Genomic DNA, 131248 nt, shown 5'->3' with positions numbered 1-131248 from the left:
TTATTAAAGGAAGCTCCCTTTCATAGAGACCAGGTTACCCCCCACCTACCTAAAATTAAGATTTCCAATAAAATTTTACTCCAAGTATCAATGTGTACAATGTGCTTTTGGGTCAACTGTGCAGTCATTGTAACAATTTTAATAACTCAAAACAACATGAACATTTGTTACCTTATGGTGATGTCAAATTAGAATTGAACATTTCAGCTCATACACAAATATGCTGCATAGAACAAAATAAGCAAACCTTCAAGCATAAAAATTTTTTATTCTATTAAGATAACATTTTGGGGGGGAGACAACGATAAGCAACATCATGGTGGTATCCATTCATGCTATATTATATTCCACCACATACATCAAAGAGCGACACAATTTTTTGATTGCAGTCTTTGACAGCTTAAAAAGAAAATCAGCATTTGACACATCAGCAATTTTTTTTTTAATGATGAAAGTTCCAACTCTGGCTTTAGAAGAGTTTTTGAATATTTTAGGTCTCACCACAAGCAAAATTGTTTTTCAACATCACAACTGTTCTAAGAGCAAAATGACCAAGAAACTATACCAGAGTATCAAGAGCCTAAGGCGGACACATCCCCCAGGTCCTGGAAGCAGTCCTGAGAACCACTAAGTGTCACTTGGGTGGTGTCCAGCGCTAGGGGACCTGCATTCCAGCTTCCCCACCGGCCAGCTGGGTGGGCCTGACCACTCACAGCTCTGGGCCCCAGCTTACGCTGTGAAACTGGTTAAATAGCAGCACCACCTCACAGGGGTGCTGTGAGGATTGAGGGGATTAATGATGGGGAAGCTATGAGAGTTAACCGTTACAATCCATTAGGATGAAATCCACATAGGATTCTGAGACTGACTAGAGGTTCAACCAAATGCCTCAAACCCACAACCCTTCCCCGCTTTGAGTCCTCTAGTTAGGAAACACAACGGAGACTTGTAAGTCCTGCATCTGACTGGAGTGGTCATTTAAATATAAAACGTGAGGCCTCCCTGGTGGTGCAGGGGTTAGGACGCAACCTATGAAGCTGTCCACCAGCCATTGCAGCACAAGTTCGATCCCTGGCAACTACCCACATGGCGCAGCAGACCTCGCCTGTCTCCCCGCTCCCCTCAGCAGTAGATTTCAGTCAATCCACCTCTTTTGTTCCCCGCTCTGTCTCTGGTGAATTCTCTCACCCCCTGCACCTTTGGCCTGTACCCCAGTTCTTGTATGCATAAATAAATCTTTAAAAAATATACATATAAAACATATTTAAACATTTAAAATATGAAACATATTTCATGGTTTAAAATGAGTTGGCGTTTCAGTGAGAGTCAAAAAACGGTTTTTAAACTACCTAACTGGGCCTCCCCGGTGGCGCAGCGGTTGAGCGCTGGGTTGCGAGACTGCCCGCGGCCTCTGGCGTGCCGGTTCGATCCCCGGCTGCTCCCCGGCCACCGGAGGAGGGTCCCACATGGCGCGCAGACCTCTCCTGCCGCCCGCTGCTCCCCTCAGCAGTGTACTTCGGTCCTTCTGCCTGCTCTGCTCCCCGCTCTGGCGGATTATCTCACCCTCCCGCGCTTCTGACTGTACCCAGTGCTTGTATAAATAAATAAAAATAAATCTTTAAAAAAATAAAAAAAAAAAATAAACTACCTAACTGCATATTTCAGGCAGCTGCCAAAAGGCATTCAGGGGTGTCTTCTTAGATAACTACAGCAGTCAATACATTTTTTTGTGTGCAAAAATCAATATATTGTGACTAATTTTATCATTTTTTTACAAAAGTTATATTCACCTGTATTGAATACCACTTAGAGCAGTTTTTTCCAAATTATGATCCTCGGACCAATCACATCAGCAAATACCTGGTGTCAACACATTTACTAAGCCAGAATCTATGAGGATGCAACCTTCTAGGGAACTTTAAAACTCTCCAAGAGGGCCTACCGTGGTAGCCCAGCAGTTGGGCGCTGGGCTGCGAGGCTACCCGCAGCCTCCACAGCGCCAGTTAGATCCCCGGCCGCCAGCGAGGGTCCCACATGGCGCACAGACCTCTCCTGCTGTGCCCGTTGCTCCCCTCAGCAGTGTATTTCCTGGGTCTGTCTATTCTGTTCCCCGCTCTAGTTAATTCTCTCACCCTTCGGCACCTCTGACTGTACCCAGTGCTTGTATAAATAAATAAATAAATCTTTAAAAAAAAGAAGAAATAAAACTCTCCAAGAGATTCTTATGCTAACTCTTGAGACCAACTAACTTAGAGCCAATTTATTGGTCTATATTGTCTACAGATACAGATTTTTTAAATATTGCACTAGCACTGTCTCTTGTTCTGTTCAATGTATATACTAATTAAGTACTAATCTTCACTGGTGACAACTTCTCTCCAATCCAATCTCATACTCTTCCTCCCAGTCTTTACAAATCATGTACACTGGACAAGGTGATGAGGATGAGAGGCAGAGAAAAGTTTTCCTAAAACTACTAATCCACCTCCAACTGGATCTGAATTGCCCTTTCTAATGAAGACTGATGGTCACTATTCCAAATTGCCTTTTCCTTGAGGAAATTTTCCTCACAAGAGGGTTAAACAAAACAGGATTTTTTCTAATGGCAATTCACACTCCTGCACAATTTTAAATAAAAGTTTTTAAATGCTTGCTTAAAAATGTTTGAGCCTCCTCCCTAGACTTATAATAAAACAGGCTGGAAAAAAATTGTGAAAGAATGGTAAAACCTGACAGTCAATTGTTTCGTGCAATCCAACAACTGTTTGCTTGGAAGGTAGTGTGCCACGCCTCACCCCAAGACCCTGTGGCAAGGAGACAGTTTTCTTTATGTGGCCCTTTTCGGATCCTGGGTTTCCTGGCACCGAGGGGTTTTCAGGTAGCTCCACTTTGAACCAGGAAAAGACTGAGCAAAACAGCAAGCTAGTTCTCCAAGCTTCCCCACATTTTAGAAATCAGAGACATTTAAACAGTCACCTCCTTCAACTCAGGACTCTGCTGCTACTAAGCTGATCTTTAATGGGGGTAAGTTACTAAAAGCAGGAAGCTCACCTACCAATGATCAATCATCTTCATAAAAAATAAAAACATTGATATATACAGTTGATATATAATTAGAGAAAGTTTTCTTCAAATTTCATTAACGTTCCAAGTCAAACACAATGCTATGAGCAGAAGCATTCCTTTGTTTTTTTAAAGAAATATTTCAAAATTAAAATGTCTAAAAATCATTTGTGACTACTGACACATGACAATTGGGATAAATCTTTCATTCAACTTGGCTGAGTGAAACAACCAGTCTCAAAGGCTACTTATTGTAGGTTTCCATTTCCGCAACAAGGAAAACAGACAGAAGTAATGAGATCGGAGGCTGGGGAGGCAGGGGAAGGAGCCCTGGTACATAATCAAATAGCATGAAGTTTTCTGAAGGGTTGGAACCACCCTGCATCCTGGCTGTGGAGGTGTGCACACAGCTGTATACCTGTGTTACAGTTCACGGAACTGTCCACCCAAAGAAGAGTGTCAACTTTACTGTGTTACATCAGTGGTTTATTCAAGAACATTCATGACCTTATTTTACTGAGGTATTGTGTTAAGACCCCTTACACAGACTTTTCTTCTTTTATACTCACACAACTCTGCGATAGTTCCCCTATTTGAGTACAACGAACAAAACCCCGACTCAGTGGTTAAGACGGCCCAAAGCCCAACAGTGTAAGGAATGGAGCACGATTCCCACTCAGAGCTGAGCGCAAAGCCGAGCCTTAGCCACCGTGCGAGAGTACACGCTCCCCTCTGCGCATAAATACCTATCCCCTATCATAACCTCTCCCAATGGTGTTAGGAAACTACTAAGCTTCCTCATTCTATTCTTAACATACTGCAGACACAGAAATGTGCAGAGGAGCAAAATTTGATTCTACAGCAGCACGAACCAACAGAATTTTCTGCAACACAAATGTTCTGTAGTCTCTTGTATTGTCCAATATGGGAGGCATGAGCTCCATGTGGCTAACGACAGCACGTGACTGGCATGACAATTTACACAGCCACGTGGGGCTAGACGCTACTGAGCTGGACGCTGAAGTTCCAGAGCAACAATACAAGAGCATCATGCATGGCACAGAAAGAAGCAACTTATCAAACTATGATGGCAACTTACCAACAAAAAAAGTGGAGCGACATAATGAAGACATAAAATTGGGAAATACACAACCCCAAACTTGTCACAAAATTAAGTCTCCTTTCAAACATCTCACCCTTCAAGATTCAGATAAATACCAACTTCATTTATATAACACTTTGCACAGATAGTGCAGAACAAACTGTATATTAAGGACTGTGTTCTCCCCTATTGAAATGGGTGCACCTTAAGAACAGTTATTAGCACATCCACAACCAACACCTACCATTTTCTACCACAAAAAAAAAAATTTTTTTTCATTCAGTTCTAGCGGGGGAAATGATCATCTTAGGTCCTTCAACCACAAACACAATTCAATCCTGCATGCGTGTGAGCACCAGCAGTATATAGAAAAGGAAGCCCCTCCCCTCAAAGAAATGAGGGATACGAAATATAGACAGGGCCTCCCAGGTGGTGCAAAGTGTTAAGATGCAACCTATGAAGCTGGCCACAGCCTCTGCAGCACAAGTTCGATCCCCCGGCCGGCCAGGGAGCTACCCACATGGCACAGCAGACCTCTCCTGACTCGCCCGCTGCTCCCCTCAGCAGTGCATTTCAGTCAATCCGCCTGTTCTGTTCCCCACTCTGTCTCTGGTGAATCCACTCATCCCCCACACCTCTGGCCTGTACCCAGCTCTTCTATGCATAAATAAATAAATCTTTTAAAATAAATAAATATATATATACACACAGACAAAAAAACAGAAAAATCTAGAGTATCACATTAAGTATGTACATTCAGTGTGTACATCAGAACAGGAACTGTCAGGAGTCTTGGGAAGCAATTTAAGGGAAAAAGCCGCCATTATCCAATTTTGAAAAAAAAACAAAGTGTAGGATATTTTACTGTATCCCCACCTAATAATTGGAAAAGCCTAATGGGTTAAAAAACAAAAAATCGAGCTCTTAAAAATCTTGACCCAGAACCAAGCTACTTCCTGATTTATCCCAGCTGCACTGGCCACCAATGTCTCACTGTACCGCTAAACTAAAGCTAACCTTAAATCCATCTAGATGCGGTTCCCATGAAAATGTCACAGAAGTGGCATAGTTTTCTTTAGATTTAAACCCTGATTATCTTTCAGCTATGATATAAAAACTCATGGTCAGTACGTTAAGGCAGGACGTGGAGCAAACTGTACGTAAGCAGTTTAAATCCACAAGTACATTTTCTGTTTCCTCTAAAAGCCAAGCGGGGGAGGGATGGCGCTGGTATGAGGAGTCTGCGAAGTTGTGGAGACGTCAAGCATTATTTGCAGGCCAACTATGTTGAGAGTATAAGTACTGTCATGTAGAAACTTGCAAACTGGAAAACCAGAAAATAGTTCTAACATGATAACATCTTTAGAAAAAAATTTTAAAAATTTACCAATTTTTTTCATCTATATCAGCACAGATAATTCATGACGAAAGGTGAGAGGAAATCTGTTCACAGTTTTCTAGACTAAATGCCATTCGGCTGGTTAATTACTTAACTTTCCGAGTCTGCCTTCTCAAGCTTAAGACCGGGGGGGGGGGGGATGAAGAGCAGTGCACTTGGACAAAGAGTGACAACAGGTAATTACTTACATTACTTTAGCAAGGCTTCTGGGTCAACACAAATTCAGCCAAAAAAGAAGAAAAATACAGATTTGTGGCTATTACAATGTCCATAAATTCATTAATATCCCTCCCTTCAAGACAGAACTTAATTTTTCTCCCCTGACAAGAGAAGCTGGCTCAGCGTCGTGACTTGCTTCTAACAAACAGCTTGTGGCAGTGATTGTGGTTTCCTCCTTGCTCTTGCTTGGATCCCCCCGTGGAAGCCAAGCACCAGCACCTGGTGAAGAAATCCCGACGGTCCAATGGAGAAAGACTGAGATCAGCCGGCTGAGGAGGGGAAGGCAGAGACGGCTGGAAGCACAACCGAGCTCAACATCTGGACTCCAACCTCAAGAAAACCCTTGACACAGAACCACCTCGCTCACACACGGCATGGCCTCAGTGGTGTTTTGAAAGACACTAAAGTTTGGCGTGAGAGAATATGTGTGTTTTCTAAACTGCAGACCCTGATCCACTTGTGACTGACGGAAACAATGCAAGGCACCACAACCAGCTTTAAAAAGCAGAGTCCATCACTCGTAAAAAACAAGTACAATTTCCTGAAAACTGTTTCAATTTTACTTGTGTGCTTACCCGGTAGCAATTTAAATGCCTTTCTCAGAATCACAGCTGAAAAAGTTTGAAACCCACAGACCTACACTAATGGACTTAAAACAAAAGGTTCCCCAAAGTGTAGGGAATCCGTGAGGGACTCTGGGCTCGTTAACAACCAACTATAAAGTAAGCATTTTCTATAAACTTTACAACCAAATCAACAAAACATGAGACACTCTCTAAAGACATCTTTTGATTTCTGTACTAACCCTGATATAAAAGCCCAGCATGTGAAGGCAGGTTGTCCTAAGGGAAGATGTTACAACAGGCAGCTTTCCTAAAATTACATAGTGAAAAAGCTACTTCAGGAATCTACCCACATTTATTATTTCCTCTTACTATTACTTTTCTCGTCGATGTCAAAGGACACGCCACCATCGGCCTAAGCACACACTCACGCAAAAGCTCTCCCACACAGAAGTGTTATTAAATTGCTTTCTGCCCCGTCCACGGCTCACCCGGAACAGGCCAGGGCGTCCTCGGGCTGTGCCTCAGCCTGACACACACAAAAAACGTTCAGCAACACAAGACTGCAATTCTGCACTACTTTTGACTTCTGAGGGTCCATTCAGATTATTTGCTTGCATTTCGATCTTCTTGGAAGTAAAATGTGTGAAAATAGCTTGAACTCCTATTTTTCAAAATACCAAAATATCGAACACGAAGCAGATGACTGAACTTATTTCTGTTATCACTTCAGAGCACCCGTGGCGCTTCCACAACCAGACTCATCTGCAGCTTCTCGACCTTCTCCCAAGACGCCAGTCTTTCCATCCAGGACGAGGTCCTCTCCCCGACTTTTGCATGTGTGCCCACCGAAATGTTTCCATGTCAGCACTATTCCAGTTAGTTTGTATCTTATTACCCGACGGTGCCTAAAAACACAGTTGCAGGCGCGTGTGCCTGTGGCGTGAGAGAATGAGCAGCAAAGCAACCTGGTTCTAAATTCAAGAGCCACCAACAGCTCTTGGAGACTAGGGTGCGCTCGAAAGCGCTTTCTCATCCATGAAGTTGTTTCATGAAGAACTTCTGGGTCTACTTCCAGGCAGCCACATAGAGGCAATACTAGAAAACTGCTCACTGGCTTAAAGCAATGATTCCGCCAACTGGCCTGGACTGAGGGCCAACGACTCGAGACCCAGGGGAAGCCTCAGCCCGACGGCGTCCCTAAAAGCGCTCGTTCGTTTTGCCCGCTTTTCCCTCCGGTTCGCCTCCGTGACAGCCCGTCCCACAGAAAACCTAAAAGCTCAAAGTCTAACAGAACGAAGAACTCGAGGATCTCTCGCGCTGACCGCCCAGCCAGAGCCACCGCGGTTCTCTGAGCAGCTGTGAGCGCCTGGAGCCACCTGAGGGCCGGCCCGGCCCGGCGTCCTGGGGCCGCGCGCGCGGTCGGGATGCGGGTCCGCGGCGGCAGCAGCCATGGCGCCCCGCGTCTACCTGATCCCAGAAGGGGAACTAGCAAGGCAGGTACGTGCTCAACCTGCTACTCGCTCTCGGGCCGCCCGAGCTACACGGCTGCCCACTTGGTCTTCGAGGAGGGCCCTCGTCAGCCGCGGCCCGGGGACAGCTGGAGGAGTAAAGCGAACTCATTTTGGGGGTGTCACTTTGCACGATGCCTGAGGAGCAAGCGCTCAAGTAACCTGAACGGGGCGCCAGGCTCCGCGTCGAGGCAGCCGCGCGGGGACCTCCCGGAGCCCCGGAGCCCGCCGGCCCCTGCCGAGGCCGTCCCCTCGCCCCGAGTTCCCAAGCCCGACATATGCAAAATGGGGGCCACAGAACAAAACACGAAGCGCACCCCGCAGGGCTGGGGGGCTACGCTCGGGGATAAAAACAAACCCCGGGCACCAGCCAAGGGGAAAAGGTGAACTTTAAGCCGGCGAGGGCGAGCCCGAGGGCGCCGGCCGGTCCCGGGAGCCTCCGGGCCGGGCTCGCGGGGGGCCCGGGCCGCCCCTGCAGCGCGCGGGCCTGGACGGGCGCCGGGGCCCGGGGCCGCCCGGTGCGGCCGGGCCGGGAAGTTTCCCCGCGGCACGTGGCGCGAAGTTGCCCGGGCGGCGCCGGCGGGGCGGGGCGGGGCGGCGGCGGCGGCGGCGCGCGGGCGGCGGCGGGGGCGGCGCGGGCGGGCGGCGCGGGGGGGCGCGGGCGCTCGCCGCCTCCTCGCCGCCTCTCCCCGGCGGGAGCCGCTCAGCCGCTGCACGAGTCGCGCCGCTCCCGGTCATGTGACCTTAACGTAACCGGACAGGAAAAGCCCCGCCGCCGCCGCCGCGCCGCGCCGAGACACCGACCGGCGAGCAGCAGCAGCACGGCCGGCGCGGCGGGGCGGCTCGGCCAGCGCCCGCCCGCCCTCCGCCTCCGCCTCCGCCCGCCGCAGGTAAGCGCGGCGCCCGCGCGGGGCCCACGTGCCGCCCCCGGCCCGGCCCGGCCCGGCCCGGCCCGGCCCGGCCCGGCCGCGCCGCCGAGGGGGCGGGGGCCGCGCCGCGAACCGTTCGGGCCGCGACGGAGGCAACAAAGGGGACGCGGCGCCGGGGCTCCGGCCGGGCCGGCGGCGGGCCGGGCGGCGGGGCCGCGGGGGGCGGCGGCCGGGGCGCCGCTGGCCGCCTGACAAAACCCGCCCGGAGCCGGGCGGCGGCGGCGGCGCGGCGGCTCCATCCGGGGCTTTGCGGGAGGGGGAGGGGACGGAAGCCGAGAGGGCGGGCGGCGGGCGGGGGAGGGAGGGAGGAAGGGGAGGGGGGCGACTCGCGTTCCGTTCCCGTCGCCGGTCCCTCCCTTCCCGCCGCCACCGCGGAGGGCGTCCCGGGCGGCGGCGGCCGGCGAGCGTCCCGCGCTGGAGCCCCGCGCGGCGGGCCCGTCAGGTGCGTATCCTCGGCGCCGCGCCGCCTCCTGCTGCTGCCGCCGCTGCTCCTCGGCGGCCAGGCCGCGGGCTGCGGAAGTGGGCGGGGGAGGGGCGCGGGGGAGGGGAGGGATCCGGTCCGACCGGAGCAGGCCCGGCCTCTCTGGCGCTTCTCCCAGCTGCAGCGGCTCCCACAGCTGCTGCCGCGACGGCTGCGGCTCCGCCTCCCGCTCGCGGGCGGGGGCGCGCACGCGCGCTTCCGGCCGCCGCGGGTCTCGCGCTGTCTCGGCTCTCGCGCGCGCTCTTCCCGCTCCCGCCCGGCGCCCCCGCCCCCGGCGCCGGGGCTGTGGCGCCCGCCCGGGCGGAGCACGCCGCGTAGGCGTCGGCCGGCCGCGGCCTCCGCGGGGCTGAGGGCGGGCGCGCGCGGGCTGAGGCGGCGGCGAGCCCGGGAGCGTCGCCCCCCTCCCCGCGGCCCCTGGGGGCGGGGTGGGGGCGGGGCCGGCCCTGGCGGCGGGGGCCCCCGGCGCCCCGCGGCCCGGCCCCGCCCCCTGCCGCGCCCCCGCCCCCTGGGGCGGGGCGGGGCGGCGCGGCCGTTGGGCGCTCCCCGCGGGCCGGGCCTGCGGCGGCTGCAGCTGCGGCTGAGGGCGCCGAGCCCGCGGCCCGCGCTTCCGCCCCCGCCGAGCTGCGCCTCCGCCGGGCGCGGCCGGCCCGGCCTGCGGTTTGAGGCGGCCTCGCAGCCGCCGGGCGTGGGGCCCGCGGCGGGGCCTCGCTCTCGGGGCGCGGCCCCCACACCCGGCGGGGGCGGCGGAGCCCCGGGCCCGTCACCGTGGAGCCCGCCGCAGGGGCGCTGGCGGCCCCCAGCCCCTTGGCCGAGGCTTTCGGCGCTCGGCCCGGCCGTGAGGAAAAGGGGTGGCGATGAGGAGAGGCCCGGGCGGGGCGGCGGGAGGACGGGGCCGCGGTGGCCGCGCCGCGACCGCGCGAGCTGCGGCTGCTGGGCTCGCCGGGCCCCGGGGAGCGGCCCCGGCCCCGGCCCCCGCCCCGGCGGCGTCGCCGCCCCGCGCCTCACAATGGGCGCATTTAGCGCGCGAGCTCGTTCTCAGGGGCTGTTGTTTCAGCAAAAGGCAGCTCGAGGGAGGTCGGGGGCGCCGACTCCGCGGGACGCCCGCCCGCCGGCGCCGGGGCTCCCCGGGCCCCCCGGCCTGGGTGGGGGGCGGGGCCCGACCCCAGCGGAGAGCCGCAGGCCGTGTCCGTTTTAGTCTGAGATCTAAGGCTTTGACGGGAAGTCAGACGAAGACATTTCACATCCCCCCTTCTGACATCACCGACCAAAATTCATAAAGTAAATCTTGCTTTGTATTCTAAGTAACCTTGACCTATTTCCAGGGTGGTGGCAAACTGGAAAGGTCGTGCTTAGGAAGACAGCTTACCGCTGACGGCGCTTGTCCTCAGCTGGGCCTTTCCCACTTAGTAAGTTTATGGTCCGGGCAGGTTTATTTCTGACCCAAGAAGCGACCTGTTGTTGCAGCCATCGAAGGAGGGAAGTGATGCACCTGTGGGGGGTATTGAATGCTCCGTGGCCAGGGAGCATTTTTAAAAGAGTGGCAATTAAGGCGCCCCTGAAACTTTGTGGTACAGGCCTCTGCTTGACTTGACAGTTGTCAAGCTTCTCCTCAAGTAGATGGTAACCTCTTCCAAAATACTCCAACGGCAGGGAATAAATACTAGGCATGCGCTCAGGTCAAGGAATAAAAGCAGCCGCAGTGTTTTTTTAATCGTAAAGATGACTGTGAACTTGGCACTGTCCTCCAAAGTCTTTACTCTCGTGATATAAAAGGTGCCCCATCCCACTAAGAAGATGCACCTTAGGATACTACACGTCCCCAAGATGACAGTTTCTGAAGCAGAGCTAGAGAGCAAAGGACACACCTCAGGCAGATTGGGGGTCAGCCTCTTTGCACCCACGGTCTCTCTTGTGACCTCTCTCAACCTATTTCTGGGTGCTTCATCCCTAGACCCACTCATCTTCCCTCAAATAACTTGAAACACTGGACACAAGAAGGCTCCTGGTAGCCCAATGAAGGAAGAGACTGCTGGGGACCTAATTATAAATTTCAAAACCTGTCACTTTTCCTACTTAGGATCTTTGTTTCTCCACACATGACCCTGAAAACCCAAAAGGGAATTGAATCCCAAATATTCTAAGAATTAGATCAGAAACATTTGAAACCTTTTTTTAAACACAAGGAGGTTATCTTTTTCATTAGCTAGTTAAACCTAAATAACTAATGCTTTGGCTCCATAGTCACTAAGATCCCATGCTTTACCATTGCTGGTATGCCAGAGCTGGAGTCAGTAGCCACAGAACACTTACCAGTAATTGGCAATCCAAGACATTTAGGATTTTTTGTTATGGTATAGAGGGCAACTTAGAGGTATTTATGCGCAAACACCCGTGATCCCCAGTCCAATTCTATGAGGCCAGAATCATGTGACTTGCAGTTTTAGAAAGTGCTGTGTGAAATTTAGTTCTGTACCAAGCAATGATAAACCTCAAAATAGTCTGGAAAGAGTTTTGGGGGGTGGGGGACATGTATTCTATGCCCCGCGTGGTCATCTAGATTTCCCAAGGAATTCTGAGCAGGGCTTGGCCGCCTGAGGTATACAGGTCTACAGGCCTGTGAGCCCCCAGCACCCTAGCAGGGTTCTCTTAGGTCAATTATTTTCCTGATAATGCTAAGACACTGTTGGCCTTTTTCTACTGTTGGGAGGGGGCGTTGGGGGTAGTAAAAACCAGACTTGGGTAAAACAGATGCACTCAAAGTGAAAGATAGGCCTCCCTGGTGGCGCAAGGGGTTAAGCGCCGCACTATGAAGCAATCCGCAGCCTCTGCAGCACGAGTTCAATCCCAGGGAGAAACCTACATGGCAAGGAGACCTCTCCTGTCTAACCCGCTGCTCCCCTCAGCAGTGCATTTCAGTCAGTCTGCCTGTTCTGTTCCCCACTCTGTCTCTGGTGGATCCTCTCACCCCCCCACCCCCCACCCCCGCATCTCTGGCCTGTACCCCAGCTCTTGTATGCATAAATAAATCTTAAAAAAAAAAAGTGAAAGATAGAGGGGCCTCCTTGGTGGCACAGGGCTTAATCTCAGCACTATCAAGCTATCGGCAGCATGAATTCTGCAACATGAATTCAATCCCCTACCAGGGAACTGAACCACATGGAGCAACAGACCTCTCCTGTCTCACCGGCTGGTCCCCTTAGCAGTGTTTTTCAGTAAAATCCACTTGTTCTTCCCAGACTGTCTCTGGTGAATCCTTTCACACACACACATAAACACACCACCCTCACCCCACCCCACCCCCGCTCCACATCTCTGGCCTACACCCTGGTTCTTGAATGCAAAAAAAAAATAAAAATAAAAAATAAAATCTTTAAAAATAAAAGTGAAAGAGGTGTAATAGAGTAGGTTGATGTATTTTTAGGTCACACTTTTAAGAAGATACCATTTGTCATGTTTTGGTGTAGTATCAAAAGACTATCCACTATTACCTGAAAAGGCTATTAAAATATTTCTTGTTCCTACTCAAACTCAGTGAGGCTGGATTTTCTTCAATACTCAACCAAAACAGGCATCACAACAGAGTAAATGCAGAATCCCTTTATCTTCTGTTGAAGAGATTTGTAAAAATATAAAAAGGTTCCACTTCATTTGTTTTGGAAAGTCTCATTTTTTAAATGTATTACTCACTTTTAAATGTATTACCATGCAATGGGTTTATTGTTTTGAATCAATAAATATTTTTTAAGTTTCTCCGTTCTTATTTGTAATATGGTAAATAGCAGTGGTTATAGTCCATAGAAACAGATGTTTGTTGGTGTCCTCAATTTAAAGATAATTTTAAAGAGTGAGGGGATCCTGATACCAAAACATTTGAGAACCCTTGCCCTAAAAATATTGAAATATTCAGTTAAGACTTGGAGTTAAAACACATTTGGAGCCCTCCTCTGGCTTATGCTGAGCCATACCTGTAGGTGATTATATTTCCTAAAGATTGATTTTACTAATCATACAACATATAAAAAAGGAAGGTGCTCTGTTATTGGAAGCAAATTGGATTAGGTTTTAAAATTCGCCGTGTGGTCATTTGTAGGTTTCCTTAAAGTTGATTCTAACATAGTGCCTTTAGAGTTATCAATTTAATATCAACTCTTTATTAGCCATAAATCTCTCCCCTGCTTCACCCTGACACCTGAACTGTCCCTGATCTGCTGCCTTCTAAACTCAACTTACATTCAAAATTAAAGACTAATTTTAATGTTAACTCAGGCAGGATATAATTGAGAAGACAAATCTCTTACAAATGCAGTGCTTTACAAAATCAAAAGTAAGTCAAGGTGGCTTCATCTGTCCCCCCTTTCTAATTACTGTAGAAGAGCGATGTCTGTAAAAATGTTAAAATACACCAGTCTGCCACCATACCTAAAGAAGATGCATTTCCTAGCTGTGCCATACAGTTTAAAAGTATTAAAATTCAGATAACCCTCTCATTCAAGTTTATTTTATGGGCCCTCAAATATTAATTATTAATAATACTAATTGAAAAAGTAGGTTTTTCATTCTGGTAAGTGGTCTAAACTACTTAAAAGCATCAATCTTACTTGTGGGTAGTGCTTTTTCTGTTGCTGATGTGTTCTGTGCATTACAGTATTCATTTATGCCTCACTTAAATAAAATCAAGGACTGCAGAGGACCCTTTTAGTGCCCTTGAAATGGGTGGTCTAAGTGGTATTTAGTATCTTAGAAGAGCTGTTATCTTTAAAAAGTGAGTCAGCAATTCCCAGACACTGTTTTGTTCTCCTGTCTTACACTGAAAGTGAAGGAGTAACTTGAGTTGTCAAAATAAAAAGTGACTGTGCTTGTCCCAATCAGCCGCACTCACCTGAAGGTGAGTGACTTCCCCAAGGAGCAGCCCCCCCTCTGTGCTATGTGATGGCAGGGAGAGCACTTGACCTCTAGGTGGTGTCCCTTAGCAGGGTGGGAAACGGGTAGACATGAGCCAGGGTATTAAATAATGTAAACCTTCATTTATATTTGGTTTTAGAAAGTGTCTTATACTTGTGTCAGCATGGCTTCAGTTCCTGAAGCTGCTTTGCGCCCCCCGGGGGGGACAACTTGTGCATATATAGGTACAAAGTGAAGGGATTTTATGAAAATCCACTATAAAAATTGCCTCCCAACCCCCATCACTCCTTTTCTTCAGTTCCTCTCTGCTCACTATTCTGATTTAGGAAAGGCAGATTTTTTTTTTTTTTTTCATTTAAGGTTTTTGGTTTAGTTCCATTTACGGTGTGAAGTGGTTGAGGATTTCATATGGGTCTTCAGTTTCAGGTCTGGTCATTGACCATCTGTTGACGAGGATTGATAAGAACTCTCAGGAATGATCTAGAGAGCAAGGCGGTGTAGTGGAAGGAGCATGAAATGTACAGTGCTACCCTCTGTACAGTGGTTTAAGGGCAAGGCTTTTGCATCACCTACAGCTGACTTTTCTGAGGTCTCCATCATAAATCACAATCAAGCCTCCCGAGTGCCAGACCAACATAAGCCACATACAAGCCACATCTCCAGCTGCGTCTTAAGAGCATCTCGTGTCTGCACTTAACCTCACGAGCTTCCGCACAAAGCTGGAGTTTTACTTACATTCCCTTCTGGTGGAGAGCCCCATGACCTATCAGTTATACAAGTTAGAAATCCAGCATTATCTTGGACACTCCTTCCTCCATCTAATTCCACCAGCCAGGTTTTTTTTTTGTTTGTTTTTTGTTTTTTTTTTTTATCTTTTATCCTTCACACCCTGTGCCTCTCCTGCCTGCTTCACCAACACTCCCAGCCAAGTCATCTCTCCTAGACCACCAGTCATCTCTCCCTCACCCACCTCTTTACCACCACCCGCCCCCACCGCCAGGTAAATTCTGCACTTGCAGCATCTCACACGCAAATCTGATCAGAGTGTGCTCTTTACATTGTAGACATCTGATCCTGTCTCTAAGCTTAAAATCCCCTTTGGGGACTTCCCATTGCTTTTAAGATACAGAGCAAGATTCTCGACAAGCCCTGAGTCTTCAGTCCCCGCCAGCCCGTCCCTAAAGACGCCTCACTAAAGACTGCCCTTCAGCCACATTTCCTGGCCACTCTTGCTCCTCCTATCTTAGGACCTTTGCCGATGCTAATTGCTCTACCTAAAGGAACCCAAGTTAATTCTTCTCCTTCCCAAATATTTGCTCAACTGGCATTTCTCCACCAAAGCCCTCCCAGACTCCCTAGCCCAGAGTAGATCCCAGTTTTATGGCCTCATAGTTCTTTCTGTGTTTCTTCGACATTGTTATCCAGAGTTAGTGATTATAAATCAGTGATCACACCCTCCAAAGCTGCCTATCCCGCAGAGCACTGCATCTGTCCCCTGTGCTGGGCGCCTTACAGAGCTTTGGCCGCTGCTGCTTAGGAACTGGCCCTACGTGTGGACACGCTTCTCTTAATCTAAATTTCCTCTGGAACGAGGATCACTGACCCCCGGCACATAGCAAGTGGTCATGTATTATTAATGCTATGGTTATTAATTATAATAGAAAACACTACATGACGGAATTGTGAAGGATTAAGATCGGTGTGAAAGGCGATTGTAAACTAGAAAGCTATTCAAAACTCAATAATTGACATGAAGAAACACAAAGGAGCATTTTCAAATCAGAAAAATCCTTCCGAAATGTAATGTACGTTAAATTGATGAGGATTTTTTAAGGTTAATCTAGGAGAAACAGAAATTGAGCTTTCATCCTAAATCGGCCAGTTAGTCAGGCACCAGGCGGTGACTAGAACACCACACCCTTCTCCTCTCCAGGCACAGTTATTAATTTAGTTAACAAATGTTGGACAGCAGGCACCGTGCCAGGCACATGGGGTAAAGGAATGACGAAGTCAGAGAGGAACTGCTTTCCCAGAGCATCAGGCAGACGTGTGTAAAGTGGCATGCTCACAGGTGAGCCAGATGCAAGAAAATCTCATCTTGGGCCAGGGACAGTTTATGGAGGACAAGTGGAATTGGAGGGGCAGGGAAAGTGGTGGATCCCTCAGAAAGTGGCATGTTCAGAGGTACAAGGTCAAGGTTCTCAGGCCCTCTGTTTGAACAGGTGCTCTGCATTGCGCCTGAGTGGTGAGTTTGTAAACTGTGTAGCGCCCGAGCTAGGCCGGGCCCTAGAAGACCTTCCCGGCCAAGAGAGCTGCTCCTCTTCATCTTACCCAGTGAGTGAAAGAACACATTCTCTCCATTATCGTGAATATACTCACAGAACAAGTTGGGCACTTGATCAGTCACATCACAGAGATCATCTTATATCAAGAAAACAACTAGGCACAACTTTGTCATAAAGTAAAATTTCGTTGTATTTTTTTTTCATTAAAATGTTTCTTTTCCATATAGTAAATATAAATGCCACTGTCCTTCCTTTAGAAGGATATTCTGACATGCTCTCCTTTCTGTCTATTTATATTTAACCCCCCACTCCCAGACCTACTAAGTATGTGAATATCTTGTCTTTTCTTGCAAAGAGGGAGCTGCACTTTTTGGGCCCCCAGTTTCAAACTTGGTTGATCAGTTTTCAGTCTGTGAAATTCGAGTCTGCAAACCATTAATTTAGATTAGCAGGAGAGCTGGTGCTGGAGGAGCCAGAGGGTTGTGCAGGAATGAGTTAGCTGCGCCGAGAAACTTGGGTTTCCTCCTAAAGGCACTGGGGAATCACAGGAAGGTGTTAAACAGCACAATAACGTCAGGTTTGCCCTTTGGAAAGATCAGGGCTGGCAATGGAGAGATCTGTGGGGAGTGGCACCAAGCTGCGGCACTGGGTAGAGCTTAAATGGGTGGGTCGTGGAGACCGACTGATGTGAGAAATGAGAAGAGCAGAGGCCCGAGAGGAGGTTGAGATTCTTGGCTTGTTCACAGAATTGGAGGAGGACACCGTGCTCTGAACTAGGTCTATGACCTTTACTGTCCTTTTGGGGACATGGGGATTTGGGGCAGGGAAGGATCTGCGTCGTCTGCCTAGATGGGATTTAGGGTTCCTAGGGGACATCCAGGTAAAGTGGATCAGATCACCAAAGAGCCTGCAGAATGACCAGAGGCCCAGGAGCATCAGCAAAAGAGGCGTCCTGGATGGAGATTAAAATAGAATAGTCAGAGGTGAGACAAAAACCAGAGCATAGCGGCCTGGCAGCCAGGGACAGAGTATTTATGGAGTGGGAGGAAGGAAGGGTAGTAGGGGCCGCAGAGAGGTCAAGAAAGCTACTAGTCTGCGGAGCTGGGCAGCAGAGGTCCTCGTGACCTTGGGGAGCCACTTCAGGGCAGGTTGGCCAGAGCCAGTGTGGTCAGTCCAGGAGCACTTGGTGGAGGCGGGAAGAGCAGGCATCCATTTGCACGAGGGTGGGGGGGGAGCCTGGTGCAGTGCCAGCCTGTGAAGATGCTGCATCCTCGGCCCACGCAGCCTTCCTGTGCAAGCACAGCCTCATGGAAATGATTACAAGGGGCTGTGAGGAGGAAGGGAGATTTGGAGAATCTGGGCAGCAGTGGGGTGGGAGCTTCAGGGACTCTAGGTAGAATCCACCCTCTCTCACCCCATTTTGTCAAGCTCATTCACATATGTAAGGGGGGGCAGGATGAGTGCTTATATTTTCCTCCCTAGGAAAGGTTTGTAGTCTCTAAAATGTGTTTTGTTCTGTTTTGTTTTGTTTTGATCTGTGTGGGGACTTCCTCCCCTGTGTGAATTCTGAACATAAAGCTCTTGCTCTTGGGACTTTTGGCTTGCCTTGGGTGTTTTCACTGCCCTGAGTCCGCCTGTCTGAGAGCACCTGCTTGAAAGAGGTGCTCGGTCTGTTTCCTAATCTAAGTGGTCCTGAATTACTATCCTAAAATAAATCGACCCCCTTAAAAGAAACATTTTATAATTTAATCTTGGCTTCTTCATTCCCTGGTCTGAAAAAAAATACTTATGTGGAAGGAGAGGGAGCCATCCATTTTGCTCTAAGAAGGGAGGTGATACAAATATTAATGTAAAACTCAAAATCCTCCTTAGGATACTGATCAATTAGATGACATTAAAACATAAAACAGTGTATATTTACATCAGAAGTCTCTCTAAAACAAACTCAAGGGACTAAGAAAAATATTAGCAATATATGACAAAGGGGTCCTCCTTATACCTGAAGGGCTTTACAAATCAATACAAAGCAGATAGCCTAGCTCTTGAGGAGATACAAGAGGAAATATAAATGACCCGTAGACATTAAAATATACTTCAGTTTATCACTAAATCCATAGAAAATTTAAAAATGACACTGGCAAAGATTCTTTAAAAAGTGATGATACTCAGCATTGGCCAGATTCTGGGAAGATGGTGGGGTGGGTGGCATTGTACCACCACCCAGACCGGGCAGGCTCATTGTTCATTTGGGCAGATGGGCAGGCATCTTGGAGCCCTCGATGGATTTGACAGGCCTTTAATGCTGAAGCCGGGGACCAGATGCAGGGAGGGAGGCAGGGAGGCTGGGCGGCAGGGAGGCTGGGAGGCTGGCCGCAGCCCGGTCTCCCAGCCCCCTCGATCTCTGCGCTGGCCCTCCAGCTTCTCTCTGGTTTTTCTCCTCTTGCTCCCAGTCTCTGCCCGAGGGCCCCGTTCTATAGCCGCGCAGGCCCCTCGCTCACACTCCTCCCCCTGGGAGTCCGAAATCACGGGTTCATGTGCCCGGTGCTCGAGCCCCCGCGCACTTTGCAGTAACATGTTATGTGTGCGCCACGAAATCTGGGAGGCAAGGAAGACTGGGGTGGTGGCCTCCAAGGCTAGCAGCAGGAGGCAGGAAAAGCCCGACTAACTCCATTTTGCCTGCAGCTAGCTGGACAGTGCTCACGTTGTGTGCGTCTGTAACGTGGGTCTCTGCCAACAAGCCTACCTACTTATAAGCAACAATAAAAATAGAGTTTCGTGTTAATTCTGACACGCAGCTGCAGGTAGTGCATTTTAACAAATCAAAGGGACTCCGGTTCCAACCCCACTTCTTGCTTCTACCTGTTCTATCACTCTGGGCGAGGCACCTGACTTTGACCTCTCATCATGATCACAGAGGAATAGATAGTAACATATCAGTGCGATCGAAGCTGCTTCTACAGCAGTGACACCCAAAGGTGCCCCGACAAGCAAGTGACCGTTTTCAGAATCGGCACGTGGAGAAGCAGCTCGTCGCGCTTTGCTCTTGGGGAAAGTATACTTTTTGTATGCAAAGAAAAGCACGAGGGTTCAACAGAAAAGGAAATCCTCAGGCATGTCTCAGAACACCCTTGAAGACAGGCTTCTAAAGTTCTGACCAGGGGAAGGACTGGTTCCAGTGATGTTTCCGTGTAATCCTAGTGACTTGGCCACCTGGCAGCACCTCTGACTTCCCTCAGGAACCCCAGGCCTCTTCTGTCTGTCTCCCCTTCCTATGGGGAGTGCTTTCGCCTTCTCTAACGTATACAATAACCATGGAGAACTAAGTTGCTGACTGTGCCATCAAGGTTCCTGTTTAACGAGACAACAGTCTAATTTTCATATCCAAATTACTGCGAACTTGGCATCCTGGATTTTTACTTTATGACCTACCTGATCAGTCTCTTTAAAGTATTATTCCATTTCGTTCATTAACTTTAGATCCCACTCGGTAATATCCGAACCTGCCAGATCATCCCTAGAACAGGAAGGAGAGTGGGGAACTCGGCGCCAGCTAAGAAAGAGGGCCACGGATCTGGGCTTGCCTTTTTAAAGCTTAACCATGATAAGCTTTCTCCACAGTAGCTTCCCTGATCCTGAAGTTGAGCAGCAGACATTCAATCTTTTAAATTTTGACTGATCAAGTATGTTTGATAGGCTTTAAAAAAATACTTTATTTTGAGGTTACTGTAGATTCACGCACAGTTGCAAAAAAATAATGCAGGGAAACCCCACACATTCTTCCCCCCGTTTGCTGTAAAAGCAGCAGCTCACAACCCCATAGTACTCTGTCACCATCAGGATCCCTCCTGCGTCCTACAGCCAACCCCCCACCCTCTGCTCTCCCACTTATCTGTTTGCCATTCCTGTCGTTTTCAAGAATGTTCTGTAAATGGGCTCATATGTACAGCATGTAACAGTTGGGGGATTGACTTTTCATTCAGCTTAATTCACCCTCATTGTTGCTTATGTCAGTGGCTCATGACTGAGTAGTTTTCTGTGTTAACTATTCAGTAAGGCAGGACATCTGGGCTTTTCCTACTTTTTGACTGTTAGAATTAAAATCGCTGAATATTCATGTAAGGTCTTGTGTGAACAGAGGTTATCAACTCTGGGGTAAATGTCCATGAGTACGATTGCTAGGTAGGTAATCATAGTAGTTGCATATTTAGTTTTTTAAGAAACTGTTGTTTCTGGGCCTCCCTGGCGGCCTAGAGCTTAAGTCTCAGCCCTAAGTCGATCCCCAGCCAGGGAGCTGACCCACATATGGTGCAGCAGACCTCTCCTGTCTCACCTACTGCTCCCCTGTACTTCAGTAAATCCACCTGTTCTCCTCCCCACTCTGTATCTGGTGCATCCTCTCTCCCCCCAAATACACACACACCTCTGGCCTACACCCCAGTTCTTCTGCACAAAAATTAAAAAAACAAAAATAAAAAGCTGCTGTTTCTCTAAATTGGCTCTGCCTCTTTCCGTTCCCACCAGCCACTGGGATGAGCCAGTGGTGCTGGCCATGGGTGTGGTGGTTTCTGTTTTCTCTGCCCTGATGGGAATGTCGTGGACTCATTATGGTTTCAATTTGCTCTTCTCTAATTTCTCACGATGTTGACCATCTTTTCATGCGTTTACTATCTGTGTATCCTCGTTGGTGAAATGTCTCTTCTATTTTTTTTTTTTTGCCCATTTTCTAATTGGATTATTAAGTTTTGAGAATTGTGTATTCTAGATACTTACTAGCTCTTTACCAAAGGACTAGTTTGCAAAAGTTTCAAATATTCTATTCTAGTCTTTAGCTTGACTTTTCATTTGCTAACAGAATCTTTTGCAGAAGCTTTTAATTTTGATCAAGTCCAATTTAACAAGTTCTCCTTTTATGGATTACACTTTTATGCCAAGTATAAAAACCCCTTTAGCCCTAGATTCCTAAGACTGCCTCCCATTTTTCTCAAAGTTTTTGTGTTTGACATTTTAGTTTGTGATCCATCTTATCAGTCGTATGCAAAATGAGACTTAGGTAAAGGCCCCTTTTTTTGGCTGGTGGAAGTTCAGTTGTTGAAAAGATTATTCTTCGTGCATGGAATTGCTTTGTGTCTCTGTCAGCACTCAGGCGTGCGTATCCAGGAGTGTCTACTTCTGGGCTTTCCGTTCTATCCTCTTGGTCTGTGTGTATCTCCTTCTCCAGCACTGCACGGTCTGGAGAACTGCAGTTGATAGAATGCCTCAAAATCAGACAGATTCTTCCCACTTGATGATTATTTTTAAAAATTGTGTTAGCTCTACCATTTCCTTTGTATATAGATTTTAGAATGTTCTTGTCTACATTTACAAGCAAAATCTCACTAGAATTTTTATAAGAATTATGCCACACCCATGTTTCAAGTGTGTGTGTGGGGGGGGGGGGGACTGACTTTTTTCTATGTTGAGCCATTCTAACCATAGTTACAGACGGTCCTTCCACTTATTTAGATCTTCTTTGATTTCCCCTGTCAACATTTTATAGTTTTCGTATTTTGTACAAGTCCTCTGCATGTATTACATTTTTTCAGTGATTATGTTCTTATTTCTAATGTCATTGTTCACAAATTAAAACCTAGTGTATGTAGAAGTATAGTTGATTGTTACATGTTTATGTTATAGTCCGTGGTGTTGCCAGGCTCACTTATTAATTTTAGGAGTTTTTGTAGATGCCTTGGGATTTTTCTAAGCCACAATCATGTTATCTGCAAATAGAGACGACTTTAATTCCTCCTTTCCTCTCTGTATGCCTTTTATTTCCTTTCGTGCTTTATTGCGTGGCTCGAACTTCCAGTACTATGTTGAATGGTGAGAGTGGACATCCTTGCCTTGAGCCCAATCTTGGGGAGAAAGCATCACTCAGAAAACACTGAATAAACGGTTAAATGTAAAGCTTGTCTGTGTGTAGTGGGCTTTTTTAATAAATGTTGTTTGATTATGGAAAGGAGTCATTTGATTTGATGAGCCAGCTCCTGGCAATAAATAGATTCTACTAAGTGTTTTGGTGGGGTGAAGTGTGAGGAATGAAGATCTTAGGGTCTGGAGTGGCAACATTCAGATTTAAATAGTTACTCTCCTAGCTTTTAGCTGCAAGGCTGGGGCAAATTACTTACACCTCTCAAAACCTGCTTCCTCCACCACCAAAAGAGGAAGATGAATCCCCCATCCTGCTTCCTCGCCCCTGAGATTGAAACATCCAGGGAAGAATGGGCATTATCAGTGGTCATGTCCCTAGAAGAAGCACCGCGCCCCCCGCCCCCACCAGGAGCTGGCAGCATGACCCCAATTCAGTAAGATCTTCATTCTGCCTTGCAGTGGCCCCACCCACCTTTATTTATATCCATGGAAGGTCTGCCTAGTTCTGATGGGTCATTAGAATTTGCATTTCAAATCTTAAACTAAAAGACTGTACTATATCCGAGAATACTTGGTCTCTTAAGGGCCGGCCACCGAGTTCATCTCCTGGCCCCTCCACTCACCATCTGCGTCAACTTGGGCAAATCATGGAGTCCCCAGTTCATCGTAGAGTTCGTCCTCTGTTAAATGGGCGTAAAGACGGTACTTCAGAGGGGCACTGTGAGGCCCTCGTGAGCTCATTCAGACCACGTTTTGACCAGTGCTTGACATGTTAGCTGTGATCGGTATGTTGGTGACTATAAAGGACACATAGTTATTTGTGAATCACTTTTCTTAAAAAAAAATTGTTTGCTTTGCAGATTTTTAAAAAAATGGATTTGGCCAACCATGGACTTATTCTCCTGCAACAGTTAAACGCTCAGCGAGAGTTTGGTTTCCTGTGTGACTGCACGGTTGCCATCGGCGATGTGTACTTCAAGGCACACAAATCAGTTCTTGCTTCATTCTCCAATTACTTTAAGATGTTGTTTGTCCATCAGACCAGGTAACTAACGTGGTTGATAATAATGGAATGACTGTAGACGCTGCACTTCCGTGGCCCTGCTCTTTGCCCTTGTCAAGACCTTGCGTCTCCCTGCCTCTCCCTACGCTCCTGGGCTCCTGTGTCCTCTCGTGACCTCACTGCCCCCGACCCATCTTGGGGACTCCTGCTTTCAGTAACGTTTGAGAATCGTGGACCTTTTGGCCTCAAATAGCCCCTCCTTCCAGACCACCTGGCGGGGTGTCACCTGCACAGCAGGATCGCCCTCTACCTCCTGGAGCCCTTCTCTCCCTCCAGCCCAGTCCCCAGAGTCTCTCCCAGACTTTCAGGAGTTAGCCTGTCCTCCTGCTTGGAGGAACGTTTGGAAGTTTAAAGGATATATATTCAAATTTCCTTCTTTACTTTCTTAAAAGTCTCAATCTCACTATTTTTCCTTGTATTTTTTCCTCCCTGTTTCTCCCATTGTGGAGAAAAGGCCCCTGGCGTCCCAGGAGAAGCCCAGATCCCACCTGTTAGTTTTCATTCTCTTCTTTCCTGTTACACTTTCACCACCTCCCCCAAATCTAAGAACAGCAGCACTTCTTTGACACAGCTGTCTGCTGGAGTTCCGGTACTGCTGCTCCGGTATTTCACTAAGAAAGTTCTTCAGAGGGTGACCTCTGGCCTGGTGTGTGCTCATCTCATCCCACATTCTTCCTCTCCGTGGTGGCACTGTGGTTTCCACCCCATCGCTCTACTGAAATCTTGCCAAGGTCGCCTCTTGATCCCAACCGCAGCTCTTCTGTCCCTGTCTCCGCAGCCCTTGTCACTGTTTTCTTCCTTCCAAAGTCACCTGTGGTTTGACCACTCTGGAAGCCCTTGTTTTTCTGCCCTCTAAACCGGTGCCTACTGAGAGTTTGGGTGAGTTTTGGTCTTGGGTTGGCCAAGCTTCTTCCTACCAGCACTCTGACGGCCGTTTTCAGCGTGGACCTTGGTCTTTCTCAGTCTCCAGAACTGTTTCCCAAAGCCCCAGGCTGCCTGCTGGACTTCCAGAATTGTGTGGCCACCTTTTCTCTCATTTGGCATGTCAAAACTGAATGAGATCTTCCCCAAAGGCCCTTCAGGCTGCCTTATGACATGGGGTTGGTTTGTTTTGAATCTTCAAGTAACCCATACTTAAAAACTCTCTTCAAAATCTCTCCGTCAGTCCCCAAAACATATTTTCTTGAAAATATCTTCAACTGGAATCCTCCTCATTCCCTTCCATTTCCTAATCACATTTTCCACATCACTGTCAGGTTGCTATTCCTAAACATCGCTGTGATCGTAGTGTCCCTTTGATCAAAAACCTACCAGACTGGCTTCTCCCTTTGATCTGGAGCCTGGGGACGCCCACCGCGTGCCGAAGCAGTGCTTTCCTCCCTTTCAAGGCTTGCAGGCTCAGAGCCTGACCCCCTACCAGCCTCCCCTTGACTGTACCCCCTTTGGGAGGTCCCTGCCCCAGCCAGAACCTTCAGTGTTCTGCCCATTCCCTCAGGCCTGGCTCCTGCCTCACCTCTTCCCCAGCCCATCCCCCACTCAAGTGAACCACGCTGACCAAAGCCGTTTCTCCCTCGCTCACATTTCGGAGCATGTTACTGATGCCATTTTGCAGACTCTACCATTTCCCTGTTGGTGGTGGTGGATTTACCTCACCTCCTGACCTGTAAGTTTCTTGAGGGCAGAGGCGGGGTGCCCATGGCAGTGTGTGGTTGAGAGCTCTGCACAGAACAGCCACTTGGCAGATGTTTGCTGGGGTGGGGAGCAGAATGGGTGACCAAGTGAAATTGTCTTGGAAGGGGAAGGACTTTAGTTGTGAGCAGTAAAAGACTAGACTGTAATGAGTTTTAATGGGATGCAAGAAACTTAAGTACAGTAAGAAAATACCTTTTGAACAGGACCAGGCTATTTGTGCAGGTCGAAGTCCCAGGCTTCATCCACAGCGTGTGGCTGCACCAGAGGTGGCACCTGCCATCTGGGCGGCTGTCCCCAGCTTACTGAGGCCAGCGCTAGGCAAGCCCAGGTCTGTGCTCTCGGCCAGTGCCTGTCCTCATGGCCCTTTGCCGCCTCTCTGCCCAGAGGTTGGCAGTACTTGGTTTTATGTCCGCAGCTTCCACTAGGTGTCTCTGTCTTATGTGCACTCTGAGTGGGTCAGTTTTAGACTTGGAGCTGTCAAAGGTAAAGCTACTAAGGGCCAGGCCTCGCCAAGTGCAGCCTCCGACACTGGCTGAGCTACAGCCGTCCCTCGGGTCTGGAGTTTTGCTTTGTGGCTGTGGGTTCCCTGGAGCCAGCTGCAGTCCTAATGTATTCCCTCCAATAAGGTATTTTGAGAGAAACCACAGTCACATAACTTTTAGGACAGCAGAGTGTTATACTTGTCATATTTTGGTTTTAGTTGTTGATCTCTTGCTGTGCCTAATTGATACAGTAAACACCACCAGAGATATGAAGGCACTAAGGAAAAAGCAGAGTATAGATGCAGGATTGGGTCCTGCCGCTCAGTTTCAGGCATCCACGGGGTGTCTTAGACCATAGACCCTTCAGACAGGGGGAATACTAGATTTAAAAACTCTATTTTCAAAGTTCTTTTAGCCCAATTTTTATATTAAGGGTATACTGTTATTTAGCATATTAGAAGTAATACTAAAAAGGAGTGAAGAAGAGTTATAAAATATATTTATACTTTGTTTATATTATAGTTCATGTTTTATATTAAGATTCTATGAAGGAAAAATGTTAATTGTCAGTAACCATCAGAGTATATACAAAGGGCTGACAGCTGTACTAAATAATGTATTTTCTTCATAGAAGTCTTATGTCAATCACGAATGTAGACGTGATTCTATTGTAGGGGATGTGCTTCCCAAAGGACTTGGAATTGACCAAAGTCTGGCCCAAGGCAGGCTGGGTGATTAGCTGCCTGGGAGCAAAGGCACCCAAGATGGAGAGGTCTGCATTGTGACAGAAGGAAAAGTTTTGGTTTTTTTTTCTTCTGTGCATGCACGTTAGGTATGCACATGTACTTCTGCTTTACGGAAGAAAAAAATGAGAATAAATAAATCAAGATAAATCGTAGTCTGGAAGCCTCCCTGGGCACTGGTGGTGAACTCCAGGGACTCTGGCCTTCCCCTCCTTAGAAGCTTCTCCCCAGCTCTGCAGAGCCTCTGGGGGCCATTCTCCCTGGCTGAAGTGTGGGCTGGGGCCAACTCCAGCCCTTATTTGCCATCAGAGATTACACATTCCTCTTTGAATGTCGAGAGGCTCACTGGTGAGTCACCCCCAAGCACAGGCGGTAGGCGGGAGACTGTGTTCAATGTGTACAGTAACTTACAATGGGAAATTTCAAAACTTTACAACGGCCTTTTTTAAAGGCAAGGGGCCCTGCTTGGTAGTCACGCTCATGGATGCTAGAAGGCACAGCCCCAGCTCAGGTGCTTCCATTCCCTTTTCTTTCAGGGTGGGCGCCGGGGCTCACTAACCTTGAGGAACCTTCCATCCTGGCAGAGCCACAAGTGCCCATTCTCCTGCGAGTAACTTCCATCTCTAAAGGCCTGTGGTGGCCCAGTTTCAGGAGGCTTCTGCCTGGCCTTGGCAAGATGCCCTCTAGATCTGCTTTCACTTCAGAGTTGATTGTTTACGTTCTTCCTCTCTTGCTCCCCACACAAGGTCCCTGAAGCTTTACTTTGAATACTGAACTGCCACAGAGCACCTAAATCTGTCTGTTTGCACCAGTGCTGCTGGCACTCTTCTGGTGCTTAAAGGAAAGAACACCTGTATTTGCAGTCCTCTTTAAAGAGATTTAAATAATTTAAAGGACTATAAAAAGGCTCCAAATAAAGATATGAAGGATCTGTTTTTTGTTTTTTGTTTTTTGTTTTTTAATAGTCACAAACTCTTCCCTTTATATTGTTAAAGGGATGCTATTTTTGTGCTCGGCAGATTTTCTTTGGCTTTCAAACTTTGTAGTTAGACATTTCTCACATGATTACTTGCATATACTCATCTTGAAATACCCACACATTGATAACTATCATAATTATTCAAATCTGTTCTGACACAAATTGCTATTGGTCACTTTTTAGTAGAATAAAATACTGAATTCAAAAGGAAGAATATACTATTATGATTTTAGCATATTGGAAAATATTAATAATATAAACAGCTAACGTAGCCAACAAGAGTTGTGATAGTAACTGGTCTCGTAAAAAGTGATTATAAATTCTAAAGGCATTCAAGGCAGGTGTCTTTGAAGTTGAAAATGCGTTGCCTATAGGACATTTTCACGGCAGATGATAGCCTGTGCCTCGTAGTGTGGTTATCTAGCTCATTCGCTTCTGCTCACACATTAGAATTTGTTACTCCTGATGGTCTAGGAAGCGTGGTTAGAAACCATTATCGTTGCTTGATCAAAGTGGTATTTCTCAAATGATGCAAATGCTTGAGCTTAAAAGTTAGAAATAATTCTACAACTGCGATAGGTGTCTCAGATAAAGCTCTTAACTTTTGAGGGTCTCGTTTTCCATATACGTCAAATGGTAATAATCAAGTGTGCCTTATCTGCCACACAGGATTCCTTTAATGCTCTGAAAATGGCGATGCCATGGCTTTGCTGTTAACGCAAATTAAAACCCATTTCCACCACTTACTTACTAACCCTGTGATATCGAGCAAGGTATTCATTCCTTTGAGCCTCAATTCCTTATCCTTAAAATGAGAATTGATGGCAGTTATATGAGGTAGTAACTACAAAGCCCAGCTGCAGGTTCAGGGGTGATGGTGCTGGTGACGAAGATGGTAGTGAGAATTGCGAGGGTGATGACAGTGACGGTGGTGGTGATGATTACAGCTGATGTGAAACTGAGTTGTCCCAGAGCCACTTTTCACCGCAGTCTAGTGGTCCTGGGGAGTGACGCGACTCCGTCAGAGCCAGACTATGGCTTTCTGCCCTGTCCGCCCCATGTTTCCCTCTCTTCCACCTCGGTGCTGGAGATCGAGCCGTCACTCTGGCAAATTTATGTTTATTTTTCTTTCACTTTTGTTGTCTTGTTATTAGGCCCAAGTCCAGCTCCCTCCTGTCATCTTACACGTGAGGAAACTTTCTAAACAGACAGTTTGACTTCGCTTAAACGAGTTCCTGCTGAACGCTGGAAGGCACCGGACCAGTACAGAATCCTAGACTTTTGCCTTCAAAATGTGCTGGGACAGCAGTTCTTAATCAGTTGTTACTGGGTCACAGGCCACTTCCATGTTTATATGGAACTCTCGGGGCTCTATATACCAGTACTGTAGAGTGTGACGATTTTACCTAGATCACTGGGGGGAGCACTGCTTTAGGAGCCTGCAAGTGAAGATATCACATCTGTTTAACATACACTTTTTCTTTCACTATCCTTACATCTGTTTGTGGTATTTCTCTCCATTCTTAATACAATAGAATTAAAATGAAGTTACTTAAACTCCAGCTAACTCTCGAGTGTTCAGAAAGAAGTGGGGCATGTTCTTGTCTCATTTGCTTTGAAAGTGCCCGTTTTTTCCCGTCAGGCTTTTTGTTTTATCCTTTGAGACACAGACTGACATTTACTTAACAGACTTTCTGCTTGTTTCTTTCAGTGAGTGTGTCCGTTTGAAGCCCACGGACATACAGCCGGACATCTTCAGCTATCTCTTGCATTTGATGTATACTGGGAAGATGGCCCCTCAGCTGATTGATCCCGTCAGGTTAGAACAAGGGATCAAGTTCCTGCACGCCTACCCTCTGATCCAGGAAGCCAGCCTGGCCAGCCAGGGAGCCTTTTCTCATCCCGACCAAGTTTTCCCACTGGCATCTTCCTTGTACGGCATTCAGATTGCAGACCATCAGCTGAGACAAGCCACCAAGATCGCTTCAGCACCTGAGAAGCTGGGGCGAGAGCCCCGGCCACCACCCTCCCGGATGAGCCAGGAGCAGGTGCCTGAGGCCGCGCAGCTGTCGCAGCTGACTTCCAACCTGACCCAGGTGAACCGGACCCACCTGACACCCTCCGACCCCCTGCAGACCTCCCTATCTCCAGAACTCATCTCCACCCCTGTACCTCCCCCTCCTCCCGGGGAGGAGACCAATCTGGAAGCTTCTTCCTCCGATGAGCAGCCGGCCTCGCTCACCATCGCTCACGTCAAGCCGAGCATCATGAAGAGGAATGGCAGCTTCCCCAAGTACTACGCCTGCCACCTGTGCGGCCGGCGCTTCACGCTGCGGAGCAGCCTGCGGGAGCACCTGCAGATCCACACCGGGGTGCCCTTCACCGCCAGCCAGCCCGGAGAGAGCCGCGGCCCCCTGTCCCTCTGCAGCAACGCCGCCGACCTGGGGAAGGACGCCATGGAAGTGCCTGAGGCGGGGATGATCAGCGACAGCGAGCTGCAGCACATCTCCGACTCCCCCATCATCGACGGCCAGCCGCACTCGGAGACGCCGCCGCCCTCCGACATCGCGGACATCGACAACCTGGAGCAGGCCGACCAGGAGCGCGAGGTCAAGCGGCGCAAGTACGAGTGCACCATCTGCGGGCGCAAGTTCATCCAGAAGAGCCACTGGCGGGAGCACATGTACATCCACACCGGGAAGCCCTTCAAGTGCAGCACCTGCGACAAGAGCTTCTGCAGGGCCAACCAGGCCGCGCGGCACGTGTGCCTCAACCAGAGCATCGACACCTACACCATGGTGGACAAGCAGACTCTGGAGCTCTGCACGTTCGAGGAGGGCAGTCAGATGGACAACATGCTGGTGCAGACCAACAAACCCTACAAATGCAACCTGTGCGACAAGACGTTCTCCACGCCCAACGAGGTGGTCAAACACTCTTGCCAGAACCAGAACTCGGACGTTTTTGCCCTGGACGAGGGGCGCTCCATCCTCCTGGGCAGTGGGGACTCGGAAGTCACGGACCCCGAGCACCCGGTGTTAGCGTCCATCAAAAAGGAGCAGGAGACCGTGTTGTTAGACTGACCGTCGCTTCTCTTTTTAAAAACTGTCATTTTTACAAAGACTATTTTCCCTCCCTTCCCCGGCGCAGAATTAGCGTTCTCCATGGCATGATACAAATAGGTCCCCGCCCCGCCCCGCCCCCGCCCGCCCCCCCTCCATAAAGGCTTTGTGCATTATAAACCTGGAACATATTTACTTTGATTCAGGGGATATTGGAAAGATAATGGTCAGTAGTACTTACAAACTCAAATCCATTTTTGAGACGTTTTAGATTATTTAAAAGCATACTTGGAGCAAATGAAGGGTCTATAACAAAACCAAACCACTAGAAAGCAATTTGGGAAGCTAGAATTATGACTTTCCCTGGGTGAAGAAGTCTTCCTTGTCAGAAAAACAATGTCAGAAAACATAGCATGCTTAGAGATGCAGCTGAGCGCTGTACTGTGCGAAATCTAGGTGGGGGGGGAGGGGCTTGAAACCTAAGAGAACGTTCTTGGTATTTATCCTCCAGGGATCTTATTTCAGAATTCATCCTTAGAGATTATGTCCAGTCAAGGAAATCGTTAGTTAAGAAATCTACTTGAACAAAACACAAACGAGGAAAAAGTAATAATGTGATGGCAATCTTAATTTTTGGATAAAACATGACCAGCCGTGAATCTGTGTGTTTATAAGAGAAAATGTGTAGATACTTGCTATAAACAGGTGAATGAATGCACATGCCTTATCTAATCGCTGGCTTCTTTCAAAGCCAAACAACAACAAAATGCTGTATTTTAGTTTCTGACAAATTTGTTTTAAAAATCAATTTGAAGGCACTAGTCTATCAATTGTCTTTCTGAACAGAAAGCGACATTCCATTCTGCCAACGGTAAAGTTGTCTCAGCACTGACCAGCTGCTGCTTAACCAGTGTGTGTCACGCAGGAAAAAGGTCCAGGAATATGCATCTTAGCAGGCAAGGCATGAGCAGAGCATGTAGTAACCGTAATGACTTTAAAAGTGAAGGCTAATAGTTTGCTGGCAGTATTCAGCGAAGCATCAAAAAGGGCAAAGAGAAAACAGGACATAAAAAACCGAATAGCTGTTTGGGCAAAAAAAAAAAAAAAAAAAAAAAAGTGGTCTGTGGTTGTCAATGTTTTTTTTAACACCTGCAATTTCCTCCATTGGCCTAAGAGCAGTAAAATGTGTCCATGAATCTTCCCGCAGGCCAGTAACGGTGTGGCCTGACAGGACAGAGCAGGAAAGAAGGGGAAGAGGAAGAAAACTCAATAGCCGCGCTGTACGTCTGTGTATGTTAAAAACTGAATATCCCGTCGTCTTCGTTCATGTATAGTTGAGTTCTCAGATTTGTTAAGTTTTTATACATACTTTCACTGAATAAACATTTAATTAAATGGGTACGTGGTTTTGGCTGTATGTTATTAACCCAAAAAGAGGCAGGAAGGGCGGGCCTCCCCAGTGGCGCAGCGGTTGAGCGCTGGGTGGCGAAGCTGCCCGCAGCCTCTGCAGCGCCAGTTCGATCCCCGGCTGCTCCCCGGCCACCGGAGGAGGGTCCCGCATGGCGCGCAGACCTCTCCTGCCGCCCGCTGCTCCCCTCAGCAGTGTACTTCGGTCCTTCTGCCTGCTCTGCTCCCCGCTCTGGCTCTGGTGAATTCTCTCACCCTCTCGCGCTTCTGACTGTGCCCAGTGCTTGTATAAATAAATAAATCTTAAAAAAAAAAAAAAAAAAAAAAAGATGCAGGAAGGGCAAGTAGCATCACATCCAGAGCACTTGCTGGCTGTGTCTCCTCCTCATGTTTCCGGAACCTTTCGCATGTCCCCTGAGTGGCATTTTCCACATTTGTAAAAGCAGGACGCAAACAACTGCACTGATCACAAGACGGTGAGAATCAAATGAGTAAATTATTTAGGAAGATGCAACGAACAAGGTTTGACTAGGAATGGGTGTGGAGATTGCCTTACCCAACGTATTTTGGTTTCTCATTGCTATTAATTGAAGGATTGCATAAAATCCAATCTGTTTTAGAAAGAGAATTGGCTTTCCCAGCAGGTAACATTTCAAATATCCAAGTAGAGGGTGAACATAACAAGGAGTACCTCCTAGGTACCGTGCAGGATTAACTCATAAACTAAGCTTCATAAAGTGCAGCTGCAAGTGATCCCAACGGAATACATTCGTGACTTCTGAAAACTCCCACCTGAACAACCCAACCGCAGCTTCATAATTCAGTGAATAATGTGTTCCAGAAATACCCAGATCAAATAAAATATTTCACTAAAATAATTTCCTTTACTTAAACATTTTTCCTTTTTAAATTAAAGCTTTTCATTTACCCCTTCACACTCTTGCCTTCCCCTTAACTCCCAACCAACTTTGTTTTTATAAGGAAGAAGAAAGGAGGCCACGAGTTGTTTGCCCAAACATGACACAAATTCGTGCTACATAAACCTAGATTGTTAAATACTGAGTGCCACGTCGCCCTTAAATAAGTTAAATGATCTTTTGTCTGTAGAAGAACTGGGGTGTAGGCCAGAGGTGCGGGGGGAGAATTCACCAGAGAGAGTGGGGAGCAGAAAAGGTAGATTTTACTGAAATACGCTGCTAAGGGGAGCAGCAGGCAAGACAGGAGAGGTCTGCCATTCCATATGTGGATTAAGTCCCTGGCCAGGGATAAACTCAAGCCATAGGGGTGATAATGCTGAGACTGGGCCACCAGGGAGGCCCAGCTAAATGAATCTTGTGCCAAGTTAACTTCTCTGAATTTCTGTGAAATTGTGGTGACTTTCACTGCATGCTGCAAAGCCCTCCTACCCACCTCGCAGTCCTAGGACATAAGATGTAGGCAAAGGGCCCTCAAGACCAGAGAGTGGACTCCAACCCTTTTTGTTAAAATCATCAGAACCAGGGCCTCCCTGGTGATGCAGCGGTTGAGCGCTGGGTTGCAAAGCTGCCCGCAGCCTCTGCAGCGCCGGTTCGATCCCCGGCTGCTCCCCGGCCAGCAGAGGAGGGTCCCACATGGCGCGCAGACCTCTCCTGCCGCCCGCTGCTCCCCTCAGCAGTGTATTTCATCAGTCTGTCTGTTCTGTTCTCCGCTCTGGCTCTGATGAATTCCCTTACCCTCCCGCGCCTCTGACTATACCCAGTGCTTGCATAAATAAATCAATAAATCTTAAAAAAAAAAAAAAGTACAAACAAATTAAAAAAAAATCATCAGAACCAGCCACTATTGTTTTTAGTCATTTTACCTTGCAAGACAAAGAGCAGTAAGGCATCCAAACTGAACCCTTCAGTTGAAAATGTGAGACTGTGGTCATACATGTCAAGTAAACCACCAAATGTCTATGTTTAAAAAGGTATAGCTGCTCAGCAGCATGGTTGGGGACGATGGTGCAGTTGACGCGATGGTTATGGTAGGGGTGGGGTGAGCCCTCCACTAATTCACCAGAGAACGGATTCTCAGACAAAATTACTTGTGCAGGGTGTGCTGTTTGTTGTAATGAAATGTAACTTCATCAAGTTGCCTCTGCATTTTCATAACAATGTTCAGAATCCCCAAAATACTTAAACTGACTTTTGGTTCATTTTAGTGCTCCATTGTGGTCTAGAACAAATTACCAGCATATATCATTTGCAAGATTTAGGCATAGAAACCTTTAAGCAAATAAAAATCATCTCAAAATACAGTTAGTCTGCCTTTTCTAGAACTCACCCTTCAAACAGATGGAAGAATATCAACTAAAAATTGTCAGCAGCTCTCTAAATAAAACTAAAATTAGAATCAGAGATTTTAGTGTGAAAAAAAAAATGGACCAGGATGAAATCCTATTCTGTGGTTTCCTTCTCTTCGGGCAGATCAGAATGTTTTTGGACATGAATGATGATTCTATTCCCAACTCAAGCTTGCATTATTCTCTGGAAAATGTACAATACCTGCCCTACCTAAATCCCCGGTTGTTGGGAAGAGAGCTCCTTTGGAGATTGTGCTGGCAACTGAAGAAACAAATTGCGAGAAATTGGATTCTATATTGGGCGTCAGTGTGCTAGTGGCTTCCATTTACTCCTTCCAACAACCCAGTCATGAGTATGTCTCTTTCTTACAGGTAATTGAGGCCCAGAGAAGTTAAATAACTTTTCTGAGGTGACCCAGCCAAATAGAGAGAGCCAGGAGTCTACAGCCCATGAGTCTACAGCACTCATTCAAAGGCAACACTACCCCACAATGGTACAATCACCCCACATAGAACATTCCACCAGCATCTGGCAACTGACAATCCCCACATTGTCGCAGTGACAAGTCTTTAAATTCAGCAAAAGAAAAGATACACCGGGCATGCTTTTCATTCTCATCTGACCTACTTTTTGTGTTTTGTTTCACACCTAGGTTTGTCCAAATTATAGAGGAAAAAAAATTCTTGCCCAAGTGTGCAAACGTTTCTGCGGGCTAAAAGCAAGGGGGATGGGTAGCTGGGAGTGGAAAGCTAACCTATTTGTTCTGCTTATGGACAATTGACGCAAACCTGTTTCAAATGCTTATATTACTGCAGGGGTCCTGAAGCTGAAATCAGTACATCAGGATCTCCTGGAGGGCTTGATCAAACAGATTACAGGCTCCACCTGCAGTGTCTGTCGTGATTCAGTCAGTCTTGGTGGGGCCAAGAATTTGCCTTTCTAACAGCTTCCCAAATCATGATGCTGAGGGTGCTCAGAACAGGTCTCCCCAAGACTTGTCATTTTGGCCTGTGGACTATTTCAAGTTGAGGTCAATCAAGGCCCTGTAGACTCATAAGAAAACCTAAACTCCCCCGGCCCCACTAAGAAGAATGAAAATCAGGGGTATTACCCAGAATGCAGTACCTCCTTTCTAGTAGCCTTTCTATTAGAGAAACTTACAGACCCGACAGTGGAAACAAGTTGTGAGTCACATTTTCTTTTTCAATGTGACTCCCCTCCCTCTTCCAAAACCTCAGGGCCTGCTCCATTCCTTAGGCGCATGCCCTCGTTTTCCTCACTGAATTGGAATTCTCATCTTCTACCCTGATTCCCAATAGGCACATGAAATTAAATCGGTATTTTTCTCCCGTTAATCTGTCTGATGTTTTAATTGCTTGACCAGCCTGAGAAGAACCTAGAAGGGTTAGGCGGAAATTTCCTTTCCCCCCCATGACGGTGAGAGTGATGGTGGTGATAGTATGAGCAGTCAGCATTGCTATATAATTTCTGTTCTATTTTACTGTCTTTTCTGGGTTCTACCCGCTTCTCAGAATAATTACTAAGAGAGCTAACGAGGGCCAGAAAGGGCTCACACCATCAGCGTGCTTTTTCCTTTGAAGCAAGCTTGCTCCTTAATGAGACCCACATGATACACGGATTTGTGCAAAAGCGACTAGAAGTGTGTATTTGCAAGGCCCTGGGTCAAAACTTCCCTCTTCTCATTCTAAATGCCTTATAATCTGTGAGCACAGAAAGAACAAAATACCCTAAGATTTTGAGGAGGCCCCCAAGATGATGCAACTTATGAGAGGCAAGGATCCGGATGAGAAAACAAAATGGGGTCATTCTGGTAAGTGGCCAAGATCGCACAGCTACTTGTAATTAAAGAGCCCAGTCCCACGTCCAGGGCCCTTCCTGCTACCATCATACTGCCAAGGAATTTTCTATTCAGTGAGAGATCCCTTAAGCAAGCAGAGGTCAGAAGGCAGCCAGCCATTAAGAACAGGGACTCTGGGGAGACTTGGGAGTGACCCGGAAGACACTGAGGCTTGGGCCTCCTCCCAACCAGAGTGCTCACCCCACATTGCACTTCCCTCCCTTCAAGTCTCCCCAGGGAGGTGTGCTAGCAAGCTGCAGATGCTCGAAAGGCGTAGAGAGAGGAAAGAAAAGAAATGCAGAGGACACAGTGGATGTTGCTTCTCTAAACGAGCGTGTCTGAGTAAGAGGCATTTGATAGAATCGGTGTCATTATTCTGAATCCACCGAAAGCCAAGAAGACAGGAGTGGTCAGCAATTTCTTTCTCTTCTATTTACTATGAATTCAACCTGCTGCCTTCTGCTTTCCAGTTTAGAAGCGCCCTCACAACAAGGAAATCTCAGGAAGAGCTTAGTCGTACATTCTGAAGTGAGGAAATTACTGTTTCTTCCTTCTCAGTCACCAAATCAGTTTACGCATGAAAATTTAAGAAGAGTTGCAAGGATCTGTGCGCTTTCTGGCCTGTGTCCCCAAGAACACAGGAGAGCCACGGGTATCGCTCCATCCTCTCTTGCCCCGGACCGCCTCTATCTACCCAGCTGCCCAGCCTGCATCTAGCGCCACGGTCCCTCCCCATTGCTGTTGCCATTCATCTTTAATGATAGAAATTCTGATAGTTCCTGCCCTGTTTATCTTTTCGAAAACAAACCCATAAAACCGGGCAAGGCAGGTGAGCACAAGATGGAGAACTTGCATCATCTCTAAGCGCACGGGGACCACCCAGGCCCGGGGCAGGCAGGTCATGGTGGACTCAGGCAAACGGATGACGGAATCTTGGAGGTCCCGGTAGACGGGGCGGGCTGTTGTGCCCCAGGTGCAGGCCCAGACGGCAGGGAGGTGAGGGCCCTTCCCACCCTGCCTAATCTCCTCTCGCCTAGAGCTCGCCTCAGAGAATCACCTCAGGGCGACGCCGCCCTTTTCTCCCGCGCTCCCTGGGCCCAGATGTCCATGTCGTGGGGAGCCCGCGGGTCACAGGGGTCAGTGGCCCGAGGGCAGGAAAAGCCCGATGGACTCATTGACCCTACAGAGGCCTCTAACGCGGCAGCAGGAACCAGACAGGCTGACTGGCGGGCATGAGGGACGCAGGGGTGCCCTGAGGCTGGCAGCAACCAAGCCTCCCAGCCGCCCCCCACCAGACACCCCCCATCTCCATGCCCCCTCTCGGGTGTCTCTCCTCAGTCTCGAGACCTCCTCGCGTGGGCATTTGTACTTACAGGTCCGCGGCCCGCGGCCTCCATCTTCCCGGCCGGCGGTGGGTGATTACAGGTGCACATGCCCAGGCTCTTTGCAGTAACATGTTATCACGTGTGGGGAATGAAATGTGGGTGGAAGGCAAGGCCACAGGTGGTGGCTGCAGAGCTGGCAGCGTGGGGGTGAGGAGCCCGATCAGTCCCCTTTCCCTACACCAACTCTGCATTGGTCTAAAGAAAACAGAAATGGGGACCCGAGATGGCTGACACCACACCCACCCTGCCCTCCACAAACGGCTCCAGCCCCATCCACCAGGCCGTGTGTCAAAATAATATCAAAAAAGCACAGTCTGCCCCTTGAAAGCCACCCCGGCTGGTTGATGTGGGGACTTAGGACAACAGCCCAGGCGTCTCCTGGGGAGACTGGCCCTGAAGCCTGTGCTTTCCAAACTCCTGTCTCTAGTCACTGCTTTGTGAGTGGTGGGTAGCCAAACCTGAGACTGGCGGAAAGACATACTGACATTTCCTACAACTAATATCGTCTCCCTGCTCCTCCACCCCCTGCCCATGTCAGCATGTAGCTCCACATCCAAGTTTGGTAACCCAGAAACTTCATTCTTCACCCCACAATGTTCCCGAGAGACTATTGGGTACAGGGCCCTCATATCTCTCATCTCACATCTTTCCAGTTAAACAGTCACCACTTCAATAATCACCATTATCTTGCCTGTGACTGTTCCAACACTCGGCCATCTCCTCCCAGCCTCCAGGCTTTGATGCTCAGGAAGCCAGACGCCATTCTCTGCATGCTTTGCCAAGGTTAGGTAAAAACTCCTTCTGAAGGGCTGTCCTGGACTTCGCAGGATAACAAGCATTAAATTCCAGTGATACCCTAGCATTGTGATAACCAGAATCTCTACATGGGAGTGGACTGGGGCACCAACCCCAGCGTTGCCCGGGGATCTCTAAAGAGGATCACAGTGCCCCCCTGCTGAACGCTCAGTGAGTGCCTAGAGTAATCCCACTCAAGTGGCCCTGCAGTGTCATTTCTGAAAGGTCTTTATAAAGCATCCTACATGTCCTCAGTTTTAAGGTTCTTTCCTAGGTAGCAGAAGAGTCCCTGAGGCTAATAGGGGTAAGTAGGGCCAAGCACAATCATAGTTTTAAAATTAGCTTAATTTATGATATTAACTCTGTGCCCATTAATTAAAAAATTGGATTAGAACTAGTATTAGTTATCCAAACAAGTGAGTGACTTCTGGACTCTATTTTTTTTAAAGTAATTATCTTTATCACAGGCCACCACCACCAGCAGCTCAGCCAAAACTCCTGGTCAACTCAGAGTTGGTCATCTAACCATTGCAAACCTGCATTGCACAAAAATCACCAGGTGGTCCAGGCTCACTGCCAGAATCATATTAGAACTGGAGAGTCACAAAAGCTTGACCCCCCACCTTGGTGTTGGTTGTTCAGGGGTCAGGTGCAGCCCCTTGCTCCCTGGGAATGCTCGGGCTGCGTCCACTCCCTTTCCTGCAGAGTTGGGTAAGGGGTTTCTAGTTCTGGTTATTGGCTGGGATTTCAGAGGTTGGTATGAATATTTTTTAAAAACTTTATGTTAAACTGTGTTTATTTCTGGGAGTCAGAGGTCAGCCAGAGACTTAATGAGATTCTAATTAACCGAGCCCCTAATGCAAAAAGGTTAATTTTTTGTATCTCCACACATAGCCCAGAGATATCCCAAATTCCCATGATTCTTGGTGGTCGATGTCAATAGCTAGGTAAAAGCAGATGTTAAATATGTGATGAATATCACAACAGCAAAAACAGACTGAATTCAGATGAAATTATAGAAAGAAAATCCATGGCATTTAATTAGATTGCATTTTATTTAGGTTAATGAAAATCTGCCCCAAACAAAATTAGGAATCATATAGTTTCAGATTAAAGGAAACTGCTAACTTTGAAGCTTACACTGAAAGCTAAAATGTCCAGCCCTTGACTACCTGGAGCTCCAAACATCAAAAGAAAATATTGGAAAAAAATATCTGTGTACAAAGGGGAACATGTTTTATTCCGCAATTACAAGTGGGGAGAGTTTACAAGTCTTGCATTGTTTTCTATTGTACATAGCTCCGTAGTAAACGCCAAAAATAGCAAAATTTAGGCACTTGCTCCACCTTCTGCAATTTGCATTGGATTATTAAGTACCTTGTAGGTTAACAGCAGCTTTAGAACTATAATTCAGAATTGGATTTCATGCTACTGTTTATAACATTCTTGTTAATAAAGCAAAGTCGCTTCACGGACAAAGATCTAGAGCTTGAGGGCACATCCAACATATTCGTCCAAAAAGCAGAGTCAGGAGCGGTGACCACGAAAATCAACTTTGAGGACCAGCATGAGCCAGCCACGTGTGGCCACAAGACCAAACACAAATGGAATGAAGTGGCAGGAAGGAATTAGAACCAGGAGAATCTGTTTGCCACAAAGTACACAAATCTCCAATCTGTTCAAAATAGCACAGAGTTTCTTCCTGCCACAGAGAAGAAGTGAGCCAAATCCACAGCTGTCAGAATTCCTTACAGGTTGCTGTTATCACCAATACTCTAGTTGTTCAAAAATGGAGACTGGCACTTGGAGATTTTCTAAGTCTCAAATTGGCAAAGGAAAGATTGAAATCAGAGTTTATTTTTTAATTTGAGTATTTTAAAAGGTGGCTTTCATAGATTTGAAAATAACTCCTAAAAGGATACTAATGCTTTCAACTACAATGCCATACACTCCTGTCAGGAGGTGTCTTCCTAATACAGCTCATTTTTTATTGTCGGGTCTGATGATATAAGCTAAACTACTTTCCAGTTGTAATAGCAAACTTTCTTTCTGGTGAGTGTCATCATTCTAGAATGCTATGTTTTAAAATCATTATTCTGAGTTTGAAAAGCTTGTAGGGCAGGTCCGTTCTCCATGTGAGAAAGTGGAACTTCACAGCTGATGGGTGACTGTTCCATGGCGACTCTCTGGCAAAATCCTTGACCTACTCACATGAATCATAAATCATTGCAACATTAACAAACATTTCCAAGACCACCTCTTACGTAAGGCATGTTTACTATTATGCCTACTTAAAAATTCTTTCTAGACACATCGCTAGTTAAAACCAGTATTTTTTACTTTCAGGAAGACACCACCAGGTGGTAGCATTGTATCAGTACGTCAATCTGAAAACCCTCTGGTTTGCTTCTGAGGATATTTCTGTGGACATCGACTCAAATCCGTGTAAAGTGGCGACACTAGGTACTGGATCCAAGAAAAAGTTCCAGCTTCTGTGTTCAGAACAGAAGACAGTAAACATATGTGCCAGTCTTCCCGTAACTACTAAAGCCAGCAAATCTAAGGGAAGCAAATATTTTATTTCAATCAGTTGTCAAACCACAATTTATCTAAATGAACATAATGCAAGATTGTTCTTAAAAGAGTGGGCACAAATACCGCAGGAACACAACCCGAATCTACCAAATACCATCTGTAAAGCACCTGACCTAGTTCATGCTGTGTTTGTGTGACCCAGCAAGAGGGCAGAGTCAAAAAAACCATCCATTCTTTCCTTGATAATGTGAAAAACACTTCACTACTTTGCCTCAGGATGAAACACACTCATCTGTCCAAACAACCATAACAATAGGAGAAAAGACTTCAAACTACTGCTACTGAAAAAAACTTCCTTCCAACCTCCACTGGGCTAGAAAGAAAAATCTCACAGTAACAATGGAAGCCTCAGTATGTCTCCCACACACATACACACACACAATTTATTTTTAGCACGCTGGGCATAATAAGAAAGTGACCCATTTCAGAGTGATACTAAAGACAGATCTAAACCTTAGTGAATTTCAAAGTAAGACTCGCTGATCAGGAATGTTATTTCTAGGAAGCTGTTTTCACAGGTTTCAAGTGAGGCTTTAAAGCTTCCCGAGGCTTCACCATGGCCCATGCCCCGTCGTCCACGCTGCCACCCAGGAGGAGTGTACTTACTATACTGCATGTTTCCTTAGACGTTAAGAAAAAAATATACATTAGATAGAGAAGGAGGATTACTTAAAACATACATATAAATACATAAAGAATGATATCCAGTTTGAGATGCAGAACTAGGTATTGCCAACTCCAGTTCCAGGTTAAGAATGGAGAACCGTAAGTCAGAAACATTACATAGAGCAAGGGAAAATGAGAGGGGGGTGGGCCTTGAAAGGGGACACGTTAAATGGCTGTAGCTCCTGACGAAGCCTCAGGATTGTCGGGGTTCTCCAGAAACAGGGTCTGTCGGGGTCTGTTGATGTGCCTGTTCTTCCGCTGGAAAAGTTCTTGCGTCTTGGTCACGAGCCTCCGCAGCAGCATTCATGTTCACCTCTGACTTGTCTTCACATTCTCGATCTGGTCTTGCCAATATAGTTGAACTATAGAAGGAAGAATCAAAAGCAAATAAAACCTCCATTTCCTCCTCCTCTTACTTTAACAACAAACAGCTGTGAACATGAGCCGACGCCCTGCAGACCCTAGTGCCAGAGTGCAAGGACAGCGAGGACCCAACCCTAGTGTGCTGTGCTCTGCAGCACCAGTGCGGGGTCCCCACAGCTGGGGACATCTGCGAGACCCACAGCTGGGCCTATCATGTGTACTGGAAGCGTTTCATAAATGCTTGTTGCTGCTGTTGGGAGGAAAGAAATCTAGAGAGCTAGAAACTCAATTTCAAGCTGTCTGATATAAACTTACTTTGAACTTTGTTTTAAAAAATTCAGTTCTGAGTGAGCACAAAACACTTCTTATGCTTTTGAATCGAACATGCACACACGCGCATACTTGAGCACACACACACCCTTTTTTCCTTCTAAAGTAGTCACATGGGGGGGCATCAAATGAAGTCATTATTTTCATGACACTCATAACACTGAGCACCATTTCAATTGAGAAAAAAAAAATGAAGCTAATCTTGATCTTCTTCTGTTGTGCTCTTCAGTTATTCCCCTAACTGAAGACTGCATGGAGAACCCCTCACAACAAATTTGCATTCAGGGGCCTCCCTGGTGGCCTAGGGGTTAAGTCTCAGTGCTATCACCGCTGCAGCACAAGTTCGATCCCCAGCCAGGGAGCTGACCCACATGGGGCAGCAGACCTCTCCTGTCTCCCCGCTGCTCCCCTCAGCAGTGGATTTCAGTGGATCTGCCTGTTCTGCTCCCCACTCTGTCTCTGGTGAATCCTTTCATCCCCTGCACCTCTGGCTTATGCCAGCTATTCCCCAGGTCTTATATGCAGAAATAAAAATCAATCCTAAAAAAATTTGCATTTAATGGCATAAAAGGAGAAAAGTATCTAGGAAGGATACTTACAGGATGCTTTAGGGGTCCGCCAGTTCTGATTTTGCAGGTTCTCTCTCTCCTTTCTGTGCCTCCTCCTGTGTTTGTGTTCTGATGTCTTCTGACTCACGATGCGCTTTTCTTTCCTGAAGTTCTTCCTGGCTGTCTTCCTGCTCTTGATGTTTGGGTCCGTTTGTATCCAGGTGCTCTTTTAAGCCTCCTGAATGTTCCAGGGCTTCCAGAGCTGACACTTGCTTCTCGGGGTGAATGACCACGTGATCCCCTTTTCCGTCTCCCGGGGAGTCACAAGGTGCTTTCTCTATCCTTTCTCCTAAGCCGGCTCCGCCATCATCTTCTGGCTCAGACTTGGTTCCAGGCACTTCTCTCTCACCCTCAGATGGAAGAACGACCTCGTCAAGCTGCTGGGCATCGACACGGGGGCTTTCTACCTGGACGGCTTCGCTCACTTCTCTGGCGGTATCTGCGTGTGTCTGTTGCAGGGCGACTGGCGCCGACTCCTCGCTGGTGGAGAGCGTCTGTGTGTCTTCCTGTGTGGGGGCTGGAAGTTCGCTTTCTTCCTTCTCGACTTTCTGCTCCAGTTGCTGCTTGTCAGCTTTTATCAGGGGAGCCTGTGGCTGGGGCCCAGTGGCGGGTTCTTCCGTGCTTACTAACTGCTCCACGGCGGTCTGAATCACGTTTTGTACAAATTTGCTGCTCTCAGTCTCAAGCTGCAGAATCTCATTTTCGGCCTCGGAATCTTCCATGCTCACCGTGCCCTCCTGGCAAACCACCTGCTCGCGATCTTGCTCTGCCCCCCGTGTCTGGGATGCGGTGGTGGCTCCTTCCGGGTCAGCGCTGGAACTTTCTCCAGTGGTTGCAGGTACCGTTACCGGTGTCGACTCTGCCCCAGATTCAGTCCCTGGGGCCAACACCTCTGCCCCCTGCTGAGCCTCACTGTACTCGGTGGATTTTTCTTCCAGTACTGAATGTGCCTCTACAGATCCCAAAATTTCAGCCGTTTCTAAAATCTTGACGGTTTTTCTTAAGACCTTCTTCTCTTCCACCGCGGGAGCTGTTAGGGTTTGTGATGCGTCGGAGCTTTGAACCTGAATTTCTGTGCAGACCGTTTCCTCTTGGGCCGGAGAACTTTCTTCCAGTCTGCGGGCTTCCCTCTGCCCTTCTGCGCTGCTCGCGTCCTCTGTCCGACCCGGGGGGTGCTGACTGGGCTCTTCAGATGTGACATCGAGGTCACCCTCGGGTTTCTCTTCACTCCCTTGGGCGGATTTCGCTTCGGTTTTCTCCTTCTCTACCTGACCTGCCATCCCTCTGTCTGCCGGGGCTGGAACAGCCTCGGTTTGACTCTGGAGTTCAGTATCATCCTCCCTTCCAGATTCAGCTTCTTTAGGAACTTGGTCGTCTGAGGCAACTTCAGGGATCCTCTCCTGACTGACTGTTACTTCTGTGTCTGCAGACACTCCAAGTCCTTCGACGGGAGGGCAGACTTTGGGTTCCTCGCCAGCTTCTTGAATCACCTCAGTCTTCGAGGGGACGGGGGCCGCTTCCCCTGAGGCCTCTGCATCCGTGTGTTCTGAAACCACCTTGTCTTCTGGATGGTCCACATCCTCCTGCTGCGAGGGAAGGCCGCCGGGTGCCGGCCACGTCTCTGTCTGTGCTTCTGGGGCCGAGGACTGCCCTCCAGGGGCCTCCGCCCCGTCTTCACAGACCTGGTCCACGCGCTTGTGTTGTGTTGGCTTTAGAGCTTCAAGGTCGGCCCCAGGGGTGCCTCCAGGGCTCTCCCCAGCGGTGGTGAGGGTGTCGGCTGAGTCAGGGGCAACGGTTTGTTCCAACACAATTTCTGATTTGGCCCCAACCGAGGTTTCGGCTTCTTCACGAGCGTCTGTGGGCTGGCCGGACTCCGCGCTCTCCGGATCTTGAGGGGCCATTCCAGGGCTTTCCCCGGCAGGGGGAATGGTGGCCTCTCCCTGCGTCAAATCCTTGCTCTCCTGAACCTGAACTTTGGACACCACATCCACCTCCGTCTTCAGGTCTGGCGCTGGAGCCTCCTCGCGGGCTTCTTCGGCCTCCTCTGGTATTTTCGGTTCTGCCTTCACCCCGTCCGCCAGCGCCCGGGCGTCGGGCCGCCGGGCCTCGTCCCCCACCTTCTCCGCCACGGCCTGCAGGACCTCCTGGGTCCGGCGCTCCAGGTCTTCCGGGCTAGGCCCGCCGGCCTCCGCCTCCTGAACGGGGGTGGCCTCCTCGGTGGTGTCGGGGGACTCGGTGAGCTGGGAAACGGCCGACACCATGTCCGTGGTCTCCTCAGCCCCGGAGGCCTCGGTCGCTTCTTCCGCGCCAAACGCCCCCGTCGTTTCCGCGGCCGTCACCGCCTCGGAGGTCAGCTCGGAGGCCACCTCGCTCGCCAGCGTGTCGTCGCCGGCGTCCCTGCCCTCGGGCGCGGCCGCCACAGGGGCGTGGGGGGCGGCCTCCCCTCCCCCCGCCGGCCCCGCGGGCGCCGCGGCCTCGCCGCGCGCGGGCTCCACAGGCCCCGCCACAGGCTCCACGGACGCGGAGATCCACGACGGAGACCGTTCCTCCACGTCGGGGGGCGGCCTCGCCCCGTCCACCGCGGCCTGAGCCTCCGGGGGCGCCTGCGGGGCCTCGGCCGCGGCCTGGGCCTCGGGCCGCTCCTCGCCGCTCGGGGCTCGCAGGGCCTCCATCTTCTCCCTTTCCACGGCCTCGAACTCGGCCAGCGGGACGACGGCGGGCACGTCGGGGTCGTCCTCGTTGGTCTCGGCGGGGCCCGCGTCCCCCACCGGGGCCTGCTCCTGCCTCCCGTCCGGCCGTTTCTTCCTCCGCCCGGGAATGAGCTTCTTGATGGAGACCCAGGACTCCTCCCGGCCGGGCTCGGCCTCTGAGGCGGGAGGCTCGGCGGCCCCGGCGGCGGGGCCGGCCTCGTCGTTTTTCTCCTCCAGCTTCGCCTTGGACTTCTTCCGGGCCGTCACCAGCCTCTTGAAGGACTCCCAGGTGGAGACGCCTTCCCCCTCCGAGGGGCTTCCCGCCGGCTCCGGGGAGGAGCCCCCCTGGGCCGCGTCGTGCTCCGCGGCGCTGGCAGGGCCCGGGTCTGCGCCCGCCTCTTTGTCTTTTCCGCCTTCGTCGGGTTTCTGGCTGTCGCCCGCCAGGGTTTTGGGGGGCCCCTCCTCGTCAGAAGAGGACGCTTTTCTTGCCCTTTTCTTGGAGGACCCCACACAGATGAACGCTTCCCAGGACACGGAGGTGTCCACCTTGCGCCTGGGCTCCTCGGGCCTCTGCTCTTCGCCGCTTCCTTTGCCCTCGTCCTGCATCTCAGAGGTTGCGCTCTCTGTGGAGGACAAGGTGGCGCTCTTCACCTTGTCCAGCTCGTCCTCTTTGTCGCTCTCGGAAGGCCTTCTGACACGCTTCTTGGGCGTCACCATCTTTTTGAAAGAGGCCCAAGGGGTGATGCCTTCTCTCTTTTTTTCCCCATCAGAAGTGACTCCTTCTTCCGCCTCGGCCTCCGGCAGGGCCTCGCCCAGGCCCTTCTCCACACAGGTGGGCTCCTCAGGCTCCTCGGGGGACGAGGCTGAACTGTCGCCCTTCTGCTCGTCTGCGCTGTCGGGGGACTCTGGTGCCCCCGGCTGAAGCTCCCCGGACTCCTCATCGCCTGCGCCTCCTCGCTTCCCTTTCACTTTCTTCCCAGAAAGCTTTTTGAGGCCTGAGCTGGTGAAAAGTTTCTTCAAAGGGCTTCCTTGCACCTTGATTCTCTCCTGGGATGACAGGATCTCCGCCTCACTGACGACGCCTTCGGGGTGAGCAGACAAGGCTTTCTCCTCGGGACCCAGCTCCGGAGGCTGCGGGGGGTCCCCTTCCGAGGCACCCACTTCTTGGGGCTTCACCTGCTCCTCGGTGGGTTCAGCTGCCTGAGCCTGGGTGCTGGTGTCAACCTCCATTTCAGGGGGCAGAGACGCTGCTATAGGGGCGGCTCCCTCAGGTTCCTGCTCAACTGTCTCCCCCACGGTGGCGACGTGGACCTCCGCGACGATCTCTACTTTTTCATCAAACACTTCGGTTGCCAACGGGGCGACTTTCTCCTCAGGGGCCCCAGGCACCTGGTCTTCGATGGGCAGCTCCACTTTCTCATACTCAGCGGAGAGCCTGGCCTCGCGCGCGGCCTCGCCCTTGGCGGCCGGCGGTTTCTCGCAGGTGGCTTCTGGCTTTTCGTTTTCTTCCGAGTCTGCTTTCTCGTGCTCGCGTTCCTTCTTCTTCTCTGAGGCTTCCAGCTCTTCCTCCTTGGGCTTCCTGAAACTGGTCTTCTTTCGCCAGCCCGCCCAACCCTGGGTGAAGAACTTTTTGAAGGGCGACGCCGTGTCACTGGCCAGCGGGCTGGTTGGAGATTCTGGAGACTTGGTCGGTTCTTGCTTTTCTCCCTCGTCTTTGCTCTGTTCTTCTGCTTGGTCGGGTTCGGCTTGAAGAGAAGCATCCGTGTTGTTCTGCTCGGGTTTCGGCACCTCCTCGGGTTGCTCTGTGCACGGCTTCAGTTCACTGTCCTTGGGTGTTGCTTCCGGGGCCTCCCAGCTGGGGTCCGGGTGGTCGCCAGCCCCGTTTGAGCCCCCTGCACCTTCTTCCTCATCTTTTTTGACAGTGAGCAGTTGGACAGTGTCAGACTTCTCGGTCTTATCCTTTTTCACAGTGAATTTAAAGCCAACAAACTTGAACACTTTCTTAAAGCCGACATCACTAGACTGAGACTCGGGAGGGTGGGTGAACTCTTCTAAATTACTTTCTGAAGAAGGAATCTGTTCAATTATCTCAGGCATCTCCTCCTGCCCCTCCTTGGCGCTATCTTGAACAGCTGCTGAGCTAGCTGCCATCTTGACATCTGAGTCTCTTTCACTCACATCTTCAGACTCTCGCTGTCCAACTATGAGCAGAAAAAAGGGGGTGGCAGAGAAGGGAACAAATGATTACAAGTCAATAAAATTAAATATTAAAAAACATGACCAATGAGGGCCTCCCCGTCGGCACAGCAGGATGAGCACAGCGCTGTGAAGCTGTCCGCAGCCTCTGCAGCGTGGGTTTGATTCCCGGCCAGCCAGGGAGAGTCCCACATGGCGCGGCAGACCCCTCTTGTCTCCCCTGCTGCTCCCCTCAGCAGTGCTTTCGGTCTGTCTGCCTGTTCTGTTCCCCGCTGTGTCTCTGGTGAATCCTCTCACCCTCCCACACCTCTGGCCTGTACCCCAACTCTTGTATAAAAATATTAATAAATAAATAAATGAATAAATGAATAATCTTAAAAAAAAAACAAACCAACCAAACAAACATGACCAATGAATACTTTCTTTAATGTCAGGCAAGTCCAGCACAGGGTAAGGGTTTCTCTCCTCTCGAGAGCTGGCTTCTCAGCCCAGGCATCTGTAATTACAGGTGAGTGCGCCCCGTGCTTGTGCTCCCAAGTGCTTTTTGCAATAAAACGTTACCACCTGTGGGCAACGAAACCTAGGAGGAAAGCAAGGCCTCAGGGAGCAGCCACAGGGGCTGTGGCTGGTGGTGGGAGGTGAAAAAGAGCCTGAGCCGCTGCCTTTTCCCCACAGGACATGTGCTACTTTCTGTCATACACAAAAAGACTATAAATTTGACACACATAAAAAGTCTTAACATATTGTAACAATTTACTAGACACCTGAAGCACAAAATGAAGGTTAATAATATATGTAGTGTCTAGACCAATACTTAAAATCCCAGTAATAGATATTCAAAAACAGAAACAATGTTTCCCCAAAATCTATGACTTCTTTCCATTGATATAATCTTATTTCTTTTTTTATTTTTTAAAAGATTTTATTTATTTATTTATGCAAGCACTGGGCACAGTCAGAAGCGTGGGAGGGTGAGAGAATTCACCAGAGCCAGAGCGGGGAGCAGAGCAGGCAGAAGGACCGAAGGACACTGCTGAGGGGAGCAGCGGGCGGCAGGAGAGGTCTGTGCGCCATGTGGGACCCTCCTCCGGTGGCTGGGGAGCAGCCGGGGATTGAACCGGCGCTGCAGAGGCTGCGGGCAGCTTCGCAACCCAGCGCTCAACCGCTGCGCCACCGGGGAGGCCCGATATAATCTTATTTATCCATGAAAATAATTGTATTCCTTATGTGCAATATTACACATCTAGGTCTACAAATTTCCACCGTACAACTTACTGGGTTTTAGTTTAAAACTAAAGTCAAGAAAATTAACTGAGAAATTGTGCAAGGTGCTACCAAGAGCAGCTGGAGCCTGTCCCTTGTGCTGTGCTCTGCGGTAACCGCAAGTCCTGTCCTCTGGCCCTTTCATTTCAAATGTTACCACATTTACATAGTTGAATGTACAGAGATGAAATCTGTAGATTTTCTGGGCCTCTTATTTAGCAGAGTAAGGAAGGATACGACAAGGTTTTCTAGCCCCATGCACGTGTAACATGGTAGAAGAAACTGCTAGCGTGACAAAGCCAAGGTTGCCTCTACCTTTCTCATTGAAAATCAGCCAATCCCATTTACTGACATCAGCATCTAAGGTAGCATTTCCAAAAGTTAAAATAAAAAATACTGGGCCTCCCCGGTGGCGCAGCGGTTGAGCGCTGGGTTGCGAAGCTGCCCGCAGCCTCTGCAGCACCGGTTTGATCCCCAGCCACCGGGCGCCACCGGGCGAGGATCCCACATGGCGCGCGGGCCTCTCCTGTCTCCCCGCTGCTCCCCTCAGCAGTGGATTTCATCAAATCTGCCTGTTCTGTTCCCCGCTCTGGCTCTGGTGAATTCTCTCACCCTCCCGCGCTTTTTTTTTCTTTTTAATTTAAAGATTTTTATTTATTTACACAAGCACTGGGTACAGTCAGAAGCACGAGAGGGTGAGAGGATTCACCAGAGCAGGGAACAGAACAGGCAGACTGACGAAATACACAGCTGAGGGGAGCAGCGGGCGGCAGGAGAGGTCTGTGCACCATGTGGGACCCTCGCCGGTGGCCAGGGATGGAACTGGCACTGCAGAGGCTGCGGGCAGCTTCGCAGCCCAGAGCTCAACTGCTGCGCCACGAGGGGAGGCCCCCTCCCGCGCTTCTGACTGTACCCAGTGCTTGTATAAATAAATGAATTGAAAAAAAATCTTTAAAAAAAATAAAATAAAAAATACTGAGCACTAAACACTTCAGATAGAGAAGGAAGTATGAAACAAAAACAAGAATCTCATTGTTTCGGTCAGGTACACTTCTTAAAGGATTTTCCTAATTTATAAATAACGTGGTCAAATTTAGACATCATGGTCAGTGAACAAAGAAACTGCCACGCACATTAAACACAGAGGCAAATATCCAGAGAAAATCCAGACATGTATGATTTGATAGTCTCGGGCCTCCAACCTTCACACCCCTTTCAGTTGGATCTTCAAAAGATACTCTTTCTGCTATTTTTTAAAAGCATGTATAATTTCCTCAGGGCCTCCCTGGTGGCGCAAGGGGTTAAGATGCAGTACTGTGAATCATTCACAGCCACTGCAGCACAAGTTCAATCCCTGGCCAGGGAGGTGACCCACATGGCGCAGCAGACCTCTCCTGTCTCCCCGCTGCTCCCCTCAGCAGCGTATTTCAGTCAGTCTGCCTGTTCTGCTCCCTACTCTGTCTCTGGTGAATCCTCTCCGCCCACACGTCTGGCCTGTACCCCAGTTCTTGCATGCATAACTAAATAAATCTTAAAAAAAAAAAAAGCATGTATAATTTCCTGAAAAGAGGGGGAAATGCCATTCGTTTCCGTGTGTTCCTATTATAAGCCTACTTAGAGTTCAAGCCAAAGATTTAAGTGATTTCCATGAACTGCTTCTTACAGATTTTCCCAATTGTGAAAGCATATTCACAAAAGGCCTTAATTACTGCAAGCACATAAAAGATGTGAAACTCCATTTTTTAAAGGGGGGAGGGTGATATGCATTTCACACCCATAAGAACAGCACATATTTAAAAAACTAAACAAAAAACCAAATGCTGGAGAAGACAGGAGAAAGAGGAATCCTGTCACACTGTCGGTGGGAAAGTCAACTGGTGCAACCATTTTGGAAAGCAGTCTGGATTTACCTTCAAAAATGAACAATAAAAATATCCTATGACCCAGCAACTCCACTCCCAGACATGACCCCAAAGATGTGAAACCATCAACTCAAAAAACCCTATGTGTTCTACAACGTTGACTGCAGGACTAAATGCCCGTCAACAGAAGATTGATAGGCCAAAGATGTGGTCTCTGCACACTATGGAGTATCACTCAGCCGTAAGGAAAGACGAAATGCTGCCATTTACAGCCAAATGGAAGGGGTTCAAGGGAATTATGTGCAGTAAATCAGCAATGACAAAGACAAATATTGAACATTTACACAGCAGACAATTCAACAAATTAAAGTACTTATAAAAACTAGTGGCCATTAATAAAAGAAGTAATGCTTCTGAAAGCTGGAGGGGGTGGGAGAGAGGGTCAGTGAGATATAAGTGGTGGAGGGGAGCAACGATGGGGTAAAAACAAACACTCATTAACCGATCTTTTCAGAATTTGAAGGAAAATGCAGAGGCATTTTACTAACACAGTGGGAGAAAGCAGGTGTTCTCTATACCATTCCCTCTACTTTGCCTCCATGCTCCTAAATCTGTGTTTCAATTTGAAACACATCAATTTCAATTTGAAACACATCTAGAAAAAGTATTCTGGGGTCACTGGAATGTTTACAGTCAAAACTTGAGGGAGACAAAGATGAACAGCTGCCAACTGGCAGAACAAAACAGCTATTGATAGTTCCAGAACAACTTAGCAATATTCAGAGGTTTTCTATATATAAAGTGATATATGGGGCTGAGCATGCAAAAAAAAAAAAAAAGAAAGAAAGAAAGAAAGAAAAAAGTATATAGGATCACCACATAGGGCAACTTTAAGCCCCAACCAATCAACTGGTCTACAGTCTCTTTTGACCTAAGTCATTCTAGGAGTTACTATTGTCGGATAATCTTCCAGACAGGGCCCCTGCTGGTTCCTCAGGACCTTCGCGCTTTGGACAAACCAAAGCCAGCTCTGATTGCAGCACCTGCAAGGTTGGACCTGTAGCAGACCTGACAGGGAGGCCCTGCTTCCTAAAATACCCCTTCAGCACATCAGGAAGTGGCCAAACATCCCTAATAGTTTTAGGGCCTAGAGGACAGGCGGCTAAACTCTCTGGCTTGGCAGCCAAGACCATTTAGATTAGGTTGCAAGATCGAAGCCAACTTTCACGGCACTTTTGCACAGAAGAGCTAGGCACCGGGCCCCAGAACAACAATCACAGAGCTACCCATGGTAAGGCTAGGAGACCCGCTGCAATCTAGATGGAGTGTCTCAGCCTCATTTCCTACTCCTCTGCTGGTACAAGTTCCTGGTGTTGCAGCCCAACAGATAAGGCCTGCTCTGTCCACCTCTGCATCCCACACTTTGTTCCCCTCCAACAATAAGAGAGGCTTTTGGTCCTTGCTAAATCCTACTGATTTAAGTGTGGCTGTATCCCTTTCTCTCTCTCCTCCTGCCACCTCCTCCCGGGGGAAAGCCCTTGCCAGGTTGATTCCAGCCAGCACAATCTCTAGCCCAACCTAGATACCCTTTCCAAGTCTGAGTCTTCAGGCTGAACTCTTTTCTGGCGAGAAGCCAAGGGGGATCCCTTGCACACTGCAGTTCTGGACAGACCTCTGCAGGTTAGATTAAGTGTCTGGGAGTGGTGGAGTGGGGCACATTCTCCAGTGGCCCCAGATGAGACCCCACCACACAGGGTCCTCTGTCAACCCCACTGGGGGCCATGACGAGATATAGGTGCAAGGGGTCAGCTCAGGAGTCCTGCAAGGAGGTGGCTGGGTGGCTCAACCTCATCCCTTCCTAACACCCTTCTCTGCGTGTGCCACATTAGCAGTCTGACCAAAGCCAGGGAAAGAAGGAAGGATGCAAACCCACCCACACCCCATCTGGGCCTGACTAAAGGGAAGGTCAGTGTCCCGCCCCCAGCGATGACTCCCCAGGGCAAATCATGGGGGGATGGGAGGGGAGGGCGGGACATGAGCTACTCACAGCAAAGGTTACTCCACCAGGGCATGGCACGCGCCGCTGGCCAGCAGCGGCAGCCTGACAGCGGCTGGGGAGGCACAACCCAACCCTGGCTGCCCCATCCTGGATGGAGACTGGCAGCCCCAGCAGGCCGGCGGGGCGCTGACGAGAGCGCCCCCTGGGGGTCACTGTGCGCGTCATAGAGGGTGCAGCCTCGGGGCTGACCTGGCGCGCTGGGCGGGTTTGGCCTGGAAAGGCCACGAGAAAAAGCCCAAAAAGCCCCGTGCATCGCCCCAGTGGGGTGTCTCTTCAAACCCAAGCACGCTCGGACCCCAAAACCAGTCCTGCCTAAACAACTGCCAAACCGTCACTAAACCTCCGACCCGCAGTACGTTCCATTAAGCGGTGGACACCAGACCACGTTACGCAGCAAGGCCTGAGGCGTGGCAGGCGCACGGGCACCGTCTGTCTGGTGTTAAGAGCTTTGCCTCAGCGAGTTTGAGACCAAGAACTGGACACATGCTGCAGGTTCACATCACGACGCTCTTTCAGGATACACAGAACCTTAGAGGGGGGAGATGGTGCACACCTGGGTGGTGCCTGCAACTGTATACGGACGTCAAGGGACTTCACACCTGTCTCTATGTGGGAAATGCAAAATGGCTCAGCCACTTTGAGACAGTTTGGCATTTTCCTTTTTTTTTTTTTCTTTTTTACATATTTTGAAAGGTCAGCTTTATTAGGTAAAGGAGGAACAGAGGCACATGCATAGTCACAGGCAGGCAGGAGAGCTGTTTAGTTTGTCAAAACTAAACATATTCTTACCATTTAACACAGCAATCACACGCCATGTTCACCCAAAAACCTCCACACAGTTGTTTTTTATAGCTTTATTCATCATTTCTGTCCTTGTTTCAAGGAAGTCCTTCAACAGGTGGATGTTTACATTTACTGTGGTACATCCAGAAAATGGAATACTATTCAGCACTAAAAAAGGAACTACCAAGCCATGAAAAGACATCAAAGAATCTTAAATGCATATTCTTTTTTTTTTTTAAAAGACTTATTTATTTATACAGAGCTGTGGTATAGGTCAGAGGCATGGGAAGGTGAGAGGATTCACCAGAGACAAGAGTGGGGAACAGAACAGGCAGACGGACGAAAGCAATGCTGAGGGAAGCAGCGAGCAAGACGGGAGAGGTCTGCCACACCATGTGGGTATCTCCCTGGCCGGCCAGGAATCGAACCCGCGCTGCAGAGGCTGCGGACAGCTTCACAGTGCTGCACTCAACTGCCTGCACCACCAGGGAGGCCCTTCAATGCATATTCTTATGTGAAAGATGCCAGACTGAAAAGGCTATTTATTGTATGATCCCAGCTATGTGACATTCTAGAAAAGGCAAAACTGTGGAGACAATTAAAAACATCAGTGCTGCCAGAAGTCGGGGAAGGGAGGATGAACAGGTGAGGCACAGGGGATTTTAAGGGCAGTAAACTATTCACCTCGAACGGTAGATACACATTTGTCCAAACCCACCAAGAGCGAACCCTAAGGTAACCTACTGACTTTGGGTGATAATGATGTGTCCATAGAGGTGCATCTAGTGCAACAAATCTGACAGTCTGGTAGGGGCTCCGAAGGTGGGTCAGGCTGTGCATGTGTGGGCACAGGGAACTCTACTTTGCACTGGCATTTGCTATGACAAACTAGCTGTCCTGTGACAGCCAGTGTCACATAGGGAGTGCTCCTCACAAGGATGACTCAGAGACTCGGCTAAAGGAATAACACAAAAGCTTGTCTTTTTAAAAGAAAACCCTATGTATTTTCAAAGCAAAATTATTTTATTTTCCACCAATCATTATAACTTTTTATAATTTGTCAGTGTGGCTGATGATCAGGAGAGGTGTTTTGACGTGCCAGCTCCCACGCTGGGATGGAAAAGTTGCTACGTGTCTGATGTGCACAGCAATTTATGTAGTAAAAAGCAGCTTTGTCATGGTCACGGTCATGTTTTAAAAAATGAAAAAGAAAGAATGTATACGTCCTACGTACCCACTCATAGATTTCAAAGATCACTTGACCACCCTGGTAAAGATGGACAGCAAGAATCAGGGGGTGATAAATTGGGGGTGGGGTAGAGGGGGGAGGGCTGCGGGACATTTACATGCTTAATAGTGAAGAGGGTGGGGAAACCCTAATTATAGTGGAGAAATTGGCCACAACTTAATATCAGGTTATGCCTTTTCTCCATACCCTCAGGACACAAAAAAAGCTGTGGCTTAGCATGCCTGAACTAAATTAAAGAGAAAACAAACCCAAAATAACAAGTGTGGTGAAATGGGGAGAGGAAAACCATATACTTCAAACATGTCAAAGTCTACTAGACCCAGGCTATAGAATGTTCTAGATCTAAAGCAACTGAAAAGACACTAAAGGTGATATTCAAGGCCAGATCTCCCACTTCAGGGGGGCTGGGGGGGTGCAAAACAGGACATTATGACCTTAAATGGTCAAGTGGAATTGGATGGTAGAACAGGTGAGAGCATGGTAGTCAGGTAAATGTACATCGCAGTAACTGAGTGATGGTTCTACAAAGGAAGCTCCCTATTTTCAGGAAGCACACAACTCAAGTATTTAGGAGCAGAGCTATATACCTGATGTATATCACTCACCCTCAAATTCAGAAAAATTTTAAGGGGCATGCCTCCCTAAGGCTTAACAGGAAACTGCTGGTTTTTGCTTTTGTTTTCCAAGAGAGCCAGAAAAGACAATAATGAAGTATATGAGTAAAATGTAACAACAGGTGAATCTGAGATAAGGGCATATAGTGTGGGTGTTACCTGCACTGTTTTGTTTTTTTTTTTAAAGATTTATTTATTTATTTATACAAGCACTAGGTACAGTCAGAAGCGCAGGAGGGTGAGAGAATTCACCAGAGCCAGATTGGGGAGCAGAACAGGCAGAAGGACCGAAGTACACTGCTGAGGGGAGCAGCGGGCGGCAGGAGAGGTCTGCGCGCCATGTGGGACCCTCCTCCGGTGCCCGGGGAGCAGCCTGGGATTGAACGGGCGCTGCAGAGGCTGCAGACAGCTTTGCAACCCAGCGCTCAACCGTTGCGCCACTGGGGAGGCCCCCTGCACTGTTTTAATATGCAACATTCTGTAAGTTTAAGGTTACGATTTTAAGAATAAAGTAGTGCAGATAACTAATAAAAATAAAGAAAATGACAAAAGCAGAGAGGATGTTGATTTCAGAGGACAGCATGTCTTTGCCTCACATTACATACCATAATATAAATTTTATCAGTTATTAAACAGTAGACAAACTTCTCTCCCTCTACTGTCAAAAAAAAAAAAAAGATGGAATTTAGGCAGAAAGGAAGACTAAAGTACAGAAGTTACAGAGACTGATTAGTGTTGAAATTTCACTGAGCCCTGGGCCAAGTTTCCTGAAGTTTCTATTCTGTCTTTACCTGCAACTAGGTCACTGCCAGGACTTCCAGCAAATGCGAGCTAAGGAGGGTGAACGATCTACAATAATAATAATAATAATAATAATAATAATAATAATAATAAAACAAAAACTCAGATTTTTTTTGTTTCATTATTTCCTTCAGATAAGAACTACTTCTTAATTACTTCTTGCCAATTCTAAAAGTAATCCATTTAAAGTGTAGAGGATGTTACAATGTGAGAAACTGAGGCTAACATCCCAACAAGGCAAAGCCCAGAGACAATCACTATTAATATCTGCGGGTATTTTCTTCTTGGACAGTTACCCAATAGTCTTCAAAACTATGACATGATGGCGAGACAATTAATCCAGGCCCTCGCTGCCAGACACTTTATCTGGATCCAGCGTTTCACTGTGGCATGGCCTCATTCCCTTGCGGAAAATCATCACCCAACCCGCTGACGTTTTCGAACAGAAGAGGGGGGTATCCTGCAGTTTCCAGCTCTGACTTTCCTAGACCTTGGGGACCAGAGGACACTGTGGAAATAGAAAATGTGGGTGCCCTTTCAAGTTCTGCACATCGAATGCCGTGTTGCACCTATTTTTGTCCCTGACTTTCAACACAAACACTTTGGGGGGTTGGGATGGGGGAGCAGGGCAGACATCTGGAGTTGCGCCCTCTGCAATGGAAATAGGTTTAGCTACTGCCCGTGCTGGACCCAGTGGGGGGCTCAGGTGGCGGAAGCCCCTCCATCCATGTGAACTCGTTTCCTTTCTCAGCCCACCTGTGCAGACGACACCCAAATCACCCCCCTTTCTCATCTCCAAGTTCGACCACCATCACTTGGGCCCATCCTAGTTTTCGGTGAGCAGAAACCTCTTTAGAGTCTGTTTTAGAGTCTGAGTTAAAGCTCAGAGCTTGGTGAGCAACAAATCTGTTAAACAAACAGAAGAGCAGCAAGGAGACTGGGGGTGGGGGGGGGGTGGAGAGGGTGCAGCAGGGACAGATGTGCCAGGTTTGACTGCTGAGATGGAGGGAGGGACTGGAGGCTGAGGGTGACCATGGAGAGGATTCTGGGAAAGGTAAAGCTCACCTGGTCCAACTTGGCATAGCCACCTCCACCCACAACCACACTTACAAACATTCCCTCAACAAATCTGCCTTTAGACAGCTTCTAACCCTCCTGGCATCCAGAACCGCCTTGTGCCTTAGATTTATCCCAGAGGAGAGAGAGGAGGAAAGTCACCTCACTAACCACATCACTGATTTGGGGATATACTGTACTTTCTTGGCTCCCAAAAAGTCCTCCAGCAGAAACAACTGGGTTGAGAACGGGCCGTCTTGACACCATGTACAATCTCACTCCTGTGGGACTTGGAATTAATCCAGCCATTTTGAAGGGCACTGTGATTAAGCCAGCCAGTCTCTCACTTGCCTGTAAAGTCAAACCCTGATCATTTATTCCCAGATCCACCCTGCATCAGGATGACAAAGGCCTGGGAAGGGAGTTGCCAGAGTGTCCAGGCGCAGACCAGGCCAATCCCTCCAGCTCCACAGTGGGCAGCGTGTCACGGTCCTCGCCCCACCCAACAGGGCGGGAAGAGGGGACAGTCCTCTCAATGGTGCTGAAATCCCTCTGCTCCGCTCTAACGTGTCCCGTGTCCACGTTTCTCCAGCCCCACCTGCAGTGGAGCATCACACACTGAGGCTGTTGCGTCTCAGATGAACATGACCACAGAAGCCAAATGCTTCTATTCTCTTTTTCTGTGAGTGTGTCAATGGGTCGAACACACAGCCAGGGAAAGAAAAAGATGCTTTCCTGTGTGTCATCTTCTGCATCTACTCTGGGAGGCAGCTCCCTCAGGACACAGGGGTGTGTGTGTGTGTGTCTGTGTCTGTGTGTGTGTGCGCACATGTGTGTGTGCACACTCTCCGTCTTGTGTTTTTCTAAGATAAACACAAGTCTTAAATCCAAAGTGTAGAAAGTGAAACAGAGAAGAAAATGGACACCCAGTTGTACATCTTATCTGGAGTGAACACCTGAAGCTCTATTTTTGTTTTTAAAAGTACAGTTGACCTTGAACAACGTAGGTTTGAATTACATGGGGTCTATCTAGATGTGAATGTTTTCCAATAAATATGTGACTCTTTATGATTTTTCTCAAAGTTTCCTTCTGCAAATGTCTTAGAATGTTTCATTCTTTTTTTTAAAGATTTATTTATGCATATAAGAACTGGGGTTCAGGCCAGAGGTGCAGGGGCTGAGAGGATTCACCAGAGACAGAGTGGGGAACAGAACAGGCAGACTGACTGAAATACACTGCTGGGGGGAGCAGCGGGCGAGACAGGAGAGGTCTGCTGCACCATGTGGGTCAAGCCGGGGATGGAACTTGTGCTGCAGTGGCTGCTGATAGTGTCATAGTGCTGACACTTTACCCCTTGCGCCAACAGGGAGGCCCAGAATTTTTTATTCTACGTAAAAGTTATGTAGTACACATCATCTACAAAAAATGTGTTAATCGGATCTTTATTATAGAGAAGGCTTCCTGCCAACAGCAGGCTATTCCTAGTTAAGTCTTGGGGGAGTCAAAGGTTATACCAGGCTATTGCTTGAGCAGGGGTCAGCATCCTTAGCCCCATGGTTTTTAGGGTTCGCTGCATAAGCATCCCTCCTTACTACATTATAAACATAACACATCTTGCTAATAATATCTTATGTGTTTTTTATATATTTTGAACAGCTGTGCCATAATAAATTCTTTCAGGATTAAGGCAAGAAAATATTAATAAAGTCAATATGTGAAAATACACAAAAAGTTGTAACTTTAATGAAGTCTAAGAAACCAAAATCTGCCATCACTCCATGGAGAGAAACCCCACAGTGGCTGAGAGTTGGTGAAGCTTTTCCCACTTAGGTGTGACCTTCTACTAAACTGCATTTTGGCTCCAGATTAATGTCCAGCTGATGCTGATTTATAAAATCAATTCCATGAGACCGAGAATGTGTATGGACAAATACACATTGTCTCCCTTGCGAAATATCACAACCACTTCCTGTCTCCCCAGTTTCAAGGGGTCAGGCCATGAACCCCAAAGGGTTAAAGCTACTTGGGGCCCTGTTTTCTGCCCAGGATCCCTGCCCCCATGCATTACCTGTGCAATAACCAATGTGTGTTTGAGTAAACTGCAGGGTCTTTCTCTTCTACTCTTCCAAACACGTAGAGATTAAGGGATAAGTGTACCATAAACCTGTGTTCTTTTACTCTAAAGGTTCAAAGCATAAGCACTTGTAAGGACTCTATCATACCAATGTTTCAAAATCTTCATGATTTTTCCTTAATTCCTCGTGTTTTTATCTAAAATTAGCTATCAGACTTTGATGACCCGCCTCTCATTCCTGTCTGAGAGAAAAAGGCTCTATCACAAAGGCCACAGCCTGGCTATTTGAAGTTCAGTACAAGCAGGTCTGCACTCCCCTGCAGATTAGAGAGCTCACTGCAACATCTGGGCCTGGTTAACGTCCCGAGATAAGCAGCATTGTCCTGGCATTCTTCCAGGAATTCTCCACATTCTAAATCCATCCCCTATAGCCTACACACCCAGCTCCCCTTGTTCTAAGGCTGATTAACCACTAAACCTCCGAGGAAGATGTTTAACTGAGATTAAAACGAAAGAGAAGCAAAATCCTGCACAGGAGCCAGCAGGTGACACTGGCCATGGACTTCACGGCGCCTTTTCACATCTGTCCAGGCGTGCGCCCGCAGACCACCACACGCACCCTTTCCACCAGGAGAAATAGCCACACCTCGCTTCTAGTGCCAGTGCACCCCCAGAGAGACTGAGCTGTCATGATGAAGAGAGCGTGAAACACCCACTTTTGGTGGTTCCAAGGGGGACAGTCACCTCGAGTGGGCTCTCATCAGCTGGCATCAGGGGATGTTCCCCTCATGTCTCAAAATCTTGACTATAAATCTGTCCCCTCCCTCCCCTAGCAGGTAGGAGCCGCCATGTAAACAGCTATTTGCTATTTTAATTTTGCAAAATGACTTGCATAGAGGTGTTTTACAAATAATCTAGAACTTGTAAGAAGGGCAGAAGATTCTTTCTTCTTAGTTTGCTTTAAAGAGAAATGTTGCCTTCATTCCTCAAGATACCCTATCGTTCATCTCAAATACGTGTGTGAGCTCGAGAAAGCCGGAGATGGATTTTCTTAATTCACAAAACGTATTTACTCATTTGCTGGGATGCCATGGATATTGGGGGGTGGGGAGGGGCTACCTCTCTCCTCATCAGGGTGTCAAATCATATTTCCTTGTCTTTAAGCTCAGTGCTAGTGTGACGTGAGGAGGAGACTTCAACCAAGTCCATGGTACGCAATGTTAATCATCAACCTTTTTTGACAGTTCAGGTTCCGCAGCACCCACTTCAGCGCTGTGCCTACAGGGGAAGGAGAATGGGGGGGGGGGCAGGGTTCCCCACCTTCAGAAATGAAAACTCATTCTTAAATCACTCCAGATAATCTAACCAGACCTCCTCCCTCCCCATTCATTGTGAAATATAAAAACATTCCTCAATTAACATAATACCAGTGAAGAGGACAAGAATAACTTTCTTCCACAGGATTTACGAGTAATGCCCAAGTTTCAAGAAACCTTTGATATTTAATCCCTAATGACCATTTAAAAAGCCTCCATGGGGCCCTCCAAGCTTCTAACCAATGAGTGAAAGACTGGACTGTAAATCTTCCTTAGCAGGATAACTGGCAGAGGAAAAAAAAAACAGTCCCTTTTATGTTTTGCTTCTTTCACTAGGAAATGTTTCTGTGCTGTTCAATTTTTGGAGCGAAGGTTTTTCTGTGCACTGTCTTAGCACCAGGGGAAAGGTACCAAATTTGCTTATATCCTCTAAACCCACACTAATACAAGTAAAAACCAGAAAGCAAAAGATCCAGTTACTTAAGGTTGACTTAAAAATTAGCCCTTCCAACAAATTAGTTTATCATTCCATTGGCTCCAAAGCAACTTTTGAAAGTCCCCCCAAGCCCCCAAGTTTATAAACTCTCAATCACTGCTAAAAAACACCACCTTTCTTTTCCATGAGAAAGTCAGCATGTGATCAACTCATCAAATTGTGAATAAAACAGCGAATAATAAAACAAATAAAATAGTTGAATAATAAAAATTATACCGTACCCGAAGGGCACCCAGAAAAATGTTCTCATCACAGAAGCTATTCCTGCCCCATGTGCAACACCCCACAAGTCACACTCTTGGGTGGCCCCTGCCAGGACTGGGTATTTGTGTATTTCATGCACAGAAAATCTAATGACCTGGGAAAAAATTCACAAAATGAGCATTTTGTATTTCTAATGTTTAAAATTTGCATTGCCTCTTTAAAACAGTAGCTTCCAGGGATCACATACATTTTCATGCTAGGTACATGGTAGGAAGGGCTGGTTCAGTTCACTTGGAGAAGGAATTTCAAGGAAATCTCAAAATAAACAAGCTAATCTATAGGAAGTAAGAGATATTTTTAGTTTTGTTAAACTTTCACATTCATCTAAAATTCCGGCAGAGACTGGGCTTGGTAGACACAATTACAGTGCGAAAAAGTTCCAAACTTAAATTCTATACTGCACTGCTAAGAAAACATACATATTTGGCAAAAAATGATTTCAGATATTTCCAGCAGAGCTGGTCTTAGAAATCTAAATTAGCAAATGGAAATTAATTGTCCTGATGGAGGTAAAAAGGCGGCAGGAACAGGAAGGTCCAAGCGGAGACAAGTCACAGCACAGCTGCGGGGATCAACTGCGCGCCGAGGGGCCTGGACACCCACAGTCGACAATTTTGAAAGATGCTGAGGGTGTAGGTAGGGGTGAGATATTTGACCTCAGACAGCCAGATTTCTGGGAAACACGCTTAAGAAACATTGCCTAAATACGACTGCCTGCTAACCACCCACTTTATAGCTGCGGCTCGATTAGTGACAACCGGAGTAACATCTGAGTCCCCTGAAGAGTCTGGGGCACCGTCACTGGCAACCCCTACTAGACACGGCAACAGGCAAAATCCTGCCATTTCTCAAAACTAGGAATGTTCATTCTAGCACTGCAGCCAGGGAGGACGCTCCACACCTCCTGTCCAGTTCGCCCCGTCGGACAAGTATCCACGCGCGTCCTCCCTGCCCGCGAGAGGGGAGCCCCTAGCAAACACCCCGGGGGGCGCCTCGGGCCGTGGGGGGACCGCCGCGGGGGCCAGCGAAGAGCACTGGCCTCCCCGGTGGCGCGAGGGGTTGAGCCCCGCACTGTGAAGCCGTCCGCAGCCTCTGCGGCACGAGTTCGATTCCCGGCCGGCCAGGGAGCTACCCACATGGCGCGGCGGACCTCTCCTGCCTCCCCGCTGCCCCCTCAGCAGTGGGTTTCGTCAGTCAGCCTGTTCTGCTCCCCGCTCCGTCTCTGGTGAACCCTCTCACACACACACCCCGCACCCCTGGCCCGCACCCCAGCTCTTGCAGGCATCCATAAATCGTCAAAGCTGGAAAAGCACGGCGGGCTGGTCCCGCACCCCAGCGCCCGGCAGACAGACGCGCCGAGCGCGCGGCCCCCTCGCCCGGCTCCCGCCCGCGCCCGCGGGGCCGCCTCGGCCCGCCGGGCCCTCACCTGTGACGGCGATGCCCAGCATGGCGCCCCCGCTCGGCTCGCCGCGGGCTCCGGCGGCGCGGGTCGGGAGCGGCAGGGAGGACGCCCGCGCGGCAGCCCGGAGTGGCCGAGGGGGCGTTTCCGCGGCGGATATAGGGGCGCCCCGCCCGCCCCGCCCCGCCCCGCCCCGCCGCTCGGGCCCGCCTCGGGGCCCGCGGGGTCCCCGCGCCGCGGCCGGCGGGGGCTGCAGGCCGCGCTGGGGTGAGCGGACCCCGAGCCCGCGGGGCTGCGGCTGAGCCGGAACCGCGCCCCGCGGCCGGGCACCCCTGGGGGCCCCCGCTCGGGCGTTTCAGCCCCGGGCGCCGTCCGCGGGCTCCACAGGCGCAGGAGGCGCAGGACACCCTCCCTTTCCAGCACCCACAGCCCCCACCCCCTCACACACACACACACACACACACACAACCTCTCTCTCTCTCTCACACACACACAATCTCTCTCTCTCACACACACAGCCCCTCTCTCTCTTACACACACACACAGCCCCTCTCTTTCTCTCTCACACACGCACAGCCTCTCTCTCTCTCACACACATACACACCTTCTCTCTCTCACACACACACAGCCTTTCTCTCTCACACACACAGCCTCTCTCTCTCACACACACACAGCCTCTCTCTCACACACACACAGCCTTTCTCTCTCACACACACAGCCTCTCTCTCTCACACACACACAGCCTCTCTCTCTCACACACACACAGCCTCTCTCTCACACACACACCGCCTCTCTCTCACACACTGCCTCTCTCTCTCACACACACATACACACCTTCTCTCACACACACACAGCCTTTCTCTCTCACATACACAGCCTCTCTCTCTCACACACACACAGCCTCTCTCTCACACACTGCCTCTCTCTCTCACACACACATACACACCCTCTCTCACACACACACCGCCTCTCTCTCTCTCACACACACACACAGCCTCTCTCTCACACACACACTCCCTCTCTCACACACACACAGCCTCTCTCACACACACACCACCTCTCTCTCTCTCACACACACATACACAGCCTGTCTCTCTCACACACACCCCCCCCCTCTCACACACACACAGCCTCTCTCTCTGACACACACACACACACACACACCCCTCAGCCGCCCCATTCCCTGAACTCTCCGGGAAGGGCTTTACAAGACAAACTTTGTGTCTTCAACACTTGATCAGCAACTTTTGAAAAGCCCCAATTTCAGCATCAGCTCTGCTCCCCCCATAGGTAGAAACTACCTAAACCTTTAGCTCAACGATGCCACACCCCAACATGCAGCCACCAACACAGCATCCCTAACATGCAAACACACAGCATGAGACAGTCAGAAGCTACGCTGGAAACTCCGAAGCCTCATACTTATTCTTGATAAGGATGCGTGAGAGCTGCTGGGTGTGGCAGTCTTGACACCCTCTTGGGGTCCCTGGGTTTGCGCCCTTCCTTTCATGCTTCTCCTGTTTCATGGAGTCCTGTATTGCCTGTCTGACCCCGTTAGCACAAACTCTTCCAAAAGCAAAAAAAAAAAAAAAAATTACTATTGCTCTCCTCTCCTCTGAATATTTTGTTCCCTGCTACTTGAGGGCACAGAATGGGGGTGGGGGGGGCGCTGAGGTGGACAAGAAAGGTCACAGCGAAGACAAGTGGGGGGACAGCTTTAGCAAGAAACCACCAGCGCTGGGGAGAGGCTGGCGACATGCCGAGTCGGGGCCTTTAGAGCCACCAGGAGGCGCGATGCACCACGTTCAGGCCCACACCGAGCAAGTTGCAGGCAGTCACACCTTGTTATGAAGGAGACCTGGCTTCCCTCTGATATTTCAGCAACCACCAGCTTGGCTGTAAGTCCACGTGGGAACAGGGAATGATGCGCCTTGTCCTGATGCCTGGGAGCTGATTCCCAGAGCAGGCCCCTTAGCAACTTCCTTACCTTTCATCTTGCCTAGAGTTTTAACTTAGGTTCACAAATTGCTTTAATTACAATGTGAGTCTGGCGTGTGTGTGTGTGTGTGTGTGTGTGTGTGTGAAGTGCTGCTGGGATTAATGGTCCCTCTGCAGTCCACACAGTTAAAGGGTCAGGACAGCTACTTCCTCTCCTCACCCACCCAGGCCCCCAACCCCAGCCTTGCAGAGTCTGGGCTGTGAAGAGCTGGGACAGAGCTCACGGCGGTTGCACTGTGGTCTACACTCTTCTCAAGTATCAGATACTGTGCCCCCCAGAGGCCCAGGCGACTGGGGGATCTGAGGCCTCACTTCTGCAGCCTTTCTCAGCACACAGCTATGATCCCCTGCAATGTCTAAATACACATGGTCAATTCATGGGCGCACCTGTTGATTCTGATCTTGCCTGGCTTGGCCACTAGAACTTCTCCAAACTCTCCAGCCCAAATTCTTACAGCAACTGCTGTTTCCCTGAGTCGGAGAGAAACTTCACTAGTTACAAGTTTAAGGCCCAAAACAGCATTTAAAAGGCAACTATATTACTGTCAATTTTATTAATATTTTTCCTTGTAGGACATCAGTAAAGACACTCACATATCTGCCTTGATATTCTTTCAGAGGTGGTTGAAACCATGAGGCAGAACAATAGATCGCGTGACAAGCTGTGGAATCTCGTAGCAGATAGAGCTCCTTTGATCTCCACCTTTAAGAGGAATCAAGGAAGGGATGTGTGTCCCAGCTGCCCCCTGGGCCAATGGGTCTGGATTTGCAAAGAAAAGTCATCAATCAGGATAAAAGCAGGAGTAGAGATCAGACCCAAGGTCAGTACACAACGCAGGCAACTTTCCTTTGTTATTCCCTCCATTCCCTGTTTTTGTTAAGTCAGAATTTTTAGAGAAATAGATCATAACCCAAAGCAAAAGTTAGGGTATCCCAAATAGGTGGATAAAAAGTAAAAGTGTTTCCCCAAATTTTATGGTTCATTCAACAAATATTTACTAATTCTCCCTTCATGCTAACTATGCTAAGCACCCAAGAGTACAATCAAATATTGTCCTTGTCCTCAGGGAGGTTGGTCTTGGTGGGAGACACACCCAGAGGTGGAGGGAGAAGTGGCTGAGCTCCAGCCCAGGCCACCTCGGATAACCTCTGGAACATGAGGATGGGTGGGAAGGAAGACAGCCCTTGGGGGCACTGTGGAAGGTGTCCACATCCAGGGGGCTGTTTGAGCAAAGGCAGGAGGACCTGGAGGCAGTGAAATGAGTTCCTTGTAACTAGAAGCTCGGTCCACTTGGGGAGACCAGAGGCGGGGAGCTGAGAGACAGAGAGAAATGAAATGAGACTAGAAATACATTTGAGGTCAGACTATGAAGGGTTTTGCATGACCTGCTAAGAACTGTGTGACAACTAAAACTCGGGCAAAGGCTCTGAATTGACACTTCTCTAAAGCAGAAATACAAATGGCCGGTGAACATATGAAAAGGCCCTCAACATCATTAGATGTTCATTAGAAAATCATTAAGAAAATGCAAATCAAAACTACAATGAGGGCCTCCCTGGTGGCGCAGTGGTTGAGCGCTGGGTTGCGAAGCTACCCGCAGCCTCTGCAGCGCCAGTTCGATCCTCAGTTGCTCCCCAGCCACCGGAGGAGGGTCCCGCATGGCGCGCAGACCTCTCCTGCCGCCCGCTGCTCCCCTCAGCAGTGTACTTGGGTCCTTCTGCCTGCTCTGCTCCCCGCCCTGGCTCTGGTGAATTCTCTCACCCTCCTGCGCTTCTGACTGTGCCCAGTGCTTGTATGTATGTATGTATAAATAAATAAATACTGCAATGAGATACTAATTCACACCTATGAGGATGGCTATGATCCAAAAGAGAGATGATAGCAAGGAGTGAAGAAACTGGAAGCCTCAGGCCTCTTAGTCGTCAGCATACAAAACAGTGACACTGTTTTGGAAACCAGTTGGCGGTTCCTCAAAATATTGAACAGAGTCACCATATGACTTTGCAATTCTACTCCTAGATATGCAACCAAGAGAAAAGCAAACCTACGTTCACACAAAAACGTGCACAGAAATTGACAGCAGCATTATTCACAGTAGCCAAAATTAGGCGCAAACCAGATGCCCATCCCCGGACATATGGACAAAGAAAACTTGGCGTATCTAGCCCAGTGGAATATTATTCACTAATGAAAAGGAACTAAGCATTATACAAGCCATCGCATGCATGAACGTTTTTAAATGCTAGGTGAAAGAAGTTAGTCACAAAAGAGCATAAGACCTATTGCTTAATTCCAATTATACGAAATGTCCAGAATAGGCAAGTCTACAGGAACACAGACTTCGCGGTTACCTAGACTTGCAGAGCTGGGGACAAGGGAGTGACCACTAACAAGTGCAGAGATTCTTCATGAGAGGATGAAAATAAAATGTTCTAAAATTGATCGTGATGGTGGCCGTACATCCACGAGTATACCAAAAACCACTGACATGTACGTCGAGTGTCTTTGATTTAAGAGTGCCTTTTATGAAATGTGCCATGACCCTTAAAGGTCGAGTGCATGCTACATGAATGATATCATTAAAGCATTTTTCTTTTTCTAAACAATGTTGTGTTAGTTCTGAAGACCAGAACCACTGGGGGTTCTGGAGCAGAGTCAGAGGCACGGTCTGTGGCACATCCTTGAGATTGTGATGAAGAGAGGGGTGTGCTGACAAGGAGAAAGGTGCACTAGGGGGAGCTAGAAATAAATCCAGCACGGACACCAGGAGACCCAAGTGAGGGAGGCTTCCAGCATCACATCACCTAACACCTGGAGATGCCCCAGGGCAGAGGAGAGGCAGCAGCAGCCTCGTCCATCCATCTTATCACCCTGAGGAGCCGTGTACGTAGCACAAAGCCTGCCGAAGGTGAGCAAGGAGAATGGAGTTGGGCGCTGGAGCCAAAGGTGGAAGGACTAGGAGACCAATGCAGCGGTCCAAACAGCAGCTCAGGCCAAGCCCCAGAGCTCCCAGGCAAATCACCGCAGCAGAGAGAGGCCTGTTCTCTCTTTGCTGAAAGGGAGGGGGCAGCGACTGGCACACCAGAATTAGCACCACGACTTGGCTCACTACCTTCCTCCAAGGCGGCTGCAGCATTTAACCCACACTGACAGGTAGGAACTGGAGAAACAGACACCAAATCCAGCCCGCCCAGTCTTTTCAATCTTTTTTAATCGTGGCATTACACTTGCAGGAAAATACACCAAAACCAGCGGGTCTCTTTTGCTCTGACTCCAGTAGGGCAGGTAAAATCTAAGCAAGATTCTTCAGAGCATCTATGACACATTATACCTTTAAAATGATTCCAGGGCCTCCCTGGTGGTGCAGGGGTTAAGTCTCAGCACTATCACCACTGCAGTCTGAGTTCCATGCCCGACCAGGGAGCTGCCCACACGGTGCAGCAGACCTCTCCTGTCTCCCCGCTGCTCCCCTCAGCAGTGTATTTCAGTGGCTCTGCCTGTTCTGCTCCTCACTCTGTCTCTGGTGAATCCTCTTAACTGCCCCCTGTACCTCTGGCCTACACCCCAGTTCTTCCACTAAATAAATATTTAAAATAAAATAAAATGATTCCAGATCACCACAGTTCAACACTGCTGCAACCGGGTAGCTGGAGCCCAACACAAATCCACACCAAGTGTACATGCCAAGACCCCTCCATATCCACACTGAGTGTACACATCAAGGTCCCCCTATTTCCACACCGAATGTACACACCAAGATGCCCCCGCATATCCACACTGAGTACAGGCCAAGACCCCCGTGCAGGATGGGCAGGCTGTCCTGGGCTCAGCCCCATTGAGCCCAGGTTTCTGCCCCCCCCCACCATGAACACAGACAAATACCAGCTAATTGAATGTTATGGTCCAGTTGACTCGGACATGTTTGTATAGCCACGGTTATTTTGATTTAAAATTCTCAAGGCAACTGATCTGAAGACAGCTCCTCTAAGGGAGGGTTGCAGTACCATGGAAAAGGTCAACAGTGATTTAATCACTTAACAAGCCAATTTTTTTTTAAAGGCAAGGGGGAGAGATTAAAAAAACCTCAATCCAATAATAAAAGGGATGTAAAGTATTATTTCCTTCTTACTGAGTCCACATTTTTATATTCTTTGATGTGGCAATTCTATTTCTATGAGACCATATGAGAGATATAGATTTATATATGAGAATGTTTATGGCCTGGAATGTAGACTATTTAAAGAACCTAAATGTCCAAGTCGTAGGAAAACAGTATATCTAACTCTTCAGTGGAATATTTAGCAAAAACAACGAATTTGAAGCAGTTATTGACAAGGGAAACGCATGCACTGCCATCCACACCCACACCTTTGTTCAGGGTAAGCGCGGAATGTGAGCTAATATTCACCGTATCCTGATCTTGCTTTTCAAGATGCCTTTACCCATGTCAATGTGAGGCTTAGGGAGAAGAACCCAGACAGCAACCCAAGGAAGGCCAACCCCAGTGGAATCCAGGCAATTTAGTCTCAGGATTTTCCTACATTTTAGAAACCTACAACAATGTTCTGTTACTTTTTTAAAAAAAAACTTTTTTTCTTGCATAGAAGAACTGGGGTTTAGGCCAGAAGTGTGTGTGGGGGTGGGGTGGGGGTGGTCAGGGGTGAGAGGATTCACCAGAGACAGAGTGGGGAGCAGAACAGGTGGATCCACTGAAATACTCTGCTGAGCGGAGCAGTGGGGAGACAGGAGAGGTCTGCTGTGCCATATCGGTCAGCTCCCTGGCCGGGGATGGAAGTCAGACCATTGTGGTGACAGTGCTGAGACTTAACCTCTAGGCCACCAGGTAGGCCCACGTCTGTTACTTTTATGGTTAGAATGCAAGTTTACTCAATAGTGGCTCTGGGTGGGGCGGCGGGTGGGCGGGTGGTCCAGGGTGCCCATCAGACCGTGAACCTTGAAGCATGTCTCCCGCTTTCTATCAGAAATGCAACATGGACTCCATGGGGATCTCCACCTCTCTGAGCACTGGCATCTGTACGTCAGCAAACTGAAAGGAGATGAAAGTCAAAGGGTGATCTTCAGAAATGAGATAGGAAAAATTTGCGTCACCACCAGAAGTGGTCAGATACAGAAACTGGCCTCAGATTCCTTCCTGGGGACCTTGTGTTCAAATCCTCTGCTCAGTGTAGGACTCTGAACATCCTGGTTTAGTCCAAAGAGGATTCCAGAGTCTGAGAAGCTAGTGTCTGGCTCTTCTGTGAGTATTAGGGGTGAATATTAACATCTCTGGGTTTCTGCTTAAGTGAGAATAAATACAGGCCCCAGATTAATGTTACTCTGTGATGCAACTAAAGATTATTTAGCACTGTGAGCATATTCCAGAAGCAGAATCAATGTCAGCTATTGTGCCTGCATTAGACATACATTTTCAATTACTGTGAAAAGCAAGAATGCCCCATTATCATCTATTTTTCAGAAAAACATCCTAATGAGAAAACCATCCCCTGGTGCTAGAAATCAGCAACCTGACAGTCATCGCCTCTGGCCTTTGCAGAAAAGAGACAATCTTCCATTTGCCCAAAAGCAGGGAGGCGGCAAGTTGAAATTCCAACTGCAAATAAATAATGGTGGTTACCTACCCTACCCCCACCAAAACCCCCAAGTGTCCGCTGTATTACATTGTGAGTCCCCAGTAAGCCACATACCCGACTTCAAGTTTCTAGTAGCCACACTGAAAAGATAAGAGATCATGGAGTTAACTTTGGTCTGTTTAACTGAACCTGAATATAGCCATAATGTTCTAACAACGTACTCAATATGAAAATTGATGGATGAGACATTTGGGCTCTTTTTTAGCGCTCAGTCTTTGAAGCCCACTGCGGACTGAACAGAGAGCACATCTCAAATAGGATTTCAAGCGTCCAACAGCCACATGTGGCCCAAGCACAGCTGGACAGCTACAGACATAATTGCTCACTCCCTCTTGCACAGGACTTGAGAAATTGCTGCTTCCATCCACATGACAGTTCTATTCCTGCTTTAATCATCTTGATTCGCACACAGAAACCCTGAGACACTTACTAAGGGTTTAGGTGCACCTCTTCAATCCAGTTCAGAGTTGCCCCTTTGTTTCCCCACCAATCGCTTCAGAATCAGGCAGCATGAGCCCCAATAGTTAACCGGCCAGCCCGCAGCAGCTCAGTCCTCCCGCACAGCAGCAGGGAAAGCAGACCTCACTTGGCCTGACTGGAGAGGAGTAGCTGGTGGTCGCTCGAAGGCAAGGAATTACATCCCATGGAAAGGTTTAATCAGTGCAGTTGTCTTCTTCATTGTCTCTTAATTTAATTATTCAAACCTATTGTCTTCCCCTCCAACTTTTACTGTGCCCATCCACAATGAGGAAGAGCTTCACCTGATTTTTTTTTTAACTTAAAAATCCAACAGACTAGTATATTTAGACTGGCTTCAAAAATAAAGGCAACAAAAATGTCCACTTGCAAAAGTAAAAAAATGTTTGAACCTGTAATCACATAAATTAAAATTTACTTATAAAGACAACTTTTCTACACATTTAGACTGTGAGAAGTTGAAGTATATAATTTTCTTTTTTAAGTTTGGGTAGAATTTACCACCTGGATAGACAGTAAATTCTGAATGATAGCTGAGTCACCTTCTACTCCCTCTGGAGAACACACTCTGTTTTCCCAAATTTAAAGCTTAAACTCCAAAGACTTATCTTTTCTTAACAAAAGGTGAGAAATTGGCAGTGGCAGCTGGGTTAGCTGCCTTAAGAAAGCTGCATGTCTCGTGGGCTAGCCATGGGGACAGCAACTCAAGAGAACCCACAAAAATCACCCAAAACCCCAGTGGACCTAAAGCAAGAAAACTGGTTTAAAGAGGCCATAAAAGGAAGCATGGATACACAAAATACTGTGCCCAGCCTTGCATGTGGGGTGAGGGAGCAGCGGAGTAGCAGGGGAGGGGTGCTGGGATAGCAGAGATAGACTGGGATAGATAGGCTGGGAAAGCAGAGTAAGTGAGCAAAGAGGTTCGACGCAAAAAAGAAAAATTTTAGCCACATTTTATCTGCGCGTGGTGCAAAACAGGGTGCTTAACAATGGGAATCCTCCTGCAAAAGGCATCGTTAGTCCATTTTGTTGTTGTGCAAACATGATGAGTCATTACACAAACCTAGATGAGGTAGCCCACTGCATACCTAGGTTCTGTATCGGGACCACCATCGTATACATGGTCTGTTGTTCACTGAATCATTAGTACATGACTGTATACATAATGGAATATTACACAGCCCTAAAAAGGAAGGACATCCTGTCATAGATGAACCTCAAAGGCATCATGCTAAGTGAAAAGAGCCAGTCATCCAAGGACAAATACCATATGGTTCCACTTATATGAGGTACCTGGAGTCATCAAATTTACACAAAGTAGAAGGGTGCTGCAGGAAGATGAAGGGAGAGGGAGACAGGGTACTGCAATTTAATGGGGACAGGGGTTCCATTTTACAAGATGAAAGGGCTCCAGAGGTTGACGCTGTGGCTGCACATCGTGAGCATATGGATTGCCGCTGAGCCATATGCTTAGAGACGGTGAGATGGTAAGTTTTAGGAACCCCAGGTTTAAGTTTTAAGAACCCCAGGTCTTCCCTCCAACACTCTGCAGAGCCATGTAGCCAAGATGACCACAGAAGGTTCATATTGTCTCTTTTTTTTTGAAAGACTTATTTTATTAATTTATGCATACAAGACCTGGGGCATAGAGCAGAGGTGTGTGTTGGGGGGGGGGGAAGGATTCACCAGGGCCAGAGTGGGGAGCAGAACAGAAAGATCTACTGAAATACACTGTTGAGAGGAACAGCGGGGGAGACAGGAGAGGTCTGCTGAGCCATGTGGGTCAGCTCCTTGGCTGGGGATCAAATTCATGCTGCAGTGGCTGTGGATAGCTTCATAGTGCTGAGACAACCCCTTGTGCCACCAGGGAGGCCCAGAAGCTTTATGTTCTAAATAGGGTTAGACTGGCTCTCTGGGAGGCGAGGGGCCATCTCAGGTACACCCACGGACACCTTCATGAAATGCAGGCTGAGTTTCTGCACCCTATTCCCAGTCTCCCTCCTTTGTCACTGGGCTCCAGAATGCCAGCCGTTGTGGGAAAACACACCACAGAGAGGGTCTTCTTGGGAGGAAGTTGCAAAGAAAGAAACAACCTGGGAGGGACCATCATCTAGTCCTGCCCAGTGCACACAGCCACCACCCCGTGTGTCCAGGTGACAAACCAGTCCCCACCGGACCTGTAACAAGAATACCCACCATGAGAGACAAAATCAAAAAAGCAATATGGAAGAGACAGAAGCTACACAGAAAATACATTTTAAAGAAATCCTCAGAGAGACAAAAGATACTCCCACCAAGAAATAATAGGCTCCATCAAAAAGGAATATTTAGGACAAAAAAATCCATGCCTAGAAATTAACATAGTTAACAAAGTGCTATCTAGCCTGAAGGACATTTTCCCAGAAAATAAAGCCAAATACAACGATAAAAATAGAGGGAAAAAAAAGTTTTAATTAAGACCATTCTAGAAGACCTAAAACCTGAATAGTGATGCCAAAAGAAAACAAAGAAGAATAGAAGAACTAATGTCCCCAGGAAGCGAAGTGCACGAATTTCCATACAAGAATCCAGTGTGTTGAATAAACGGTCAACCTGGAGACGCAGCACTGCAATGTCTTCAGAAGACAGGAGCGAGCCAGGGGATGAGGCAGCAGAACAGTATCAGATTCCAGTCGTGATAAACTTCTCAAGATGATGCTGATATAATCCTAATGTGTTTGAACAGTGAATGGAAATTAACACAAGCAAGAGCACATCCATCGGGCCAAGATTTGACAAGTGTGAGAAAACGCGGCATTTTTATAAAAAGCTCATTCCACGGGGCTTATACCTCAAAGCACGGACTTGAGCGGCAAACCCTGGCTCTGCTGGGAGACCATGCTGCTGCGGACTACGAATCCCCAACTTCCTTTACAACGAACCATTCTGTGCACTGTGGGGACTCCTTACCCCCACCTCCTGTGGGGCGCACCATGGTAGACTGTAGGCTGATGATGACATTCGGCCAAGTGTAAAAGGCGACGGAAAATCCCTGCATTAGAAATCCATATCACTAAAAACATCAACCTTGACTGATATTTCTTCTTTCTATGAGACTTTAGTTCATTTAAGTAACATTTTTGATAAAGAAGGGGACTCCTTTCTATACTCCTTTATGAGTAGTTCCTCTAAGCCATTCTCTCAGGAAGTAAATACTTGCTTTAAAGCAAACTAAGTTGTTCTGTTTTTATTAAAGAGTTTCAGAAAGAAACTATTCTTAAAAAGCAGGGATAGTGAAATTAAAGGTCCGTCAAACTTGGCAAGCCTCCATCAAGCACATTCGTGGTAGAAATATATATAAAAGCCCTGGCATTTTTCTTTCAACGGGAGACAGCTTATTTTCTCTGGAGATGTTTTGCCTAGAGAAGGAAAGATGAAAGGAAAGACATGATAAATGTCTTTAAATACTCGGCGGGCCGCCATGTGGAAAAAGGAGGTGAGTCTGTGATCTGGAGTTGCAGAAGCAGCACTGGGGACTGAGGGAGCAGTTGGGGGAGGCAGACCTTCATCCAACAGACCAACTGGCTTCCTTTTATGGACAAACTCCCCCAAACAAAGCAGCTGAAGCACTGGAGCCCCTGTGTGGGGGCAGAGTCTGGTTTAGACTCCTTCAAAGTTCCCTTCCGTGAAAAGTTGTAGGTGCCACACCTGGCTTTGCAAGTTGGTCTGTCATGAAGGCAGGTGTTAGGGCCAAAGCATGTCCCCTCTTCCAAATTCACGTGAGAAAGCCCTCACCCCAGCTCCTCAGAATGTAACTGAACTCAGAGACAGAGCTACTGAAGAGGTGATTAAGTTAAAATGTGACCAGTAGGGTGGGCCCTCCTCCAAAGCGACAGGTGTCTGTGTAAAGGTGATAAGGACACAGAGACCCCCCTCCCCCAGGGATGTGAGCACACCTGGGGAGACCGGGTGAAGACACTGCGTGGAGGTGGAGATTCCACAGAAGAAACCAAACCTGTGACACCTTCCTGAATCTTGGGGTTCCAGCTTCCAGGACTGTGGGAAAATGAATTTCTGCTGGTTAAGCCCCCAACCTGTGATATTTTATCACGGCAGTTCAGGCAAACTCATAGAACAGGAGAACCCCCTTAGACTTGGTGTCAGTCCGAATACTGCACATCCATGTTAAGACACATTAAAGCGGGCCTCCCCTGGTGGCGCAGAGGTTGAGCGCTGGGCTGTGAGGCTGCCGGCAGCCTCTGCAGTGCCGGTTCGATCCCCGGCCACCAGCGAGGGTCCCACATGGCACGCAGACTTCTCCTGCCGCCCGCTGCTCCCCTCAGCAGTGTATTTCGTCAGTCTGCCTGTTCTGTTCCCAGCTCTGGCTCTGGTGAATTCTCTCACCCTTCCCTGCTTCTGACTGTACACAGTGCTTGTATAAATAAATAAATAAATCTTAAAAAAAAAAAAAACACATTAAAGCAACCAGTTCCCTGCCTTAATTAAATGCAGTATATGTTGCTCTTCCCCTGAATAACAAATGCATGTGTGAGGACTGCGCCAGATGGGACTACTTCATATCTCACTATACGGGCACGTTAACTACAAAAAGCAGCTTGAAACACTCGAAGGACAGTTCTCAGGAAGAAGACTCAATGAAGGGCTTAAAAGTTTAGCTTGAAGCCCAGAGAATATATTTTCTTCAAGTTACCAAGCATTCTTTTCACATATGTAGCATAGGGACAACAAGTTCTCAAATATATCATTGCCAGAACCACTTGGGGGTTGTTACCTTGAATAAAGCTGCAGCTGTTTCAAGGATGAGTCAATTCTTGAGAAATCACCTAAAGGATTTCCGTGAACGCAATTAATAAAAAGGCTAAAAGAACTGAATGTTTCCATTCATGGCTTAGTCGCAATTAGAGACCCACGAATCATGGACATTTCAGTGCCTCCAACAGAAAGGGTGTGAATTTGGATGTTACTGGGATAAACCAGGAACACAGACCCTAGTCACAATCGAAGTAGCTTCCAGTGAAAGTCATTTGTAGGAAAGTCTTTGTGGTAACTGAAGATTGACTGGCAGTTTGAAGGGCAGTAGATTCAACATTTACCAACATTTTTCACCCATCTTGGGCCATAACCAATCCCTATAAATAATCCCAATCTTTTTCTCTATAGGAGGAAAGATGTGTTACCAACAAGAATCACATTTATGAAGCTACTTATCTTACTCCTTCCTAGTAGATGATCACTTATGGAAACGTTCTTGAATAAATTTCCTCCTGGAACTTTTTGTTCAACTGAAACTTAAAATCTCAAGGATGACTTTTAAGATCAGACCACAAAGTAAAAGCCTACAATAGTTTTTACAAAAAATTATTGAAAGGATGAAATGACCACAAGATTCCAGCATCCCCAAAGTCACGGGGTGTCTTCAGTGACTGATCCACGGTTTGGGTTCTAGCAAGACGGATGTTATTCAGTCTCTGCATCCAGAGACGGGTGTTAGGGCCACAGATGGAAACTGGATGGTTCAAGAGAAAAAAGGATACATTCAAATCAGGGTCACACAGAAAAATAGTGATGAAAACCTTACCCAGGAAAGAAGTGGTTTATCAAGGGGAGCAGGGTGACCTGAAGTCTGCTTACTCCTTCCTCCCTCGCTGCCAGCAGCCCAACTTTTTTTTTTAAAGATTTATTTTATCTATTTATTTATTTGTTTGTTTGTTTGTTTATTTATACAAGCACTGGGTACAGTCAGAAGCACGGGAGGGTGAGAGAATTCACCAGAGCCAGAGTGGGGAGCAGAGCAGGCAGAAGGACCGAAGTACACTGCTGAGGGGAGCAGCGGGCGGCAGGAGAGGTCTGAGCGCCATGTGGGACCCTCCTTCCATGGCCGGGGAGCAGCCGGGGATCGAACCAGCGCTGCAGTGGCTGCAGGCAGCTTCGCAAGCCAGCGCTCAACCGCTGCGCCACCTGGGAGGCCCCCAACTTTTAAGTTAGGAGGGAAAAAGAAAGGTTCACTGCACTGTCAAACTTGAGTATAGCTCAGAAGAAAAGTCTTCTCTGTACAGCTTGGCTGTTAATTACTAAAAAGTAAATCTGCGTTTCTGTAAAGATGAAAGCAGGAGAGTATTTGTACCAGAAATTTGTCAATGACATGAGTGATTTCAGAGATGCGCGCCAAAAATATTGCTGCAGAGGAATTGAAACCAGTTCCCAGAAACTGCATACGATGGCACTTTTGCCGAAGTTCAAGGCCTGTTTTGTCAGTGCTGGTGCCTCGTTCTCAAAACATTACAAAACAGGATACAGCTTGAGAAAATGCCGTGCAGTAATATTGTATTCGAAATACCAACTTGGGGAAAACAAAAACCCCTCTCTTTGTCTGTTGAACAGTGGTATTTGATAGCATTATTAGGAGTCCTCATTGAATCCTGACCAGGTCAGGGTCTGATTTCAGGTTTCCAGGCAACCCCTGGATAAACAATAGTAAACACCTGTGAGCACCCAGCATGTGTCGTGAAGAGTCTCCCTTTACGGATGCTGATGTAACAAAGGAAAGGGAGCCGTGGATAAATCTCTAGAGCTGGGGCCTTTCACCCTGCAGGAAGTGAATTGAGAGAGTGCAAAGTCAGCCCATCCCCCTCTGCCATAAAGATGTAACATTATAGCAAACCCTAATTTATAACAGTGTCTTCATCTATAACTCTCTGTTGCACACTCACCATGTCAGACACTGTTCTAGGCTCAGGGGATTCAGCACCCAACCATATAGATACCCTCCCTCGTCCCCAGAAATCTCTGCCCTCCCAGGTCTTATATTTTAGCAGGAGCAAAGGTAAGAGAGAGGCATAACAAAAGCCAGATGTGGACAGCTAGTTGGAGAAAAATAAAAGAGCACAGAGGGCAGGAACATAGGTGACAGGTATGTCTTCATGAAAATACTAACAGAGTGCTAATGATGTCACAGAAATGGGATCAGGAAAACATTTCTCTCCAGTAGAGAAAAACTAGTTTCTTTGTTTCTGTCTGGTGGTGGCGGTGGTTGTTGTGGGGTGCGAAGGGAAGATCTCCATTTAACAGAGACCTGAGCAGCTCTTAGGGTACCTGCTATACAAATTATTAAGTGTTCAAAGCCAGGCAAACCGTGTGACTCCAGAATGGTAACCACTTCTGGGGGGTGGGGGAGCTGTAACTCCTTGGCAGTGTCCTTCCACGTCCCAAAGGCACGGAACCCCAGGAGTTCAAACAGCATATTTAATAAAAGCAATGGCAGGGCCTCCCCGGTGGTGCAGGGGCTAAAGTCTCAGCACTATCAAGCTATAGTCAGACACTGCAACACAAGTTCAATCCCCGGCCAGGGAGATGACCCACATGGCATAGCAGACCTCTTCTGTCTCCCCGCTGCTCCCCTCAGCAGTGTATTTCAGTAGATCCACCTGCTCTGCTCCCCACTGTCTCTGGGGACTCCTCTCAACCCCTGTACCTCTGGCCTACACCCCAGCTCTTGTATGTATAAATAAACAAAAATATATCTTTAAAAAAAAAAGGCAATGACAGTGACATGAAGCACCATTAAAGAAGTGACATTCTCTGTAGTGTTGCAAATTACACATCAAATAACCATGCAGGGGACCTCTATTTGGTAATGTATGTGGGGAGAAGATGGAATCTTGTAGCAGGTTTAAAAAAAAAAAAAAAACCTCTAAAAGACTTCTGCTTTGAGCAACAGTATTTTGGGGTTTGTTTTTCTCTTGGGAGAAGGGGTGTTTTCCAGGACCACAGGTCCCTGGGGTGTATCAGCACTGCCAGCGCCACGTGCCTGGCTGGCGTCTCCATCAGCGTCCCCAAGCTCACCTGCTTGACTGGCTGGCCCAGGGCCCAGAGCAGAGCAGCCGCTGCCTCTCCGCTGCTGGTGTGAACGTCCTCGGTCTGCAAATCATCTAAGAGGTGTGGACAAAAGCTTAACGAGAGGACCACCACTGTTGGTGCATCCACACGAACAAACGTGACCAGCGAGGACTGGAGAAAACGCGCTTTCACAGGTTTAAACTCTTTGCTGCCTCTTCTCTGCAGAAAGGCAAATCTCAGAAACCACCGCCTTGCCACAGGATAAATGTAAATACACTGGACGACGATGTTGGCAGTGAGTGCTGTGGAAGTGTGTGATTATCAAAATAGAGGAGGCGTTCTAACGTTTTTTAGTTTAGCAATACTGAATTTTCCCATCTGTCTGGAAAAAAAAAATCCTCCCCAATGATACTAAGATGGAATTTTTTTTAAAGCAGTCTAAAAGTTTGCAAAAGCTTTCTATCTCAAATTGGACCCATGCTGACATGTAATGTTTTTAAAATGATGTTTCTTCAAACATCTACTCATGGAAAGCCACACACTGTCAGACTCCAGCTAGATGACTACAAGTGACAACAGGGGTTGAGGGGGGCTTTTTTTTTATTTTTTTTATTTTTTTTATTTTTTTTTTTTTTAAAGATTTATTTATTTATTTATACAAGCACTGGGCACAGTCAGAAGCACGGGAGGGTGAGAGAATTCACCAGAGCCAGAGCGGGGAGCAGAGCAGGCAGAAGGACCGAAGGACACTGCTGAGGGGAGCAGCGGGCGGCAGGAGAGGTCTGCGCGCCATGTGGGACCCTCCTCTGGTGGCCGGGGAGCAGCCGGGGATCGAACCGGCACTGCAGAGGCTGCGGGCGGCTTCGCAACCCAGCGCTCAACCGCTGCGCCACCGGGGAGGCCCGGGGGCTTTTTTTTTAAAAAAATCTTTTTAGCAGAAGCAAAATGGCCACAAAACCTGTGGATGGTGGGAGGACATGGTGATAGGCCTTTCTAGCTGGTGTGAGGAGACCAGGTTGCAATTCTACATAAGTACTTTTGAAAAATGATAAATCACCAAAAAGAGTTGAGCAGATAGGGACTAAAGCTCCAATGCTACAGTCATTTGTTGGGGTTCCCTTTTTATTCTCATTTTAATAAATATTTGTTTTTGTGCCTGATTGTGTACTAACAGATGGTTGCCCAAATGATATAATCTCCAGGCTTCCTTCCAAAACATCCATCCAGCCATCCAGCCATCCATCCATCCAGCCAGCCAGCCATCCATCCAGCCAGCCATCCATCCAACCCTGCCACACAGTTTAAAAATGATTCAATGGGGCCTCCCCGGTGGCACAGCGGTTGAGCGCTGGGTGGCGAAGCTGCCCGCGGCCTCTGCAGCGCCGGTTCGATCCCCGGCCGCCAGCGAGGGTCCCACATGGCGCGCAGACCTCTCCTGCCGCCCTCTGCTCCCCTCAGCAGTGTACTTCGGTCCTTCTGCCTGCTCTGCTCCCCGCTCTGGCTCTGGTGAATTCTCTTGCCCTCCTGTGCTTCTGACTATACCCAGTGCTTGTATAAATAAATAAATATTAAAAAAAAAAAAAAGATTCAATGGGCAGTTCCTTATTGCTATCACTAAAAATATTTACAAGGAAATAGGATTCCATTTGCCCTACAAGAAGGTTGATTCTGAATTAAGAAAGAGTTTCTGGCTTAAGAAACGAGAGAACAGGGCCTCCCTGGTGGCGCAGCGGTTGAGCGCTGGGTTGCGAAGCTGCCCGCAGCCTCCACAGCTCCGGTTCGATCCCCGGCTGCTCCCCGGCCACCGGAGGAGGGTCCCACATGGCGCGCAGACCTCTCCTGCCGCCCGCTGCTCCCCTCAGCAGTGTCCTTCGGTCCTTCTGCCTGCTCTGCTCCCCGCTCTGGCTCTGGTGAATTCTCTCACCCTCCCGCGCTTCTGACTGTACCCAGTGCTTGTATAAATAAATAAATAAATCTTAAAAAAAAAAAAAAAAAAAAAGTGCTTAAAAAAAAAAAAAAAGAAACGAGAGAACAAATCAAGGTGGGAAAATATTTCCCTCTGGCTCCATCTAGATATTTCTGACACCGGAAAGCAAACCCTCTGGCAAGAAGGCCCCTCGTCTGTCGTTTCCACCATCAGCTGGTCCACGTGTGGCAGAGCCAGCTCTGACTGTCGGCCCATCCTCTCGGGGACCCGGATGCCGCGGACCTGGGCGTGTTCAGGTGGACGGCAGCAGAAGCCACAGGCGCCAAAGAGCTACAATGAAAGAGCCCCACATGGAACACGCCTTTGTTTCCACTACAATAAGCTTCCTTGTGGAGTTCTGATTTCTGCAAACAACCGTGAAATCTCTCCAAAGGCTAACATAATGCAAAAAAAAAAAATAAAAAGGCATGAAAAAATAGTGTTTAATAATTTAACATAAAGACTCTTGTCTGTATTTGCAATGCCAGGCAGACAACGCGAGGAAAAGGAACAATATCCCAGCCTGCCTCGGAGACCCTGAGAAGGAAAGGAAAACAGTCCTGGCCACAGAGAAAAGCCCATCCCCAAGGCACTGTCGCTGGTGTGTGGTCGCGCAGGCCTGGCCACGTGGCTGGGGGCCCTTTCTAGATGGCTAGGCCTTTGGGGAGCTTCTCAAGGACAAGATGTATATGTTGCCGCTTGTTCTGCAACAGGCATTTGGCAAATGCTCAGACCCCCCACAGCCATGGTCAGAAGCCGGGGTCAGCTCAGGGGGATGACGGAGCCCTCACAGGTTAGGACAGACTCGCTTTCTAGAAATACCAGCGTTTAGACAGCGGACGGAGTGTAGTAAAGGAAATCACACGTGAACTGAGAGTGGACAGCCCGTGGCTAGCCCGCCGGGAGGCGAGCCCCAGGGGAGGCAGGCGCTCCAAGCCCATGGGCTGACGGGAGACGGGAAGGCATATTCTGCGACCCCACTGTGTCTGAAGTACTCTGTAAGCTCTCCTTTGCTCTCAGAGCCTTATATTACCCCCCCCCCCAGGTCCTCCTCTCTGGGTTTCCAGTCTACTCGTTGCTCCGGCCACAACCAGCCACTGGGTCACAAGAGCTTGCACTCGGAACCTGGGGTCTCTGGCTTGGAACCTGGGGTCTCTGCCCTAGTCTTAGGGTCGCTGTAACCAAGAAAGGCACAGCCCAGGCCCTCCTAACAGACAGCTGGCTGCTATTAGTCCCCACGCCTGCCCAACAGCCCTTGTCTAAACCCAACCTCCCCCCAGCCCAGACCTTATGCCCCCCCAACCTCAGGTGATTGCTCCCCCAGAAGACTGAGCAATTTTTGCAAAATCCACCAGACAACACCAAACTGCCTTGTGTTAACCTTACTTTTATCTGACTTTTCCTTCCTTAGTGGAGAACCAATTTCATCCTCTTCCCTGAAGCGCCGAGCCCAGTGGCTTGGCCACGGGAGACTCCACAGCTGCTTGACTTGATTCAAGTCACCAGGGGATGGACCAGGGGGAGTTTGAGCTGGGCCCATTCCAGTTATTTTGGGGGAAATTATTTCAAACTCTCACACTAGGTCATGTAAATCCTCGTCTGTGAGACTGTGTATATTTCTAACTTTATGTTGTGCCTGTGGTGTTGTAGGAAGATCAGTATTCCCACCAACTTCAAACGCAGCTCCCTGCTTGACGCAGCTCTGTGGGGGCACCGAACAAGAGGAGAAACGGGTTCCACATGTCAGAAGAATCTCATCTAACGAGTCCCCTTTCATAGGGCTTTCCCCTTCATCTGTCCCCTGGAAGAGTTAGTTTGCTGTATGCTAAATCATCGTTTTGTGTGTCTTTGGCAGTATTTTAAATGATTCCTTTGTTTACGTTACATGGGATGATGAGAAGTTTCTTCAAAATGTGACTCTTCAAAAGCGACCTCCCGGTCAAGGGGCTTGATGTGGAACCCACGATGAAGTTCTCATCCTCCCATGTGGGCAGAAATCCAACCAGAGACAGTGTGGGGAGACACCCACTTTCCTTAACAGCCCCTCTTGGCTCTCCAGCCTGGGCTCTAGGGCACGCAGGTGCCCAGTGTGGACAGGGAGTCGGGCGTTGGCCGGAACAATCTGTGCTCTGGGGGCACCAGCCTCTAGAGTGAGAGACACCGACTCTTACAACAACCACACAACTGAGTGGTTGTTGTGACCCCACCAAAATCCACCTTCAGCACCAGACAAGTTGTGACAAGGTAGCGATGATAAAACACATCAAGTTCCAGGTAAGAATGTCTACGAAAGAGCAGATACGACATCACTTCCCTACACCCAAGTGTTGGGGTAACTTCCTGTTCTTCTCATAGGGGCTACCTGTTGGTCAGATCACCCCTTCCTTCTCCAAACAATCGATGCTTTCACCAGGTACCAGGTGAAACAATCGATGCCTCCAGGTGCCATGACAGTATATATCCTGCACAGGCTTGTGTTCATTATTCTCTCCATGTTCGATGCGGTGCTGCCAGCCCTTAAACCTGACCCTCAGCTCCCTGCATTTGGTAATTACTAGACCCCCAAGGCCATGGTCAGAGGCTGAGTTGGCTCAGGGAGACAACGGATCCCTCACAGGGATAGGACAGACTCACTTTCTAGAAATACCAGTGTTTAGACAGAGCTGGGGAGGAGACTTACCCTCTGTGACCATGACGGCTTCCTCTTGGTCATTCAGGGCATCCTCCTGCAGGCTGAGATCTTCCTGCTCAGTCAGGCCATTGACGGAAGACAGCTGGCCGTTCTTCTGTGGGAGCTGCAGGAAAGAGAACAGCAGTCAGCTTAATCCCAGTCTTCACCCCAAGTTAGAAGCAATACTGTGACTCAGAGAATACAAACCATCTGAATGAGAAAGACAAAGAAATGGAAGGTCGAGAACCAAAAGATTTGTCTTTTATTTATCTCAATGATCCAACTACTAACAAATGGTACAAGAACTACTAACAAGCACGTAGGGCTTTGTTGCTGGATAAATGTGCACATCATTCATTCATTCATTCATTCACCTGAACATCATGCATTATTATACACACCCCACCTTCCAGGTCTATCTGAGACATAATGACGAAGTCAGGTGTGGGCCATTTGGCGTGGCCAAGTGCAGAGGGGCTGAACTCTGCCCCCTGCTGGTCTTGGTGGTGGTGGTGGGGTGAATCCTCTCATCCCTGAGGCCCTCAGCGAGGGGGGTGCTTCTGGGAAGGGAGCAGAGCTGAGCGGCCAATTAGGAAGATTTTACGAGGGAGCAAGGTGTGGGGCTGCTGTGGAAAGCGGTCACCTTGAAGGTCAGCTGGTCAGCAAGCCTTCAAGCTCCGAGGTGTGGCGCCCCTGACCTCAGCAGCCCGCTGCAGACTCCTGTTGCAGCAGCTCCCACTCCCGGCATGGGGGTCACTGGACCTTCTTCCTCTCCCTCCTAGCTCCTCCACTCCCTCTACATTGTGGATTAGAACAAATTGTTGTGTTTTTTTGTTTGTTTTTGTTGCAGCAAAAATTCTTTTGCTTGCCTTTGTGGCTGCGGTGGCCAGGCCTGGAAATGGTGAGAGAGGTTCAGACCCGATGACAGCTTTCAGACCCTTTGCCCAGTAACAGTCCCCACACCCTGAGCTTACAGATACTCTGGAAAGCAAACTTTCACAAAGTATTTCCTGCTTGAAATGTGTCCTTGTGCTTAGAAGCAGGTTCTGCACAATTGAATGGCATAGACATAAGTGACACTGTGGCCTTCACAGGGAAGAGGGAATTTATTTGTCTGAATGAATAATTACTAAAATGCTGCTATGGAAACTGTCATGAAGGAGGAATACATGGAGCAAGTGGGAATAAACAGGGGGCCCTAACTTAAATTGAGGTGTCAGGAGGACTTCTGCAAGGCTTTAAAGGGAAAGCTGGCATCTAAGTTCTCAGGCAAGGAGAGAGTAAGAAAGGGGCAGAAGGGGTGCAGAAAGGGGATGCCACGCTTCACAGGCCAGATTATCCAGGCTCAAATGATCCTTGCAAGATATGTAAGACATGCTTCTATTGGTTACTGTTTTTTCTAAAATGGTTATTTGCTGTCGCCCCCATAGGGTGGCCTGTGCAATTGATATCATCAGTTGCAAAAAGAGGTGTACAGACAAGCCCCCATGTCACACCTTTTTTTTTTTTTTAAAGATTTATCTATTCATTTATACAAGCACTGGGTACAGTCAGAAGCGTGGGAGGGTGAGAGAATTCACCAGAGCCAGAGCAAGCAGAAGGACCGAAGTACACTGCTGAAGGGAGCAGCGGGCGGCAGGAGAGGTCTGCGCGCCATGTGGGACCCTTGCCTGGCGGCCAGGGATCGAACCGGTGCTGCAGAGGCCATGGGCAGCTTGGCAGCCCAGCGCTCAACCGCTGCGCCACCAGGGGAGGCCCCATGTCACACTTTTAGTCCTAAGACTATAGGTAAAGAGTTTTATTTATTTATTTATTTTAAAAGTTCGTTTGTTTTTTTTTAAAGATTTATTTATTTATTTATACAAGCACTGGGTACAGTCAGAAGCGCGGGAGGGTGAGAGAATCCACCAGAGCCAGAGCGGGGAGCAGAGCAGGCAGAAGGACCGAAGTACACTGCTGAGGGGAGCAGCGGGTGGCAGGACAGGTTTGCGCGCCATGTGGATGGTGGCCGGGGAGCAGCCAGGGATCGAACTGGCGTGGCAGAGGCTGCGGGCAGCTTCACAACCCACCGCTCATCCGCTGCACCACTGGGGAGGCCCTAGGTAAAGAGTTTTAAACCAAAGAAAAACAGCACAATACCCTTAGGAACCTAAAGATTTCCACAGAGCTCTATCTTTCATTATCCATTTCTCATTTGTCTTAAAACCCACTGAGGCAGGTGCTAGTATTTCCATTTTACAGATGAGGATCCCGGGACTCAAGGCCACTCCAGTGGGTGGGGTTGGCTGAGCTCAGTCATGGCGGCACCCTGGCCCCAAGGTCAGGACTCAGCACCGACTCCTTCCAGGGTTTCCCCACGACACTGTGAACTGCTGAAAGTCCTGGTACTATGCAAATTAAAGAAATGCAATTAAAGAAAGTATCCCACAGTACCCAGTTCTGCCCACTCCCAAGAAACCTCAAAGCTAACATTCCATTCTGCCTCATTCCATGCTGCTTCCCAGCCAAAGGGGTGTGCGGACCAAACCACTGACTCGGGTCAGAGTCAGGGAGGGTGGCGGTTTGAGGCAGTTGGTCCAGAAGCCTTGAAATGTGCTAAATTGATGTCACCTGGCCATGGCCTGTTCCCAGCAAAGCTGCCCTTGAGCTGCAAGAGCTGTCTCCTGAAATAACAGCACCGTATTTTAATACTTACACTCCAGCTGGAACGGCTGGCTTCAAAATGCCCATGCTGAGCCTGGTTATGAGACCGACTACTCAGATTACATTTCTACTTAAAGTCTTCTCTTACCCAAATATGAAAGATGGGAATTTTAAATGAAACCTAAAGACAAAGGCAAGAAGTGGGGAGGGGAAGACCTTCACAACACTGTCAGCAAAGCTATCAGGGTCGAAGGGGATTTAGAACTAGTATTTCAACTATGTAGTCACTAACTGTGGACACAGCTTCGACCTAGACTTGATCAGTAACAGAAGATGAACTAGGGAAGGAAAGCAGGACCCCAGGAATGTGGGCTTCATCGTAACCAACGAATTGCCAACCTAAAAACGCTGGCATATACACCTCAATATGGCGAATTAATTGTGGAACAGAAGCAAGCAAGTCATTCCGATACCTCAATTTCAGTGCAATAAGCTCGTGCCTCAAGCTGGAAACCAGAACTCTGCAGCCCAGTAGAGTTGAGTTCTCTGGACTTCCGATCACCATGAAAAAAAATTCTCATCATTCTTTGTGAATTGTCCAGGATATTTAATTGGAGCCCAATTGAGTATCTTTTTTTTTTTTTTTGTGGGACCCTCACCGGGGATCGAACTGGCCAGCACTCAACCCCTGCACCACTAGGGGAGGCCCCCAATTGAGTATCTTTAAACATGAAGGGTCTACAAGGGCACAGACACACACTTTTGTCACCTTTTTTAAAAAAGTCACACATATATGATAAAATACATTAGAAGGTAGAAAGTGAGCCTTAAATACTGAGATCACCCTCAGGGGACACAGCACAACTAAGTCTACTTCAAAAAGGCACTGGGTGAACGACTTTTCATGACAGTTAAGTTGAAACTGAGTTTTGAGACTATTTCATTCTATGCATAGCTTGGGTCCGACAAGTATGCCCAACCTCTGACCTCGAGGTGGTATCTCAGGTGAGTGTTCGGAGCCTCTGCACACAAAAACGGAACTTCATTCCTAGCCCTCTTCAGACATTTCCACCATTCTGTCCTTTGACTCAAAGATGCTTTTGCAAAATCTCACACATTCTTGTACATGGGCAATTCACCGTTTGGCCATGCAACCCCCCCCCCAAAAAGAAAAACCCAGTGGTCTTATTTTCCTTTCCTCCCATTCCCAACCACCTAAATAATTTGTACCATTATTAGAGTCCAGATTAAGTTATCAGTTAAATTCGAGTCACCTTAAATGGTAAGAAACCCAACCCAGTGTTAATGTTTAAGTCCTTTCTGTCTCTTTCGATGTGTATCTATGTGCACAGGCATTCTTAAAACAAAAATAGTGACTGCATGCTGCTTTATAACCTGGTTGTTTCATTCTTCGTGGATGCCTTTCTTTATCAAAAACACTTATCTTGTTCATCCTAAGTCAGTCTCTCTTTTCTCTGTAACTCAGATGCCTGTGGCGAACAAAGATTTTATCAGCTATGCACACACAGACCCTAAAAGATACATCTCATTGACAGGGTGGGGGGGTTGGGGGGGGAACTGTCAAACCGTTGGGGGGGAATGCCGTCTAGTTCAGGGGTAAAGCAGTGCTGGGACTCAGGCTTCCTAACAAGAAGGAAGGAAATCTATCTCACTCTGAAGCCTTCTGCCTTCTCACAAAGCTCCACCCATCTGTCCCATTCTTAATTTTATGAATCAGATATTTCTTCTGAGATGAGCACTAGACCTGAAAGACATGTTCTCTTTGCACTTGAACTTAGTAAGCACCAGAAAACCCCTTTTCCCACTAGATTTGAGCTTCAAAAAGCATAAACGCCTCCTTTGAGCAAATCAAAACCCTAAATGTTTTCAAGCTTATATCCTTTGAGTGGGTCAGCCAGAGTTTATTCCTGTAAAGTATTACCACATTGCAACTAAACAAGCTCAGAAAAGGAAAAAAAACTCTCCAGTGCTTCCAGCAACAGTGCTTTCTTCTCATTCCTGCAAGAACAGCTAACAACATCCAGAATGGTAGCCAAGGGCCTCCCTGGTGGCGCAGCAGTTGATTGCTGGACTGCAAAGCTGCCCGCAGCTTCTACAGAGCCGGTTCGATCCCTGACTGCTGGGTGAGGGTCCGGCACATGGCACGCAGACCTCTCCTGCTGCCCGCTGCTCCCCTCAGCAATGTACTTCGTCAGTCTGCCTGTTCTGCTCCGTGCTCTGGCTCTGGTGAATCCTTTCACCCTCCCGCGCTTCTGACTGTACCCAGTGCTTGCATAAATAAATAAATAAATCCTAAATAAATAAATAAATAAAAACAAAATGGTAGCCAAGACATTGTGGAAACACCACCAGGCTTGAGTCCTTTTCACTGCAAGGCCCAGAACTTACTTTGAACCCCTGTGAAGAGTAAGCATTAGAAGTATCAGTTCCCGAATGGCTGTGTTAGAAAGGAACAAGACAAAAGCCTGACAGTTGTCAGGATGTTGGGGGACAAGGGGATGAGGGGGCCAGGGGCTAAAGTCAAGAGTGTCAACACCGAAGCCACGATCTGGGCTCTGCAAGCTCATGGGATGATCAGCACATTCTGCAATCCACACAGATGAGGCTGCAGACTTGAGTGAGGCATCCCAGACACCTTGAAATAATAGAGGCAGGACTATTGCGTGGCCATAACCCCAGGCGGGAGGGGGATCAGAAGGAAGTCAGCATGCCAAGGCTCAGGCACAGATGATCATAATAAAAAAGACCTTCTAGAAGCATTCCAAATCCCATGACAGAACTTGCAAAGGAAACTCCTCAATGTATTCTTTCTTCATTCTAATAGAAAGTGTTTTGAAAGTGAATCTTTAGAATGTCAAACCAAGAGAAACATAAATCAGAGTTTATATAAATCAGTAAGTAGCCTCTTTGGGGAGCAACTTGGAAACAGTCATAAACATTTTTGATGTGCATCTTCACTGGCCCTGCCATTCTAATAGGCAGACTTCCCAGGCTTGCAGAGATGCAAAGACTTTGATACACAATCTAAGCAGAGACCTTACAAGCTTCTTAGTAGCGGGGACCAGTTAAGGTTTGAGTCCACCAGCATCAAAAGGAATAAGGTCAATCTGGATGCAATGATATCAAAATTTGTATGTTTTAAATAGTAAAATGTTTCATTCTATGGTAATGATCTAATTGCTAATAAGCTCAAGATACATAGTAAGCACTGTTAATGCAATCAGGAATATACATTTATAGTCCATGATTTAAAAAAAGACTTAATGCAAACCACAAAGGAGAGAATATGAGAAGGCTTGCAAGCCTTTTCCAAGAGAGAATATGAACTTGCTTATCAAGTTTCAGGGGTACTGTCAAAACTCCAAGCCGAAGGCTCTCTCAAACCACATGAAATTGAGAAGAGTATGCACCCCAGGTCAGGAGTGACCCCAGTGACCTCTAAAAATAAGTCCTTATCTCTGAGGAGCTAACCTTTAAAGATCCTTTTCTCATCACCATTTCCCTCCTGAAAGAGGGAACAAACAGTCCCACCTCTTAAAATACCAATGCCCTGAGTCTTCTGCTTTTTAAATAAAATCACTGCTTGGTTTTCATTTCATGCTACTTCTCTCCACTCATGTACTCAGCAAAAACATACAAAGCCAACATACAAAAATAGCCCCTTATGACTTGGTGACATTAAACAGACTACATTGTTGGAAGCACCCGGAAGAGACACTGGCAAGTCGTCACCATCGTCCAGACCCAACGAGCTCTGCCCTCTCCAGCCCATGCAGCAGAGACACGGGGGCTGCTGGGCCGCCTCCACTACCCACCACAGCACTGTGAAGGTCTTTATGTTGAGATCTGATTTGGAAGCCACAGAGTTACTCAGCGAGGCAACATCACCTGGCAAACAAGTCTCACCAAAAACCAATATTTAACCATGTTCATACTTGACTGGCTTAGAGTTTTGTTTGTGTTCCTGTCCATTTTGTTTCATTCTAAAAGGAAAACATTTTCATTTTCAGAATGCCAAGATCTATATTATTGAAATGGCAATGCCCACTGTTCAAGGTAAGTTTCTGGGAGTGTATGCACATGAGCTTGGGAGTCCCTAAATGCCACTAGGTGAAGGTACCTGTATACCAGGTAAGGAGTTTCTGGTCACTGACTATAAGTCTTTGATTTTCCTGTTTCTCATTTTTTCAGCAAAATTCCGGAAGCTCGTTTAACTTAATCTCAGGAACAATAATTCAGACTCACTTCCTGAACATGAGAAAGCATGAAAGCCAAGAGAAATCCATTAAAATTACTAGCTTGCTTTTAGCACACAAAACTACTATCAATTCATAGATTGCTCATATTCAAATTGTTGAGTGTCTTAGAAAGTAACATTGTATTGTTGATGCAAATCCCAAAGGACTCTGACACTACAGGTGCCGCACTGTTGTTGTCTACACTGTTCTCTACATTAGGTCTCTAAGTCTCAAAGATCAGTGTTTTTCAAACTGGTATCCAAGAATATCAGTGTGCTGGGCAGTATCTCAGATCCACTTGGGAAACTCTGAACTAGATAAAATTCATCAGATTTACTTAGAATTTAAAGAATCTTCAATATGCATCCTGAAGCTCTAAAGGGTAAACCATTCTTGTTTTTCTAAAATGACTTGACCACATATACACAATGGAATATTACTCGGTGATCGAAAAAGATAAGCTAATGCCATGGGTGGAGCTGGACAAAGCTAACTGAAGTAAGTCAGAAGGAGAAAGATAAATACTAGATGGTGTCACTCATGTGTGAATATAAAGTAACTAAAGAGTCAGATAAAGACTAGCTGAAAAACTCACCCCTGACATCTGACTACAGAACTGAAGCACAAGGAGGGCTAAGAACAAAGAGGGAAGGAAGCACAACAGACTAACTACAGTGGTGGACTGTGGGTGACTTGGGGGTGGCAATGCCTTCTGAAGGTACCCCAACATATTACCTCTCAATTAAAAATCATTTTTAAATAAATACCTAAATAACATAAAATGGCTTGCCCTCAACCCTCTCTGTGCTACACCTATTAACATCTCCCATAACTCAGAACACTGAAGGAAATGCAGCATGTTTAACATACAACATTTCAGTCAACTATTCCCCTACCCTAAAAAGTTATAAATGTTTTAAAAAGCATTAAAACCTCCGGGTTCTCTGGGAAAGTATGTAAAAGAAAACAAAGAGCTCTAAATCTGGTGAGGTGGGAGATTAACCATGCTGATTTCAGGCAAAGGGAATTTATGAGATCTCTTCTGCAGATGAGGGAAGAAAAAAGCACCACCTACAACTCCAGCCATCCAGGGCATGAAGTTGGGCGACCAGAACTCCAGGATGTGAAAAACCCACCTTGCGATACCTGGAGCCCCAGAGCTGTAGGTCTGCATTATACTCAGGACAGAGAGACAGTGGACAAATGCAGACACCTGGGAACCCAAGGCTAAGTATTGGACACTACGTGTCTTCTGTGTGTGGAAACTGTACAAGAATTTCAGGGCCTGACACTTCCCTGGCCTGCACCCCAAAATCTGCCTCTCCTGGGCCTCCCCGGTGGCGCAGCGGTTGAACGCTGGGTTGCGAAGCTGCCCACAGCCTCTGCGGCGCCGGTTCGATCCCCAGCTGCTCCCCGGCCACCGGAGGAGGGTCCCACATGGCGCGCAGACCTCTCCTGCCGCCCGCTGCTCCCCTCAGCAGTGTACTTCGGTCCTTCTGCCTGCTCTGCTCCCCGCTCTGGCTCTGGTGAATTCTCTCACCCTCCCGCGCTTCTGACTGTACCCAATGCTTGTATAAATAAGTAAATCTTAAAAAAAAAAAAAATCTGCCTCTCCTGGGTGGTGGCCCTAACACTTCCCAGCCTCGGGACATCAGGAAGGAACTCTAAGAGTTGACCTTTTTTTTAAAGATTTATTTATTCATGCATGCAAGAACTGGGGTATAGGTCAGAGGCTCAGGAGGGTGAGAGGATTCACCAGAGACAGAGTGGGGAGCAGAACAGGCACTGACTGAAACACACTGCTGAGGGGAGCAGCGAGCGAGACAGGAGAGGTCTGCCATGCCATGTGGGTCTCTCCCCAGCCGGCTGGGATTGAATCCACGCTGCAGAGGCCGTGGACATCTTCGCAGCACAGCCCTCAACCGCCTGCACCACCAGGGAGGCCCCAGGGTTGACTTTGAAGAACTGTCTTCTCTTTTCGCACCTGCTCTAAACCAAGAACACATATTCATCCTTATATTATGTGGGATCAAGGAGATAAGCCATGGAGCACAGATCTCACTCAGGGGAACCACGGTTGAACTTGAGAGAACCCAGTCCACTTAAGGCCACAGGCCTAGCAGCCCGGCAATCCTAAGGGTTCTCACGGCAAGGTCAGGCAACAAGCCCACTGTCACGTGGCTTACTCTCTTCGTTTACTGCAGCGCAACACAAATTCTATGCTTAAAAGAAAAGTAGGCACTGAACATCTCTTCCTTAGTTATTTGACACCCACCCCAATGGGACCAGGCTCTACAGATCTTGTGGGGCTAGGGATCCCAAGATACACACCCCACGGGTACAGTCTAGGTGTTATGCAGACAGCATGGATGTCTAAGACTAGGGGTTTTTTTCCCTTTAGAGCTGTTCCACTTACAAGAGGTAAGGACCCAACGACTGTCCGGGCTCCACGGGACCCAAATGCAAAATAAGCAAAACAGCACGTGAAGAGATGCGTGAACACAGCAGCCTAAAAGCACAAAACCGGAGTCGTGAACATCTCTGCTGGTCTCACGCCCAGGTACTGCAGACGCTGCGCGGGGCGTTCCTGCGGGGTCTCCCACGTGGTGGGTGCAGACACAGGTTCCCAGACCCACCTAGCTCTCACTCCCCGCACCATCCACTGAGGACTCTGCCCCAGGGGGTTGCATTTGGTAGTGAAATAATCACACCACATCCCTGCTTAGGAATTTGATAATAAAAAGTGTTTTGAAATCTATCACCTCGCACTGAAAGGCTAAATAGTTTCTCAGCCAGATAGACAAATAGTTTTGACAAAGGAGGAAACCAGTATCATCTCAAGTAAAGTTCAGATTTTCAAGTTCAAAAACTTTGAGATGCTGGAGCCTCCCTGGTGGCGCAAGGGATTAAGACGCAACACTATGAAGCTGTCCACAGCCACTGCAGCACGAGTTCTATCCTCAGCCAGGGAGCTACCCACATGGCGCAGCAGACCTCTCCTGTCTCGCCCGCTGCTCCCCTCAGCAGTGTATTTCGGTCGATCCACCTGTTCTGTTCCCCACTCTGTCTCTGGTGAATCCTCTCACCCCCCCCACACACACACCTCTGGCTTGTACCCCAGTTCTTGTATGCATAAATAAATAAATCTTTAAAAAAAATGGTTGAGATGCTAATACGATTTCTTCTGACCAATACAAAAACAACATTAGAAACTTCCCCAGTGAGGAGGTAACTCCCTTCACAGAGAGGTAGTCAGCTAGGAAAAATACACAGTTCCCAACACTGGCACAAAAAACATTTCAACAGGCAAAACAAGACCCACATCAGGGTTTGAGTGAGAGTCCAGTGCTGGAGGCTTGTGGCCTGTTCGCAGGGACAGTAACAGACAATGGGGAGGGAGGTGCAAGTGGGCCTTCTAAGAAGCGCTTCTCCCATGCTGAGAAATGCTTGTCTGTCCGTCTGTCCTTCTGTCTGTCTATCCATCTGTCTGCCCGTCTGTCTGAAGCAGCCCAAGGCAGCTGCATCACCTCCTCTCTCAGACTCTTCTCCACATTCATGACCACAGAATAGGGAGACAGGCGCAGAAATGTACCCCAAACTTTGCTGGACAGAGGCAACATATTATTTGACTGGGAGGACAGTCGAGACCACCATTGAGCAACACACCTTATCTGTACGCACACCCAGTGGTTCCACCACCTCTGAGCCACATCGCTTAAAATGATTGTTGATTTTGGGGGAAAAATCCAGTGAGAGAGACCGTATTGCTCACCCTGTTGTAACTTCCATTCTCAGGCCATGCGCCTTTTGATTAAAAACAAAACAAAACAAAACAAAAAAAACCACGCAGAATGGCCTTTTCAATGGCATGACCTTCCTTTGCAATGAGGGTCCATCTAAGATACTGTGATTTAAGCAAGGAGCAACAGTTGCTCTTCTGGCAGTTTCTACTCCAAAGATTTCTAGCTTTATCACTGGAAAACTTAAGATATAACATAGAAAAGCAGCGGATTGCTACTCCATAGAGCGCCTTGAGCTTCCAGGCTGAATTCTAGACTGTTTCTCAACTGATTACATGTCGGCTTCACATCTGCCTCTTTCCGAAGCCTGTGGAGCAGGGGGTCTGCTCCCAGAACCTCTCCTGACTGGGGCTTCCAGGATCATGGGGGCAGGGGGCAGCGAGGGGGCGGCTAGCTCAGGAGGGCCAGGAGAGTCATGTCCACCATCCTCTGGGCCTCCCAAAGTGCCTCCTTTATGTGCAAAAACGAAGGGAAGCTGCCTGCACACCGTGGCATGGATTATTCAATGACCTTATTAAACATTTAGCTCTGATAATGGACTCGAAGATGCCATGTAGGACCCCATTTAGCATTTGGGGGTGGTTAATGGCGGAATTAAAATGATAAGCTGACAAGGGCTCCTCTGACATGTGCTGAGCTCTGCAGTCCCCGAAGTTTGACCTCCAGTGCACACCAAGTGCAAGTGGCGAGGCCCAGCCCTCGGACCCCAGGCCGGCTAGGGCTGTTGGGAGATCTCGTGGGGCAGAGAAGAACTTTGTCGGACAGCTATTCACGGAAGGCGGGTTCAACTTCTTTAGATCCAGCCCAGGGGAGCAGAGTGCAACTTAAAGCTGGTCAGATGGGGAGTGGACACCGGATGGACCACTCGCTGGCCACGAGACCCTGGAGCCAATTTCTCATCCTCTAAAGTGGAGTCACTGGGCCTTCCCTGGTGGCACAGGGGTTAAGCACAGCACTGTGAAGCTGTCCGCAGCCTCTGCAGCATGAGTTCTTCCCCAGCCCGCCAGGGAGATACCCATAGGGCACAGCAGACCTCTCCTGCCTCCCAGCTGCTCCCTTCAGGAGTGTATTTCAGTAGATCTGCCTGTTCTGCTCCCCACTCTGTCTCTGGGGAATCCTCTCACCCTTCCCCTCACCTCTGGCCTGAACTCCAGCTCTTGTATGCATAAATAAATCCTTGAAAAAATAAAAAACAAAGAAGCATATCTTGTTTTTTTTTAATTTTTTAAAAATTTATCTACACAAGCACTGGGTACAGTCAGAAGCGTGGGAGGGCGAGAGAATTAACCAGAGCCAGAGCGGGGAGCAGAACAGACAGAGTGATGAAATACACTGCTGAGGGGTGCAGAGGGTGCGGCAGGAGAAGTCTACGCGCTGCGCGCCATGTGGGACCCTTGCTGGTGGCCAACCGGTGCTGCAGAGGCTGCAGGCAGCTTCACAGCCCAGCGCTCAACCGCTGTGCCACCAGGGGAGGCCCAAAGAAGCATATCTTGTACAAGAGGCAAAGCCCCATGGAAACCACATCAAGCACAAGATGATTTCTTGGGGTTGTTCCAATGGTTGGATGTTTGGCTTTTACCACCAAATCCATTCCTTCTCCTGTCTGCTTCTGATACATATTGGGCGGTCAGAATGTTCTCTAATCTAACAGCAATACTCTAAAAAGCATTGCACCTCATTCAACATCCACTCCCAGCCCCACCAAGCACCTTGGTGAATTGGTAGGACTTAGAGCTGTATCCAACCAGCTCAGCATTCAAGGGCGGGTTCTAGCTTGCATCTCTTATCAGCACTTAAAGGAAAAAAAAAAAAAACAATATTATGTCTAGTGAAATAAAAAGATGCTCCAGCAAAATACAAGCCTAAGAAAGCACTTGCAGTTGGTTCATTATTATGACTTGAATATGAGGGATCACAGACAAGTGCCTTTTCCATTAAAAAAAGGAATCCATTAACCTAATTTATAAATCATAAGTTACATCTGTCAAAAATGCTTTCCGGGTTGCCAGCTATTATGCAGAACATCTAGTAATGCTGTCAATACCTTGGTGTTTAGCTTCATCAGTAACAGAGGGAAGCTGAGTGGGCCCTGGACCCCGCATCACACATCAGGCAGTCCTGCGTCCTGCGGGGCAGGGAGGAAGGTGTTCATTCAGAGGAATCCACTGTGTCCCCCAAATGCAGAAGGCTCCCTTCTAAATGGGGGTGGGTTGAGTGTGGGAGGAGTGAGTAGTTCAGAGCTCTACCCCAACAGAATAGGAATTAAATAATTTCAGGAGAGCTCCGTCATGCTGACTGGTAACTTCTACCTTTCAAATAGCACTTACTTCATTGCAGCCCCTATTATAGGAAGCGTCAGATTGCAGAACATGCTTGTGATTCTTTAATTGAATAAAATATTGTTTACCCCGTCTCGGCTGGCTCTGCATGGCAGCCACTGTGGGACCCGGACTGGGTTCACAGACGCAAATCTTTGGTTCGGACGAAAGAGACGCCGGAACCCTCTCGAGTCCCGGCTGTCTCTGCACTGATCATATTCAGGACCATCTGACAGGAGATGCCCACCACACGGCTTTGACACTGGACGGCACAGGGTAGGAGTGGCTTGCTTCCTTGGCAAGTGCTCCCATCAATAACCACTGGCACCTAAGGGGAGCGGGCGATTCCTTAGCCACTGGACAAAAGCCTTCCAAGCAACATGATTTCCAGAAGCACAGACTTTTTAATTGCTGGCGGAATTGTCTCCAAGACTCCCAGATGGGGCCTCCCCGGTGGCGCAGCGGTTGAGCGCTGGGTTGCGAAGCTGCCCGTGGCCTCTGCGGAGCCGGTTCGATCCCTGGCTGCTCTCCGGCCACCGGAGGAGGATCCCACATGGCGTGCAGACCTCTCCTGCCGCCCGCTGCTCCCCTCAGCAGTGTACTTCGGTCCTTCTGCCTGCTCTGCTCCCTGATCTGGCTCTGGTGAATTCTCTCACCCTCCAGCACTTCTGACTGTACCCAGTGCTTGTATAAACAAAACAAACAAACAAATAAATAAATAAAACATGCTTCTATTAAAAAAAAAAATCTTTAAAAAAAAAAAAAAAAAAAAAAGACTCCCAGATGAGTGACTAAAAAGGGAAGTTCTTTGTTGGTGAAGAATTCCAGCCAGCACCTTGTCTGACCAGGGACAGTGGTTTCCCGTACTCGCCTCCCCCACGCTGCTATTGATCTTGAACCTTGAAAGCGAGTGGAGGAGAAGCTGTCTGCAGATCGCAGGGCTGGGCAGACAGGTGCCGGCCTTCCCTGCTGACTCGATTTCAAATGTGAACAAAACGCTTTCACCTTCACGCTATTCCTAAAGCCTGTTTGCATCTCCAGGGGAAAGCACTGTGCCTTGTATCAAAATTGCTACTGCCTTGTCTGTTGTTTTAATTATCACCTCCAGAAGGGGAGCACATTATGGGTGTGAGTGATCACTAAGCCTTTGATTTTTTTGTATCAAATGCTGATTAACAGGAAATGCTTTGTTTTAAATTCACAGTATACAAAAATTATCGAAGAAACTGGAAAATAAATGTTTTTTAAATCAGATAAGACTACAAATGATTTGTTCTCTCCCCGCCCACCACCCCAACTCACCTAAATGGTAGACTGTAATACTTGAACATTCTTTTTTGCTTTCCTTACATAGTATGACCTCCCTCTGCACGTACCTGATTTCTTGTTCTAACCCACTAAAGAAATTATTGTTAAAAAAATAAAAACCTAGGGCCTCCCTATTGGCGCAGGGGTTAAAGTCTCAGTGACATCAAGCTATCAGCCACCACGGCATGAGTTCGATCCCTGGCCAGGGAGCTACCCACGTGGCACAGCAGACCTCTCCCGTCTCGTCCACTGCTCCCCTCAGCAGTGTATTTCAGTCAGTCTGTCTGTTCTGTTCCCCACTCTGTCTCTGGTGAATCCTCTCACCCCCCGCACCTCTGGCCTGTACCCCAGCTCTGTATGCATAAATAAATCTTTTAAAAAAAATAAATAATTTAAGGTGATACCTTAAGAGTGGGTGTCCCCGACTCTGTTTAGCTCTCTCTTAACCAACCAAGCTGGTCTCAGGCTCTTGAGGGATAACGCCAGACTACATACTGCGGGAGGCCCTGCCTCTTGTAGAAGAGCCTCCATTTCTGTTATCTCCCACACCCTCATTCCTGGAGGATTGGTTCCTAGAGTTGCAATCCTCAGGAGGAAATCCTCAACATTCTTCTGAGTCACCTTGAATTTGGACACACAGGAATGCAAGCAGGGCAGTGGGAGGCCAGCACGGGGCCAGCCAAGATAACAACCTAAGTTCCATGTGGGGACACGCCCTCTCGTAGACCCAGCACCTTACGCACATACTTTAAGCAAATAATCACCAAATTCTGTGTGACTAGCCTGCACCCCAACAGTCATCAGGAACCAGTAACAGAGACTTGGGGTAGACAGTAGGGAACGACTCATGGCAACAAAGAGGCAGCAGGGAAAGCAACTGCTTCCAGGAATATCTACGAGCAGCAATGCCATCATATCCAGGCCACCGGCCCCTCGCTTCAGAAAGTCGTGTCCGGCCCTCCCCTGGCTGCCTCCCTCTCCTGCAGCAGGAGCCAAGAGGTCAAACTACCCAAAATGAACATTTCACCTGCCCTGCCAACCAAGGCCGGGGAGTGCCCAGGGCACCCTGAGGCCAGAGGAACAGCCAAAGGGTGTTTGGTTGTGTGGAGTGAGGCCAAGGGCAGAGCTTGGCTGTGGGCTACAAGAGCCCTGGGGTGCAGGGGCAGCGGAAGTGGGAAGAGAGGGGGGCAGAGGGCAGACAGAGGCCAGGCTGCCTGGCCCACCGCATCCTGGTGTGGAAATTCTAGGGTGTGAGCATCTTAAATCAGATCTGGCCTTCAAGGTCATTATGAAGTTTTAATGGTCAAATAAGAGGATACAATATTTCACTGAGTAGCTTGATTAGTTTTTTATATTTCAACACGTGCTGTAGGGTTCTTCATTTCTAAAATGAATGTGATTTTTCATTTACAAAAAAAAAAAAATTGGAAATACTGCTCACTGAAGGAGCTCCTGCAGACGTGAAGATATAAACCAGGAGTTTTGAGGCATCTAATAAGATCCCAAGAGGTACAGTGGGCAATAAATACTTGCACAACATAAAACCAGCGAAGCAGCGCCTGGAAATACGTTTCTCTGCTCTCATAAATGAGAGAAGGCAAATCTTGAGTAAAGTGAAGCCACCGGCCACCACTTGTCAAAGCAGCTCGACCCCTATCAGGGCAACAGTGAACACAAACATGTGTTTGTTTAAACTTAGCATAATTTGTGAGAGCACAGCCTTGGCCGGCCTCTGTCCAATTTGTAGAGAAGCTCACAAGTGAAGCCACTGCTCGGCTTGGGTTAGGTGCAGACCTGGGGTGAAGCCCTGGCTTCGACCACCGACACTCGCTCTTCCCACTGTGTCACGAAGCCCGGGTTTACCCAGAGGAAATGACAGGCGGAAGGTGCAGAACCCAAGCCCCTCCCTGCAGAATGGAAATAAGCTGCCCGTGTGCTCTCCGGCAAATGAAAAGAGCGACTTAGCGAGCTGTAATACATTCATTAAATGGAAACAAGCAATGGTTATTCTATCAGTGAGAGCAAGACGGGGGTGCATCAAGCTAACTGCAACCCGGTAAAAATTCATTCCCTTATGATTTTATAAATTAAGCATTAAATAGAGTGAAATAAAGATGCACTCAAAATTCATAGGCCAACACAGGAGGGGGTACTGGGTATTAAAGTCTCTAATACTGTAAGAAAAAGGAAAGAGACAGAGACTAAAATTATGAAACTTGAAGGATTCCTCTTCAAGATTATCGAGAACATTTCCTCCACTGTATTGCTGAGAACCAAACCCTAAAGAATGTTACTTGTCCAAGGTCACAGACCTTGTTAGGAAAGGAAACCACACTAAAAAATTCTCAGCATGCAGGCCACAGTTCTGGTCTCCTTTCTCTCTCTGCTTTTTTTTTTTTTTATTTATAGAAGAGATAACACTGACATCAGATAGTGCCCAAGAATCCGGCTTTTAAAACCTGCAACAATCATGATTATCCTCCAGTCAGACCAGGGTGGGGCTCTCTGGCAATGAACATATAGGGGAGTGACAACACTCGAGGATTGTTGCTCTCAACAAAATTACTCAGGTAATTTTAGTAAAGAAGAATGAAGTAAGTTTTGATGAAGAACACATGGAAACTCACAGTTCTAAGCTAAGTCCTCAACTACCAACTATGCTTATGAACAGCAGCACTAACAACATCACGCGGAGAGAGAGACAGATGCCCAGCACCGCTGTGTTCACAGCACAGGCCTCTCCAAAGCCGGAGTCTGACCACATCGATGATGGATAACAACAAATGATTCCGGGATTCTCCTTCATTCTGCCTGTCCACAGCCAGACCTTATCGACCCAAAGGTTATCTTCAGCCTAGAAATGAATATGAAATTAATTCATGAGCTTTTCAACTACCTTCGGTGACATATTTTCATCATTGACTTTTTAAATAAAATATAAAAAAGATGAGCAAATTCTACTGTCTTTCCATAGTAGTAACAAAATGTTTCACTCTTGCTAGAAAACACATGCACTCAGCACACATCCCTCCCTGAAAAGGAAGGACTTAGAGATGAATGCTTTCTTTTACCTCAGGAAAAACTAAATCGTGTCAGAGAACCACTACGGTTGAAGAGTAAATCCTTGCAAAATGCACCCCCTACTCCTAAAATCTTTTCCTGTGTATATTCTTATTAGCACTTAAAATGCCTTTTATATTTGTTTAAAAAGAGAAAGGAAAAGCTAAAAAAAGTAGGCTGCACAGTCATTTTAATATCCTACATCCAAGACATGGCTAACGGGCAGGGAGCAGCGTTAAGTCTTCTCCTTTGTGACGGAAACTGGTTCCTTTTACAACCCAAGAGTTAACTCATTGAATAAATGTCTACTGAGCATCTACTGTCTTTCAAGCACCAAACTGAGAATTAAAGGAATTTAACAGGTATTGTTTCAAATGATTTCAGCTCTGCAAAGCTCTCCCATTGCGAACACCTAATATTCCCCAATCCTTCTTCCATCTATTTTTCATCCAAAACCTAAGGTCACAGAATATATATGATGTTGTCTATAAAAATGCATTTAATACATTGAAGAACTCTTCTGAAAAAGGAGCACGTCCAGAAAATAGTTTTATCTGAAGGAGTGTGGTTGTCAAAGTGTACCCCGCTCCCCGCCAGGCAGATAAAACCCAGGCGTCTCTTTCACATTAGGAACCCACATATCGCTGAGCAAAGCATTCCAGGCCACGTGCCATTTATAACTGACAAGTGTTTCTCCAGCCCCGTCGATTAATAACCACGCTGCTCCCCGTCTCCATCTGCTCAGATGGCACTGGAGCCCCGCGGGTAAAACCCACCTTTAAACAGCTGCAGAGTTAATTATCCCCAGGATAAGACGGGTTCATTTTCTCCTACACCTTCAAGATTTTAAGAGTCACTTTTGATTTTAGCTCTGTTTTCTTCTTAACTAAATGAGCACAAGCGTGATTGTGTTCAAAGGCTGGCACTGGGTGTGTATGTGCCTGTGAGAACGCACACTAGGAGGATTCCACTGCAGAACTGCTGGAGAAACTCACTCCTGCCATACAATCCACAAAGGATAATCTTTTCAGAGACGGATCCCTTGTGTTCTTCTTATTAAATAAAAAGAGATAAAGATATCATCAGTGGGCCTCCCTGGTGGCGCAAGGGGTTAAGCACCGCACTATGAAGCAATCCACAGCCTCTGCAGCATGAGTTCGATCCCCGGCCAGCCAGGGAGCAACCCATATGGCGAGGCAGACCTCTCCTGTCTCGCCCACTGCTCCCCTCAGCAGTGCATTTCAGTCAGTCTGCCTGTTCTGTTCCCCGCTCTGTCTCTGGTGAATCCTCTCACCCCCCGCATCTCTGGCCTGTACCCCAGCTCTTGTATGTATAAATAAATAAATCTTTAAAAAAAAAAAGATATCATCAGTGGGGTATCTAAATTTTTCATAAAAACCTGTGATTGTGAAAAAACACAATCAGTGATTTCCAAGGGGGGAGAGGCAAAATAATCGATAAATAATTTGCTCCAAAACTGGGGTCTCCCAGTGTACTGTGCCCCTGGGCCACTCCCAGCCCGGCTGGCTACCCTTGGTGTGAAGGACAGGGAGGTTCTCTGTCCACAGGGAGACTGTCACTGCAGGTACCTCCAAGAGCTGGGCGAGAACAGCATCCCTGACTGCTGACGAAGCGAACTCACTTCCATTAGCCAAGCTTTCTCAGTTGCCAGCCCTAAAGCAAAAGCAGAAACACGCACTTGAATATACTGGCACCTACAAAAATGTCTTAATCACTTTCAGACATGAAGCCAGCACTTGGAGGAAGAACCCTATATTTTCAACTCCTTCCTGGCTCTACCAACGAGACACTAACCATCGTGCAATTAAAATTAACTTTGATAATTTTAGCTTTGCCATGTAAGTTTCGTTCAAGATTTAACAAGGTAGCTAGGAACATGGAAAGATTAAAAAAACAAAATACAAATTTATTGTTCGGTATGGAAAATTAGATCAAATGGCCGAGGTCATCAATAATTCTAGTCCATCTGATTTTTATTCTTTGCTAGCTATTTTTTCTTGCGAAGGTAAATGCTAGACAGTGGCACAAAACCAGTCTAGATAATTAAAAGTTTTCTCAGTCAATGAGATGCTAATTGGTTTAATCATCATCAAGTCATTGCATAAAAATAAGCATAAAAACAGCCCTTCTTCAATTCCACACAGGAGCGGCAAGTACAAATGCACAACTTGGCAAGTGAAGATACCACGCAGGTGGGCCTCCGGGACAGATGGCAGCAAAGTCCGTCAAAAAACCGTGCTCCTCCCGGCGACGCCATCGTAGTATAAGATATCTTGTTTTTAACACTCAAATGACTAAATCCTATGACAAGTAAAATCATTCTGATTTTTAAAAATCGGTTAATGATTCATTCAAACAACTTCCACAACAAAATGTGAAAAAAATGTGGACTCTTCTCTGGAGAGTTTCTGAGCCCAGCTCTCCGAGCAGGGCCCCAGCTCAGCATCCTCTCACAGGATCGACTCCTTTTCTGTTCTCCGGCAGGTTTCGCCCTTTGGCTAGATGTCCGTGCACGTGCAATCCTTCATGGCTACTCCAGGAGCTCAGCCCCAGGAATGCAGGTCACATGGGAACTTCAGACTTTCAACTTGAGTGACAATTCCCAGCTCCAGGTCCTCTCACATGCACGACCTTTCAGACATGAAGCTGACATTTATAGGAAGAAATCTACATTGCCAATTCTTTCCTGGCTCTACCAGCAAGAAATTCACTTCGGAACGCCAAACACCATGCTATTACAATGAACCTTGACAGTCTTAGCTTTGAGTTTTTCATACAGCAAGGGAAGAGTCAGGGAAAACATAGCTGATGTGTCCTGCCTCAAGGAGACAAAATGGGGGCCTCCCCTGTGGCACAAGGGGTTGAGACGCAGCACTATGCAGCTATCTGCAGCCTCTGCAGCACAAGTTCGATCCCTGGCCAGAGAGCTACCCACAGGGCACAGCAGACCTCTCCTGTCTCACCCACTGCTCCCCTCAGCAGTGTATTTCAGTCAATCTGTTCTGCTCCCCACTCTGTCTCTGGTGAATCCTCTGCCCCCCCCATACCTCTGGCCTGTACCCCAGTTCTTGTAGGCATACATAAATAAATCTCTTTAAATAAACAAAGGAGACAAAATGGCGGCCAGGCAATACCATCCCTTGCCAGCAAATGGGTCAAAGAAGTTTGTGGGGCCTGGTTTAGAATTCTCACCTGTCTTTTCAAACCACTGCTTCTGCGAAAGTTTGATAATTTCTTTTTTTAATTGTGTTGTTTTTATTGAGGTAGTTCTGGATTACTATACCGTACATGACTTAGGAGAAGAGGCTCACACTCTTCAGAGGTATGTCACCACACACACGCCCCACCACGGCGCCCGGAGCCCACAGCCCTTTTGGACCCTCCCTCCTTTGGCTCCTCTTAATCCCCTCTGGTAGTCTCAGAATTTCTAGGGTTTTTTTTTTTAGTTTAGTCATCTGTTTTGTTTCTTTATAGTCCACATATGAGTGAAATGATCCACATTTGTCTTCCGCGTTCTGATTTATTTCCTTAGCACAATCCCCTAAGGTGATGTTTTTAAAAATGCTTTTGAAATTAGAGACAATCTAAAAATTTGAAAGGGACCAAAATACAAATATTCCTTTTTCTCCTAAAATTGTACAAGAGATAATGGTTGTGTAAAATGAAATTGCACTTTTTTTTTTTCTGGCAACTTTTTAATCTTTCTACAATTTCCAGTTTCCATATTTATAATGCTTCAAGGCCCTAGTAGTTGAGGACAGAACTTTTTGTTTTATTGTGTCATCACAACTCCCGTTAGGAAAAAAATGAGTATTTCTGACACAATATTTCTGATACAGTTTAATGAAATGAAGACCTGCTTGTTAATCTTGTGCATGGCTTCCCTGTTACCCAGGCCCACTTCCTCCTCCATCACCACCACACACATCCAGGAGACACTCAGAAACTGGCGTCACCCGTCACAAGCCGTTCCTTTAACCAGTCTAACAATTGCTTGACCTTTCTCATGTTCTACTAAATACCCCTCCCAAGAGCAATCTTTGAATTGGCCTGCTCGTGGTTTCCTTGAGGTTAAGTTTGAAATAAAAATTGAAAATGTGCTCATAACTTTACTGTTGAGGGGCAAAAAAATAACTTCAAAGGGAGAAAAGAGAGTAAAAATTAAACTCTTCTACACAGAAGAATGCCAGATGCAGGAATGTAGGAAGATGGATGAGAATTGTCAGGATTTTGCAACCCCTGATGTGATTCAGGCCAAAATCATCAATAGACGCTAAAACACCATTTGCAACAGAAAATCGGCATCAAACACTCAAAACACCCCACAGGGAGAGCATATCTTTCTAATGAAGAGCTCTGAGGGGACGTCAATCAAACCATCAAACTCGGCATTACCTGTAATGGGCAACAGGTGTTCTATGGCTCCCAGTGTGACGTACTACTAAGTACCCGATATGTCACCTAGGTGTGTCCTTACTGAGAATGTTCAGCCTGAATCTAACCAAGAAAAAATATTAGACAAATCTACAATGCTAGAGAAGGCAACTGGCCAGGTACTTTTTATCAAAAATAAATGCCATGAAGAACAAGAAGCAGGATAAGCATTATTCTAAAGACCAAAAGAAATGTGGAGCCACTGCAGCACAAGTTCAATCCCCAGCCAGGGAGCGACCCACATGGCGCAGCAGACCTCTCCTGTCTCCCCGCTGCTCCCCTCAGCAGTGTGTTTCAGTCAATCTGCCTGCTCTGCTCCCCACTCAGTCTGGTGAATCCTCTCACACCCACCCCACACCTTAAACCTGCACCCTAGTTCATATATGCATAAATAAATAAATCTTTTTTTAAAAAAAGAAATGTAACAATGACGATAGCTTGAGAGTGCTGAGACTTTAACCCCTGAGCCACCAGGGAGGCCCCAATTTGTCTTCCACATTTATATTTTAAAGATTGAGCTCTGTATTACATGAATCAGTCAGCCAAGAATCCCTGTACATATCTGAATACCATCCTTAACAGATACATTTTCAAAATAAGTTTTTACTCCATTATGCAAGTATGAGATAAAGATTTGAAAAATGCACACTGAACAGAAAAGAAGAAGACTGACGACGGGGGAGTTTGCATATGGACTCTAAGCTGGCTGACACCGTTACATTATGGTGAACTCCGCCGTGTGCTCATACAGGGAGGCAGGAGAACGCAGGAATTCACTTGTAGGAGACCATGTAAACTTCGAGAGTGAAGGGTTTCTGCATCTAAAAGAGTTCAGCGGGCCTTCCTGGTGGTGCAAGGTGTTAAGTCTCAGCACCATGAAGCTATCGGCAGCCACTGAAGCACAAGTTCAATCCATGGCCAGGAAGCTGCCCACATGGCACAGCAGACCTCTCCTGTCTCCCCGCTGCTCCCCTCAGCAGTGGATTTCAGTCAATCTGCCTGTTCTGCTCCCCACTCTGTCTCTGGTGGATCCTCCCACACCCCCGCACCTCTGGCCTGTACCCCAGGAGGGAGGCTGGGGAGGGTGTGGAGAAGCTACAACCCTCTTACACAGCTGGTGATTTTAAGGCAGAATGCACCAGTGCATTAGAAAACAGTCTGACGGTTCCTCAGAGATAAAATACAATCTCATAATTTTATCCTAGGTAAATAAATACCCAAAAGAACTGAAAGCATAGACACGCAGAAATGTGTACACACTCCAAAACTTCCAGTGTACACAGGAGTATTCTTCATAATAATTCCCAAATAAAACAATTCAGATGCCTATCTGGTAAATAAAATACGGGGTAAAGTCATATCATACAATGCAATATTTTCCAGCAATGAAAAGAAATGAGGGCCTCCCTGGTGGTGCAAAGGGCTGAGTACAGCACCGTGAGGCTATCTGCAGCCTCTGTAGCACGGGTTTGATCCCTGGCGGGCCAGAGAGCTACCCACATGGTGCAGCAGACCTCTCCTGTCTCACCTGCTGCTCCCTTCAGCAATGTATTTTCAGTAGATCTGCCTGTTCTGCCCCCCACTCTGTCTCTGGTGGGTCCTCTCACCCTCCACACCTCTGGCCTGCACCCCATCTCTTGTAAGCATAAATAAATAAATCTTTAAATCAAAAAGAAATTAAGTGACACTGATAGACACTACATCATGGAAGAAGCTTGTGGACAATACACTAAGCAAAAAAAAAAAAAAAAAAAAAGCCAGACACAAATGGCCACTTGCAGTATGATTCCATTAATATGAAATGTCCACAACAGGCAAATTTTAGACAAAGAAAATACATTAGTGGTTACCAGGGCCTGAGCGGAAGGGTAGATGGGGGGTGATTGCTAACAGGTATAGAGTTTTTTGGGGGGTTCAAAACAGTATAAAATTGCCGTGATGGTTACATAGTTGTAAACACATTTTTCAAAAACATTGAATTGTACACTTTAAATGATGAACTGTTGGGTATGTGAATTATATCTTAACAAACTTGTTATTTTAGAAACCTGGAACCTCTTCCCAAAATGAAGACACTAGGAAATATATCAGGAGGCCCCAGTATTCTCATTTCCTGCTAATCACAAACCAGATCTACGATGCTTCGTAAGCAACAGTAAAATGTCATAACAGATCAGAGTTAAGTGGTGCTGATTCCTCAAGGAAAGAAAATACACTCTTTAATTATGAGAGCCTCCCCAGATAGCTTGGTAAGGTATTATGATCAAAATAACTTCCTTTTTCCATTAAATTTCAAGGAGGACAGACAAGTCTAAAGTGCTATTAAGCGCTAAATTAATAACCATCTCAGGAAGGATATCTGAGACCTAAAAACAAATCTTAAGACTCAGGTGACATTTCAGCCTGATCATCCACCTGTGAATGAACATGGTTACATACAGACTTGTTTTCAAAAAGACAGCTGAGCCTATTTGTAGTGTCTATATTCAAAAGTCTGCAGAAAACTTTTTTTATACAAAATATTTTGCCTGAGCATTTCCAATCTGAACCATGAGATTCAGTTATTAGACATTAAGTGCTTCTCACACTTGGTATTGGGGGGGCTGTAACAACAACTTCCTTCCGCCTGCTTAACATGGTACTCAGGTTACACTCAACTTTGATCTGCCCCAAATTCCCATTTTCTTTCCATAATATTAAGACAAGGGTTTGAAAGTTGATCTGGTACCCTGAAAATTATAAATACAAGTCTGTTCCAAAATTGAAACGTTGCACAGAATTGGAAGTCTCCATGTAGAGTATTTAACTAGATGTCATTCCTTCCCTTTCAAGCCAAAATATTAATAACTATCTCACATTAAACCAAATTAAAAATAGATACCTGTCAAAGTTTCACTTTTGTTTTAAATACATATATTTGATACTATGACCCATTGCTTTAATAATGGTGAATTAGTTGGTCCCACATGAAGGTTCCTAGGTCTAGCCAAGTAGGAACAGGAAAGATAAAGCAGGTCTCGAGGTGGGATGACATCTGTTGGGCAGGAAGGGACACCCCGGGAGCATATGTAGGAATCGGAGCGGCTGAGGAGGGTCCAGGCAGTTCTCATCAGCAGTCCAAAGAGAAAGGCTCGGACGACCAGAGAATGCCGCGTCCCTGCTGGCCAGGGAAGAGATGCAGGAGCCTGCAGCTTGAACTTTGCGTTATCACAGCAGCCTTGAAAAGAAACTCTACCCCACAGCGTCCATAGGGCCTTCACACTGTGAATTCCTGACCTTATTCCTAATTTTTTTGCCTATGAAAAGTATCATTAACAGTGACGCCTTGCCAACCAGTGAGGACAGATACCATGTCTCTATGACTGTCTTCTAGACACTGAACAGGCCCAGATAACGGGCATCAGAAATGATCGCAGGGCCAAGGACACGCAACCTTGCCCTTGAGTGTGCAGCTCTGTAACTAACTAAAACCCTGTCACGGCAAACAGGACTGAAGCACATCCTTTTCAGGCCTTATCAGTTTGGAGTTACCCTACTCCAAAGCTCACATGCTCTCTGGGGTCTGGCATCCTGGGACTCTACTGTGACAGCCACCTCAAGAATCTGAAGAGTCTTTAAGGACCAAAATCTATGCTTTTGACTTTAATGTGTGATATTTACCGTTCCAATGTGACTCCGACATACTTGGAGTGCACACGGAGCAGGGCACGCCACTAAGCCGTATTTCTATGAACACAGTCGAAGAGGACACTAGCCGCCACCTCACATGTTACTTGACAGCGCACAAAACATCAGAACCCCCAGCCTCTCCCTCCCTCCTGATTATCTTTCACCCTCGGTTCCTCCCATGTCGATCTGCTGGTTTCTCAATAGTCCTAAAAAGGGAAAATATGAAAGAAAGTTCTGAAAGGTTGGAATGATCTAAAGCACTGTCATTCTAACACCTCTTCATTTTCATGTACTCCTTTCAACTTTAAGACACATCAGGACATTTTTTATGTAATTGCTAGTGTGGCACACAGTGTCACATATTTAAAACCATAAATATTTCCTCCAGTTGCTACGATTTATTCACATGTGACCTTTAATGACAAAGATCAGGGGCCTTTTATGCACCAATCCAGTTCATTTAACTGATCTTTCAATATTTTATTTATTTATTTTTTTAAAGAATTATTTATTTATTAATACAAGCAGTGGGTACAGTCAGAAGCGTGGGAGGGTGACAGAATTCACCAGAGCCAGAGCGGGGAACAGAACAGGCAGAAGGACTGAAGTACACTGCTGAGGGGAGCAGCGGGTGGCAGGAGAGGTCTGTGCGCCATGTGGGACCCTCCTCCAGTGGCCGGGGAGCAGCCGGGGATTGAACCGGCGCTGCAGAGGCCGCGGGCAGCTTCGCAACCCAGCGCTCAACTGCTGCGCCACTGGGGAGGCCCTCTTTCAATATTTTAAATAAGATAAAAATTTGTAATTACTTATGTTGAACTCAGTTTTTCTTCTCCTGTTTTGTGTGTTGAATTTCCAGAATTAGGAGTGCTGAGACAACAGATGTGAGGTGAACACTTACATGACTGTGTGCACTGCCAAACTACTTTAGAATCTGGATTTTTTAAAGCATGGGAATTAATACATTTCATTAGGGTGTTTCCCCCTGCCCCCCATCTTTTGCATGCTCTTCTCCCCATCCTTCCACAGACTCAATGTCTCCCTGTCTCATCTGTGAGCCTCAAGTTTGCTCCAGCACACTGAGCTAAACTGTCTTCCTGTTTACCTGGAAACATTGTCCACCATACCTTGGCTTGAAAAAAGGTATAATGCAACATCTGCTTTCTGTTCTAACTTTATCATTGTCAAGCTGTCAAGTTGCTTTTTTTTTAAGATTTATTTTTATTTATTTAAGCATACAAGAACTGAGGTATAGGCGAGAGGTACGGGAGAGTGAGAGGATTCCCCAGAGACAGAGTGGGGAGCAGAACAGGCAGATCTACTGAAATATACTGCTGAGGGAAACAGCAGGGAGACATGTGGGTAGCTCCCTGGCCAAGGATGGAACTCAGGCCAAAGTGGCTGGCGATAGTTTGATGGCACTGAGGCTTTAACCCCTGCGCCACCAGGAGGCCCCTCACTGTCAATTTGAGATGCCTGCCACTTCTCATGCAGGTTGGTCAAAACAGTTAACTTAGGCAAGGTCAAGGAGAGTTGTGTAGCAGGAAACTCCTTCAGAGTGTTCATTCAACTGTAACATTTAACCAGGCCCCATTTAAGCAGAGTTGCTGAGTTACTCAGTTTTGTCTAAATGCAGAATCACCATCACTTCATTCCCCCAAAATCTTATAATTCTGAACAACACAACCATAACAAACACCAAAAAAGGAAAGAAGAATAGAAAGAAAAGTTATTTGATTATCAGGGCTACTCGTAGCGAACCCACCTGACTCCTAGGAATCACCAACTTTTTTTTCATGCATCTGTTGAATCATCCATTCTAGGCCAGGAAGGATTTATAATCCCCATCGCTTGTGATTCCTGCTGATGGGAGAGACTGTTGGGACTGTTGGGGAGACTGATACCGGATGGATGGGTAAGAAGAAAAGATGACTCTCAATACTTATGTACGTACTATTAGATTTTTAACAAGCATTTTTCTTGAAATAAAAAACAAAACCAAAAACTAGGGCCTCCTTGGTGGCGCAGGGGTTAAAGTCAGCACACTCAAGCTATGGGCAGCCACTGGGGCATGAGTTTGATCTCAGGCCAGGGAGCTACCCACATGGTGCGGCAGACCTCTCCTGTCTCCCCGCTGTTCCCCTTAGCAGCGTACTTTGGTCAGTCTGCCTGTTCTGTTCCCCACCTCTGTCTCTGGTACATCCTCTCACCTTCCAGCACCTCTGGCTTGTACCCCAGTTCTTGTATGCATAAAAAAGTAAACCTTTTTGAAAAATTGAATTTAAACGAAGTGGTTCTTTCTCCTAGAAGGAGAGCACTGCTAGGCATCAGTAGTCATTCTCCTGCAACTAAGCTACTCAGTGTCGCAGGGAATCATGATGTGAGTCAACGAGAAACTTTAAGTTAGTAAAATGTATATATACACAGATGTGAAACATGCAAAAGTTACCTGGATTTTAAAAAATTAAAAACTGGTAAGCTAGGAAATCCTGAGCTTGAGAGGAACAATGAGGAAATTTGGTATTTTTCAATTTTGCTCCTTTAAGAAATATTTGTTAGGAGAAAATAAAAATATACTGTGAATTTAAATTCAGGAGAAGAAAGGACTTTTTCTCTCTCATGGAAAAGTCACATGAATCCATTTTTTTAACATGGAAGGCAGAAATCTGAAGGCTGACAAGTTGGGCTAATAAACTGACTTGTAAATTCAGGCAAAGACAGGGGCTTACATATAAAGAAACTAAAGACCCCAGAAACTTGTCAGTTTTAGACTTGACATTGTGGAATGTCTTTTTAGCTAAAAAATAAATAAGTAAAAAGAACCGAGCGGGGACTGTGCATGCGTGTACACCAGCGCTCTCTGGGAACAGCCGGTGGCTTCCCGCTCCGCTCGGACCAGGCTGCCTGTTTCATGATAAAAGAGAGAAAGTCCTTAGGGATTTTCGTCTGTGGGGAGTTGGGAGGAGGAGAAGGAAACGAAAAAATGCCCTGAACTTTACTTAATTCACACCAGATACCTGCTTGTTGAAAATGAAAATGCCAATGAATGAAAAGTTTGAACTCTCAAGTCAAGTGGCCGCGTTCCTGCTGCTTCACACAGAATCTCCCAAAGCCCAACAAAGCCCAATAACGGGATAAGCTTATAACCCAATTGACAATTGTTTTTATGCACATATGATCAAGATTCTACAGTCTGTGCTGACCTGAGGAAGCCTGAGGTGGTGGGAGATTGACCTCAGTTATGCAGACATTTATTTCTCCAAGGGAAGAGCATTGGAAATTGGAAATGCAGTGAAGGCGATCAACAGCTTCACTTTCTCACATTTACTGGCTGAATACAAGAAAAATACATGCAAGATCAACAGGAAACATCTATCTGTAGGTTTGGGTCCTCCCTCCTAAGCCTCAAGATGCACCCTTCTCAGCAGTCTGCTACGGAATGGCCTAGGCCGATGGGCGTGAACACAACGAGATAAAACCAGCTATTAAAAAATGAGATCTGCCCCAGATGACCTTGAGGGCATTTATGTTAAATGAACTAGTCAGAAATTACACTCATATGTGAGGGATAAAGAATCAAAGCAAGGGGCCTCCCTGGTGGCACAAGGGGTTAAGCCTCAGCATTATGAAGCTATCCACAGACACTCCCCAGCCAGGGAGCTACCCACAGGGCGCAGCAGACCTCTCCTGTCTCACCCACTGCTCCCCTCAGCAGTGGATTTCAGTGGTTGTAAAAGCTCTTTGGGTTTTGGGACTCTCTCTCCCCACTCTCTCTGGTGAATCCTCTCACCTCCCCACCTCTGGCTTACACCCCAGTTCTTGTATGCATAAATAAATAAATCTTAAAAAAAAAAAAAAAAAGGACAGAAGAAAGGGCATTCCTGAAGAAAGTTAATGTGCATGACTGAATGTTAAAACCCTGGGGGAGGACAAAGCCCCACAGCACAACACCCTGATGTGGGCTGACCTATCAGCTGGGGGCTGACCCTCAGGGAGTAAATGCATTTAAAATGGAATGAGGTGTCACAGGGTACAGCAGGAAAGATGGTGAATGGGGAGTTATCAGGACAGCAGAGCAAACCTGGGAAGGAGAAGGTGCTGATTGAGTAGGACTGTCAATTATACCTAAATTAGACAGAGACACAGTGTTTTGGATTCTTATTTAAACTGTATGACTTGGTCCCAAAACCCAAAGAGCTTTTACAACCCTGCATCAGCTATCCCCGGGCCATGATGGGCTGGGAATTGTTGGGCCGGAAATTGTTGGGCCTGGGTTGGAAAGAACCAGCTGGCATTTACTGGACAGCAGAGAAGTAAAACATCCAACAATACCTACAAAGGCAGAGTGCCCTGGATCTTAAGAGATATCTAGTGACTCAAAAATTAATAAGAAACCCATAAGAAATGGGTTTCTAGATGCTAATAAACATCACAGTCAAGGCCCATCTCACAGTGCGGTGTCTGCTATCACCAGCCCAGCACTGGGAACTGACCAAACAGCAAGATTCTAGTACTGAGCTCGAGTACTAGTGAATCAGGAGGTCCACTTCTTTGTTAAATTTTCACTTTGTTGGCCCCATTTTTTTTTTTTTCTGTAGAAGAACTAGGATGTAGGCAAAGGTTCAGGGGGTGCGAGGATTCACCAGAGACAAAGTGGGGAGCAGAACAAGCAGATCAACTGAAATACACTGCTGAGGGGAGCAGTGGGGAGACAGGAGAGGTCTGCTGCACTATGTGGGTCAGCTCCCTGGCTGGGGATTGAACTCAGGCCATAGCAGTGATAGAGCTGAGACTTAACCCCTAGGTCACTAGGGAAGCCCTGTTGGCTCATCTTTTAAATGGATGTGATTCAGACCTCCCTGGTGGACAAGGGGTTAAGCATAGCACATGCTATCCGCAGCCTCTGCAGCACTGCGCCGGCCAGGGAGCTGACCCACATGGCGCAGCAGACCTCTCCTGTCTCGCCCGCTGCTCCCCTCAGCAGTGTATTTCAGTCAGTCTGCCTGTTCTGTTCCCTGCTCTGTCTCTGGTGAATCCTCTCACACACACCCACCCCTGCACCTCTGGCCTACACCTCAGTTCTTGTATGCATAAATAAATTAATAAATGTTTAAAAAATAAATAAATAAATGAATGTGATGCCACTTAGCTCATAAACATTATAAACTATAGTGTTAAGATAGGGGTAAAATCTGGACAAGAGGCAAAAAAAAATACCTGGTACCTAAAAGGCACTCAAACTCTACTAACAGTGAGTTGAGCCACTGAGAGAAGGGACTATAATTTTGTATAATTCTCTCTGCACCTGACCCTTAAGGTTTAATATTTATTAGTCCCTTTTCTACAGGCTTCACCCTTGTCATCAACACAGAAATACACAGTGAAACAACTGTGTTAGGAGCACACAAAACTGGCACATCCAGCCTCACCATTCATTCATCAAGTGAATGCTCTGTGTAATAAACAGCACAGAAAGCTGCATTTAAGAAAAGGAGCAATCAATGAGTATACTAAATATATATGCATATATGCAATGGTTTAAAATAAACACAAATTAGTAGTTAATAAGAAGCAGAAATAAGTGCTTCATGCTGACGATTATTGAGTTACTCCTGCTTCTGTGTGCCTAAGGCAACCTTACGAGAATAGCCAGCCCTACTTGACTTTTAAGTTTGCCCAAAAAGCAACTTTTTAAAAAATTCAGCTTAGTTCCAATCCCAGAATGCACTCCTTTGCTTTGATCAGACTCAAGGAAAAAACAAGTCAGTATCCTTTTCAACTTCTTATCCGAAAGAAGCCAGCTGGTCTGCTCATAGCAAAGGAATCATAAGCTTTGGGGATTTTTCCTTCTTCATGACCATAAAAAGTAACATAGGGGCGACATTTCCCTTACTCTTATTTGCCAGAGGAAGAATTTGCAACTCCATTCAAGTAGGCTCTGTGTTGGCCTGCTCCGTCTTCCTTCAAGTGCACGAGAGTGACAATATCTCCAGTATTCCCTGCAGGAGCTGAAAAGGATTTGAGGAACACAATAATTTACAGCCTTTAACTCCACAGTAGTCCAATTGTTTTTGGCCCTAGAAAACACGGTTAAGGGAAAGACTGAAGGCATAATAGGCCTGGGCTTGGTTGTTTAACGCTACACTCAATTAATTAAGTACCATAGAAATTGAGTCTATAAACAGTTATTAGACTCACTGCAGGCTGAAAGTAAAAGCTAAATCTGAGGCAATTACTTGGATTATTTGAACAACGAAATTAATCTAAAGTGTACTCAATCCAAAAACCTGTTGGGATTCTTATTGCTGCTGTAATTTTCTACTTGTTTTTCATCTGCCCCCCCCCCCAGATATATCAGTGGGTCTGAGTGTCAGTTAATAAGACTATAAAGATATGAAACACTTTATTTCAGGATAACCTGAGGTATTTTCCAAATAGTGTACGTTTAAAAGCTGAGACCATTCCATGTTTTTCCATGTTAGGCAGAGTAGGAATCCCTCCACGAGAGGGTCATTTAAGAATCAGATACAAAATACACTATCATTTTTGTATGAATGAAATGAAAATTCATCCTCTTCGCTTGCCCGGAAAGATGACTAATTGCCTTATTTTCCTAGAATTAGTCTCTCATCATTTACATTAGTAATATCAAATTTAGTTTGAAGTCCCTACTTACAACCCAAATACATGTAGATCCCGACTGATTACTGGCTTCACACTGCCAGTGGGTATAAATACAGAAGTCACACCCTAGAGTTCACAGTTCTCCAGAGCAGAGCCTCAAGATACCGCCCTGCTCTGGCTCACTGCGCCCTCCGTGCTTGCGCGTTCCTGGATGCTTTCAGAGGGAGGTGCACGTGGCATGCCCCCTTTACATAGTAAAGATCCTGGAAAACCCAGCAGGGAAAAAAATCCTTAACCCAACTTCTCCTAGACTATTTTTCACTCAGTATGTCTCCCAACAGGGTGAGGTTCTCTCTTACCCCATCATTTTACTGGTTTTATTTCTTTTTAAAAAATTTCTTTTTTTATTTATCTATGCATACAAGAGCTGGGGTGTAGGCCTAAGGTATTGGGGGTGAGAGGATTCACCAGAGACAGAGTGAGGAGCAGAACAGGCAGATCTAGTGAAATCCACTGCTGAGGGGAGCAGCGGGAAGACAGGAGAGGTCTGCTGCTCCATGTGGGTAGCTCCCTGGCCAGGGATCGAACTCAGGCCTCAGTGGCTGCCGATAGCTTCATAGTGCTGAGACTCAACCCCTGCACCACCAAGGAGGACCCTCAACATGTGAATTTTGAGATGACACATCCAGTCCACTGCATCTTCCAAGCCACCTTCCTTGATACCCAACCAAGTCTCCCTTTCTCTTGCTTCAGGCCCTTTTCATGTTGTGTCTCTGAACTCAGCTACAATTCGGGATCAAACATGGTTTCCAGGGGTTAACAATAATTGCCTGTGGGTGCTATGGTGTTAGTTATAGGGGATGCAACTGGCCCCCAGTAATGCTTACACAGGTGACCGAGAAAGATGGAGGAGTCCTTCATTTAAAAAGAACTCTCTAATGTTCCTTTTCTTCCTAAATAGACTTACACACATATTTATCCTTTAAGAAATTTTCATTCCAAGTTGGTGAAATAAAAAACAACACCAACAACAACAAAAAACCACCTCACCACATTTATGATTTTCTAGTCACTAGTCTCGAATCCTAACTTGTGATTTTTGGTGTTAGGTGAACAGGTGCCTGGGGTGAGTGTGTTTCTCTGAGTCCAGCTAAGGAGAAAAAATTTGATTTGGCCACTGAATTTGCTGCAAACCAACACACACAGGAGCCTATGATCACAGGGAAAGCTTGAGAAACTTCCTCTGACAAATGTAATACTTGAAACCATGACCTACTTCCCTGAATACTTACCCATTCTTCGCATTCCTTCCTGCCCTGGCAGAGTGCTTATCGGCACAGTTCCAGAAGTGACTTGCAATCTCTCAGTCCCTGCTGAAACTAGATAACTGAAGGTCTTCAATAGTCACACAGAATCTCCATATAGGACAAAAACCTTTTCAGCGTTCAAAAGACCTCAGAGTGTCTTTAATTAGTAACAGACGAATAATCTATATTTTAATTACAGCAAAACAAATTTCCTCTATTATAAACTAAACAAAGGCAAATCTACAATTGCCATCCAATTGAGTTTAAAGTCAACTTAAACTCCTGAAGGTCTTATAGAGAAATATAAGACCAATCAACTAGGTTTTTGCCCCCAGGACGGTCCACTGTTTTGTTTAAATTTTATATACTAGCTTTGTCAGCAAAGGAGAAAAGCTTGTATAATCAAGGCTGATTTGCAGTAAACTTAAGGGGTGACATTTTCCATTACTTTTCAATAACATATTTTCTATAAAACCAAGCAGAACAAGAACAAAAATTTCCATTTAAATATTTAGATTAACATTATAGGAGGCAGGAACCCATGTCTAAATATTGGTTGCCCCCATTTAAGGGACCTCCATTTAAGGGGCCTCCCTGGTGGCCCAAGGGGTTAAGTCTCAGCACTATGAAGCAATCCACAGCCTCTGCTGCAGGAGTTCGATCCCCGGCCGGGGAGCTGACCCACCGGGTGCAGCAGGCCTCTCCTGTCTCCCGGCTGCTCCCCTCAGCAGTGGATTTCAGTAGCTCTGCCTGTTCTGTTCCCCAATCTGTCTCTGGTGAATCCTCTCACCCTCCCGAATCTCTGGCCTGCACCCTAGCTCTTCTATGCATAAATAAATCTTAAAAAAATTTTGGTTAATGTGCCTAAAATAATTAAGAAAAAGCCATCCTAGAGAGATTGGCTGATTCTCAGCAATTTCCTGCAGGTGATAATCCCATTCCCCCCCCCCCACCTGGGGGTAGGAGTACCCCATATCTAGATGAAGTCCAGGGTTGAGCACCCAATGGCATGGGTGGGAGTCAGACTGCTGGACAGATACCCAAGTGAAGGAGAATTTTGTAAATTTCTAAGCAGCTATTCTATAGGCAGTTTGTTATTTAGTGCAACATCATCCCCCCAGAAGTGAAAATGTCAAAAAAAATAACAGTACAGGTTAAGAACCAAACAATGCATCAACCATCTGGTTAAATGCATCGCAACCGTGTGTATTTTATAGAGTTAGGAAAACTCAAGGACGCGACGAAGCCCGTCTTAAATACGGATGGTTGAGATCAGGCAGCAGAGGCAGACAAAGCCCAGAGTGTGTGGTGGCTCCATTCAGCAAGAAATCCTCTGCTTGGGCATGAAGAAAAACAGCAAACCTTAAATCACTCTCAGAACAACAAACCAAAGGGCAGACTTTGGAGATGGAAAATGTTACAAAGAAAAGTCTTCTCTGGGGCCTTCCTGGTGGCCTAGAGGTTAAGTCTCAGCGCTGTCACCCCACGGCCTGAGTTCAAGCCCCGGCCAGGGAGCTACCCACAGGGCACAGCAGACCTCTCCTGTCTCCCCGCTGCTCCCCTCAGCAGTGTATTTCAGTGCATCCCCCTGTTCTGCTCCCCACTCTGGTGAATCCTCCCACTGCCCCCAAACCTCTGGGCTACACCCCAGATTTTGTATGCTAAATAAATAAATCTTTAAAAAAAAAAAGTCTTCTCAGGAAGGAGAAGCATTTCCCAAGCAGCCTAGCCTCTCTGCCCACAAAAGGGAGGAATGCAAGTCAACCATCAAATCTTTCATTGTTAGGTGGACACAGATGTTGGGGTGAAGTAATCACCGCCCCACCAGGGAGCCGGGAGCTGGTCAGTGCAGTGGCATCTCATCTTCTATTAATACTCATCTGGGGTTCCACCTTGTCCACAGTCACCACCATCAGTCCTTTGGTGTTATTTCTTATCCTGTGATACTTGACCTTCTGCTGTCCCTCCCATACCCACAATTCAGAGTCCGAGTGTCCCCCGTGCCTGAGGTCACGCTGTCACATGGCGGGGCCACTGCCCACGGATGCCTTATAGAGTCTACTACAAATCTCTTTTCTGCCTGAGAAGTCCCAAGTGTGCCCCCGCCCCCCCCAAAGAAGATACTCTCCCTATAAATCACATTTTGCAGGTTGGATACACAGACACAGACAGACAGACAACTGACAATGTTGGGGGGGAGGTTCTTGTCTGACAACTGGAGAAACTGAGGCACTCCATATTCCAACTCTTGAAATCTCAGTTATTTTTGACTTCGCCCAAGCCAAGCCCGGTCCCTGCACCCAAACCCACTGTTCCCTGCTGATATCTGATCCATCACCAAATCATGCAAATGCCTGCCAGCACAACCTCTCCCACCAAGTCACCCTTCCTGCCCCACGCGCCCACTCTCTGCACCCTTTTGAGACGGTCTCCTGGGAGTTCACCGGCTATTTCATGACATTGCTGCATCTGAGGTTTATTCATTACCCAACACCTGGGAGACCCTCTACTGCCTGTGCAGCTCCCTCACAAACATTCAGGCCCTTAATATGCTGGGAACTTTCTGACCTCCCAACTAATTGCCCTTTATCTGCCTGTAACTTGCCAAGACACTTCTTTTCCCTCAGCAGTTAACGGACAATTCACTGAGTAGATAGGTACCAACTTGTCAAGTCGTCTATGGAACATTTCCTCTGCAGGCACCTTATCACCTCACCTAGATGAGGAGACACTCCAGGGTAATGCTACATGTTCTGACGTCTTTATCTCCCAAGCCTTCCTAGGTGAAGTGGTTAGGAAGTATTTAATTAACTCTTTGAAATGCATAATGTTTTTCCATACCAAGAGAGCAAATTAATTTTTAAAATAACACCTGCTTCCCACATTGTTATGTCTATGACATATAAACTTACCATAGACTACAAAAGTGTTTGAAAACACAGACTTGTTATTACAATTGACTATTTTTGGCCACTCACTCACTAAATGCTTTTTTTCCCCCGATTTTATTTATTGAGGAAAAGTTCACATTATTGTATCTGTTTTGGGGCTTATAGGTTCAAACCTCTATAACCGTTTCCACACCCCGCCCACCACTCATGCGCCAATAACCCTTCATGTCCCACGGGGCTCCCTTCCCCCCACCCACCCTCCCCTGATGGTTGCCTCGATTTGAAACAGTCGGGTTTCACCCCTCCATGCTTTTCACTTTAATGTACAAATACACACAGCAGGAAGTGTTTTAAAGTAAAGAAAATTCTCTAAACAGATTTATGCATGTTCATGGAAACTCAAATTTTAACAGAAGGGGCAATTTAATCAATTGGTATGAAACAGTAGGTGACCTACATGAAAAGTGAAATTAGAGCACTCCCTCGAGAAAGAAAATAATCCATTTCTTGTGGATTAAAGAGCTAAATATATGAAAGGGAGAAGTTCAAGCTCTTGGAACTCTCTCTTCGTGGTACTCCCAAGTTCCTGGGGTACAGAAGCTGTAAGAAATGTTTACGGAATCAAGATTGAACAGTAAAACGTGCTGGGGAAGACAGACCCCTATTCTCATCTTTCCACTGCTTGGTTAGGCTGTAAGATTTCTTCCCAAGCGTTTGGGCCGGCCAGGTGCCACTTACTGAGCACTCAGTTACTGTGCACATACTCAGCACAAGGGATATTTGAAGTTGACAAATGAGGGAAGAGATTAAGAGTCGATCAGGCAGAAATGACCAAGTGCACAGACAAGCAGCTCCTTGATCAGAAAGGAGCACAGCGCTGGACTCCACACCCATTTACCCTGGCAGCACAGTCGACTGCAGTTCCCTTCCCTCCCGCGGCCGTGTTCTCAATACAGCAGAAGAATAAAGGAATGAGGGCCTCCCCGGTGGCACAGTGGTTGAGCGCTGGGTTGCAAAGCTGCCCGCAGCCTCTGCGGCGCCGGTTCGATCCCCAGCTGCTCCCTGGCCACCGGAGGAGGGTTCCACATGGTGCGCAGACCTCTCCTGCCGCCCGCTGCTCCCCTCAGCAGTGTACTTCGGTCCTTCTGCCTGCTCTGCTCCCCGCTCTGGCTCTGGTGAATTCTCTCACCCTCCCGCGCTTCTGACTATACCCAGTGCTTGTATAAACAAACAAACAAACTAAATAAATAAAGCATGCCTCTATTTAAAAAGTAAAAAATAAAAATAATTATAAAAAAAAAAAGAATAAAGGAATGAAACTATGGAGGAGAAATCGTTCCCTTTATTTTACCCTCAATATGTGTAGTGACGCAAGGGGCTAAGACTCAGCGCAATCAAGCTCTCGACAGCCACTGAGGCATGAGTTCGGTCCCCGGCCAGGGAGCTGACCCCCAGGGAGCAGCAGACCTCTCCTGTCTCCCCGTTGCTCCCCTCAACAGTGGATTTCAGTAGATCCACCTGTTTCACTCCCCACTTGTCTCTGGTGAATTCTCTCACCACCACCCCCCCCGGCCTGCACCCCATCTCTTATATGCATAAATGAATTAATAAATCTTTAAAGAGAAAAAAAAAACGTGAAGGGAACAGCTAACTCTCTTAACATCACCACAATCCCTCCCCTCCCTAAAGCTGCACCCCCAATCAATCTGTGTGGCTGCTATCTCTACCCCGGCCCACTGCTTCTCCTATCCCCAGCTTCTGTGCACACCCCATCCCTCCCTAAGCTCCTACACACACCCCCCCCCCAACCAACTCTACCTCCCTAACTCCTACGCACATCCCTCAGCTCCTGCACCTCCCCCTCCCACCTTCCTTAAGGCAAGGGTGGCCACATCGGGCAGATGAGAATACCTGATGAGCATTAAGGCTCCAGAATTTCAGGCCCTGTGCCTGCCTGGGATTTGGATGGATCCCCAGAAGGCATCTTTCTATAGAGTCCCCCAGGTGATTGAAAGGCAAAGCCAGGCTAGGAATCCAGGCCCATCCCTCCATACTCCCCCAGTTTGCAATGTCTGCAGAGAACAGACAGCTCCACCAAGGAGTTGCAGTAATCTCCCTTTCTTAAATGTTGACTTAGCGCACTTACAAATCAAACATAAAATTGACATTATACTAAAGCTGGGATTAAGGTTAGACAGTGAAACTACGGCGTTCTGCCCCCGCCCCTTTTAAACTCAGAGAACTGTGGAGAAGACAGAAAACCTTTGAACTTGAGGAACACTTTTGGAGACGCTTGACGGTATCTGGGACACACCCCGTAGGGTCCGGGGCTCAGGACATCCACATTTTCTGGGAAAATACATGGATTCCAGCTAACCGGCCAGGCTGTCTTTGTTTAGAGAGTGAGAAAGACGCCCAAGGGGAGGGCTCAGCCTACAGTTTTCTCAGGGGGATATGTTGCCCCCAACCCCTGATTCCAGTATTTCATGGATCAGAAGTATGCAGAAATTTCTGGCAACAAGATGATTGTAGATTGTTCCCAGAGGAGAAATTTTATTTATTTTTTTACAGAGAAGAAATTTTAAAACTGATAGCTAAAGTAGGTCACTGTCCGAGCAAATAAAATGAAAACTGTACTAATTTGGGAAGGAAAAGCAGTAAATAAGGACAGTGCCTCAGTTGCCTCTTCCCCCTTCAATTTGCCTTTTTCCTCATTTAGTAATTTGGGGGGTGGGGTGGGAAAGTCTTTTAAAAAATCAGTGAGTAGTTAAGCAAAGCACTGCCTTTAATGCTCAGAGTCAGTGTCACTGTGAGACACGTGCATGCACACACACACATGCGTGCACACACCCCCCCCACCCAAGGAGGCCCCGAAGTCTGACAGACAGTGGAAGGTCTCACATCCACCAGACAAAGGCAGGGACAATATTCATCTCCAGAGTAGGGATCCCAAATGGTAAAACCTCTTTGGAGAGCACATTTAGCAAGGGCCATCACAAATAAAATGCATAGCACTATGAAGCTATCTGCAGCCACTGCAGCACGAGTTCAATCCCCAACCAGGGAACTGACCCACATGGCGCAGCAGACCTCTCCTGTCTTGCCCACTACCCCCCTCAGCAGTTTATTTCAGTAGATCCACCTGTTCTGCTCTCCACTCTGTCTCTGGTACATCCTCTCACCCTCCAGCACCTCTGGCTTATACCCCACTTCTTGTATGCATAAATAAATAAATCTTTTTTAAAAAATTAAAATGCATGTAAATCCTCTGAGCCAGCAATTTCTCTTCCAGAAATCTATCCTAGGGAAATACATGCACAAATGCACAAGCAACCTGAACAAGGCTGCCCCTGGGGAGCAAAATGTAAATGTAAATATAAACACAGGGGCTGGGTTCAATCATAATGGTACTTCAACTCATAAAGGGCAAATTTAGGCAGTCATTTGTTAAAAAATGAGACAGATCTTTATGTCCTGGTATAAAAGATATGCAAAACTGAAAGTTGCAGGATCTATGGGATAAGATCACATTTGTTAAGAGGAAAAAATGAGACTATTCTTATTTATATATTTGAACATGTACAGGGCCTCCCTGGTGACCTAGGAGTTAAGTCTCGGTGCTATCACCACTACGGCCTGAGCTCCATCCCCAGCCAGGGAGCTGACCCACAGGGCGCAGCAGACCTCGCCTGTCTCACTTGCTGCTCCCCTCAGCAGTGGATTCCAGTGGATCCTCCTGTTCTCCCCACTCTGTCTCTGGTGAATCTTCTCACAACCCCCACTCCTGCACCAGTGGCCAACACCCTAGTTCTTCTACTAAATAAATAAATAAATAAATATTTTAAAAAAATTTTGGAACACACATAAAGTTTTGGAAAGAATATGCAAGAAATCAGCCACATTGGTTTCAAATTATTGTTAACAGTGAGTACTGGGGGAAAGGCAGTGGGGTGGGGAGGAGGGGGTAGAAAGGAGACTCACCTTTTTTTTTAAAGATTTATTTATTTATGAATACAAGAACTTGGGGTGTAGGCCAGAGGTGTAGGGGGAGGGAGAGGAGAGGATTCACCAGAGACAGAGTGGGGAGCAGAACAGGTGGATCCACTGAAATACACTGCTGAGGGGAGCAGCGGGCAAGTGAGGAGAGGTCTGCTGCGCCATGTAGGTAGCTCCTGGTGGGTGGAGGGTTGGGGGGTGGGGGTGTCGAACTGCTGCAGTGGCTGCTGATTGCTGAGACTTAACCCCTTGCACAACCAGGAAGGCCCAGGAGACTCACTTTTCAACCCCATTCTACAAATTAAGGTTCTCAACCATTCAATAAACATTATACGAATTCTGTTGTGTAAAGACTTGAAATAAAAATTCAAACAATAAGCAAGTGCTGTTGATCATCTTATAAAGCCTTTATGATTTAAGAATGAAGGCAGATCTAGTCTCTTTTCAATAAGTTCCCTCAATTATTCACAAGAAATAGGAAGCTAAATATAATTTAAATTATTACAGATTACTACCTCTCCAATCCTTTTATTAGCTGTATTGTTGAATAGGATAAAAAGGATAATGAAGAAGTCCTACCACTTCCCTGCTCCAATAAGTGCCAGTTGGCAGGAAAATGGTCACAAATCTAAACAGACAAGTCAGCTAATTACATATTTTTCAAAAATCTCTTGAAAATAAGCTTACACATTTTAAGACAGAGTGCTGCTCCCTTCCACGCTCAGACTTTCTCATACTTTTCCACTGGATTATTAAAAGAACTAAGAATCGGGTTCAAGGACATGAGGTGGTGTTTTTCTCACGAGATAAATGTACTGATATATTTTTCTCAGAATGCTGAGTGCTCACTTCTCCATGAGTGACTACAGCACACAGAGTTACAGAGGTCAAGGGCGGGCACCATGTCGCTTGATTTTCCTTTGGTCCATGTTCTGTGTTAATACTTGAATAGGTGGCAAAGCTTTTGCAAGAAAAGGAAGAAAAAAAATCATGGTAACTTTTTAAGACAAAACATTTTGTTTCCATTTTATTAACTATCCTATAAAACACCAAACTAGAATCATTCTCACATGATCAGTTTAAAGCAATCAGGGCACGGAGATGATTCAACCCAAAGCGAATTCAAAAGATGCACATGTGAGGCCCGTTTCTCATCGAGGGAACTGTTTCAAGCGGAAATCTCCACTGATCTCACACATCTACCAGCCGAAGAGGCTGTAATCAGTGAAAGGGAGGGAGACAAAATCCCGCAGGTGATCGCCACCCTAAGTGACCATCCTCACAGCCCACACCTCCAACTTCTAGACTGTTCTCAGCAGGAAGAGGCACCTCTTGTCACCTGGGGGAAACACCCAGGAATTCAGACAGCCACAATCACAGCAACACACCCCGGTAACATATAATTCAGTCTCCATCACCTTACACTCCAGCCCCTTCAGTGTAAACTGGTGACATAACCACACCCCGGCTATTTTCATTTTCTAGTCCTATTCTGTACACACACACGGCATCCACCTTAGGCTTGCCGAGATTTGTGAAATGCATCCAGCCGGCTCAATTGTCTGTCTTAATGCACACAAGACATCCTTAAATTTAACTAATCAGATAATGGATTCCTCCATCTGAGCGCATCTATATATTCTGGTGACTCACAGCTCCCAGAATCTAATGGACCCACAGTATGAAGGACCCACAAGACCTGCCTCTCCCCATCTGCCAGGGACACCGACCTCACACCGCTGCAACTGACCGCTGCTCCATTTCTGAAGCCATGGACTGAACAGAAAACATCGAAAGGTTATTTCAGAGGAGGGCTGTTCAGCCTTAAACGGTGCTCAGCTTCCAAAATCAAGATTAGTCAGAGACAGGGAAGTAAATGTGTCATTGGTGACCCTGCCCTATATTGCCACCTGGATGAAAACAACAACGACAAACTTTGAAAGACAAACTTGCAAAGACAAACTCTGAAAACACAGGAAAGTGAGAAATAGTAAGAGTCTTTATTTAACCCCTGATATTCCTGCCTCCACTGGGGTCAAAATGGCCAAGTCTCAGAATTTCACCTGGAAAATAACTGATTAAGCCATTTTCAAATGTCGTGTCAAAGACGGAGCTTAGACTCCTCCTATTTTATTGAAATGGACCACAGATAAAACCAAGATTCCTGCCTCAGTCCATTCAAATGTTAGGCTTGAGTAATCACGTTTAACTCTGGCATTGGCCAGACAAGGAGGATAATTCAATGGGTGGTGTCTTTTGGGAGGTGAGTACTTACTTAACTCAGGGAGGAGCTGATAACTAAAATTAACAGAAAAAAAGGAAAGGAAACTGGACTGCTAAATGGGCAGCATGCATACGATATGAGTATTATTCAGGGGGCAGAAAATGAAGATGAGCATTTACCTGAGTGCTGGGGATAAATAAATTAGTTTAAACCTCCACAAATGTCCATAGACCCAATCAAGAAAGCTCAAGATGTAATTCATCACTGATCAGTGTATGAACTGGTCACAACTGGAGCACATGCATTTAATAAATTTGTCTATTTGTGAATAAAAGCAACTGGAAATTGCAATGTCACTGGGTCACGAGAAACCAAAGTCCCCATATCTGAGGGTTTTTTTTTTTTTTTTGCCAAAAGAGTCACTAGATCTATTAATAACCAGATGACTAGATTTAGTCACTATCATGACAATGAGCTTGTGACCATGAGAAGGTGAGGTCCTGAACTCAAGAGATGGACCATGATAATGGGGTCAAAGATGAAAGCAGATGGACCAGGGGCTTCCTCACCTTGATATAGTCTTCCAGGCGCAATACAGAATCAGAGGGCCAGGGCCTCCCTGGTGGCACAGGGGTTAAGCGTCAGCACTATGTCACTGCAGCATGAGTTCAATTCCCAGCCAGGGAGTGACCCACATGGCGCAGCAGACCTCTCCTGTCTCACCTGCTGCTCCCCTCAGCAGTGTATTTTAGTCGATCTGCTTGTTTTGCTCCCCACTCTCTCTGGTGAATCCTCTCACCCCTAGCACCTCTGGCTTACACCCCAATTCTTGCATGCATAAATAAATAAATCTTTAAAAAAATAATCAGAGGGCCAGCATCACCCCTTCTTCCCTGTGGATATTTACCATGTCCAAGCAGCAGGCCACACAAGGGGGAACACCTGTGACGGCCCCTGTCCCTGCAGAGTACCCAAAACGGCCAGGAGCACACTCACAAGCAAGTCACCAAAACTCAAACAAGGAAGGCGCTGGGAAGGGCCCACAAAGGTGTGGGAACCCAGAATGGTAGATGAGTTCACTGGGCGCTCAGGCACTGGGGCTTCCCAGGGTAAGGAGGAGCCGCTCGAGCCACCGGCTGAGTCATTCCTAGCGAGGGGTGCCCTTTGACAAGACTTGTCTTCAGGACCTGAGGAATAAATTTTGCCAGTTGAAACGAAAAAACTACACGTTTTCTGAGCTACTTGTAAGTGTATTGATCAGTCGCCAAATTGATAACTGGGCGGCGTGCCAGAACACTCAGTGATGTTCTAGATGTCATTTAAGCCATTTTTTCAAGGAGGTCGTCTGGGAGTTTCAAGATGGTGGCAAGTGGGAAACAGGGAGCACGAGAAGAGAAGGCCATGGGAGAAGCACCGAGGCAAGAGACGGAAGGAATAGTTTTAAAGCAACAAATTCAAGTTTATGGGAGAGGCTAGAAATGCCACATTTCCAGTGTTATGGCGATCACGCCGCGTACGCGAAGCCCAGGGGAAAAATGTCCCCCAGTTACTGGCCTTAGCCACTACACCTTAACATTAGCAATAGGACCTTAAAATACCGGGTCCTGCCATCAACTGGCTCTGCATCTCCTGACAGTAGTTGGATGCACCCATCAGTACTAAAATGTGACTTGTCCTTTATGTGCAAAGCTCAGACACCTCAGAAATGCAGACACCCCAGGCAGTTCGCACTGACTGGTCTCCACAGCTCCAGGGACAAAGGGCTTTGCCCGCAGGAGCAGGTGGAAAACAGGAGGTGATTGAAACAGGAGTCTCAGCCCAGCCTAGGCTAGTGCACCGAGAGGTCAGCGTCACCAGGCCTCAGGTAGGGTGGGCTGCTGCTGTATTTCCCCCCACGGCAACACCTGCACCCCCTGAGATAACTCAAAGACCACCACCTCTCTGAACCCTCAAATTGGACACCTGGGGGCTTGTTCTTTTTTTTTTGGTATCAAGTATGGTCCCCCCTGTTCCCCTAAGGTATCTCAAAGCCCCGCCGATGGGCACACCAGCTGGCAAACACGGGCGGGCACAAGCCCCAGGCGTGGCGGCTGCGGCGGGCGAGAAGCAGCGCGCCAGCCCCGGGGACCAGAGGCTGGACACGCAGATGTCCAGGGCTCGGCGGCGCCCCCTGGAAGGGGGGATCCTCGCCCACGCCCCGACCCTCCCGGGAGGACTTCTAGCCCCTGCAGCATCTGTCGATCCGCGCGCGCCCCCAGGGCAGGCCACGCCGGGAGGACGCGGCTCCGTGTCCAAACCCGCCGCCCCCTTCGGACGCGCAGGGGCTGCCCGGGGTGCGCGGGCTGCACCCCGGCTTCTCCGCGCGCGCAGGGGGCGTCTCCCGGCGGCGGCCGCACCCCCAGGCCGGCACCCGGGCCAGGTGGCCGCCGGCACAGCTGGCGCCGGGGAACCCCGGGCCTCGCGCGGCCGCCACGCGGGTCACGGCCCAGCAGCTGACTCCACGCCCCCGGAGACGGGGTTCGGGGCTCCACCCTGCACGGGCCGCCCCCGGGGATGCAGAGGGCTGGGGGCGCGGGCGGGAGTGGGGGCCGCGGGTGGCGCAGTCGCCGCCCCTGGGGACCCGGGACAAAGCTGCCGGCCCCGGCGCGCTCGCCCGGGCTCTGGGGCGCCGCGGGCGCAGGAGACCCGGGGACCCCCAAGAGGGGCCGGGCCGCCGTCGCGGGGGTCGAGCCGGGCGGGAAGTTCCGGCGGGCGGGGATCCCCAGGGCCCCCCAGCAGGTGGCTCGGCGCGCCCTACCTTGGCGGCGGGGTCCGCGCTGGCGAGGGCCGGGTCCCCGCGCGCGCCGGGCGCCGTGTCCGCCTCCGCCGCGGGGCCGCCGGGCTGGGGCTCGGCCGGCGCGGCGCTCCCCGCCTCGGGCCGCTCCGGGCTCCGCTGCTCCGTGGAGCTCCCGGCGCCCATGGCTGCTCCGGTGCCGGCGCCCCGCGCCCGGCGCCTCCCCAAAGCGCAGCGCCGCGCCCCGAGCCCTGTCCCCGCGCGCCCTGCGCCCGCCCGGCGGCGACTGCGGAGACGCGCTCGCGGCAAACTCCTTAAAAGAAAAAAGAAAAAAAAAAACACCTCTTGGCCGCCTCCCTGCGCCTCCCCCGGCTCCCCCGCTCATCACATGAGCGCAGCCCAGACACGCCCTGCGGCAGCATCTCCCCGGCCGCCGGCCCGGGGCGCGGCCAGATCCCGCCCCCCCGCACCCCGCACCCCGCACCCCCCAGGGAGCCTCCCGGCTCAGCCTCGGGGACCCAGGGCTGGGGAGATGCACAAAGTGGGGAGGGCACAGATGCGGGGAGAGGGATGCGCGCGGGGGTGGTCAGCGACTGGTGACCCACGGCGCGAGCCTCTGCCGCGGCTGCCGGGCAGCTCGCCCCGAAAGGACCCCGCGCCCCTTTGCTGACCGTGCGGGACCCGAAACGCGGGTCCCAGCCCCTCCCCAGGAGCGGGAGGCAGGCGCGCCCCTTGGCACCTCGGGGGCTGCAGCCCAGAGGCGCAGGCCGTGGGGCCGCGGGGGGTCGGGGGGGGCTGGCGGGACCGTGATGTCAGCAGATGCCACCGGCACCCCCGGGCGCCCTCCGGCCCCGGAGTTTGGGAACTGACACTGTTCCTGGAAAAGCGCCTTCCTCTGAGGCCGGAGGCTGCGGGTCCAGGCCACGCCCCGCTGAAACTTGATGGATGGATTTTGTCCATTTGCGATCAGTGTTTCTCCACAGAGGCCTTAAATAATGTCGGCCGAGTGGCTTTGCTTTCTCCCCCTCATGCTCTCGAACAGAATGTTTGTTATATGAAAATACAGCATTTTTTTAGCATATGTTTAGCTCATGGAGGGGGGCGAGGTGAGTGTAAAGCTAGTGGGACTGAAAGACAAAAATTATCCCAGTTTTAACTGGCGGCCGAGGGCCTTAGTTTTCACGAGTAGCTGGAATCAGCGACTCCTGACGCTGTAGGAAATGCTAGAATACTTACTGCATATGAGGAAATTTGGGGGGCACTGAAGCTAGATGCCAGATAAACCCCTTGCCCAGACTGAGTACAATTTAGTGGTGCATTGATACAAGTCATAGTTCAGCAGGATATTGTGAGCCTGATTAATTGCAGGCGATGTAGTGGCAGCATCCAGGATAAAATGTTTTCTGAGTTCCTCGCTTTTATTGAAGGAGTACACGAAGACCAGTTTCTCTGGAATTTATCCTTTCAGAAAAGAGTATATTTGTAAAACACTTGGTTTTAGGGCACTGTAAGCATTTGAACTCTTTCAACTTAAATACTGACCATTATGAACAGATGAGGATTTACTCTGTAGCCAGCACTATTCAAGCCCATGGTAGCTCTAATCTCATTTCACCGTCACAAAATCCCCATGATGGAGATCTTTTTATTCTCCTTTCTCCAAAGGACTGGGGAAAAGCAGGCCCAGGAACATCACCACAGGTGCTCAAAGGTTCTCATCTGGTAGAAGGGACAGCAAGGAGCCCTCTCAGCAGCCCATGCCCCTTCTGCAGAGGCTTAGACTGTGCTCCCTCTTCTAGAGGATGTTAGCGAAGAGCGCTCTTAGACCTCACTGAGGATGTTAAGAGCTGAAAAACACTGTTAAGGCCTATTTGAGGAAGATTACTGTCAGCACATATGAAAACGTGTCAGTAAGTAACACAAATGCTGCCAAAAATTTCCATTCTTTGAGATTATATTTACCCACTTCTTGGGAAATTCTTAACAATGCTTTTAGCATCTACTAACCTTCACATTTTAAGAAAAGATTACAAGGTCCAAGATTTCCAGCCAGAAGTACACAGCCCACACGCTAAGGAAGACAGCCAGGGCTGCCTACATTGGCAGTTGCTCACTTTATGTTTATTTTCCAGGTTATGAAAATGCTCCTAGTCTTATTTTTTAGCAGCAAAATCTTATTTTAAGAAATGTGCCTATTCTAGTACTCCCTCTCCAGTTAAAACTAGCTCCTTGAGGTCCTCCCCTGATGGTGCAGGCGGTTGAGTGCAGTGCTGTGAAGCTGTCCGCAGCCTCTACAGCGCGGGTTCGATCCTGGCCAGCCCGTGAGGGTCCCACATGGCTCGGCAGACCTCTCCGGTCTCACCTGCTGCTGCCCTCGCAGTCTGCCTGCTCTGTTCCCCGCTCTGTCGCTGGTGAATCCTACAAAATTCATTCATTCATTCCTCTCAGCACATACTTGAGTCCCTATTATGTGCCCAGTACAGAGCAA

General features: G+C 47.7%; 2 protein-coding genes across 2 annotated transcripts; one reads left to right on the top strand and one right to left on the bottom strand.

Annotated features, from left to right (window-relative positions):
- Positions 1 to 23233: 23233 nt before the first annotated feature.
- Positions 23234 to 30527, top strand: ZBTB2 (zinc finger and BTB domain containing 2; the record flags this gene model as incomplete). Its single annotated transcript, XM_084256253.1, has 2 exons — positions 23234 to 23406; positions 29032 to 30527. The coding sequence occupies 2 exons, from the start codon at positions 23234 to 23236 to the stop codon at positions 30401 to 30403; spliced, it is 1545 nt and encodes a 514-aa protein (XP_084112379.1). The 3' UTR covers positions 30404 to 30527.
- A 12287-nt stretch (positions 30528 to 42814) lies between these two features.
- Positions 42815 to 129276, bottom strand: AKAP12 (A-kinase anchoring protein 12; the record flags this gene model as incomplete). The annotated part of the gene is made up of 3 exons (XM_084228797.1): positions 128785 to 129276; positions 83446 to 83560; positions 42815 to 47604 (listed from the first exon to the last, which is right to left on the bottom strand). Coding segments are annotated over exons 1-3 (5067 nt in total), but the record flags the coding sequence as incomplete, so codon positions are not given.
- Between the last annotated feature and the right edge of the window lie 1972 nt (positions 129277 to 131248).

Source organism: Talpa europaea (genome assembly GCF_964194135.1).
Source record: "Talpa europaea genome assembly, chromosome: 2".
Classification (NCBI taxonomy): domain Eukaryota; kingdom Metazoa; phylum Chordata; class Mammalia; order Eulipotyphla; family Talpidae; genus Talpa; species Talpa europaea.
Note: the sequence above shows the minus strand (reverse complement) of the source record. Positions and strands in the feature narration are given on the sequence as shown.